The following is a 144,179-nucleotide window of genomic DNA, read 5'->3' on the forward strand; positions in this document are numbered from 1 at the left end:
CCTTTCCGACTCTGCAAAACACCATGCATGCAGATTATTATATACAAATAACAGGAATAACAGTAAAATAATACCACCGCCACCAGGCTGCTACATCTATTGTTTGGATTTTTTAAGCACAGCTTCTAGGAAGCACTCTTCATAATCTGACTGCACATTTTGTTCTTTACTTATGACTTATCTGCCTAGCTTCTCAGGAATAGTAATAGCTTTCCTGGCACTCAAACTACAAGGAAGAGGTTGCTGAAGTCAGTATGCAACCCGCACAACTAGAGTTGTTGGAAAGCAGCAGTGCTTAGAAGTATCTGACTTGAGAAGCGGCATCTTCTGGAGCATCTCTTGGCCTATCCTGTGCCAGTTTAATTGGAAATAAATCACAATGAATTGGGCGAGGCTGGCTCCAAAGTCGGTGTGCGCAACGGCTGCTGCCTCTGCTCAGTTCTCACTTTGCTGTCTCCACAAGTGTGTTTCTATTCTAGCTTCTGTCAGAAGGAATTAAGACCAGCAACGCATTCTTCCTATGAAATGAATATATTAAGTAGGAAACACCTATGGGTTCAGCGACTCAAATCAAGTTGCAACCCAGAAATGTCAAAATCAAAAGAAATAGAGCGCCCATTGGAGGGCACGCCATCACCAAACACTTTCAGCTTAACTCTTCTTGGTATTTCTTGGTTGGTTGTGGTTTATTTATTTAGAATAGTTGCATGCTTCCCTTCAGTAGAACTTCTAGGGTGGCTTACACCAAATGCTAAGACACACAGCACTCCCATGGTGCTGGATTCCACTGTGAACCGGACAAAGTCTCTCCCGCTTGTGATGGGACTCTCATGAACAGTGTGGGCTGTTGTTCAAGAGCTGCCGGAAGAAGGGGATAATCATTCCAAAGTGTGCAGTGATACCTTGGATGGCAGGGGACCCAGGTGGTGCTGTGGGTTAAACCACTGAGCCTAGGGCTTGCTGATCAGAAGGTCGGCGGTTCGAATCCCTGTGACGGGGTGAGCTCCCGTTGCTTGGTCCCAGCTCCTGCCAACCTAGCAGTTCGAAAGCATGTCAAAATGCAAATAGATAAATAGGAACCGCTACAGCGGGAAGGTAAACGGCGTTTCCATGTGCTGCTCTGGTTTGCCAGAAGCGACTTTGTCATGCTGGCCACATGACCTGGAAGCTGTACGCTGGCTCCCTCAGCCAATAATGCGAGATGAGCGCGCAACCCCAGAGTCGGTCACGACTGGACCTAATGGTCAGGGGTCCCTTTACCCTTTACCTTGGATGGCAAGAACTCCAGAGAGAATAGAGCTCTGCTTGTGCAATGTGCCTTGACCCAATTTGGGGTGTTTTCTCCCTTTCTTGAAGGATTTTATGGGACTGGCTGCCTCCTTGGAGGCTTAGTCCCTTAGGAGATGTCCCAGGCCTCTTGCCTGAATTCTCAGCATTTGCTTCAAAAATACAAGTCTGCTGCGTAGCAGAGATAAAGGTCCATCTATGTACACTCGGTGCTCTGTCCAACTGCTTTGCAAGAAGCAAACCAGTTATTTCCATTCAGCGTTCGGACTATCGAGCACAAATATCACAGGATGAGATTTAAATGTATACATCTTAAGGCAGAGTTGAGAAGATTCAAGCAGGTTGGACTACATGTATTTGTTCCTACCCCTACTTCCTCATCCTTGTTGTTGTTGTTTAGTCGTTTAGTCGTGTCCGACTCTTCGTGACCCCATGGACCATAGCACGCCAGGCACTCCTGTCTTGCACTGCCTCCCGCAGTTTGGTCAAACTCATGTTCGTAGCTTCGAGAACACTGTCCAACCATCTTGTCCTCTGTCGTCCCCTTCTCCTAGTGCCCTCAATCTTTCCCAACATCAGGGTCTTTTCCAAGGATTCTTCTCTTCTCATGAGGTGGCCAAAGTATTGGAGCCTCAGCTTCACGATCTGTCCTTCCAGGGAGCACTCAGGGCTGATTTCCTTAAGAATGGATAGGTTTGATCTTCTTGCAGTCCATGGGACTCTCAAGAGTCTCCTCCAGCACCATAATTCAAAAGCATCAATTCTTCGGCGATCAGCCGAAGAACCTCCTCATCCTTACTGACTGCCCTTAAGCCACCAGCCACAATTTTCTGGGTTTAGGCTGTTAGCTGAAATCTTTAATGTAAGAGCACCACTTTTTGAACCTCCAGAATCCCTCCCAAAGCAAATGAAAGTATGTCCTGGAAGCGTCTGTGTGGCAGCCTCTGAGACGTTACCCATAAATGCTTTCACCCAGGTTGAAAGTGCATTCCAGCGCTTAAGGAGCAAACCATAAGCTCTGGGAAAGATGGCTCCAAGGGGCCATTGGATCCTGCAGATTGCCTAACCCTGTGTTCAGAAGAGGAGGCCTGCCACTGTAAACCTCAGCTCCGTCAGTGGTAGGGAACGGAAAAGGGTGTGTCGGAACAGATTGTGGAAAGGCATTTGATCTCCATCTCGCATCCTTTTTCTCCTATTGACCCGGCGAGTCTGTGGCACCCCAAGCAAAAGAAGTTAGCCATCCCCAGCATAACCAGTTCTGAACTCCTTATCGACTTCTACTTTGTTAAACAGTGTGCAAGTTGAAGTCCTGGCATTTTGCAATTTATTGTTTATCGACTAAAATAAAAACATGAAATCAAATTTGCTTCACAAGGCTGTTGCTGTCCTATAAATCTATGTGTCCTGTAATTGCTTTTCAGGATTGATCACGACGACGACTATACCTGCTTTCCATCCAGGTAGTTGTTTCACACATTTCCATAGAATTTGATGTATAACCATCTCCACTATTAAGCTCAAGTGAATGATTACAGATGAAAGAAAAAGAAAACCTCACATGTCCAGGGCTTTGTCTGCACACTGGCAACTTCCATTCACACAAATCAAAGCACAGGCCAAACAGCACTGCTCCAGAAGCTTGTTATATTTTAAAAAATGGAACAAGCGCACCATAATTAAAAGGATCAGCACAATTAAAGTGCAATTTAAAATTAAAACAAGTTAATTTAGACAAGTGATTTTTTTTCTTTCTGGGGCAACACAGGGGTACGCATACCCCTAAACATTTTGTGAATCTAATTTTGGCCTCATTGAGGGGCAGTGTTGCAATATGAGTAGGAAAATGAGAGTACCCCAAACATTTTTTTTTTAAAAAAGCACTGATTTAGACTAAAGGCCCACCAGTCTTGAAAAGGTTAGTGGCAAAGAAGTTAGACCTGCCTCTCAAAGGATCTATTTCCAGAATCTAAGGGTCACAACAGCAAAAGCCCTGCCCCACTTACCTGCCTTCCAGAGTTTAGATCATGGGTAGGAAAACCAAGGCCTGGGGGCTGGATTCGACCCAATCGCCTTCTAAATCTGGCCCGCGGATGGTCCGGGAATCAGTGTGTTTTTACATGAGTAGAATGTGCCCTTTTATTTAAAATGCATCTCTTTGTGGGGCCTGCCTGGTGTTTTTTACATGAGTAGAATGTGTGCTTTTATTTAAAATGCATCTTTGGGTTATTTGTGGGGCATAGGAATTGGTTCATTTTCTTTTTTAAAAAATATAGTCCGGCCCTCCCACAAGGTCTGAGGGACAGTGGACTGCCCCCCCCCCCTGCTGAAAAAGTTTGCTGACCCCTGGTTTAGATGGTTCTGGAATACTGAGCACAACCTCCCTGGCAGATCTCACATGGGAAGGTATAGGGAATCATGGCCCTCTGGATGCTGAGAATGACAAGTTCCATCATCATTGGCCTTTAGCCAAGTTGGCTGAGTTGTCGTTTATCAACATTTAGCGGCGGCCCAACTGTTCTCTACACCTATCCTAGAAGAAAAGGATAATGTGGAAGCAGGTGGTCCTAAATCCTGCTCCTAAATTGATTATGGTTTAGAGGTGTTAGCCAACACTCTGAGCAGCTCCCATATTGGGAGCTGACACAGACCTAAAGGTGATGGAATCACATATTCTGAAGTTGATTCTCAGCTGTACACTGTTGACCAGAAATGAGACTCATCCAGGACTGCTCTGAGTGACCTAATTGGTTTCAGAGCCCCAGCAGCCTTTGCAAAAGGAAGCCATATAACAGATGCTTATACGGTTCCACTTCTATGACTATTATTAATAAGCATGCAAGCAAGCAGACAGATGGATGGAAAGACAGACAGATAAGAGGTTAAGTGGGAAGAGGCCACTCAATATGATCTATGGAACACCATCGGTTGTCCGCTCAGTTTTGGCAATTAGAAACGGAAGTTGCCGTCTCTTTTGATATTGTGTAACTGTTTTCTCCAGAATACATTAAATAAGAAATCTGCTGACGTGATATCATTTATATTTGGCTCCCTTTTTCTACACTTTTAAGTAGCAAAATTTCCTGGCCTTGCAGCACTTTTGGCATCATGTGTACATCTAGAATGTGGAGAGAAAAAGGTAAAGGGACCCCTGACCTTTAGGTCCGGTTGTGACCGACTCTGGGGTTGCTCATCTCGCATTATTGGCCGAGGGAGCCGGCGTACAGCTTCCAGGTCGTGTGGCCTGCATGACTAAGCCGCTTCTGGCAGCACACAGAAACGCCGTTTAGCTTCCCGTTGGAGCAGTACCTATTAATCTACTTGCACTTTTTGGCATGCTTTCAAACTGCTAGGTTGGCAGGAGCAGGGACCGAGCAACAGGAGCTCACCCTGTTGCAGGGATTCGAACCGCCGACCTTCCGATCGGCAAGCCGTAGGCTCTGTGGTTCAACCCACAGCGCCACTCGCGTCCTTAGAATGTGGAGGTAACACGCCGCTATTGTAATTTAAGACTGCTGATCCTGTGTAGTTTTACAGGTATTAACAGCAAAACTGCATTCTTGTAAGGCAGTCAGTATCAGGCTGTGGAAATTAGTGAAGTTCAAAACCAACCCCCCCAAAAAGGTGTCCCAGAGTTACCAGGTCCCACCTGCACTTGTAATATTCTGTCATTGCCACTTCCTTTATCCGCCATCAGTGTAATCCTAACTACGTCTACTCAGATCTACTATTTAATTCGGGGGAGCTGCAAGATGGCGTCGAGGTAAGACGTGCTTGCCGGAGCTCCTCTTTTTAAGTTTTATTAGAGCTCTTCTTTTAAGTTTAATTAGTGGCCTTATATCCCTTCAAACTTCTCGAAGACGGATTGAGGTTGCTCTGTTGATAACGCCAGGAATTCACACTGTTGATACTTGTGAAGTCGGCGTTGTAAATCAGTTTTAACGAGCTGGATTGCTGTCTTCTCCGGCAGCGAAAAGATGGCGAACGGCACCCAGTCAGCGTGAGCTCTCCGATCTATCTTTTTAAAAGACTGTTTTTAATTACTATAGAAATTTGTTAAATTCGGTATCGCCTTGGTACCCTTTAGGCTTTTTTAGTTTTTAGTTTTTTAGTTTTTTATTTTACTTTTTAAGCTAGTACTTTAGTTAGTTTAGTATTTACGAGGTTATCTGGGAGATATCCACTGACCTGGAAGCCTGGGGGCAGCTGCATGAAGAGAGAAATGACTCAACAACCGCGCAGCACTGCTGATAATAGGAGAGGAATTGGGAAACGTTCCAGAGATATAGAGGACATAGAGGAACTGGGGTGCCTGCCTCTTGCCAAGCAAACTAAAATTAGTGAACCTTCCTTTGAAAGGACAAAGGATACTTTTAATATTCCGGTTTCGAACACTTTCGCCCCGCTAGCAGAGATGACTGATGAGGAAGTCACCCTGAAAGAACCTTTTGATAACCTGGATGCTAACTCTTCAAGTAATAATAACATCAATTTAAGAAGATCTACAATCACTGATATCCACTCAAAAGACTGTATTAAAGATCAAGAAAGCTGCCTCGCTGGTGCATTATCTGAACATTCGACCACTTTAGACCTTGTTGCAAAAACGGTGGACTGTATCTTTAAATATATAAGAGACATCCGAGGATCCTTAGAGAAGATTATTTCTCTTGTATCACTAAAAGGTAAAGACAGTCCTCAGGAGGCATTACCAGAGACTAGAACTACACAAATGCCCAGAGCACCTGTTTTACCTCACACACCTCGCATAACCCCTCAGGCTGCTTGCAACCATGAAAATGAACAAAATAAGGAAGAACAACATTCTATACCTTCCCATAAACTGTTGCTGCAAGCTACCAAAATCTGCCTAACAGTTTGCCCCTTCAGAGGCCAGGTGATTAACTGGTATTACAAGAGTGAGATAAGGAGGCATCTAGCTGGACTTTTGGGGGTAAATCCTTACTCTATTGATTTGATCCATATTGATCATGTTAGCAGCAGGCCTCAGATGCAGAGAGTGCTGCTCTCATTTGAATCCAAAAGGTTCCCTACACGTATTATGTCCATAAGAAGATATTTAATCAATTTTGGAATTTTTGCTACAAGAGTTTTTGCTAATACCAAGATATACCCTCTTTTACCTAACTGCTTGCTCAAAAAGAAAGCAGTTAAGCCCGAGGGCCTACCAGTTACCACGACTCCAACTCCCCTGGTTGCAGACCTAATCAGCTGGATTGATGTCCCCCTTCCGCCACTGACGAAGGCTACCCATTTGGAGAACTCCATAGAGCATGAATTACTTTTATCCTTTTCCCACCTGCCAAAATCTGAACGAACAGAGATAACGGACAGATTGGACGAGTTGTTGCTCTGGCTCCGTAACTCAGAAGACCATGCCCATATAAATAAGATGAATCCTCCCCCAATTTTAGACCATCCTACTGAAGCCCAAGTGGAGCCTGCTTTAATAACCCCCAATCTTCAATATGGCAGTACATTCCATGGGGATGCTAAGCCTGTGCAGGAACCAGTGGGAGATTCGACAGCCCTTTGGTCAAACTCGGAAGCTGTGGCACGGCTGAACGCCCTTTTGGAGGCAAACCGAAAAGGTTGCCTTCCACCTGCCTTACATTGCATGTTCCCTACAGCAACTGTTGACCTAAAAGGTCCATCTCCCTCCACCTTAGATGCAGAGGCCATGGATCTGTCACTAAGTGATACCCCTGTGCATCAGGACTTACCCCTGCAGTTACCAATAATTAAGCCCCAGTCTTTGGCTGTTGCTGCAGTAAGTGAGGCTCGGAAACTGTCTGGTAAGCAAGCTACAATTACTTCCTTCTTCCAGCCTATTGCTCCCCCTTGTAGCATGCATTCCCAGGTGGATTTCTCTGAGCAGATTCCGCAAGGGCCAGCATGACCCAAAGGGGTGACCAGGAGGTCACTTACTTTCTTATCCTGGAATGTAGCTGGTATTAAACCTAAGTTGATGGACCCATCCTTTGTTGCTTACATAAAAAGCAACCGTATCCTTTTACTGCAGGAGACATGGGCTTGTGAGGACTTCTTTTTATCAGGGTATAAGGGCTTCTACCTGAGTGCAAAACAGCATCCGTCATCACCAGGTAGGCCGCAAGGTGGGCTGGCTACCTTTGTCTCCTTGGCCTTAAATCTCCAGGCGGAACAAATCGACATCCAATCGTCATCCATGCTAGGTGTAAAGCTACAAACAGCAGAGGAAGTGCTTGTGGTAATCAATGTCTACCTGCACCCAGTTTATAAGAAGAATCTGGTTGACCAGAGATGGAAGGAAATTCAGTCGACACTCGAAACTCTCCTCGATAAATACTCTGAAGCCACCTTCCTGGTCGCAGGAGATTTTAATGGCCGATTGTCTTACTCTGATAAATCCTTATTTACTAAATACAAGAAATACCCTCCATTATCCATCCTAACTACAGACCTTTTACCCAGGAACTTCAAAGACAGTGTTGCCACATATGCAGGCCTTAAATGCAGGCAAACCTTGTTGGCCCTTAATTTTCATCTGTTAAACGGAGCTCTTAGTTCTGATTACCCAGCTGAATTTACTTTCTGGTCAGGTTCCCGAGCCTCTACCATTGATTTTATCTGGACATCAGTAGAGTTGATTCCCAAAATCACTAACTTTAAGGTGGTAACGAGGCTGGAAAGTGATCATTTTCCCTTAGAACTTTCCCTGACCCTGGCTGGAAATCTGGACACGTATTCCTGTGTGCCTTTAACAAACAATCAGCTGCAGATGAGGCCTATTGCCTCAAAATGGACCGACAAAATGGCTCAACGGATAAATGAATTCCTTTGGTCTGACCAACTTCAAGCGACAAGGGACTCCCTTATCCAGGCAGATGAGCCACTGCCAATATATGATAAGCTAGTAGACCTGCTAAAACCATCTATGGCTCGGGTTACGGTAATGAATAGTAATCATTTCCCTCATAAAAAGTGGTTCGATGAGGAATGTAGACACTTTAAGAGCCGTCTGTATAAGGAATTCTTGGCATATAGGGCATCAAATGATCCCGTGCCTAGTAGTCACCTTATGAACCTCAAGAGAAAATATAAAGCTCTATTAAAGGATAAGAAGCTTGCGGCAGAAAGAAACAACTGGAACAACCTTCTAAAAGCTGCAGAGAATAGAAATCCCTCCTCCTTTTGGTATCAAATTTCCCAATATCTGGGCAGACCGTCGATAAGGATAGAACCCCAAATTTCAGCTGACACCTGGGAGAGCTTTTTCGCTGATTTATATGCAGCCCATGCTGCTGGCGGAGAAAGACCAGATTTGGCCCCCATGCCTGAGTGGGACCCAGTTACCTACTCTGAAGTGGAAACACTTATAGACCAATTTAAGGCGGGCAAGGCACCCGGAGATGACCTTATATCCATTGATGTTATCAAAGCTAATAAGGATTGGTGGTGCCCACTTCTAGCAGCACTTTATACTCATATAAATAAAACAGCGAAGTTCCCCCCAAGCTGGAACTCAGCACTGATTGTATTAATACATAAGAAAGGGCCGCGTACTGACCCGGCCAATTTTAGGCCAATCAGCTTGCTGAATGTTATCGGGAAGATTTACTCAAGGTTTCTGCTCAATAAATTAACGATCTGGATGGAGAGCAATAATATTATCGCAGAGGAACAGGCGGGTTTCCGCCCTGGAAGATCGACAACAGACCAAATTCTAATCCTGAACCATCTGGCCGACAAATATGCTGGCAAAGGCCTAAAAGCCCTCCATGTCGCCTTTATCGACTTTAAGCAGGCCTTTGATCTAATCCCCAGGAACCAGCTATGGACAAAACTGGCAGCGACGTCTATTGACCGCCGCCTCCTTTTGCTGATTATGAATCTGCATACAAATACCTTCCTGAGAATTAGGCTAGATGGCAAGGGGCTAGTCTCTAATCCGGTTGCCACCACTAGAGGGGTAAGACAGGGCTGCTTGCTTGCCCCTGCCCTATTTAATTTCTATATTAACTCACTAGTGGCCCATATGACCAATGCTGCTTTCCACCCGCCAAAATTAGCAGGTAGAGCCTTGAATGTCCTCCTGTATGCGGATGACGCCGCCCTTTTAGCAACCTCCCCCATTGGGTTAAGGAGGATGCTTCGAGCTCTTCATGAATACGTGACCCAACACGAGCTCCATCTTAATTATGCCAAGACCAAAATAATGGTCTTTGCTGCTCGACCAAAACCTAATTTGTGGTCAATTAATGGTATTCCCATAGAGCAGGTTAGTTGCTTCAAATACCTGGGTCAGATAGTTCGATCAAACAGGTCCTTCTTGGCACACAGAGAATATATAGCCGCAAATGCTTCTAAAGCAGCTCTGTTGATTAGATCCCTGTACTCCAAGAAACAGGCACAAACAGTGGATGTTGCCCTGCGACTCTTTAAAATGAAAGTTCTCCCACTACTTTTGGTGGGCATTGCCTTGGGTACGCGTAGGGACTTTGTAAGATTGGAATCCATCCAATCACAATTCCTCAGGGCCATCCTCAGGATCCCCCCTTCTGTTGCGGGTGCGATCATGAGATTGGAGACCGGTTGCCAAGCCTTTACGTATGTGGCCCTGAAAGCGAAATTATGGCTATGGCTCAAACTATGTTTCAGACCGATGGGTTTGGCCCCCCTGATTCTGAGGGATAATTTTAAATCTCCATGGGAAAGGGAAGTGGTAGAGGAAGTGCAAAAGTGCGGTCTGTCCTCCCTTTATATTGAGTCCATGACGTTCAGTCACGCTAAAGCGATGATCGCTCAGAGATTGGGGGATATCGCCAGACAGGAGGACATAGCCCGCGTGAAATCTGGGATGTTTTTAGGGGAGCAGGTGTATCGGTCTGCACCAGCCCGTTACCTGGCGGATATCCACTACGTGGAATACCGCAGACTACTTACTGCGGCTAGACTGAATGTCCTTGATTCGGCGGTTTTGAGGGGAAGATTTGGAGGAGTCCCATACGGTCAGAGAATGTGCCATTGTGCCTTGAGTGAGGTAGAATCTACAGAACACATTCTACTGAGTTGTCCCTTTTATAATGATCTAAGGCAATGTCTTATAGCCCCGTATTTATCTCAGTTTAGTTCCCGACTAAGAGAACGGCAGGCAGCATATTTGCTAAACAAGCCCACTGGGAAAATAACCTTCTCAGTGGCTAAATTCCTTTTCCTGGCGCTCAAGTGTCGGAAACGTATAATCGAATGTCTTGATGCGGGTTACCTGTAGGAGGTTTAGTAGTGCGGTCATACCCCATTTATGTATCCTGCTGATGCCCTCAGTTTTATATTTTTATATTTTTATGTATCCCACTGATGTCTTCAGTTTTATATTTTTATGTATCCCGCTGATGTCTTCAGTTTTATATTTTTATACTTTATGTATCCCCCTGATGCCTGCAGTTTTATATGTTTATCTTTGTATTGAGAAATGTTTTTGTTCTGACTATCGGTCGAATAAAGTATATTGATTGATTGACTATTTAATTCAATGGGGTTTATTTCCAGGTAAAAAGAATTAGGATTGCAGACAGAGGCTGCAAACACTCCATACATTTAAAGCATATCCCTTCTCCCAAAAAATAATCTCGGGGCTCAATTCTCAATACTCCAGAGTTAAACAAATATATTTGGGGCTATAAAACATGCTGTGATTCTGTCCCTGGGCGACTTAACATGGGGCTTACTTCCAAAGCAATTGTATGCAGGATTGTGGCCTGAACGCACACTGTGAGCAAATCTCCAATCATTTGGTAGGAGCAAATGTCTGTTAAACATTTTTTAGAGCAGTTTTAAAAAATGCTTGTGACCTTGATATGGTGGCCACAGCACCTGTTTTCCCCTGATAAGATCGTTTTTTATATATATTGCCTTCTTTGCTGCAGTATTTCTGTCTAGAGTAAGCAAATTCTCCTAAATACTGCCTAGGATTCGGCTGTTTGGAATGCTGACCTGTATTTCTTGACAAGGAGCCGGGGCGGGGGGCGGGGGGAGGTTGACTTGCAGTAAAGAGCCAAATGGGATATATCACGAGGAGAGGGAGGAGGAAAACAATCTTAGAGCACTTTCTTTCTCAATTACTGAAACCGAACAGTTTAACTGGCCATCAATTGGCTTTCCAGATGTCATTTTGTTGCTCTCATATTCATCTATCTGTCAATCCTACAAACAGTGAGGAAGCAAACTATGCATTCCGCAGAGTTCGGAGATAATGGCTGTGCATACACAAGAGACTGTGAAATAAATATTTTGGGAAGGGGAGGCCAGATTTGCCATTAATCAAAAGAGTTCTGAAAGTGGTCAAGACTTTGATCTGATAGGCCTCCTATATCTTGAAAGCTGAATTCAGCAGGTGAAGCTTCCCCCTTCTTGCAGATGAATCTGTTGAAATCCTGCTTGTTAGACACAGAAGCTCTCCTAGGTAAAAAGGCTGGCATCCCTCATTCTTGTCTCAATCATTCCTTTTTTCCTTCATAGGGTCTGCATCAATTGTCCTAAGTCAGGCTTCCTCAAACTCAGCCCTCCAGATGTTTTTGGCACTACAACTCCCATCATCCCTAGCTAGCAGGACCAGTGGTCAGGGATGATGGGAATTGTAGTCTCAAAACATCTGGAGGGCAGAGTTTGAGGAAGCTTGTCCCAAGTTAAGAAACCATCCTTAAGATGTACCATTCTCTAGTTTGTTTATGGACCCAAAAGACTGATATGAGATGAAAAACTTCAGGGAACAAGGAAAAGAGTTCCAGGATAATGATGGGCCCTTGATTCACTTTCCTTTCATTTCACGCTGAATTCTTTTTATTAAGCTCATTCATCTCTGGAAGGCAGAATAAGAGAAGTCTGCTTACCTTGAATGGTCAGGCGGCACAGCCTGGCTAAGTCCATGTCCGCGATCTGGCACTCTGCTGGGGAGAATTGCAGCCTGCCTGCAGATCAGCCAGCTGTAGGCAGACTTAGGTGCAAGCATCCCCCAGGGAATGGTCCAACTAGCCAATCGGCGTCCCTTGGCCCTGCTCCCAGAGATAAACTGGGGCCTGCCTAGGCCTCCTCCCCAGTTTGCTGTCGAATCACTTGTTCACTTTTTTTGTATGTAATCATCTAAAGATGCTACAAGGGGCAAGGGGAGTGGGAGTTGGTCATTGGCCATATTGGCTGGAATTGGGAGTCCAGAAACATCCGGAGACCCAAGGTTGGGGGAAGATGCATCATCCAAGCATTGTGCTAGGTTGCAGAGGCTATTTAAGGTTACGCAGGTTAGCAACAGCTAGGGGAAGAACCTGTTTCCAGGCAGCCCCCTTCCTATGGAGTCACTTCCCTTTAGAACCCTTCCAAACACCGATACTGATGATATTTTAGGGTTTGATAAACACATCTCTGTTCACTCAAGCCTTTTCTGGGATTTAAGACCAGGAATTAATTAACGGTGGCCCCGGCGATATCAGTAGAATTTTACATATATATTCCTGAGACTTTATTTTATCATTTTAACTCGTACACTACCTTGAGACAGATTGTAATAGGCAGTATAAACTTTTGTAAATAAAACAAACATGTTCTCCCGATTACCCCCATTAGAATTATTTTTGTTTTGGAATTAGCTTGTCTGAAAAGCAGGGTAGAAATTCAAGAAATATACAGCAACCCAACCAACTGTAAATGCTGATGTAAGGCGGGAGCATTTGGTAAGCTTCTGGGCTTTATCCCTTTCTGCGAAAACTGATGATTACACAGTATAGATCTCTTGGCTTGCATATGTTAAGCTGCAGTGCCAACCTTTTTACATTCACAGCCCTTTTTGCTTCCTTCACAGGCTGCTTGCTGCATTCGGTAGGTTTTTATTTCTTCGCAATATTCTGTGCTGCAGCAACTTCCCAAAACCAAAAAGATGTTTATACATTTTTATTAATTTTTTGCATTGAATAAAGGGATTTTCTTGCATTCCCAAGTTTGCTATTCAGTATAAGGACAAAAGTAGATGCAACGCTGAATATGTCTTCATCAGGCATGAGGGGGACACTATTTTTATTAGAACTGCAGCACACTGTCTTGTCTTAACCCTTTCCTCCCATACTGTGATCCCAACTAAAGGCACCCCCACATACACACAGAGCTGCTGGTAGCCGAAAAACAATTACAGTAATGTAACTTTAGGAATGGGGGCTTAAATTTGCCTGCTTTCCATTTCCTTTCTCATTTCTTTTGTGCCATACCTTTTAGATTGCAAACCTGCAGCCAGGAACCGCCTTTGTTGTTTGATCTCCTAACAGAGCTTAACAGCCTCAAGGCACTTACTTTCTACATTATTTATAAATGCTGAACTTTACATCGCTATAAAGGACTAGAAACTTGTTCTATAAAGATGGAAGTTGAGGTTTTCAGGTGCTACTCCTCCCCAAACTCCCAGGAATCACATCCCATACACCACCCTAACTAGGAGGAGTTATACCCGTCAACACCCTCCTTATGACCAATAATCCTTGGGACTATAAGGACTCACATTTGTGAATATAGCATTATAGGGACATCAATGCCTTTTACCAACTGAGGCTGGTTTGACAGCTATGGCCATTCCTGGGCCAGGAAAGCCTTGCCACAGGAGATCATGCGTTGGTTATTTCAAAACTACATCACTGCAATGCGCTCTATGTGGGGCTTCCCTCACACTTGATCCGGAAGCTGCAGTTAGTGCAGAATGTTGCAGCACAATTGCTGGCAAGGGTAAGGCCTTGCCAACATATAACATCTGTGCTCAGAGATCTGCGCTGGTTGCCGATTTGCTATTGGGCCAAGTTCAAGGTGTTACTATTAGCATATAAAGCCCTTAATAAGCTGGGACTGGTTTACCTACGAAATCGCCTTGACGTACACATAGCTACTTGGCCAATTTTATTGGCAGAAATGGCACTCCGACAAGTGCCACATAATACCCGTTCTGCATTTGTAAGAATTTGATTGTTTCGTGTGGCAGCACCTGCACTTTGGAACTCCTTGCCTCTTGAGATCCAATTGTAGTTTTTTATGCACCTGATAAAAAAAAGCTTCCTGTGTAGGCAGGCCTACTCACATGTTTAGAAAGTTGAGCTGTTTGTTTGTATTTTAACTTTTGAACTATGGTGCTGGAGGAGACTCTTGAGAGTCCCATGGACTGCAAGAAGATCAAACCTATCCATTCTTAAGGAAACCAGCCCTGAGTGCTCACTGGAAGGACAGATCGTGAAGCTGAGGCTCCAGTACTTTGGCCACCTCATGAGAAGAGAAGACTCCCTGGAAAAGACCCTGATGTTGGGAAAGATGGAGGGCACAAGGAGAAGGGGACGACAGAGGACAAGGTGGCTGGACATTGTTCTCGAAGCTACAAACATGAGTTTGACCAAACTGCGGGAGGCAGTGGAAGAGAGGAGTGCCTGGCGTGCTATGGTCCATGGGGTCACGAAGAGTCGGACACGACTAAACGACAACAACAACAACATTTCAAAGTAGGGTTGTAAATTTCCCCCAATTTTACTGTTTTGTAAACCACTCTGAGTTTTTGTTTACAACCAAGTGGTTGTAAATTTTATGAAATAAATAAAAACAATAAATAAAATTTAGGAACTATCCAGAAGGGCTGGCACATTTGCAGTTTGCTGACCTCGCACCTCCACTTCTACATCCCAGTATACAGCAGCAACCATCTGCTACTGCTGGAGCCAGCCCTGGCAATCTGACACAGTTTAGGTGGCCTGGAGTTGGGAACGGTGCAGTAGGTAAGGGACAGTAAGAATCACCTTGCTTGAGCAGATTGAGATCTATCCAACTCGCTCATTTCCAACTATGGCTAGCCATCGGATGTCTCTGGAAAGCTCCCAAGCACCGCATGAAGAATAAAACATCGGGCAATTTGACTATTAGTTATAGATACAACTATCCTCCATGAATTTAACCCAACCATTTATCAGCTTCGGTAGGCCAACCAACGTTTTCCAGAAGTTGTTCCAGCTCTCCACATCAGTCATCGTTTTTTTTATAACCCTCCAGCTCCCATCAGGACCAGCTGGAACAGCCAAAAAAATCAGGGCTAATGGGAGCTGCATTCCAAAATATCTGAAGGTTGGGGAATATTGCTCTATCTAGTTTAAAGCGCAGTATGGTGTAGTGGATGAGTGTCAGACTAGGGCCTAGGAGACCAGCGTTCAAATCTCCGCTCAGCCAGGAAGATTACTGGGTGACCAGTCACTGCCTCTCAGCCTAACCTACCTCTCAGGGTTGTTGTGGGGATTAAAGAAGGAAGAGGAGAACCATGTACACTCCCTTGAGCTGCCTGATGGAAAGGTGGAATATAACGCTAATAAATGAATATATAAATAGCAGGGAAGCTAAAAGTTCCTAAATGTTCATAGCCTTAAAGGGAATTTGCCTACTTAAGAAAATTGCACAATTAGCATGAGCTGTCACATAATGTCACTGGCTGCCACTATGGTGAAAGCTGCCTCGTGAGAGACTTTATAAAGAGGCTATCACATTACCATAAAAGCTGCACACCAGCCCTAAGCACGGGGTTCTCAACTGAACTGGTGATATTGCACAAATAAACGAAGAGGTCTTTTAAGTCATCCTCTCACAAATTATAAACAAATCAGGAATAAGTGAGTTTTGGTGGGTGGCAAGGTGGGGGGTAGAAAACATTCACCACAAAAAAAACCAAGGAAAAACTTATAATTTATTCAATTAAGATTACCAGAGCGCCCACCTAAATTTACCTGAGAACATGCACTGATAGTAATTACTTATTCTCATGTCTACAGCAGCCTGTTACAAATCAAACTCAATTATTTGAATTAAAGCTCTTAAGTCTAAAGAATTCAGAGGTTCTTCAGCATGCATAATAACCTTGTATTGAGTCTTGTGTGTGGGTTACCTTTGAAGCTTCTTGTTCTCACTGGCAGAACTACACAATCTTTTACCTTACTTCCCTAATAATAAAAAGTTGATGCTTCACTTTAAGACGCACCTAAGGGTGCTCTGTGAGTGAAAAGGGAACAGCAAGGTTGCAGCAAATAAGGTAAGAGTGTAGTTACGTATGTCATAACATCCCATATAACCAAGTTTGAATGTCAGACCGCAAAATACAGATGCGTAACACACAAATGTTATCTAGATGACTTTTCCTGACACAAGAGAGAGAACAAGAAACAAACATGTGCCAATAGCACAACAACTTCGTACTACTGCTGCAACAGTTATGAATCAGTCACTAAGTATCCTGACTCTGTTGTGCATAAATGGCAATCACACATATACTACAGTTGTAAGTATAGTGTAATGCAGGCGCCCCCAAACTGCGGCCCTCCAGATGTTTTGGCCTACAACTCCCATGATCCCTAGCTAACAGGACCAGTGGTCAGGGAGGATGGGAATTGTAGTCCAAAACATCTGGAGGGCCGAAGTTTGGGGGTGCCTGCACTAAACCATGGGTAGGCAAACTAAGGCCCAGGGGCCTGATCTGGAGGGCCGAAGTTTGGGGACGCCTAGTATAGTGTAACAAGATCACAAACAGGAATAGCTACTGCCACATATTCTTTAGCACATAAAGGGTAAATTTATACCCAACTTCCATGGCTACCATTTCCTTCTGCCTGAATCTCACATCACAGAGATAACTTCTAAATTCGCTGACCGTAGGCAGTGCTACAATGCTAGGGGGCCAACCCAGAAGTGGAAGGAATGCTAGCTGGCTCTGACGATAACTCTAGACTTCAGAATTACATTTTGGTGTTACTGTCATGCATATTAAAATCAGCTCACAGGAGAAATGGTCCCCTTTTCGAGGCACTACAGCAGTGGTAGTCAATATGGCATCCTCCAGATGTTGTTGCACAACTTCCATGTCCCTGAACGGCGACTATGCCGGTTGTGGCTGATGGGAGTTGGGAGTCCAACAACCTCTGCCCATCATGCTGGCTTCTCCCGAACTCTAAATAGAACGCAAGGCACCATCACAGGGGAACCCATAAAGCTTCCATCTGTAAGAGGTCTGTTCAGTCAAAAAAAAAGCAAAGCCTATTGGAATATGGATGAATTAAAAATGAAATCCCTTTTCAGTTAAATCGTTTTTGCTCACATGCAAAATGGAGCTCGTAAGGTAGAGAATAACCTTTTATCGCTGAAAAGCAATGCACCTGCGTTATACAGAAAGGAAAACTCCCTAACCTATGAACTGGTTTCTTAGGTGAAAATAAAGCCACGCTCCAATATTTTATCATTCGCAAGGAAATGCGAATGTGTAAACATAAAGAGGAAAGTGCAAGACTCACTGAAATGAACGGGAGCTGCACAAGAGCACCAATGGCGCCCTTGCACACCTCCCATTCATTTAAATGGAATTAATGCACCACAGGAATGTGTCCTGCATCGCTTACATTTTGATTACCCCCCCCCCATTAATTTTACTGCAGTTGCACTAGATGACCTTGATATAAGTGCTGGACACCCTAAGTTGGGAAGCATCTTCCTTAAGCTATTTTCGGTCACCTTCTTCGACTAAATTGCACTTTTCCATACCAGAGGCCTCTTCTTCATTCAGTGCCGGGGAACCTTTTTTATCGTTCTTTCCTTTACTTAGAGCCTTCAAGCACTTATCAAGTCTTTTCAAGAACACATCGACATCTTCTTTCGTCATTCCAATGGCTGAAGCAGCATTGAGGTAGGCACAGTGGTATTCGTTTGTGTGGGCCATGAAGCCTTTGAAAGTGTAACCACTCACTGTTTGCTGAGACCCAAGGGGAACGACCCTGAAAGGGAGGAGAAAAAGTTACGTACTGTACAGAAATACACCCAGAAATAAAACACAGAACAACCTAACTTGTTGAACTTTTCAGGGGTAATTATGGTGACTTAAAGGAGGGAAACCTACTAAGAGTCTCAACCACCAATGCTGGCAGTCACGGGCTGTGAGACCAACTTGGGATCCAGGAGATCCAGGGCCAGCTCAGCCCTGCCCTTGGAATGCCACACTTTGCGACTTTCTGCGGGCAGGATGCTACCAACGGGCCTCCCCCGCCCACATAAGGAAGCTTTGGATTCCAGCTGCCCTCACCTGGGAGTGAGTGCCACTGAAATCAGTGGGATTTGCTTCAGAGTAAACATGCATGCAACCTCTGTCCTGCCAACCTCTGCATATCTTTTGGGCCAGTTTTGAGACTGGCTCCAACGGAGGCGACACTTGCTCCCAGAAAACTTGCTTCAATGCGTTTTTGAATCTGAGACGCTAACGGAAGTACGGTACTGTACTTACCTTGCGCCAGACACTTGTCTGGTGAAAAGCATAGATCCAAGCTGCGTAACAGCTGCACCACTTTGTTTATCTAGCTCTCTGAGTGACATAGCTGAAAATACAAGTTAACAAGGTTACTGAAATTTATAATAATTCCTTTCTACAGCAAACACTAGTAGAAAGTTTTGGAAAAGTGTTTTCTCTCTCTCTCTCTCTCTCTCTCTCTCTCTCTCTCTCTCTCTCTCTCTCTCTCTCTCTCTCTCTCTCTGTGTGTGTGTGTGTGTGTGTGTATGTATGAGAGAGAGAGATGCCTAAGTGTCCCATTCATAGGGGGGGGGATCAGCCTATTTATTTATTTTCAACATTTCTATAATTCCCATTAACAACAACAACAAAACTTTCCCTGGATTGTTCAGAAGTAAAAATCACAAACCACATTTGCCATGACACATAGCTGCCAAGTCTCCCGTATTCCCCGGGAAACCCCCGTTTTTCCAGCTGTTCCCAGCCGAAAAAATGGATTCCCCCCCCCCGGTTTATTCTGGTGCGGTGGCCATTTGGGAACTGGGTGGAGCATGCTCAGAAGCGACTTTTGATGCTGCTTTGCCCAGTTACAAAATGGCTGCAGCGCAACTTCTGCTGCGCTACTTCCGGTCCAGTCCCTTATTTCTCAGGCCGGAACTTGGCAGCTATGCATGACACAATCACCCTCTGCTTTATTACACCGCAGATTTCTTCTCTGCAGATGCAACCATCCCACAACACCCTAATTACCTAAGGATATGGGGTTGTGAGGGGTTTCCAGCAGTCTCTCATTGTAAGCTTCCGCTAATTTCTTCACATTCTCCGAAAGGTAGGAAAACATTTCCTAGGGGGAGAGAAGGGGGATCAACTTAGTTCTTTTTTCTTTTTTTTGCTATTCTTCACCGGAAATTTGTGTCTTCAAGTTTGCTACCTAATATTTCCTACTTAATATTTAGATTAACCCATTAAAACAAGAGCAGCAGCAAGCAGGTTTGAGGTCGCCAAAGACCAGGAGCTTCTGGCTAATCTAACAGCACTGAGGAAACAAACAGCAGTGTCTTCTTGCATATTTTTACAGGGACCAGCTGGAAGGGTATAGCCAAAGACCGGGGAAACTTAGCCAGTCCCAGGTAAAGCTTGTCTCCCAAAGTAGGTGCTCCCCCCCCCCCGGGAAATCTGTGTTTTACCACTCTGATTCAGCAGCAAAACACGGATTTTCCTGGGGAAAGCACCAGGACAACAAAAGAAAAGACAAAAACATAGGACGCAGACATGTGCCTGGAAACACAGCACAAAGGAAGTCTGGATGAGCCCTGAGTTCAAATCAAATTAATTTCTCAGACAGTGTAGTGGCACGAAAAGCTTTGGAGGCAGGGCAGGGATTAGACCAGCCTCCTCTCATAGAACCAACATTATGTCCCACTCCTGGGTAGTGGATTTGGCAGCAATCCTCTCCCTCCTCTACACACTTTGGCTAATCCCTAATACCACAAGGAAGCCCAAACAAAGCGGCTTTCAGAGCAGAGCTTTTAGGAGCTTTTTGCAGCAGTAAAACCAGCTAATTTAAAACCAGGACATTAAAGCTATTAATTAATTGTGGCTGGCTGGCTGAAGTGACATGGTGAAACAAGGGGGAACGAAACAGTAAACACCCGTAATTTATTAAATGATCTGCCTTTCAGAATTATTCCCCCCCCCCATTTTAATAAGCATCTAGATCTTACAAGCTGCTAACTAAGCAGTTTACTGTACAATAAATAAGTAGTGCCATGTATCCGGCAATACTTTTTGTGAGGCCAAATCCATATCTAACCTCTATTAGAAAACCTGGCTACTCTGTGAGGAATTTACGAGGACTCCAGACGCAAGTTTTACTTAAGAGAAATGTAACTGAATTCCATTGATTTTTCTACATTGCAAGTGCTATATTTAACTCGAGACACAAAAGGATCTTATCATACTAGAAGAGTATTGAACAACTTAAGCACTGAAATGCCAGCTAAATTTCCAACGGGGGAAGTGAAGAGATTAGATTAAAAAGCCAAGTAAAACAATGCTTTATGCTAGAGCAGCAGCATTTGAGGAAAAAACAAAAAAAAATGTTAACTCCAAAATGTGTGGCATATCCACAGCTCTTAAACGAGTATGGATTTCAATAACTAGTAACCCAGAGATATTCACAAATTGCTAGAACAGAACCATATGCTACTCTGATGTACTGAGAAGCCATGGTTTGGCAATATGAGAATGAGCTTTGGGGTCACCTGCTTCCCCATCCCCCTTCCATTCCTTTTTTTGTGTGCCAAGATTAGAAACTTCTAATCACTTTTTGTGGCAAAGTTTGTCTATCTAGATAAGGCATCCCCAAACTTCGGCCCTCCAGATGTTTTGGACTACAATTCCCATCTTCCCCGACCACTGGTCCTGTTAGCTAGGGATCATGGGAGTTGTAGGCCAAAACATCTGGAGGGCCGTAGTTTGGGGATGCCTGATCTAGATGAAGTGGCAAACCAATGGACCACAAAACGGAATCCAACATTTTCTCTTTGCCTTCCTCCGTTCCCCGTATGCCAAGATTAGAGAGCCAGAGTCTTGTGCCTGGTGCATGTTCATAATGCCAACCATGGTTTAGTGCAGGGGTCAGCAAACTTTTTCAGCAGGGGGCCAGTCCACTGTCCCTCAGACCTTGTGGGGGGGCGGACTATATTTTGAAAAAGAGAACAAATTCCTTTGCCCCACAAATAACCCAGAGATGCATTTTAAATAAAAGCACACATTCTACTCATGTAAAAACACGCTGATTCCCGGACTGTCCGTGGTCCAGATTTAGAAGGTGATTGGGCCAGATCAGTCCCCTGGGCCTTAGTTTGCCTACCCATGGTTTAGTGCAGGCACCCCCAAACTTCGGCCCTCCAGATGTTTTGGACTACAATTCCCATCTTCCCCGACCACTGGTCCTGTTAGCTAGGGATCATGGGAGTTGTAGGCCAAAACATCTGGAGGGCCGCAGTTTGGGGATGCCTGGTTTAGTGTTTCATCTAACTAGACTTTCCAAAATATTAAGTGGAGCTTGGAAAAAAAACCCAGCAAATGAATGGTTGGGATCCAAAGTGCAATGCACAGGTGCTTTACTTACCCATAGGGTAAGTAAAGCACCTGCTTCCTTTTCAAGTATCACCCCAGCACTACCATAATAATGGCTGCTGGAAGGAAGTGATCTTTCTCCACCTGTGCAGATGTGGAAGGGCTATTCCACACAGACAAGTGGGGAGTTTGGATCCTGCGTCATCTCAATCAGTCAAGACAGATTACTGACAAAAGCACAACACTGCTCCTCCATTGCACCCATGTTGCACGAAACTACTAAGATAGGCAGTGCAGTACAGTGGGTAAGGCTAGGTGGGGCTAGCAATACCTGCATTCAACTATCTGCTCAGCCGTGGAGCACACTGGGTGGTTATATATGGGATGGGAGAAGGATGGAATGCTGTTTTAGGGGATGGGTGCTACCTTAGGGCAAAACACTCCCTAGCCATATCATGTGGCTGCTTGCTTCCCCACTAGGCAGCCTGTTTATTTGTGTGTGAAAACCCCCCCAAACCACCCCCCAAAGTAAGACACAGAGGACACAGAATATTTGTTTAAGGTTTTTTGGCAATAATTTGGCCACAACTTTATCGATTTCAGCATGTGAGTGGTTGCTTAGCCATTGGTTTCCGACTACCTGAACCTGCACGGTGGCAGGAACACGACTGACAACTGGATTCCACCAGAGGTCAGTAAGGGAAAACATTCTGGGGGAGCACAGAGCTGTGTTCTGTCTCCCAGCTCACCCCAGGTGCTCCCAGGGACTCTGGCGTGGCTCTAGCCCTGTGACAGGGTTCGGACGAAAGCAAGGCGAGCCCCTGGATTCCTTTAACGGAATTCCCTAGTAGCAGCAATGGAGGGGCACCAATGCCTAACCGCCAACTTTACAAAGTTGTGAAAATTTGCTACACAGTAGGCAAAAACCAAGCGGTACCAGCCAATCTGCCAAATGGCAAAATTCCTACCGTGTCCCTGCTCCAAAACAGACGACCCCTAAACAGGCATAGCAAGGTCAAAAGAACAACCCTAAATACAGGGAGGGAAGGCGGATGATCCGGTGCACGTCGCGATAAAGAGGAAGCTCCACGTGACGTGCAGCGGTTTAAATAGCCCCTCGGTTGCCAATCAGACTCCCAGGAAGCCAAATTCTACCCCAGCAACCGAGGGGCATCCAATGGGGGTGTGTGGCTAGCCAAACGGTCCCGTCCCAACAACAAGGAGGCAGTTTCTGGAGCTCCCCCCGCAACACGTGCTCTCCGTGATGGAGGACAGAATTTGTCAACAGTATTACAAAAGCACTGGAAGCCTCCAGTACTTTCTCTGGCCTTGCAAAAGGCTGTCATTGATCCATTTATTGCTCACTGAGGTGGAGAGCATGAAACATGTTCCTTTGCATCATGGAGCGGGAGGAGGAATCTGGGCCGAGCTATCAGGTTCTGCTGCAGAGAGATTAACCTCCCCTCTGCAAGACACTGCCCAGGCTCTTTATTGATGCAAGCTCAAATAACCTGCAATAAGATTTGACATGAGGATAAGGCAAGAAAAGGGAGAAAATTATTCTGATTTTTTTTTTAATAGCCTGGCTTCTCTTTTTTTGAGTAGGTGTAGTGGAACCAATATAGAAAAGAGCAGTCAATGTCAAGCTATAAATAGCTCCTGCTGAGAACATAATAGCTGTGCCTCAGCTTTCACAGAGCAAAAGGCAATAAACCACCACTATTAAATTTTACCATTCAGGAACACACACATTCAAAGTACACTAAACAAAGAAGAAAATCGAGGTGATAGTTCTTATTTCTACAACAAATCTGAAACAAGAAACTGATTCACAACATTTAGAAAATAACGCTTATGGGGCAGAACTACTTTTTCAGCGAAAATTTATGGTTGGGTTGCTTAGATTTGCTTCTTCACATCTAATTCTTTATTTGTTATATTAACCAAAGCAATAACAAATGAGTGACATATTAATCATTTTTAAAGATATATGGTCTTCATTGAACTTTGTCATCTACCAAAGCCAAATTATTTGTGGTTCCCAGCAAAATTATCCTTAGTTCCTGTGGTCCATATTCAGTTGACCCGTTGCACTGGCAGAAGCCAGCACATTAATTCCTGCTAGGGCAATGAGACTTTCTTCCTCCTCCCCCTCAAGTGCACTCTATCTATGCTATCCCCAAATATTCTTTGGAAGGTTTGAGAAAACACCAGAACGGAATGATTTTGGGGGGTAGTGGGGGGAGAAGGGTCCATTGCACAAGCAAAATCCTTATGCTGACAGAACCTTAGCACAGCTCTACATTCAATACAACCCTAAGTACTGACACTAAGCCTCAACTTTATAGAAGTATAGACTGACTTTTGAAACCTGTGTGTATGTGGACTGGAACAGTACAGCTGTTTTCATATTTAAATGGTAATAGTATATTTGGGAAGAATCATTAGGAATTTCACTTACCAGTAATTTCATGCCAAGGTGCCACTATGGGGCTTTCATGGAACAATTACAAATTAGCTGTTCCTGCTGGTACCTAGACCGTTGCCCCTCAAATTTCTGGCCAGACTAGCCTCAACATTTCTGTATTAAAGACTGAAGCGCATTTCCCTCTTCTCTGATTACCTTTAACATAAAAAAAATCCTTCCAGTAGCACCTTAGAGACCAACTAAGTTTGTCATAGGTATGAGCTTTTGTGTGCATGCACACTTCTTCAGAAACCTTCTTCAGATGCATGCACACAAAAGCTCATACCTATGACAAACTTAGTTGGTCTCTAAGGTGCTACTGGAAGGATTTTTTTTTATTTTTTTTCCGACTACATCAGACCAACACGGCTACCTACCTGTAACTAGTACCTTTAACATGTAAGAGTAAGAACATATTGCCCTTGCAGGAGCTTTCCCTCCCTGCTTCTTCAACACGAGTCACTGATCTGCCTGTGCCTCCTGGCTCTCAAAGGAAGCAAACCCTGTACAATGACTCATGCAGAGATGAAATAGGCAGCCGTCCTCTGAGTATGGTAGCTAAATCTGCCATGCATTTTCAGCAGGAGTGACTGACAGATCCCATCCCATCTGATGCAGTCACGGCAGAATTGACACCAGCTTTCCTCACATGCCAACACACACACACACATACACACTTTGGGAGGTGTTAAGATCAAAGCAGTGAATCATGCTTTGATGTAGAGTGGCTTCCTTCGTATATGCGTGCATGTGGGGTACTCTAGATTCACATGACGCTTATCTTATTTATATCTCGTGACATGCACTGCTAAAAAACTACCGACCTAGACACAGTATATCTTGACCTTCTTATTGTAGCGGCAAATGAGGAGGCAGCACCACATGTCATATTCAACCATTTGTCTGCAGGCCACAGGTTGGGTTTTTTTTTTTTTTTGCTTACACAGAGCAACCGCACAACGGCACAGACAAATTAGGCATGAATTAGAGCGCCTTCTATGTTAGGTAACAGCAAGTCACTTTGCTTCTGCCTAACACAAGAATAGCTCTAAGCTTGCAAAACAATAAAATAATATATTAAATATTCAAGAGTTCAGAGATGCGAGAACTGAAGTAACATGCATTTGTCAAGAATCCCTTACATCAGCAAATCAGAAGATCTCCCACATCACGCTAGAGCGGGGGAAAGCAATGATACAGTATTTGCTGATGTACTGCCAATTCAGGTCAATTATTAGAGATTAGTCAGATTTCCACAAATGCACTTCAGTTAAAGCAGAGGAAACCTTGCAAGTATAATCTGGCTACCCTTTTATTTTCTTCTTCTTCCTCTAGGTCCCAGTTGCATTTTGATGTCCCAAGTTCTGTTAGCCTAACAATACTCCCAGAACAGACCCTTAAAAAAACCCCAGTACTTGAGAACCACTCTATTAAGCACCCTCTCCCACATACAAACACACTCCCTGAAGTGTTGCAGTCCAAGAAAGGGCAGTGACACAGCTAGGTCTCAACTTAGTAGTTTTACAAAGTTATGAACAAATTTAGGAGATTCTATTATGAGCGAGACACACAGCAAGGATGCCGAATTAAAATTGTACTTCCAATTGTCGTTTTTGTGTTTCCTAGAGTTTAAAGATGTTCTGGTGTGATTTATGGGTTGTTGACCAAATAGTCCCTCTGCAACTTCCAAGTGCATCACAACACTCACAAATCTTTTTCCCCTGCGCAGTGCTGGTTGTTGCACTGAGGCTGTGCTTGTGGACCTGTTTGATTATTTTTAGCTAGGAATCAATGAGGGAAATCATACCCTATTGATCTTATTAGGCCTTGTTGCAGCCTCATTCATCACAAGGTGATGGCATCTCAACTGCAAGACTTGGTGTTGGTTTGCAGGGACATTCCTGAATTACTCTCATCATTTCAGGCAGGGAAGTGCTGGGTGGTTGCTTGCAGTTTCTGCTGCAAGCTCCCATTCCCCAAACATGTGACCGAGACATGTCCACGACACGCTGCATTAACACACAGCTCTCTTTTTCAACAGTCTCACGCAGACCCAGCACACAGTTTTTTTTTCATTTGAGCAGTCAGGCACTTAATGCAGAGAAACCAAAGTGACAGCAAATCAAGGCAAGCATGGGGGGGAAAAGATACTTGCAAATTTGAAATCAGAGGGCTAGGTAATCCTATTATCAGAAAAATCTTATTGGGTGGTCTTGGGTATGTCTCTTAGTCTAACCTATTATAGTCTAAGACCATAATTCAAACCCCAGATAGAATGGAAGGGGCTCAATGGGGGGGAGGGGGACCACCACTGCACCCACAGCCTTGTGACTCACCAGGTAGAAGACACCAGGTCGGTCAGAATGTAATGCTAAACCATGGCTTAGAACTACATGGGCAAGCCTGAGCAAAGCATCAGGCTCTCATGGGAGACTTCAGTAGGGCAGGGCGATATATCGTCCAAAACCGGCTTAAAGTCCACATAATTTCTGTTTCATAATTTTTGACCTGGCAATATAACCTGAATCATGATGTGTGTGTGCGCGCGCTATGCAAAAATCACAATGCGGGGGAAACCGTGAAGCCAGCAATGATTTTCTCGTTAACTCTGCCGGCTCAGCTCTCCCCTGCCTCCTGCAGGGGGCAGCGAATCACAAGAGCAGGTGCCGGCAAAAATCATGATGTGAGAAAAACTGTGAAGCCAGCCAATGCTTCTACATAGCTCCATCCTTATTTCAGACATCGTGATATATTGGTATATCACAACGTTTAGCTGGTGATATATCACAATGTTGAAAACCAGGTATCACCCAGCCCTAGACTTCAGCCAAGTTAACTTTTAGTTTCAAAGAATCTCAGCTTAGTGCTATTTGTGAACAAGGTTTAGAACAAACAACCGTTTGCTAAAGAAGCTGGAGGCCGATGTTCTTCCTGGGGGTGGGGAAGAGAGAAATAAGATATAAATCATTTCTTTTCTCATTGGGGAGAACAAGCTATTTGAGTTTCTTTCATAACCCATGATCTGAATTTGGTTTGATTGGCAAGCTACCATTGTTCATTGTAAGTCAAGATTCCTGGTTTGAGCATTCCTGGTTTGTACATGGGAGAAAGCAAGGAGAGCGGGGAGGGCCTCAGCCTCACTGAGTCTCATCCATGTAGTGCTGAACTATGGATGAACTTTGCATGCATACCAGCCCATTGTAGAAATGTGGCATAACCAGTGGTACCTCCGAAGTTGAACGGAATCCATTCCAGAAGTCCGTTCGACTTCCTAAATGTTCGGAAACGAAGGCGAGGCTTCCAATGGGCTGCAGGAAGCTCCCGCAGCCCATCAGTCTGACGTTCGGGTTCCAAAAAACGTTTGCAAACACTCGCTTCTGGGTTTGCGGCATTCAGGAGCCAAAATGTTCACTCGCAAGGTGTTCTGGATCCAAGGTACGACTGTACTGAGCCTTGGTTGTCAGCCCATTTAAAAACAAAACAAAGACAAAGACATAGCTACAAGCCAAACAAGAAAGCTTCATGTGCCTATTGCAGCCGAGGCTCCAAAAAATGTTTGTTACATGCTTATTACAACTTAAGATGTAATTTGCCATCAGTTAATTTTGAAATATTACCTTTCTTTCTTTTAGCAGCTGTTGATACCCCTTTGTGCCCAAGGTCAGCAATGTAATGAGAACATCTAATGAAGGAGAGGCGGATGCTCTTCCTGGGGGTGGGGAAGAGAGAAATAAGATATAAATCATTTCTTTTCTCATTGGGGAGAATAAGCTATCTGAGTTTCTTTCAGGGTTGTTTCCTGAAGAAAAATCCATTTAAAAACTATATACCTGGGTACATTTTGCTGATCTCCTGTATGAAGGAGTCACTGAAGCCAGCAATGATAGCGCCACCTACTGGAACCATGAAGTTTTTGTCCAAACTTTGCACAAAAGCATCAATTCGACCTCTTCGTGCTCCCTAAAAAGATAGACACAGAACCAAGATGAGAACCGAGGAGACCGATCCTTAATCTATGTGATAAACAAGGAGTTGGTCTTTTAAAAACCCAGTTTTAACTGATTTTATATCTACTGCTTTTTGTATTTTTACTGTTGCTACGATAATTGCTTTTTTTTTTGTTTCTGATGTTTTTGATCTGTTTTATATTTGTTTTATGGTTCTCTTTTGCAGGCTAATTAAGAAATAAATAAACCCAGTAGGCATATGGACAAAGTATTAGTCAATGCCACCAACCATCAGTACAACCTACCAGGAAAATTTGAATTGTCAGTCCTTCTTAGCACTTATTTATTTAAAGCTACAGTACTTCCTGCTACTCTTCAGCTGCAAAGGCTCCCAGAGCAACTTACAGCTCACTAAAAAACAACAGTCTGCCTCCAGAAGAAAAAGAGATAGGGAAGGAAGAGGAAAGAAAGGAAACTCAGGCATTGGTTCTTAAATGTCTTGAAGTTTTTTAGAATGCGCAGCTGGAATGGAAATGAGAGGAGGAACCAAAAAGAAGTGTGTCGCCAGCAGAACCGAACTGACACTGAGAGTGGCCTTGCCTCCGCAGTAGCCTGATAAAATGACTCCTGCTCAGTGACAGTTGAGGGAGGGAAAGAACCAAAGGCAGCTAAGTCTCTTATCAGGCTCTTGCACAATTCCCATTCATGTCAATGGAGCTTGTTACAGGAGAAGTGTCTGGTAGATTGTGCCCAGGTTTCTTTACAGGGGCTCCTTTGTTCCTTGTTAAAAACTGTTTTGGAAAACCACGTCAAACAATAAAGATTAAAACCACAGGATGGGTCTCTTGCAACACTACTATTTTCCAAAATGTGCCATGAGGTTTTAGCCACAAAATTCCTGTTCACTAAGAGACCTTTCTGTAAAATCACGAATGCATAATCTCAATTTACAGTTGGAGAATCACCTTCTCTAAATTAATCTGCATTCTCAGGCTGAACTGCTTAGGAAGTGCGAGTCTTTTAACAGAAATATTTATTACCATATTTCTAGCCCACCTCACCAAGGCGACTTATGAGGCAGCTAGCATTTTAAGAATAGAAAACAAGCTAAGATAGAACAGCAGCAGAATAAAATAATCCAGCTAAGATCCTACAATCAGCAAGGAATAAAACAACAGAACAGCATACACTAAGTTAAAACATCTGTGCAGATAAACATGTCGTCCCCCACCGCCACCTTAGAGCCAAAAACTCATTGTAGGCACCAAGTGTGCAGTCCTATGGTGTGTGCTCCACAAGCAGGGTGCCAACACAGAAAAGGACCTGTTCTCCTGTTCCCCACCTACTTCTTCCCATCTGGTGGGAGAACTCAAGACAACGACCATCTCAGATAGCATCAGAGGATGCATTGCTCCAGAGTTGATCTCAAGCTACACAGGGCTTTATAGGTTAGGGTAAAACCAGTCCTTTGAATTGTACGTAGAATTGCACACAGAGCCATCCAGTGCTGCATCTAACAGCACCTCCAGTCTGTGAACTTGACCCTCAAGGAGTGGAAATCTATTCAAAAAGGTTTGAACACTCATCTCCCAGGTGTGGTCAACCATCTACCAACACTACCACCCTGCCTGTATTGAGCTTTAGAGTGACATTCAGCTATGTTTTGAGTAGATCCACTGAGATAAATGAGCACAACTAAGTTATATATTAACTTTAATAGGTCAACTCTGAGTACAACTTAGTTGGCTACCACCCCAAGAACCCACACATTTACTATAAATTGTGCTAAGCAGAAAACATATAAAAATATAAGTAAAAGTGATCCCTTTGAATGTCTTAACATAAATCATAAACAAACAGGAGCAAAACAGAAAGCAGTGTGCAACCCAGTGGACTAATGGACCAATTGTGCTACTCAGTATTTTCTTGACAAGGCTATCATTAGGAGTGATTTATTATTTCCATTATAGGTGATGTAGAAAGTTAAATTGTTCTTCACATTTTGATCTCAGCGTTCATATGTAACAGTGGAGCTTTCCACAATACAAATGTTAATTTGGCTGCAACCAGCTCTGAAAATATGTTTGTGAGGATGGGAAGAGTGGTGACTGTCCGGCCTATATCTTGTTCATTGTCTGCCACGCTACTGTCTTTACACGCATCTCGTTTCTGGCATTCAAGGCCTGAGGGGCAGTCTTGAGGAAAACAAAGGTAGGGTTGGCACAAACCCCACCTGGTCTCCCAGCGCCAGTTCTTACCTTCCTCAGGCAATTTAATAACAAGTCTGTGCTACAGAGGTCTCTCATCTTCAAGTTCTTTCATTAGATAATTCTTTATCTCTGGAATTTTCTGTCCTGACACATCAAGACTCCCCCCACCCCGCTCGGTTCTATATGGTGCAGCCGCCATACGACCGTCCCTCCCCAAACCATGTTTTGCAAATCAGGATCCACCCCTGAGGGTGCATGCCTACCCCAAAGCAAATTCCCACAACCCTTATCTTGTTGGTATTAATTCTGGTTTTGTTCTGCGTGTGTTGGTGCTAGCTTGTTTTCTCATCCAACAGAATCTAATGCCAGCAGCTGGAGTAGGTTGATATCAGTGTATGTTGAACTCTAAAATGCAGTTAGGGAAGGAAGGCGTCATGGGTGCTGTGACATAAGGGATAGAATCATAGAATCATAGAGTTGGAAGAGACCACAAGGGCCATCCAGTCCAACCCCCTGCCAAGCAGGAAACACCATCAAAGCATTCTTGACATATGGCTATCAAGCCTCTGCTTAAAGACCTCCAAAGGAGACTCCACCACACTCCTTGGTAGCAAATTCCACTGCCGAACAGCTCTTACTGTCAGGAAGTTCTTTCTAATGTTTAGGTGGAATCTTCTTTCTTGAAGTTTGAATCCATTGCTCCGTGTCCGCTTCTCTGGAGCAGCAGAAAACAATCTTTCTCCTTCCTCCATATGACATCCTTTCATATATTTGAACATGGCTATCATATCACCCCTTAACCTTCTCTTCTCCAGGCTAAACATACCCAGCTCCCTAAGCCGTTCCTCATAAGGCATCGTTTCCAGGCCTTTGACCATTTTGGTTGCCCTCTTCTGGACACATTCCAGCTCGTCAGGATACAGGGAAACAGACCCCACACCAAGGTGAATTCTCCACTCCAAATATCTTGATGCATTCCTTGTTTTGCCATATGCCTTTATTGGCCACAGGACAAGAATCGCATTTTCCCAAATGCAGCGTTTTAAAAGTTCAGACTCCATAACTACGTATGTCATTAAAATATCCTTAACAAACAGATTTCGGCAACAATCTAAGCCACATTCCTAAAATCCCAAGAAGTCTGGCCTATCTTAACATAGGGGTCACCCTCCCAAATGGAGGAAGGGGGGAGATCAAGAAAGCAGAAAGCTTGTGAAAACTGGCTAGCCAGATGGCTAGACAAGGACTACTGATGCAGAAAAGTTCCACAGTATTTATACTCATACTCAAGATAGGCAGTTGGAAAGGGGCACAAGACTCCTGCCTCAGCAGGCATCCCCATCACATGCTGCTAAAGGGCAGGTGTTTACTCAATCTGCTGCTTCTGGCTGTGTGTCCATAACCTATACATCAGCACAATCACACAGAGACAACAATGGCAAATCTGAGCAGCTCAACAATTTGAAGGAGCTCAAATTTTGCAACAAAGGAAGTTTCACAAATGGTGACGTCGTTTTGCATGAAGAAGTACTGGTGGCAAAAGCCCCCCAAATTGGGGAAACCATACCCGAGAGCTCGAAATGGCCTTAATACAGTATTGGGTTAACTGATTTGTGGGCTGAGCTGCCCGTTGGTTTAGAAAAATTAAGATGGAAGCCAATTCATATGCAGGAATCACATTAATAAACAACAACAACAAACACCTAGTATTTATATAGCACCTTTTCAGTCTTTTAAGACATGTATATATCTTTACAAAAGATCTCTCATGTCAATATTATTATCCTCACATACCCTGGCATCATATTGCAGGTGCATGCGTGCATGTGCAAAGTTTGGACTGATAGCAGCAATTCCTCCCTGCAAGGGTGGGGGCCCATTCAGATGCCCTATTCCCCAGGAGACTGATTCAGGAAACTGAGGGTTCCTGAATGTTCTGGAGGGATCATCCAGTGGAGAAAGCTGGTGATCCTGTAGAAGCCCTGGTTTTGCGATGGAATGGTGAGATGAAATATGGTTGACACAATCGCTCCTGAACAATGACTCCCTTGGCATTGTGGAGCTGAAATGGCTCCTTGGTATTCTAGGCAGCTTCGGGCTATGAAGCAAGCTGGATGAAGCAAGTGGCCACAAGACTTGCTCTGCAGCCAAACAAACCCTGGTTAGTGCACATAATCATGCAGTGTAGGCTACAAAGAAGACTCATTTTGCAGCCTGCACTGTAGCCGGCTGGTGAGTTATTTTAGACAGTCTATAGGTTACTTATAGGGACGCAGGTGGTGTTGTGGTCTAAACCACTGAGCCGTGGGCTTGCCAATCAAAAGGTCGGCGGCTCGAATCCCCACGACAGGGTGAGCTCCCGTTGCTCAGTCCCTGCTCCTGCCAACCTAGCAGTTCAAAAGCACGCCAAAAAGTGCAAGTAGATTAATAGGTACCGCTCCGACGGGAAGCTAAACGGCGTTTCCATGCGCTGCTCTGTTGTCGGTATTCCGTTGCGCCAGAAGCGACTTAAGTCATGCTGGCCGCTTGACCCAGAAAAACTGTCTGCGGAGCGGACAAACACCGGCTCTCTCGGCCTATAAAGTGAGATGAGCGCCACAACTCCAGAGTCGTTCGTGAGTGGACTTAACTGTCAGGGGTCCCTTTACCTTTACCTTATAGGTTACTTACTTCCACCGTGGGGCTGTTAGAGCATTTGAGGACCTGCTGTGTCCAAGTGGCTGCACACTTTGAGGATAAAGTTGCTTGACTTCAGAGTGACCTTAGCTCTGCGGTTGTCACAGTTGCAGATGAAGTATCCAATGCCATCGTCCGTGATGTGTTGTGGGATCAGTTTCAGCAGTTGATGTGGACAAGGGGCTTTCAGGTATATCCCCAGCTACATGTCCTCTGAGTCTACCCTGGCTTTCTAATTCTAGAAGAGTGGGTTGGATCAGAAGGTGCTTACAGCTTCATTGTGGAAGGGTGTGTGGTACCTGCTACCTTGAAAGAAGATGGTAGCACAGCCTCTCCTAAATAAACCAGCCCTGTACCCCTTGGAGTGGATTAACTATTGACCAGCTCCATGGGGTCACGAAGAGTCGGACACGACTAAACGACTAAACAACAACAACAACAACAAACTGCAAATACTCCTTTACTTGGGGAAGGCCATGGAAAAGGCTGGGGGATAGGAGCAGCTGCAAGCATTCTTGGGTGACACTGATTATTTAGATCCATTCCAAACTGGGTTCAGGCCTGGTCATGGGACTTAGTCAACCTTAGTCATCCTAATGGATGACCTTTACAGAGAGTGGGGTGGAACTGAGTGTGATTTTGCTCCTGCTTCTTGGTCTCTCTGTGGCCTTCAAGACTATGGCATCCTCCTTGGACTAACTCTGTGGAATGGGCACTGTTTGAATACTTTTTATGTAACTTTTTTATTGAAATGTTAACATTTTATTTCATATTTTTGTAAACCACTTATCAAGGTTTCCTTACAATCAAGCAGTATTTAAATTTTGCAAAAAAAAAAAGGTAAGAGAAAGAGAGGTTGCAGCTTTCCTAGGATTCCTTGCTAAAGCAAGTCTGTGGGTGCTGTGACATAAGGGATACAGGGAAACAGACCCCACACCAAGGTGAATTCTCCACTCCAAATATCTTGATGCATCCCTTGTTTTGCCATATGCCTTTATTGGCCACAGGACAAGAATCACATTTTTCCAAATGCAGCGTTTTAAAAGTTCAGACTCCATAACTTGCATCAGGTATTTCCTGGCTCACAACTCATTTCATTAGCCACTGCGCTATCTAGTCACTGCATAGCATATTCTCCCAAAGCTGTGTGCTTGATTTAATTTAATTTCCCCATTCGCTTTTAAGTACCATGACAGCTCCTTTTCTGTTGAGCACTATTAACCCATCCAGGTCAAGAGCCTTTTACTCTCCTCACACAAGTCAGGCTCTGACACTTCAGAATTCTGAAGAATGAGAAAACTGGTGTGGATCACGGAATGACCATTCCACATTCTAGGTTTATCTTCTCTCTCTTTAGCAGCTATTGTCCCTGCTCCTTCCACTCCCATTCTCTCAGGAAAATTTGTGACTAGTAAGAGAGTATAGATAAATAACAGAGGGAAACACAACATTGCCAGCTAGAAAGCGCCAAGTTTCAAAGTCTGGTGTGAAACTCTGGTTAATCTAGAGACACAACGTCCAAGATAAGAGGTAAATGCCCCTTACCTGCTGAATGAGATGCATACATTTGGAGGACTGGACTCCATATGCATTATTGACAATGTGGGGGATGTCGTATCTTGCACAAATCTCAGCCAATTCTTCCAATCTGCAAATATAAAATTGAAATTTGGGCAAACACAATCAAGGACAGAAAAGTAATAGAAGGGACCTGGGAGGAAAGACTGAAATGAATTAAAAGGAAACGTAAGGGAAACAAAGCAGAGCTCCTACTGCTTAAGATGGGATAGAAACTTTGACCACAGTTCAAATAGCCGCAAGGGGATTATGGAAACCCGATGACATATTTGGGGTTGACTTTGAACAGATGAGCATACCACCAAATGCTTTTGCAACTTCCTAAGTTTCACGCTGTTTGAGACCAAAGCGCTGAGACTATGGTATTAGTTCAAGAGTTATTTAGATGTTAGCTAAAGTTGCAGTCTTATCTATTTTTCTAATCAGTATTTGGACTAAGAATTCAGTTATTTTACGGTCCAATACAGTGGTACCTTCGCTGACGAACTTAATCTGTTCCGGGAGTCCATTCGACTCCCGGAACCATTCAAAAACCAAGGCGCGGCTTCCGATTGAGTGCAGGAGTTCGTTCACAAACTGGAACACTCACTTCTGGGTTTGCGGCGTTTGGGAGCTGATTTGCTCGGGAGCCAAGCCATTCAACAACCAAGATACCACTGTAGTGGAAAAAGATAGTTGTAATTATTTAGCGGCATTCCATTTCTTTTTTTCTTTTCAAATCACAACCTTCCCATCCATCTAGATTTCGACCTCAATGGGGACCAAACATATAAAGCAGGCATAGGCAAACTCAGCCCTCCAGATGTTTTGGGACTACAACTCCCACCATCCCTGACCACTGGTCCTGTTAGCTAGGGATGATGGGAGTTGTAGTGCCAAAACATTTGGAGGGCCGAGTTTGCCTATGCCTGATATAAAGTCTGTTGTGAAAATTTAAAAGTTCAGGACATATTGAAATGATTTAAACAAAAAAAAATTCAACTTTCTAATTAGGGCATTTTCGGGGGCAGGGGGAAAGTATGCCTACTAATTGAATGCTAGAACAGCTAAAATACCTGAACAGTACCCAAAGATCTTAGGATGCAGCTCCCATGTCTTTTATACTACAGAATCTAGGTCTAGTTACGGGAACAGCTGTGAAATTAAGGGCCATATCCAATTACGTATGCAGTTCCATTGGTGCTTCTTCACCTGACCCCTCCAGCCCCCTGGGACCCCTCAAAATCAGTGTGGGGAGCACACAGGAGAAGGAAAGAAAACTGATGTCCCAATTGTTTTGTCTGAGTCACTGTACAGCTGCAGTGCTACCAAGAACAGTGTACCTCCATAACATCCTGCCTACTGGACTGCCTACATATGTACAATTTGCACAATAATTAATACGATTCATAACCTATTGTGCCATCTGTGTAATGCTCAACTTCATGACACTTTTTTTTTGCTTCTCATTCATTCTTTTACATAGGAAATCAGGCTTAGGTTCAATGCACTGTATTTAGCAGGGGGATAACGAATTTGGTTTTAAGAGAATATAAATGTAGATTCTAATGGCTTTTTTCTAACTCAGATACAACTTAAAACCAAGTTATTTTAGGGAGCACTTGATATAATTTCATTTATTCAAAAATCCATTTATATAAAATCATCCATTTTTAATCCACCCTGGCCCAAGAGATGAAAAATTGCGCCGCTCGCCCCTGAGCTATAAATCCAATCCCAGCTAATTTGGCAGCAATTAAAATTATCATTCTCTTCCTGCAGCCTTAGTTTAAATGAGCTGGTAATCTATGTGCACAAGCGACTAATCCAAAATTCACTCTGTTCTGTAGCAGGTCTTTACTACTGTAGTGAAGCAAGTGGAGGAGTTACAAAGTCTGAACTGCAAAAGTCAGCTTATTATTTAAAGTACCAGTGGGGGGGGGATAGGAGAAAGGGTTCCAAAGGGTACACAGCACACAGCCACACACTATCAGAGAAAAAATAGTATTATGAAAACTATCCCCCAAATTATCTTTGCCGCAAAAGAGGTACACCGGTAAGACTAAAGTCTCAAAAGGGATACATGATTATTATAAGCCTGGGAAATACTGGTGCAGTAGATAGCATGTTGAACATGTATCAGAGAGGCTTGGGGTCAAATCCTCGTGCAGCTATGAAGCTCATTGTAGCCCAGTAATGTTCAGACACAATGCCAAACTGCAGTATGGTGGCAGTTTAACAAGAAGCAGACACAAGCTGCAGGTTCACATGCCTGCTCCCTCCTCCTTTTCCCAAAGTGTGGGGTGATCAGTGCTTGCCTACAAACCAGTGTCAACCCCAAGTCAAAACATTCCAAATATTATAGTTTTAAAAAATGTTACAGCCCATTTACTAAGCACGCCCTGCTTCAGAAGCCAATGCAAGGTAGGCGGCTGCATAGCAACTGAACCACCGCCTTCCTTGACATTTAATGGTCTGGGAGTTCAGGCAGCAATCGTTAAGTCTGATGTTATAGACTAGGATGCCCTCCTTGCACGAACCTCAATTACTTTTGCTCTTGGTTGCAGGAGCTCTGAACAGCAAGGTTGCAGAGATGCCAGAGTTCGAAGAGATTCAAAGGGCGACTCTCAAACATATTTAAAGTGAAATGCAGGAGGAAAAGGATGTTTTAAAACCATCTGCTGTGTGCTTTATTTTATATAGATAGGCACCTCCTTTGTTTATAAAAATATTTATAGACAGCCGCCACCCATACAAGAGCCAAGGTGGCGTTAAACAATATTTGCAAGCACAATGAAACATAAAGTACTATCAAAACAATAGAAAATAAGCATAGAAATGAGTGGCTCGTATTGAAAACGTTTTAAAAACTGAACAGGCGTGCTGGCATAAAAAACGTCTTCAAAAGCCGCCTGGAAATTAGCAGTGAGAATGACAGCTGAGTCTCTTCTAAAATAGAATTGCACAATGTGGGACCAGCAAGTAGCAACACTAAATGCCCAACTTCCAAATGAAGCCAGCTGAGGTTCTGAAACATTGCTTTGCCAGATGATCTCAGGGACTGAGCTGGAATGTACCACATAAGAGCTACACTACAGCAATGTTTTTAAGAAAGGCACCTCTCTTCCTCTCTGCCTTTCCTAAGCCTGTTGCATACATAATGCACAGGCCCATTTGACGGTTTACAAACAGGGCTAGCAATCCTGAGTCAAATCCAGCCCTCGAAACAATTTGATTCATGGTGGTCCTAGCAAAGGTCATGGGGAAAGCATTTGCTCAGTTACAACACAGTGTTTTAAAAGCCATTGTGGGTATTTCATATGTATGTATGCCATTGCATTGCTATCTCACAAGTGTTTGGAAAAGATGGTTTGCATTGTAATTGTGTGATCTTATACATGCTTACTGAGAAGGAAGAGTTCAATGGGGCTTACTCCTAAGTAAGTGAATACTGTATAGGATTGCAGTCTAAGGGTAGAACAAGTGAGCGAGGAGATAGGTGCTCCCGAGAAATAATTCTATGAAGTCTGAAACTTTGGAGGAAGTAATACAATTATGCCTGCACTTTCCTCGGGCAGGGGTCCCTAACATGGGGGTTTAAATAGTCTTTGCATGCAAAGGAATAGTGCTGGAAGAAATGACCACATAAAAGTTATAAAAGGAAATGCCATTTCATCTGATACCTAGACAAAAAGTTATAGCAAAGTTGAAATATATTTTCTAAGGTTGCAGCAATGGGGGCAATCCTGTTGAAAAGATAAATGTGTGACCTTCAGGGGTTGACAGCAGCCCTTTAATTAAAAAAAGGCCCTTCAAATGCCATTGAATATTTTAAATTCATAGTTTCAGGAATGAGACAGCGCACAACAATGTACTGGCAGCAGAGAAATGAACGGCAAATTGCAATGGCCTGAGATTAGGTTATTTTTATTTTCACATCCCTGGTTCAATTTAGAAAAAAAATTCCAACTCAGTTTAGACAACATTCACGGCACAAAGACAGAATTATTAGACCGCAAACCCAGAGTTGGACACGACTGGACCTGATGGTCAGGGGCCCCTTTACCTTTACCTTTATATCCTTTTACCACATACTTGTACAAATGTATATTAAATCAATAAGTCAACAATATATTTAAAAAACCAATTCAGTCTAGCCGAAACTAATTTACAGTAAAAGAAAAAAAAGATTCTTACTCAGAAGTTCAACTTTTATATTTGACTATATTTCTAAATAGGACATGGGTAGCGCTATGGGTTAAACTACAGAGCCTAGGGCTTGCCGATCGGAAGGTCGGCGGTTCGAATCCCCGCGACAGGGTGAAATCCCGTTGCTGGGTCCCAGCTCCTGCCCACCTAGCAGTTCGAAACCATGTCAAAGTGCAAGTAGATAAATAGGTACCGCTCTGGCGGGAAGGTTAACAGCGTTTCCGTGCGCTGCTCTGGTTCGCCAGAAGCAGCTTAGTCATGCTGGCCACATGACCCAGAAGCTGTCTGCGGACAAAAGCCGGCTCCCTCGGCCTATAGAGCGAGATGAGCGTGCAACCCCAGACTCATCTGCAACTGGACCTAAAGGTCAGGGGTACCTTTACCTTATATTTCTAAATGCAAAGACTTCTAGAGGAGGACTGCAAATTCCAACTAGTACTTGACACTGAGGTCACAATCCAACAGTTCAATGCTTGGGGGGTGGGGTTGCTGTTTCAGTTGATCTTTATCATCTTTCCCCTACATTTTCAAACTTTTTGCCTTTAGCAAATACTTTCCTAGCTTCCCTGCCATGAAATTTTGGACATACCAGACACCCACACACCCATGCACTGCATAGCTGCCAAGTCCGGATCGTAAAGATCCGGGATCGGCAGCGCGCGCACGACCGGACGTTGCGTGACGCAACTTCCGGTGGCGCTTCGCCCTTCTATGGGCACCAGAAAATGGCGGCGCCAGCGCTGGAAGTCGCTTCCGCGCATGACCGGAAACACGTAAAAGTGACTTCCGGCGCCGGCGCCGCCATTTTCTGATGCCCATAGAAGGGCGAAGTACCACCGGAAGTCGCGTGACGCAACTTCCGGTCATGCGCGGAAGCGACTTCCGGCGCCGGCGCCGCCATTTTCTGGTGCCCATAGAAGGGCAAAGCGGCACCAGAAAAATGGCCGCCAGGAAGAATCGAATTTAAGGGACAATGCCGGGATTCTCTGCCAAACGGGAGACCGCCGGGAAACGGTGAGAAAAAAGGGGTTTTCCCGGCGGATACGGGATACTTGGCAGCTATGATGCACTGTGGGAGAAGATGGGTACTGGCACACAAACTGTTTTGCAGGGAAACTTGTCAGTCATAACTGATACATTCGCTGGAGAATATCCCTTCCACTAGGCTTTCTGTGAAACCCTGGAAGTTCCTTGGACGCAGTCTAAAGCTACTATCCTATCTACCCCATAATATACAGCTAGGCCAAGGATCATATGCAGAACACTCTGGATTAAGATCACAGGATGCAAAATCCTATGGATCTGCCATTTTTTGAAACAACTGAATTGAAAAAATAAAAAAGGTATTATGGAAATGAGGAAGAAAAAAGAAGAAGTAAGGCAAGATAAAGGTCTAAAAAATAGAGAGGAAGACTACCTTACGCTAGGAGAAGCTTTTGACCATTGCTATAATATGTGACAGTGGTAAATGTGTTAATAAAGGTAAAGGGTAAAGGGGCCCCTGACCATCAGGTCCAGTCGTGTCCGACTCTGGGGTTGCGGCGCTCATCTCGCTCTATAGGCCGAGGGAGCCAGCGTTTGTCTGCAGACAGCTTCCGGGTCATGTGGCCAACATGACAAAGCCGCTTCTGGCGAACCAGAGCAACGCACGGAAACACCGTTTACCTTCCCGCCGGAGCGGTCCCTATTTATCTACTTGCATTTTGACGTGCTTTCGAACTGCTAGGTGGGCAGGAGCTGGGACCGAGCAACGGGAGCTCACCCCGTTGCAGGGATTCGAACCGCCAAACTTCTGATCAGCAAGCCCTAGACTCTGTGGTTTAACCCACAGCGCCACCTCAAATGTGTTAATAGAAATCACTAAACCTGTAAAACTCTTGCCTGTGCTCCTCATTACATAACTGCAGATACATATTTGCATGCATGAAGGAAGTTATTTACACAGTTTATACCACAGATCATTTTTACCACCACCACCACTACTTGAAAGACAATCCAATTTAGAGGATAAATTTTCTTACCCTCTGCAATCGCAATCACAATTTATTAGTTTCTCAGCCGACTCTTTGTCTCACATCCACAAGCCCAAATCATTTACCCACAAAATTGGAATATGGTTCAACTTTGAGTAGAAAATACAGTGTTATATTTTGTGGAGTTCAAATGTGTTTCAAACAATTTTTTGCTGACAGCCACAGATGAAGAGTTCACAAAATGAGTTTTTACGGAATTAAAAATATTGTTAATTACTGTTGTTTTAACTGCTTGGAATGGAATGGCTTAGGCTGCAATCCTAGCTCCACCTACGCAGGTGTGAGCCCCACTGAATTCAACAGAACTTACTTACTTCAGAGTAGACATGATTAGGATTGCACAGTTAGTCAACACTTCCTATAAGCTTACCAAATGAACATCAACAGAGAGGTAGCAGAAACAGTAGACATTAAAGAAGTTGCTTATCAAATAATTCTAACAGCTAAAGATGATATCCATCCTAATTAGAGACCCTCAGGAAAAGCAATTTGCAAGAATAACTTTACTCCAAAGTACAGTTGTGGAGGATCATTAATCTAAAGCAGGTATGATAAAAAATCGTTTGTCTGACTTTTGTTCCACCTGGTAATATTCATATCCTAGTCAGGAACTCCCTCCTGTCTTTCCATGAATTGTTGAAGACTAATATGCAAATATTGCATTATTCTGACATTTAAGATTTCTCTGCACAAATAAGCCAGCGCAACAGAACCTTACCTATAAAATGCTAGCTTTTTAAGTGCAGGAGGTTTCGCTTTAATATGAGAGAGCATTCAAACATTCCTTACCTGTAGTCTAGAATAGTATCATAAGAGCTGTACAAAGAGATTCCCCTAGTCTTGTGGTTGAACTCTCACTCTAGCAAGGATACAGTCAGCTTAAAACCAGACCATAAAACATATCTCAATCATAGACCTCCACCAAATATCTGGCAGACTGTGTCAATTACATCTGTTAACATTTAAACCAGGGGTCAGCAAACTTTTTCATCAGGGGGACAGTCCACAGTCCCTTAGACCTTGTGGGGGGGCCGGACTATATTTTGAAAAATATAAATACCCTGCAAGCTGGTCCCGCAGCTGCCTCTGGACCTGGAGGAGAAACGCACTCTGCACGCGCTCAGGAGCGCGTCTCGGCACCGCCCACTCACTGACGTTGTTGATAAGCAGCAGCTGCTCCATCGGCCTGTCCCCGCGGAGCTCCCAGGCAGCATGCACCACGTGCTGTGGCCTGTCATCCGAGGACAGGTCGGTGCACATGGAGTGCCAGGCAGGCAGCACACAGCTCACCCTCCATCTGTTCCAGCGCGGCCGCCAAGTGCGCCACCACCAGCAGCGCCGAGCCAGGCACCAGGCGCAGGGCCAGCAGGCGCACCAAGCTCCAGTTGAAGCCCTGCGACACGCCCATCACGATGCCCACAGACCTGCCATGGGCCTGCCGGCCTCCCCGTCCATGGCCACACTGGGTTTACCTCAGCACGGGGGCGGTGAGGCTTTGGAAGCTTCCTGCAGCGAATTCGAAGCCATGCCAGTGTCGCCGCCTGCCCAGAAGCCGTGCCAGCGTCGCGGAAGTCAGTCCCTGCATGGCGAGGCATCTGCAGCGCGCGGGGACTGACCGGGCAGGTGGCAGAGTCCGCGGACCGGATCTACGAGCCTGGGGGGCCGCATCTGGCCCCCGGGCCATAGTTTGCCAACCCCTGATTTAAACCTTCCTCCTTCCTGAGTTCCTGGCCACGTGAACCTCTTGTTTCTGCCAACTTTCTCTCCACTTTCCTTCCTGGATAAAGCGTGTTTCTTGGTCCTTCTCGCAGCTCTGGACAATTCCCATTCTTTCTTTCTTAGTTCCCATCCCCATCTCCCTAACACTGCTTCCATTACTTTGAAGCCTGCTCACGATCCTGTCTCTCTCTTTTCTATTGCCTCCTGTACCTCTGCCTGCGGTGACTCATTCTAGGACATGAGAAGCTCAACCAATGACAGCCAGAGACCCTTCTCCGTTGTCTGATCCCTCTTGGACATTAGGGAAGCTTAGTCAATCACAGGCAGTAGCATCATTACTACCCTCAAAGTCAATATAAATTATAGCTACCAAAAGTTTACATGTTGCTTTATTTACCTGTCAGGCACCCTTGGAGCAAAACATGATGTGGTAGAATGAACACAGAGTATATTATCAGCCTCAAGGTCCTGGATTATAGCTTCCACTGCCTTGAGGTCTGTACGCAGCTCGTCACCTTCTAATACATTTTCTACCACCACAGGCTCAAAACCTAGTCCGGTCAACAAAAACAATGTATGAGTGCGCATCCTAGATTCTCCTACAATTTAATCTTAACAATTTAATCTTCACTCTATCCCCAGTGTGCCTCCTTTGTTTGATTTTATTCTCATTGCTCACTACAGAGACAACTATTCTATTAAAATTAGTATTAAACTTTAGTATTAATCACTATGCATATCAATAAATAAACTGGTATTGTATCATCAGTCCAGGAAATTATCTCACTAGCACTCGTCATTCAACATCCCACGGAAAATTAAAATTAAGAGAAAGACCTGACATTCAAACGTAAGATATAGCAGACAGGGCTACTCTCTCTAGACTAAACTTTTAAAATATTGTTAGCACAATGTCCCGCAAGACGGAGTGAACGTCCAGCTTCCAGCAAAAAAAACCTGGAAGATGGACATAATATTCTAAGTGTGTCAACAGTGGTTGAACACTCTGAAAAGAAATGCTGCAGAATATAGTAAAGGTGTTGAGGCAGCTTACATCACACTTGCCGTAAATCTCAAAAAAAATTCACAGACTTTTTGTAAGTTATCCTTTCGGGAGCTTATTGGCTATTTTCCTTCTTAGCAGCTATTGCAGATTTTGTGGATCTCTACTACAGTTGTTTGTCTGCAAGTTCTTAATCAGCCTCTGGACAAGCTGCTAGGATGCTACAAGAATGTTCACAAACATTCTCACACTTCAAATAGAAGGTGAGCAATAGAATATTGAAAATCAGTATGATTTCTGCCGAGAAGTGTAAGGTTTGTGTGGCTTTAGAAAAATCCTCACACATGACCCAGGGACAAAAGAGTCTGTGTGTTTCAAAGATAACTGGGAAGCCAGAAAACTATAGAAGAAGAGAAGGAAGGAAAGTGAATTTTGCATAGAATTACTTAAAATCATAGCTTGTTTCAGGCTTCCAGTAAGTTATATATATTGCAGGACTACACAATTTCTGACCTTCCATGCAAAAAACAAATGAAAACAAAACCTCTAGTCATGTACTGCAAGGTATTTGACAAGCCCCCCTCCTTTTATTGCAGTCCCAGGAAGGCATCAACAGCTAGAGGTTTACCAAGAATCAAACAACATGTTCAACGCTTGTGCTAAGCAAGCAACAAGAATCCTCAGCGCTCCACCCAAACCCTTTTACCTGCAGTGATCATTGACTTGAAACAGGATTTCTGGTCTATACGGGGCCAGATAATGTATTTTGCCTTTGGTCTCTTGTGCCGCAGGGTTAGGAAGCATAATGTTAGGCTCATGCCAGTTGCCATGGGGACCACAAAACAGCTACTTGCAGTCCTGACACCTGCAGGTAAAAGACAAAAATCAGATGTGAAAAACAAATGCTCTTAAAATATTGCAAGTGCCTGTAAGCGAACACATGCACTTAGCTCCGCACTTACCGGCAAGTTTTATAATATCCAAGGCAATTGAATTAGTAAGTTTGTTCAAGAGACTGGAGCCTGCAGCTTTTGGCTGAACAGCAGAAATATCGCCTGACCTTCCAATCCCATGGATCAACCTGGAAACGAAACAGAAGGTTGGGAGGGAAATGCAACTTTTAACATAAAAATACCGATACTCAGATAAAGAGTCTTGCACCATGACTTAGTTAGAACCAACTTCATGAATTGTGCTGGCATTAACCCTCAAAATATGTGACTTACTGTAAATTCAGTTATTGTATCTACCGTTATTTAGACCTACATAACTTGCGACCCACCAACTCGAAGGCAGCCAACAGCTGTCTATGGCAGCTTGGCAATTTAGCCAGTTCTGCTGCCTGCCCTGGACTGCAAACACGATAGGATATGCTGAGCTCCTGGAAGGCCCCAGTGACCTGGTTTGCATTATCATGGTATGCTAAACTCTGGTTTACCTGCACCACGTGAACATGCTGACTCCAGTAGAGGAGTTTGCATTCACTTTGCTACTTGGCGGTCCTTTTAGCACAGAGTGCCATGCCAGCTGAGCCAAGGTTCATGATTAAGGTCTCTTTGTCTTAACCAGGCACCCCCAAACTGTGGCCCTCCAGATGTTTTGGCCTACAACTCCCATGATCCCTAGCTAACAGGACCAGTGGACGGGGAAGATGGGAATTGTGGTCCAAAACATCTGGAGGGCCAAAGTTTGGGGGTGCCTGGTCTTAACCATGATCTGTGGCCAATATCTCTTCCATGGTTACATGACACAGAATGAAACAAACTGTCTAGGTTCCCTGTCTCCCGCTCCTACAGGATACTCTTGCAGTTGATGGTTCCTCAATACATTCCAAACATTACAAGTCCCTCAACCCAATGTTTGCCTTCCTTAAGCAGCTGTGCAAGGTAAAACAAGACCCCGAGCTCTGTCAAAGTCCTCTGTGCATGCCAGAGGACCTGAATTCAGAGGATGTGTCGTTCCATTTCACAGGGAGGTTCCTTGCAAAGGGGACAGAAGCAAAATAGGTCTCTGCATTGATTCTGCCTTCTGCAAAGCCAAGCAGGAAAGGAGACCTATTGGTCCCATTTTCCCCAGTTCTCTAACACACACAGAAGACTTAGGTGAGGGCAACCACATATAAGGAGTGGCCATGCTAAAAAACATGGAGCTCTTTGGTCATTCTATCACTTACAATTATTCCAACACTGTAAGAATTATAATTCTTACTTTACTGATATGACAGCTGGAACAACAAATGCATACTGTTTGGAGCAGCAAAGTAAGCTTATATTTAAAAATGTGTTGGCTGTAAATTATACAACAGCTCAATCAAGTGCCAGATGACCTGGGACTTTAGGCCCTTAAAAGCTGAGTTTGCCCATAAGCTGTGCTTCATTTGAATAAAATCAATTTTAATGGGCTTTTGTTCATGTTAGCCGCAATTAATCTGTCATAAGGGTCATTTAAAAATGCGACTCCCATAATTCAATATATACATGTAACTGATGTTTAATATGTTTTTGTTCTAATATATGGGATAGAAGAAATTCTGATTAGTGTGCTGGTGAAGGGTAAATGTTCCACTGTAAAACTAATTAAGCTGAAGTGGAAGAGAAGAATACATCATTTATTTCTTCATCCAAAAATTCAATTTCACTATGCTAATATTTGTTAACATAGCAGCAAAGAAATTATTTTCACATTTTTAGCATACCAAGCAGGGGTTCATATGTTCGAAAAGATATAAAATCCTGCTCTTACAAGCAATCTACTTGCATTAGGAACACAACATCTGAGAAAAGGACCTGTCTGTAATTATGGTCTCTCTTTTCAGGAACCATGAACCCACTCTTATTGTTTAGGATAATAGAGAACAGGTATACAGTTAGGGTTGCCAGACTCAATAGAGGACAGGACTTCTTTGCCTTTAATTGCCCTGCTCTCTTTTGAGTCTGGAAACCTTAAAGAGAAACCAGCAGACCCTTTGTTTAATTTCCAAGCACATATTTACAACGTAAGACTACCATAGAGGAATCTCCAGCATTGCAATGCAAGAGGTTATGGCTTCTCCATAGTCTGTGTTGGATTAAGACATGGGCATCCTGCTTTCTGACTCTCTCTCCAGCCCACTGCCGAGTAACTCTGTTGCTTAACTCCCAACTGCCATTCTAAACTGTAACCTTTCCTAAAACACCAGCATTGTCTTTTAAACTAAACTTCTTTGAGGAAGGAAGGAAACCCACTCATTTCCAAGTGAGATATGCTTTCGATCCTTTGTGTTGCCTAAATGGTTCATCCCTAGGCTAACACCTCAAAAGGAAATTATTTGAGTTAGCTTTTATACTTGGCTTAACAAGGTCTAGTGCATGGCTTAGATCAGGGGTCGGCCCATGGACCGGATGCGACCCACGAAGACCGTTTTACCAGCCCACAAGCTGCCCCCAAACTGAGCTGCTTGCTCGGCGAGTCCCCTGCGCACTGCGCTAAACTGTCACAGCACGGCATGGAGGCTCGCCAAGTGGCGCTGGAAATTGCATCTGCGCACATGCGGATACTGGAAATTGCGTTTGCGCATGTCCAGGCGCCAACGCAGGCATGTTCTGGTGTCTGAGCATGCACAGAAGCGATTTCCGGCGCCGTGAACATGCAGATGTGATTTCTGGTGTCGCGCTGCGCCGGCCCGGCCCACGGATGATCTCCATGGGAGTGATCCTGCCCATGGCCGGTAAACCTTGCCGACCCCTGGCTTAGATACACGCTGGGTCTGTGTCTAGCTATCACCTCCAAGAAAACTAGCTTTCACACCCCAAACCTTAATTACCAGTATAATCTAGCACCCATAAACATATAGCAATACAATGGCAGAGCCCTCATTTTGGGGAATATAAGGTCTAGTTGTTACCTAGTTATGCACATTCCTTCATGGGGGGAAAACAAGTATAAAAGAGAAATAAGTCACTTGTCGCATTAAAAAAGCCATATTTACCTGTAATGCCGGCGGGCTACTAGCGCTGATGCCACTCTCCCTTCCCTCTCACCCACACCACAGTTGCCTAGGAAATTATTGCTGTCCATAATTGCCAGTTCATGGAGAAAAAGTTCAATAGTGCTTTCATCCCATCCATCTTCAGGACATTTGCCCTTCAGAAAACAGTACAATTAAATGCAATACAGTTAAGGTACATACATTCACACATTGTTGTTGTTTCATTTTCTTAGATAAGCTAAACTAGAATAAGGAAAAATGAAACTGTAACTTGAAAAAACAACAACATGTTTTTAATTGAAAAGTTCCCTATTATTGCAAAGTACTGCAAAGAAACTTATTTTTAAACCCACCAATGTCATTTAGTTTCATGCAGAAAAATATCAAGGTGTTCAAACTCACACTATTTGCCTTGCAGGATTGCAACACTGGCTCATTTGAGGTGCTGTACCCATAGTTTGGAGGTGAACATGCAGCAGGTTTACACACATCCTTTCCCTCTCTCAAATGCAAATTTCGAACTCCCTTCTATGGCTCATTATAACCACAGTTATAATGGCTCATTTTAACCACAGTTTGTTTAGAAAATAGTGAAAAACTGTCTGAACTGAGGCACCATTTCCAATATATAGCTACCACTTTTGCTTGAATTTCAAAGCTAACAGGGAAACCTAATCCAGAAACACAAGGATGAACTTAACGCTATCTCCAGCTATGTTCACAATTAAGTGTGCATATGGAGATCACACATTATTTTGAGGATTGTGCAAATTATCCAAGGTTATTTTCTTCATTAAAGTGTCTTAGGTATGTAGGGAATAAGCAAGCAAATTCAGTGGGACTTTCTATGAATGCTTACTCAATAGTATTAGGTTACATATTAAGCTGGCCAAACCTAACAGAGGTAACTAACAAGTCAGAACAAAGGTTTCTGACAATTCTGCCAAAAATAAGGCATTATTACTTCCTGCCTTTCCTCCTATGCATCTTGATGGGTCTTGCTAGGTATGGAAAATCAAAAAATACACACGATACAAAACTCCTCACTGTTCGTAGTGTGCTTCTTCTATGAGTAGACAATTATCAGATCCATACCATACATTTAAAGAGCACCCAACAAGCATTTAAAGCACATGACTTCCCCCAAAGAGCCTTGAGAAACTATAGCTGCCCACTATAGCTGCCCACTCACAGAGCTACAAGATCCCGAACCCTTAAAAAACTACAGTTCCTGGGGTTCTTTTTTGAGGGGGTGGGGTCACACACTTCAAAAGTGTGTTGGATGGAGGTGTGGCAGAGTAAATTGCCCTTAACTGCCAAGAGACAAAGGCTGCCAGTACCTAAAACTATGCCAAGGCACCAGCGGGAAGCTTCCAACCTCCAGAGTTTTACACCTTTGGCCTCCAGAGTTTTACACCACTGAATCAGAGGCGCTCCCACCGCAACCACGCTCTGAAATGGAACAGCTGGGGTGGGGTGTCCTTTTGTGCCCAGGGCTGCCTAAGAGCCGTAGCTCAGTGGCAGAATGCCTGTCTTGCCATGTTGAGTCCCTGATGGCACCTCCAGGTTGAGTCTAAACCCTGGAGAGCTGCTGCTAGCTAGTGTGGACAATACTGGGCTAGATGGACTAAATGACTCAGTAATAATAATATTTTATTATTTTTACCCTGCCCATCTGGCTGGGTTTCCCCAACCACTCTGGGCAGCTCCCGGCAGAATATTAAAAACATGATAAAACATCAAACATTAAAAACTTCCCTAAACAGGGTTGCCTTCAGATGTCTCCTAAAAGTCAGATAGTATCAGGCAACTACATTCCTCCTTAAATTAGCCTTTTATTCAGACCATGAGGACTAGAACCTTGCTTTTAGTTGTTAGGCAGCTCCCTACCTTCTATGTTCCATGACAGGCATAGGCAAACTCTGCCCTCCAGATGTTTTGGGACTACAATTCCCATCATCCCTAGCTAACAGGACCAGTGGTCAGGGATGATGGGAGTTGTAGTCCCAAAACATCTGGAGGGCAGAGTTTGCCTATGCCTGTTCCATGAGGAGAATGACACCTCCAGGGGGGCGTGCCCTGAAAAGCAGGCTGGCGGGAGGGCGGAGCCTCCGGATACGAGGCCACGCCCCCACCTCACGCTTTCCCTGGGTGGCGGGGAGAAAAGACGAGCAACTTCCCGACGGCCCGGCTTTTTACCTGCTCCAGTAAGGCCCGCAAGCGGAGCTCGTGCGCGCGTCGCCCCTGCGACCCCTGCCGCACGTAGGCCGCGTTCACGAGCCTCTCGCTGGCCAGGAAGTTCTCCGAATTCATGGCGGAGGAAAGCGAGGGAATGAAGAGGCGGGCGCTCGGTAGAGCGAGAGGGAGGGGGCTGGGTTTCTGGGCGCATGCGCGCGGGGCGCGCGACGCTTTCGTCGGTCAGGGGCAGTGAGACAGAGGGGCGCTGTCGACGTTACAAGAACGTGAGCGACTGGCGCCCCCTATCGGAGAGGAGGACGAAGGGGGAAGGGATTCGCCTCCCGCTTTCCGAACGGCGCCGCTCCACAGAACGCGGCTTTCGTTCTGCGCACGCGCAGTTAGGTCAGTGATGGCGCTCTACAGATGTTGGACCACAATATAGTATCTTCATCCTTGGAGTCTCTTGACAACATCTGGAGGGCCAGTGGGTCCCTCCTACTGGTTCCCTTAGCCTTGGTGCAGAGAAACTCCCGTAGCAATACTATTATTATTTATTTCATTTATTAAACCCTTCATCAGTAGATTTCACGGCTGTTCACAGCAATTTATTGCATTTGTTGATCGCTTTATATCTTGTCCAGGGCTGGGCAAAGTTACCAACAGTGAGCAACCTTTCAGATTTCACAGGTCTCCTTCTCAGGCCAAACATTTTAAAGAAGGGGGCTGGACAGAGAACAGATGGAAGTACTGCAGACAAAAGGTGCCGCCAAGTCTTGTTTGGAGTGTATTTGAATGAAAACTTTGTCAAGGAGCTTTCAGTCGTTAGTCTGAAAAGATCGTCAAAATGAGCAAAAAGTGCCCAGGGTGTAGTGGTCATGTGGACAGAATCCTTAAAGGATGCTAAGCATTGGCATAGTCATGATTTTTATTTGGGGGGGGTAGGCTTTTGTTGGAGTAGAACCTCAGTTAGTTTTACTGTATTGATTTTTATTGATTTAGGGAGGGGCAGCTACCCCTCTTGGCTACACCCATGATGCTAAGGTTTTCCATTCCCCCTCTTAATTATTAGTTTTGTGCATCCCCTCCCTGTATTGCTATATTTTTAACGACTGGAAATTAAAATTGAGTTTTAAAGTTGTCCTAATCTTGTTTTCTTGTAGTTTTGAGTATATCCCTTGCACGGGATCAGTGTTGTTGTTTTTTTTTAGAATTTGAAGATCTGTGGCCCGATCATAATTTGACAACATATCACGTGGAATTAATGTGCTCAGAATTTAGTGATGTAAATATATTTGTTTTCAAACAGGAAATATTTTTGCTTCATGATGCCGTTCAGCAATGCTGCCTGCAGTGTGTGTTGAATACTTCTATGTATCACAAGAGGGCGCCATCCTACAACACAACTCAACTCAATCACACACAAATTTATTTTCATTATGCTGTATTGCCTTTAATCCTGCTACTGCCACGACTGAACACAAGGCTAAAGAAAGAGATAAAAGTTGACATATCTTATAGGTACAACAAGTTAAACTTCTTAGCATGAAATCTCATTTAAGTCATATAAATGCATGATATATGTAAGAATTACCGAATCATGATTTTTCGTAGTGGTTCCATCTTTATGGCATGTCATCCCTGGTGGTGATGTGTCTGTTGATCTCAGTATTAATATTCCTCACTCATTATTGACATTCAGGAGGAATTTAGCAATATTCCTGTTTACTGATTACTAAAATACACTGTTCATTGCTGGTGTGACATTATTAGCGGTGGCAAAATTTGAGTTTTTAATTGTTTTATTATTTTTTTAAATGCAGTGTTTTGCTGTTTGCCATCCTGGGCTTCTTTAGGGCAAAGGACAGGATAGAAATTTTTACAAAATTACAGTTTTCAAAACTTCTGCATCATTCATTTTCATAGAATGCATTACTCAAAAACTCTAGCATCTTCCATAAATAAACAGAAAAAAGCTTTTAAAATACAACTAATAAAAATTTCTATTTTACAGGTATATCATTCCATTATTTACCCCTAGGGCATGTCCACTACTTTCAATACAACTCTGTGCATTACTCATATCCTGTGGTGGCTGGTGATTATTGGAACTGGTCAGACAGAAGGCAGGAAGTCAATGACAGGCACGGGAAGCCAACTTCTAGTTGTGTCTTCATTCTCCTCCCTGTTGAATTCTCCAAGGGGAGGAAGGTGCCACCCCTTGGACTGTGTGTAAGTAAGATGGTAGGCAGGTGGCGGCTGGTTGAGATTATACCAGGGGTCAGCAAACCTTTTCAGCAGGGGGCCGATCCACTGTCCCTCAGACCTTGTGGGGGGCCAGACTGTATTTTGAAAAGAAAAGGGAAAAAAAAATCCTATGCCCCACAAATAACCCAGAGATGCATTTTAAATAAAAGCACACATTCTACTCATGTAAAAACACCAGGAAGGCCCCACGAATAACCCAGAGATGCATTTTAAATAAAAGGACACATTCTACTCATGTAAAAACACGGGTGATTCCCGGACCGTCCGTGTGCTGGATTTAGAAGGAGATTGGGCCGAATCCGGCCCCTGGGCCTTAGTTTGCCTACCCATGGAGTATACCAGGCATCCCCAAACTGCGGCCCTCCAGATGTTTTGGCCTACAACTCCCATGATCCCTAGCTAACAGGACCAGTGGTCAGGGATGATGGGAATTGTAGTCCAAAACATTTGGAGGGCCGGAGTTTGGGGATGCCTGGAGTATACTGTGCTTGATGGGACACTTCCCCATTTGCCTTCCACTGCCCCTACCCAAAGGATTTACTCCCATGTAAAAGTGTGTGGGACTGCAGCATTGTTCTTTAACAGTCTCTCCCTCCCTAGAAGGTTTAAAGCAGAGATTGGATCTGTCATGGATGATCTAGTCCAGATGCCTGCATTGCAAGGGGGAGGACTACAGTTTATTTATTAGCAACCTATTTTCCTTCCAAGGAGCTTGAGGTGGTAGTATACATGGCCTCCTCCTCCCCATTTCATCCTCACAACGACCCTGAGAGGTAGGCTAGGCTACATGCTTCTCCATCAAATGCGGGCTCGCCAGCTAAACAGTTGCCCAGCCATGGGAAATAACAGATTTGAATTCCTCACGCACAGAAGAAATGTTTTTCTTAAGAAACCGGAGCCCCCTGCCCCAGTCACTGAAGACATTTGGGGAAATGTCAGGGGGCCTTCTCGGTAGTGGAGCCCGCCCTGTGGAATTCCCTCTCATCAGATGTAAAGGGAATAAACAGCTATCTGACTTTTAGAAGACACCTGAAGGCAGCCCTGTTTAGGGAAGTTTTTAATGTTTGATGTTTTATCGTGTTTTTAATATTCTGTTGGAAGCTGCCCAGAGTGGTCGGGGAAACCCAGCCAGATGGGCTGGGTATAAATCAGGTATCCCCAAACTGCGGCCCTCCAGATGTTTTGGCCTACAACTCCCATGATCCCTAGCTAACAGGACCAGTGGTCGGGGAAGATGGGAATTGTAGTCCAAAACATCTGGAGGGCCGAAGTTTGGGGGTGCCTGGTATAAATAATAATCATTGCTTTTTCCCCTGGAGGTAAGCCTACCATAGCTGCCAAGTTATCCCTTTTTTAAAGGGATTTTCCCTTATGCTGAATAGGCTTCCTCGCGAGAAAAGGGAAAACTTGGCAGCTATGAAGCCTACCCCTAAACATTTTGTGAATCTAAGTTTGGCCTCATCCAGGGGCAGTATTTCAATATAAGTAGGAAAATGAGAGTACCCCTAAACGTTTCTTTGGGGGGGCGGCGGAAGCACGGATAATAATAAAACTGAGTTTCACCTCCCCCGCGATGACAGGCCTTCCTCCTCCACCACCACCACCTGTAGCAAGGGGTTGCTGGCCCTTTAAATTCTCAGGTGAGGCGCTTCCGCCCTGCCTGCCTACCTCCTCCCTTTCCCACGCCCATCGTCCCGCGCCAGCCGCGCGCGCACGCGCAGTAGGCCCCCCGCGCTCAAACTCTCCCTCCCAACCGCGCCTCATCCAATGCTGCCCGGTCCCTGAGTTTTCCCTCAACTTCGCGAGAGGGAGGAGGAGGGAGAGGCAACCGGAGTCCTTTCGCCCGAAGCGCTCGCTGCTGCTTCTTCCCCTCATGGCGGAGTCCGGGGCCGAGCCGGTTCTCGGCCCAGAGGACGGGGAGGAGGAGGAAGAGGCTGACGACGAGGAGCTGCTCCAGCTGGAGACGGAGGCGGTGCCCGGCAGCAGGGCCGCCAGGGGGGTTCCGGGCGGCGCCGTCAGGGTCAGCCTCGGGGGCGGCGCGGCGGCGGCTGGGCCGCAGCTGGGCTACGATGGAAGAGCCGGCGACGAGGAGGGCGACTACGGCAGCAGCGACGGCGACGACGAAGAAGAGGAGCCTCTACTCGGCTTGGCGGCCTCGGGCCGGAGTGGCGGCCGCCAACGCCGCCGCAGCGCCACAGGTCAGAGCCGCCGCGCGCCCGGGTTCTGCCCCGGTTTGTTTGCTCGTTTCCACGGTGAAGCGAGTTCGCAGCGCCCAGGTGGGTGGGTGGGTGGCTGGCTGGGGGAAGGTGGTCGGGCTGTCATCCGGGGCCTTTCAGTATTTAGCCCTTTAAAAAAAAAAGAGGGGGAGGGGGTTAGAGCTGGACCTCCCTCCTCCTCCCCTTTCACTGAATTAAGGCGGCGGGGTTTCCCCCCCTCTCCCCCAGTATATGAATTTCCCACATCCCCGCAGCTGAAATAGAACCCTCCGTTTTCCTTCTTCGAGTGTAACCTTGCACCTCCCCCCCCCCCCCCCAGGAAAGCAGGACGTGGCCTCTCTTGTCAGGTTAATCACAGGGAAGGGGCTATTTTTCTGCTTGTGTTTTTGACTTTTGTGTGTCAACCGCCACCCACTTTTATTTTTTTGATGTTTTGTGTAGCATCCGCATTTCGACCCTCTTTAAGTCCTACCGCCTCGTGATTTTTAGCATCCATAAATAGTGTTGTTGTTTTTAGCGTTCCAAGTGCTTAATTCCCCCTGGGTCCACAAACCTAGTGCAACAGATTGAGGTGGCAGTTGCTGGCTGCTTGTGATTGCTAATCTTTATTTATTTATTTATTAAAGAAGAAGCTTCTTGCAGGTGTAGGAAGCCAGAGACCAGGCTGGAGCCTTTCACCCCGATGTACTTGCATGCTGGGAATATTGTAGTAATAATAATAATAATAATAATTAATAATTTATTATTTATACCCCGCCCATCTGGCTGGGTTTCCCCAGCCGCACTGGGCGGCTTCCAACAGAAATATTAGAATACACTAATTTCTTAAAGATTAAAAGCTTCCCTAAACAGGGCTGCCTATTGTATTGGATCAATTGGATACGTTGCTTCCTGTTGGACCACAACTGGGGAGACCCAGCTTCAAATCCCCACTCAGCCTGGTAGCTCACTGGATGACCTGTGGGCCTGTCACTCTGCCTCAGTATAATCTACCTCAGTAGGGTTATTATGGGGATAATGCCATGAACACAAGTCTTAAACTCTGTGGTCAACAAACCCAAAACACATCCCTTTGCCTAAATCCTAAGGTGGTATAGTCTATTCCACCATTCCATTCTTTATTTTGCATGTGCAGACCAAGCCTAAGTAATCCTTGGAACAACTCTGTAAAGTAGGTTACTGTTGTTATCTGTATATTGCAGATGAAGAGGAGGATTAATAATCTGTTTTTGGTTACCCCATGAGCTCCTTGTAGAAGAAGTGAGGTGTGAATCAAGACGTCCCCAATTCAGAAATGCCATTATGTCTTAAAGCAAAAAGACCACCTGATGATATGGCTGATCAGACCATGTTAGCAAAACAGTGCATGAAAACACTGTTTGGCTCTCGTGTCTGGCAAACAGACATCCCCCCCCCAGTAGGTATAGATATTCCAATTTGCTATCATAGTGAACAGTTGCTAATAGGTAGAAAGTTTAGGTAACCTAAATTGATAACTGAATTAGTTTGCTTTTCTCTCTCCCATTCCTTTCTCTCATATCCTAGATTGTCAACCTTCAGGCAGCAGCTGGCTACCTCATATTTTAATCTCTGTATAGCACTTAATAAATATAGGTGCTTTATAACTGTTATTGCAATCCCATGCCCGCTTACCTGGGAGTACACTCTATGTTGGGACCAATGGGAATTACTTTTGCATAGACATGTTTAGGATTGTGTGGTAAGTGATAAACCCAGTTGACAGTCCTAATTTAAACTGTTTTATTTAGCACATACAGGAAATGTTGGAAGTATTGCAGAAATGAACTTCTTCTTGGATGATCCAGAATTTGCTGAAATCATGCAGCAAGCAGAACAAGCCATAGAAAGTGGAGTCTTTCCAGAAAGAATCTCACAGGGATCCAGTGGGAGCTACTTCGTCAAAGATCCTAAGAGAGTGAGTGCATTGTTTCCCAGACATGTGTATACCTGATTGGTTAAAAAAAAGGGGGGTGGAATAACCAGCAAAGTTAAGTACACATTGTCACATTGGGGCTTGTTTTATTAATCCCACACTAGGGTTTCTGCAGATGAAATTAAGAACCTGGGGAAAAATACGCCCCCCCCCCCAATAATGATCCTATTAAAATAATGGTAAAGGGTCAAAAAACACTTGCTTGCTTTTATAATGGAAGATCTTAAAGACAAAGGAACAAGTTGCATATGAAATTGTTATGGCCTTTGGTTAATACAATAAATTTTGGTATATTAACTACACTTCTTATCCAGCATGGCATCCTTGAGAAGGAGTTTGAAAAATGTGGATGAGAGAGTGGCAGAAAATATTTATTACTTGCCATGGTCTCGTGGTCTTTTCAACTTCAGTGAAGAAATTGGGCTTGAAGAATTCAAGTAAAACAGCTTTAACATGCAAATCTGTTGTGTTGCAGCATTCTGTTTCAAACCAGTTCTGTGACTTTCTCATTACTACCTGTGGCAATAAGCAAACCTTTGTCTCTTTCTCAATTCATTTGTATTCACATGCAATATCTAAGAGGTCTGCAACAGCTATATTGCCAAAGTATGTTCCAGAATACGTCAGGAGTGCCAGGGTGTAGTTGTAACTCATTTGGCTTGTGTCCTTGTTTAGGGATGGAGAATTGTGTGGGTGAGCACAGGTTTAGGTTATAACCCTAACTCCACTTTACCTGGGAGTATACCCCATTTAATTCAGCAGAACTTCTGAATTACTTCTGATATATTTATATACGGACATCAAATGTTCCTGCATTGCAGGGGGTTGGGCTAGATCAGGAGTAGGCAAGCTAAGGCCCATGGACCACAAGTAACCCATGTGGGTCGTTTAAGCGGCCCAAGAGCTGCCCCCGAACCGAGATGCCCGCTCGGCGAGTCCCCACGCACTGTGCTAAACTGGCGTAGAGCAGCGCGGGGACTTGCTTCCGCGGCACCGGAAATTGCATCTACGCAAACACTGGAAATTGTGGGCATGTGCGCTCATGTGCGTACGCAATCCTACTCACGGAGGGATCCTACCTGCTGGAGTGAACCGGCCCTGGCGAGGTAAACCTTGCCAACCCCTGGACTAGATGACCCTTGGGTCCCTTCCAATTCTACAATTCTACTAACATGGTGTATTATTTCAGTTTGGTTTGCTGAATATAAATGAACTATGTTAAATCAAGGTCCCGGTTGACTTTAGGGCAATGGGAGTTTTTCTGGAAACCCGTACTTTAGTAAATAGTAATATTTATACCCTGCCCATCTGGTTGGGTTTCCCCAGCCACTCTGGGCGACTTCCAGCAAAATATAAAAACATAATGAAACATCAAACATTAAAAACATAAAAAACTTACCAATACAGGGCTGGCTATCAAAAGGGGGAAGTCACAGGGCTGTAGATAGGATAGTATGGTCAGAAAATAGAATATTGACTAGCAGGCACAGGTGCTTTTAGTAGCAACCATTTTAGCTGGAGCTATGCGATTAGCTGTAAGAGGCAGTAGCCAATGTTGTATACTCAGAGCCAGAAACTCATTTCCCTGAGGCAGCATCTAGTTTCTAGTATACCATGTTAATGATTCTTGGCAGGGGGATTGTCCCATACCATGCCATGTGTGTACCATTGGTAGCAAAAGAGAAACCAAAGTACTGACTCAGCCATTCTGAGCCTTTTAAATTTGTCTTATTTAGCTATTGTTTCTTACCTGCAGAAGATTTCTAGTAGAACTTTTTATTATATAGAGAGGCTAATGGGTTGTAAAATCCCAAGAGAACTGTTCTGATCAGTAGAACCAATAAGACAAAATGTATTGTGGCACCTTAGAGGCTGGCTGATTTGCTGTGACATGGGTTTTTGGCTCATCCTTATGAACTCAAATTTCTCTTTTGTTTAGAATGCAGATGACATACCCCACACTACTATAGTAGTGAGTTCAGTTGTTTCCCCTGTGCCATGTTGTTCCAACACAAAACAAGAAATCATTATTAAACTACTCCCCTTTCCCTCGTTCTCTCACATTTGAGCAGTTTACAGGTACAGGCCTGCTCAACTTCAATAGTAGAACTGCATTGCACATCTTCAGGCCGCCCATATGTGGGTGCTCTCTCACTACATTGTTAAGACTTGTCTCTAGGGAACAACTTACCTATCATTTTCAAGAAGTCAATTGGAACTGCGAAAGTGGTTGTGTATGTTTATGTGACCTGAAGTATGCTGCAGACAAAGCAATCTAATAAAGTGAAAGATAATGGTCATATAAAATGCAGCCAAATTGGAGGTAACTGAAAGAGTTACCTGTAGTCTCTTGCAACTTGGAAAAATTCAATTAGATCTTATGAACTCAAATACTGATTTCCAATCTAAGGCTTTCTGTCTGACTTAAAGTGACTGAATGCTCCTTTTTTGTAATAATTCTATTTTAATGCAAAATATACATTCACTAATTCTCTTACTTAACTATCACTCTGGACAATGTATAATGGTCATTGATTGCAGGATATGTAACTGGTGAATGTATTTATGAATGAGCCCTTGGTAATAAAGCAGTACAGTGGTACCTCGGGTTACAGACGCTTCAGGTTACAGACTCCGCAAACCCAGAAATAGAACCTCAGGTTAAGAACTTTGCTTCAGGATGAGAACAGAAATCGCAGCAGCGGGAGGCCCCATTAGCTAAAGTGGTACCTCAGGTTAAGAACAGTTTCAGGTTAAAAACAAACTTCCAGAATGAATTAAGTTCTTAACCCAAGGTACCACTATAGATACTAGGTCCAAGCTTGATGCAAGCTGTAAATGAATTACTTTTGAAAACTCCATTTGCACATTTTTAGTCGTTATCCATAGTGCCTTAGGGTATTTTACTGTAGGTTTCATCATTATTTTGGTCATTCAGTGTAGCAAACCTCATATATAATAATAAGCATTGGTCAAATTGACATAATTCTCAGTTAGTACTAGGTTCAGTATATAGTCAATCTTTCAGCATACCTCAGGTTGCTACAAAGGTAAATTTAATAAAATTGCCACTTTCAATGCTCCCGCATATGCAGAGCTAGAACTCAGCTAAATAGAAGTTAAGCTGAAAAGAAATAGAGTTCAGCTGAATAGAATTGCATTATATTCTTTCCATTCTAACATAGATCAGTTGTGATCCCAGATAAAACAAAAAGCAATTGCTTTGGTCTTTTTATTTTTAAAATACAGTACTCTATTTCTATGGGTACATAGGTTTTTTCTGCTGCATATGTCCTCTAAGCCATTCCTTTAGGCCACTCACGAGTAGTTTAGTGAAGGCATTGCAACTTAGAAGCTAAAGGAATCTGATTCCTCCCACTTAAAATGCACTATGTGAAATATGTGTTACTGTGTACACTGTTTGAGAAAGTGTGTGTACTTGTTTGAAGGGATTGCTTACACATTCATGAACCATTTTTGTGAACCAACTTGTCATGAATTTAGAATTTGCAGACCACTTTATACTGTACCAAATGAAGAGGGTAATGTTTTGTTTCTTGTTTTGCTGCCTTTTTATAAAGTGTATTTATATTGTACTTGAGCCACAAAGAATAGATTTTGTAAGAGCTGCTAGTCACCTTAACAAAACCCAGTAAAATAGTCTTGTTGCGCTCTCCAACCGTGTGACGCTAAGTCACATCACGCAATGCACAACAACATGGTTGCATTCCACAGTGTGAGTTGTAATAGGTGTGGCCCTAGTGAGAATTCTAGCCAAGGCTACTCAGGAGCCAAACTGTTCCATAGATGATAAAAGACCAGATGGACATAATACTTTCTTTGACTACTTTCAGAACGAAGGCATTTTAATAAATACTAACTACTTACTTCTTTCCGCAGAAATCTATTGGAGTATTTAAGCCAAAATCTGAAGAGCCTTATGGTCACCTAAATCCAAAATGGACCAAGTACTTTCACAAAATGTGTTGCCCTTGCTGTTTTGGCAGAGGCTGTCTTGTTCCTAATCAGGGATACCTCTCTGAAACTGGTGCCTATCTTGTGGACAGTAAATTGGGATTGGGAGTGGTGCCTAAAACAAAGGTAAGAAAGATTTATACCAGGAGTTTGTAGAAATAAGACTTTGCAACCTAATCAGTGTGTAACTAGGGGTGCAGGGTGGGTGGGAGGCACTGGGAGCCACATCGCCGGGGGGGGGGCACTTACCATGTCCATGCCACATGTCTCTCCTGGGAGTGATGCTGTGGCTCAGGAACCTGCAGGCTCCGTGCTTCCCAAAAAAGCAACTTGGGCCTGCAAGGCGCCAGGGCAGAATGGGTTTTGGGCACTGGGATTCTGTTCCTAGGAAGTGATGGCCAAAGTCACTGTGGCACATATCTAAATGTCTAACCAGGACAGCTGCAATAATTTCTACATGGGCTGCTTTTGAAGCCTATCCCTATACTTCAATTAGTCCAAACTGAGGCTGTCCATTTAATTACAAGATTAAGCTGAAAGAAGCACATTACACTTATGTTCAGAACAGCTATACTGGCTTCCCAATGTTTTTGGACAAGACAAAGTGTTTTTAATCTTTGAAGTTCAAAGTGGGTGAGGCCAAGTTACCTAAGCCAACACCTAAGCCCCTATATTAAATGTCCACACTTATAGTCACCAAAGCTAAAGACTCTAAATCCTGTTTTATGTTGTTTACTTTAAGGTTATCTGGATTGTTAGTGAAACATTCAACTACAGTGCAATAGATCGTGCAAAATCAAGAGGCAAAAAATATGCTTTAGAAAAAGTGCCAAAGGTTGGTAAAAAATTTCATCGAATAGGACTACCTCCTAAGGTAAGCCCTTTGAAATGCTTTATTTTCATAGTGTTTCAAGGGATTTCCTCCCTTTCTGTTGGTTAGAATTTAAAAAAACAGTATCTCCTCATACCAAATGGCCAATTCTTGAAAGTGGGGATTGTGTCTCAGAATAAAAGTTAGAAAGAAAACCAAAAAGTTAGAAAGAAAAAGGAAAGTTAGAAAGAAAACCAAACACCTCACTGGGTATACCAACACTCATGGTTTTACTTTCGTTCCGAAATAATACTTTGTGGGTTTTGTAGGTCTTTTCTTTGACCACCTTTGTTTGTTTGGCCTTATTAAGACTGTTATCACTTTCTCCTTACTGCTGCCACTTACTTCCCATTAACTCCCTGTTGCTCAAAAGAGTCCTATAAATGACACTGAGAAGTTATCCAGGCTCTAAGAAAATATAGGCACAGCTGTCTGTTTGGCACAATTCAGAAGAAGTGCAGAAACAAGAATATGGCCAAGAAAATTGCTGAATAACATTTTTGGTTGTTACAGGTGGTGATGTAATTTCCTGCATAGTTCATGTGTCCCACCATGATTAGCATAGTCAAAATAATACAAATCAAGAGATATATCTCAAACTTGCATTATTTTCATAGGTCTCCACAACCAGGCTGTTCAAATTCAGAGTTCTAATGTGTCCATAACAGGGTATATCTTAAATAGTTCCACAACTGCCAGACTTATCTAGGGTTGCCATACGTCCAGAATTCGGTTGTCAGAAACAGTGTCTTGGCAGAAATTTCTGAAATGTCCAAGAAAAACCGGATGTATGGCAACCCATCTTGGCAGTGTCATTTTTTGCAACTATCCTTAAAAATAGCTCTTTTTTGTCCCAAAAGCTCAACAAATTTTGTGTCTGGATTTTCAGTTATTGAAATATGGCAACCCCAGCCTTACCTATTGCTTCAGTTTTCTTTTCCCTAGTATATGCTTGAATATTTTTTGCTGTTTTAACAGCTCTCGGATCTCAACTTTAATCAGTTTCATGGGCTGAATCTATTCCAAGTCCAAAGTTTTAGAGGACAAGTCTATTAATAGCTTCTGGTTATGATTATTATTATTCCTCCAATATGCCTCTGAATACCAGGTGCTAAGGATAAAAAGTGGGTGGATGCTATTGCACTTGTATCCTGCTTCTGGGTTTCCCATAGGCATCTGGTTGGCCACTGCAACAACAGGATGCTGGACTGGAAGGGCCATTGACCTGAACCAGCAGGGCTGCTATTTTGTTCTTACACTACATTTGTTCTTGAGGCAGGACGCTAAATAAATAATTTAAATTAATAAATTTAAAATAAGTAGTTTATATCATGCAAATTAAGTACAGAACACTACTTGGACATTAGGTACTTTAAAAATCAATTTTGTTCCTTTTCTTAATGCAGGGTTTATTTTAAATTTCAGGTTGGCTCCTTTCAGCTATTTGTGGAAGGCTACAAAGAAGCTGACTATTGGCTCAGGAAATTTGAAACAGACCCTTTGCCTGAGAATACAAGGAAACAATTTCAGTCTCAGTTTGAAAGATTGGTAGTGCTTGATTATGTAATCAGAAACACTGGTATTTAATAGTTTTTCTTACTTTCATAGCTCATATTATGACAGTCATTCTTTTGGCATACCTGTTCAACAAATAATTAGGTGGGCTCCCCGTGGGAAATTCCCTAGGGCAGTTGATTTGAGTGGGGGTCCATGTTAGTGCTGATCCTTAAATTCTCATTTGTTCCTTTGTAGCCCTATCTGTACCTGCCCCACACAGGTGAAGTCAGGGCTGGGACACGTGGTGGTGGTTTGTGGGGAACAGCCTCACAGATAAAATTGGGAGCCGTGCCAGTATTCATTAGGTCCTTGGCTTGAGGTTTTCAAACCCTATTTGAGAGATTTGACACTGTTTGAAGTAATATGCTTATACTGTGCTAGAGCAGGGATGGGGAATCTGGTTCAGCTTAAGGATCACATTCCCATCTGAGCAACCTTTTGGGGGGCTGCATGGCCGTGGTAGGCTTGAGCAGACAATAGATGTGAATTTTAATTTTGTGTAGTAGACTATCCTCCAGCTGGGAAAACAAGAAGCATTATCAGAACCCAGGGTCATATTTCAGCTTTGCAAAAATACTCAAGGAGGGTGCAAAGCAGGGCTGGTGAGCCTAGGAAGAGTCCTAAGGGTCAGTTATAGAGGATTGCATTTGGCCCCAGGCTTCTACCCCTGTGCCAAAAAAGGGCAATTGCTATGAATGTCCATTCTTTGATGTGATGTACTAATGATGTACTATGAATCTAGCAAGGGATTCCTCTTTAGAGGAAAGGCTTCTTATATTGTTACTTTGAGAAGGACTTCTGAGAGTTGTTGCCAGTCAAATGTTTGGGTTGGACTGATACTTGCATCTCTCTCTGTTCCTGAGATTATAAAAGGCAGCTCATTTATACATAAACCCTTTCTAGAAGGGTAGCTGTGTTTGTCTCTTGCAGCAGCAGTATTCTTTTGTTGCTTGTAAGGGAGTAGAAATCTTTACTGTTTCATCATCATCATCATCAGGTTTTCAAATACATTCCTAGGAGCAAATGAGAAAGTGTGGACTAAACCAAACAGAAACTGTCACATCATAGTCAAGATGGTTGTGCTTCCTCATCAGTGTGCTGTCAGTAGTTTAGCTGGTGATCCTTTAAAGATGTGGGCAGCAAAATGTCATGACTGGCCCATGTAACAGAATAGCTATGGCTTTATCTACTGCAGAACTTCCCAAACTGTGTGTCATGATATCGGCTGCAGTGTGCCGTGTGAACGATCCCCACACTCCTCCTGGGGCTGGAAAGGGGTTGGTTTAACCTCCAGTTTGCTAGTAAAACTGAATTACTTTGTTGTGGAATGTCGAAAAAGCATGCCACCGACATGAAAAGTTTGGAAAGCTCTGATCTGCTGCCTCACTGAGATTTATCTATGGGACCATTAAAATGATATACACTGTAGCAACATAGTGTTATTTGCAGCTTTTGTAGATGTTTGACCTACACACTCAGCTGGAGATAGCTCAGTTGGTAGAGCATGAGAAGCTTATTAATCTCAGGGTCGTGGGTTTGAGCTCCACATTGGGCGGAAGGCTCCTGCATTGCAGGGGGTTGAACTAGATGACCCTTGTGGTTCCTTCCAACTCTACAATCCTATGATTCTATGACTCCGCAATGCCTACACTTGTGGATAGCTTTTTTAAGGTTCCCATTTGGTCTCTTAGCAGCTACTTTGACCTAGTCAGAGGGAAATGGCTCCTGTTAGAAAATGTCACTTCTAAAAGGAACTGCAGCTGCAGAGGCGAATTAACTGGTGTTGGGGGCCAGCTCCTGTTTCTTCTTTCTAGTTGTCCCATGTATTCTTAAGTCTCCAAAAACTGTCCTACCAGTTGTTCTGATAGGTGGAAGGAAGCTCCTTCCTCAAATGCTTATTTTATATATATATATATATATATCCAGACATGCACATACATAATCCATATATGGATTCAGATATGATGCAGTTCATAAGACAGGGTTATAATAGGACTAGGTTATATTGATATTGTCCTGGAATTTTTCATTCCAAAATAAAATAAAGACCATTGTTCCAAGAAACTTTGTTCATTGCTTGCTTTTCTGTAGTACATTAATTTTGTCATTAATACAACATCCCAGATTCTCCACAACCTTTCTGAAACTAATGGTCCCATCATATTTTTACAAGCTTTCACAATACATATTTTCAGAGCTGAGAGGTAATGTATTACTTCCAGACCCCCCTCCAGTACTGTATATTTCAGATAACACAATAGTAGTGTTTTAAGGTCATATGGTATAGGATCCACTATTATTTCTGTAATGCAATTACAAATTGTCCTCCTTTTTTTTTTATTGGACAATGTCAAAATATGTGTACAGTATAATATCTGAAAGAGATACGTTGACTTTCCAGTAACAGTTTTGCACAGTTGGATATATGTGACTTGATCAGCATGGTGTTAGAGTGGTCTAGCTTTTTATAAACATTTTCCTTTATTTATCTTAGTTGAATCTTGGCCCATGTCCAACTACATTCTGCTGTAGCCTCCTCAAATGTTTACTGAGCAGAGGAGGAATTTGTTCTGTTTCTTCCTTTATAAGTAAAGGCGTATATAAGCAAAGGATTCTTACTGTTCTGAAAAAGGGACCCAAATATTTTTGGGAACTTCTGCCTCAGCACAAATAAAGTCCCCCTTGTAGTTAAACAGGGGCAGGGAGGACAAAAAAGAAACCCATATAATGCAATTCAAAATATGAATTGTATCTTGAGGCTTGCATGTTCTGACTATTGCTGCTTCATGAAGAAACTTGGCATTGTAATTTGGATGCAATTTTTATATAACTATCCTAATTCTCTAAAAATGATACATTTATGATAATCATATTGGAACTCATTTCAAATATATGCTTTATTCTAATGCATTTCACTGATTCTGCCCCCCCCTATTTTATTTGAAGATAGAGGCAATGACAATTGGCTAGTCAGATATGAAAAGCAGAGTGATGAGAGAGAACTTTCTGATAAGGTAAGACAAAAGTTGCTCGTGCTATCATTAAATAATACAGATAGTGGTAATAAGACAGTGTCTGCGTTCAGGTTTACAATCTAAATGCCATGAGACAAAAGGAAAAGGAAATGGGAGGGAGGAGGAAAAAAGCAGGCGTAGACACTAGTTCTTAGAAGAAATTGAAAGAGTTCTACTAGAGGAGGAGCCAAATGTTGCTGATCTCTCAGTTCAGCCCTGAAGCCCCATATGCATGTGTGTGTGTCTCTCAGCTGTAGCCTGATAAATGACAGGCTGTCAGCTGCTGATAAATGACAGTTGGAGAAAAATGAAATAACAGGCACACAGGTGTGTTACAGTGATGTTTCCTAAACCCTAAAATCAAATACGAAAGCTTTGTTGTTATGTCAGATATCATATTTGGAGTTCTTTTAATCCCACAACAGATTACACTTCCTATGCTATCCCACATGTTACATTCAAAATTATTGTTATGTGGATTACTGCAGGTAGAACAAACAGTTGATAAGAACTATCATCGCATTACATTAGGCCAAGAAAACAGAAGTGAGCACGCCCTCTCAGACTAATAAAAACACTTAGCTAGTGTTGCAATAAGGCAAGAGTTCAACTCTATCCAGTGGTGGAATATATGTGCAACGTGGAATTTTTGATATAGTTGGATTGAGCTTGTGATATGATAATGAGCATGTTATAATCAGTAATTAATATATTTGATGTTTTTTGAGTCATTTGTCACCTATGTAGTGTTATAAGTATCTTTGTTTATTGTATAATCCTGTTTCTGTGACTATTCAGAATAAAAATAATTTTAAAACTAAAAGTACTTTTCTTGCAGGATATTCAGTGGATTGATAAAAAAGAACCTATTATTAAAATTGCAGCAATTGATAATGGTTTGGCTTTTCCTTTCAAACACCCTGATGAATGGAGAGCATGTAAGTTAAAAAACCAACAAGAAGAAGTTCAATAAATGTATCTACTTTTAATATGAGTGACTGTCTCTTTCTAAATAACTTGTTTTTCTCATGGTACATCATAGCTTTATGTATTTTGATTATGTATTTACATAATCATGTATTACAATCATATGCATTACATATGTATTTACAAAATACAGTACATAGATTATGTATTTTGCTTATAGATGGTGTAAAATCTGGGAGCTATTACTGTCGCCCATGTGAACCTCCCTAAGCGCTAAGGTCTGCTGGGAATGCAAGACTCTGCATCCTGTCTCTTGTAGTGGCAAAGGTGCAGGGTGGGGCATTTTATAGGGACGCGGGTGGCGCTGTGGTCTAAACCACAGAGCCTACCGGTAGGGCTTGCCGATTGGAAGGTCGTGGTTCGAATCCCCGCGACGGGGTGAGCTCCCATTGCTCGGTCCCAGCTCCTGCCAACCTAGCATGTCAAAGTGCAAGTGGATAAATAGGTATTGCTCCGGTGGAAAGGCAAACGGCGTTTACGTGCAATGCTCTGGTTTCACCAGAAGCGGCTTAGTCGTGCTGGCCACATGACCTGGGAAAACTGCGGACAAATGCCAGCTTCCACGGCCAGTAAAGCGAGATGAGCACCACAACACCAGAGTCGTTCGCAACTTGACTTAACTGTCAGGGGTCAAAACTGTTTCAAAGGAAGTGCAACATGCCCCCACTTTTTTGAGCTTTCATCACCTTAGCAGAATGTCATTACTTATAACTGTTTTTGAAAAGAAAGAGAACAGTGTTAGATAATAATAATAATAATAATAATAATAATAATAATAATAATAATAAATATTATTAACTTGTAGCTGGTTGTTTTATATTTATTGTATTTTGTATTGTGTTTTAAGCATTAATTGGCATAAATTGCTCTTCTCAGCTGCATCTTTTTTCAGTCTTTCAACTTGTCAGTTAACAGGTTAATTTTAGTTCATTTTTAGCACAAGGTTGTAAGTAGGATTGTGTATATCAAATTGCATTTCCTGAAGTCAGCAAATGCATCTAAAAGCTTGACTATGTAAACCACCTTTTTTTCTTCCTATCTTCTGCTAGATCCATTTCATTGGGCTTGGCTTCCACAAGCAAAGGTCCCCTTTTCTCAAGAAACAATAGATTTGATTCTTCCTCGTATTTCTGACATGAACTTTGTACAGGATCTTTGCGAAGATCTTTATGAATTGTTTAAGGTAACTTCAAAAATATATTTGGCAGAACTAGTTAAAGTAGTGTGCAGTACCTGGCAGGAAATGTAAATGTTCCGAATTGGTGATAGCTGTGAAAGCAAAATGCTTGCAAATTATTTATGACAAATTTGGACCCCTGGCAAAATATGATTGATTTTATTATTTAAGGTGGCATGCTGTATACTGCTATAAATCTCTGGTTGCATAGGGGATGTATGGTTTGAGTTAAGAAACTTTCTGAAACTTTACTTTTTCATTTTTTTCAATTAAGACCGACAAAGGTTTTGACAAGGCTACATTTGAAAAGCAAATGTCTGTGATGAGAGGACAGGTAAGAATGCTTTTCATTATAACTGTTCCTTTTAAAACAATTATTCCTCAGTTGCTCTTCATTAAAGACAAAGTCAGTAATCCTGTACAGACTTATCTAAGACTTGATGGTACTTCTGAGTAGAGGTATATAGCATTGTGCTATAAACTACATTGAATCTGGTTAAGACTTAACCGGTACTATAAACTGATGGGCCACGTAACCAATAACTTCATGTTCTTAAACAGCCTGGAAACTTATGGGTCAGTCTGTACAACGACCCCCCTGTGCCTCTACCGGTAAATAGTTTCTTGACTTTGCTGATCATCTTGCAGTTGACCTAGTAAGGATCACCACACACTCCGACCCATATGGATGTTTCCATATTGCCCATTCTAATTTATTTGTATATTGCATTGTCTACAAATACATTTGTATTCAGAGTGGTTAATAGATGGAAGTCTAAATATAGTAGTCATACTACATCACTATGATATAACATTGATCATTAAACAATTTTCATTTCAAATATATTGGGAATATAAGTTAGCCTAAAATTTAGCAGTACTGTAGGTCAATGAAAAATATTCAATACCTTTGCATCCTAGGGTAGCCCCACAGCTGAGAACATTAGTTCCTAGCAACTGTCCCTCCTTCAAAAGTTTCTATACCTCTACTTGAAAGGTCAGAAAGTCACCTCATATTACTTCTGATACTCGAGGCCCCAGTGCTGGATAGTACGGCAAGGAAACAGCCACCCCCTAATGCAAACCACCTAAACTTATTTTAGAAGTCCCCTCAAAACATGTTAAATTCTTATTTAGACGGTTCACATATTGCCCTTCATCTGAAGATCTCTAGGGCAGGTAGTGGCAAAATTCAATAAAATGCCATATACCTAAGATAATAAAATCACCAGAATTGCAAAAATCACAGCAGTTACTACACACCAGTGACCATTCACAAAACCCTGGGTTTAAAAGCCATGTTTTGAGTTGGTGCCTGAATGCTGTCAAAGTGGATGCCACCCAAATGTCATAGGGCCAGGGTGCCACCACAAAGCAGTTCCATTCACACATCAAATTTTACTTAAATTTTATGAAATTTTACTTCAGGAAAATGAGCTTGTACTATACTGCTATCTTTATAGGCAGTTTGATGCCATATACTTTTGTGTCTACAGATACTTAATCTTATTCAGGCATTAAAGGATGGAAGAAGTCCTCTTCAGCTTGTTCAGATGCCTCGTGTGATTGTGGAAAGAAGTCATGGTGGAGGTCAAGGACGAATTCTTCACCTGAGCAATGCGTTTACACAGACTTTCCATAGCCGGAAGCCTTTCTTTTCCTCTTGGTAGAGACACGTAAATGTCTTCAATTTAGCCAGACTTTCTGTTGTCTGAAAGTTTTAGAATAATGTAATTCTGCTGTACACAAAGTGCTGGACTGCCAAAACCTCAGAACTTTTAAAGTTTTGTGTTTTGAATGTAATACGTTTACAGTTTAAAATTGTGAAATTTTACTTCAGGGAAATGCGCTTGTCCTATAACTGTATTTTTATAGACAGTTTAATGTTTTCTGTATCTAACATTAAAAGGGAAAAGAAGTTTACAGATGCCAAAGACTACTTCTGCATAAATTGTAGGAAAAAACTGCTCTGTTGGATACAAATGTCAGAAATCAAAGTCTTATTTTCCTTGTTGGAAATGAAGCACAGCCTTTTCATTCCTCTACTGCAAGAAAGCTGCTTGAACTTTTGCAACAATTACCAAATATCTACATGGGTTTCTTACAGGTTTATATTCTCAAATATTACAGATTTATATTCTCAAATATTACAGAATTATATCTTGATCAGTTTACTATGGAGATCTGGGACCAATACCATTACATCTTAATTTGGAGAATAAATGACATGAAAGACGAAGTTAATCCTGCAAATCCGAAGGAAACTTAATTATTTCATAATTTCTATGCCCTGGTTCTTTTTACTGAATACACAAACCCCCACAAGGTGGGGCTTGCATCCCTCCTTCCTTCTGCATCAACACTTTGAGGGTGAAGATGGGAATGAGCCTCAATTTATGCCCCTCACATACTTAAATTATATTGTGATGTACATCCCACATGCAATGTGTGTGTAGATTTCACCCCTGCTTTAAAAAAAGGTGAAATTGTTTAAATGGGTCCAATTAATATATATGAAGCTCTCAGGTTATATGTTGGAAATAGATGATCAAGTGGAGGAGTGATGATGAACTCCCCCATCTATAAATGGTACAGGTGGGGCTGTGTGGGAATATTTTCTAAATCACTCACAGGTAGTGTTCTCCCCACTGCCCAGCAACAATTGATTCAGCCACAGGCCACTTCCTTAATGCTTAAACAAATCCTTATAGGGAAAAGAAGACGAAGACATGTTTAATGTCCTTTATTGATACTTCAGGGTCTCCCAAGGTATTGAGTTCAGGATTAGGGTGACACTACATTTTTAGGAATGCACATACGGCTTGTCTCTTGCAGGGGTGGGTGGCATTCATTTGCATAGCTATGCCTTGTCTTGATTCTTTGTGGTTCACTTGTATAGATGGAGAATTGAAAAGGTTAATATATTGATCAATCGCTATATTATATAGGGTTTCTTGAAACTGCTATCAACACCCATTAAATCCGTCGGCTGATGCCAAAGTGGAAACCTTCTGTTATTAATATATTAAGAGCCTGCCCCTCTGAATTGTTGGATAGTAGTACTGACTGTGAATCAGAAGTTCATTCTGTGGATTCCTGTCCATTTATAGTCATGAAATTCCTCAGCAACCCAGAGCTATTTTGTGGGATTTAACTTAGTGTAAAACATCAGTTGCAGAGGTAATTTTACAGAAACTTGGAATTTAGTAATACCTGTTGTACATTCATTGTTCTGCTTGAATGTGAGGGCCTCGAATACCATCTGTAGGAAAGATTGCTTCTATGAAAAATGTCTTTTGTATTTTTAGCCATGCTGTTATCTCAAGCTGCTAAGCAATACTCCTGAACTCCCCAGATTGGCCTTTTAATTTTTTTATGTTTTGAGGGGGTTGATAAAATGTAGCATGTTAGAGTAATGCACTTGATATACTAAAATGTCTAAGCCTTAAAATGTAAAGCATACAGTGGTTTTTTTTTAAAAAAAAACAAACTGTCACATTTCTAAGTTTACTGTGGCTTCAGTTTTTATCAACCCTTGTAATTTTTTTATGAATGCGTAAGATCGCCAGACTTTGCTCTCTTAAAACAATAAAAATGATGGTCTGAAATGTACCTCCTTTTTTCTCATAATTATAGCATCTGTATCCCACTTCTCTTCCATGAAGCTTAGGACTGGTATTGCATGAGTCCCACCCCTTTTATTATTATTATTATCCTTGCAGCAGTTATGTCAATTAATTCAGGCTGATGGAAGTGTGACCTGAGTTTACTCAGTTAATTTTATGACTGAATAGGATTCGAATCGATTTCTGGCTCATGTCTTCCAACTGTACTGGCTACATTCGTTATGTAACCATGCATCAAAGACCAAAATCACTTGCTAGTCTTTATGCGTAGCATCCAAAGGGTATAGCATGTGTATGTGCTGCACAGACAAATTTATTTTCATGGGCAACCTTTGTAGGAGAGGTCATCAACCCCAAAAGTGTGAGAAATGATGGCAGGCATCCCCAAACTTGGCCCTCCAGATGTCTTGGGACTACAACTCCCATCATCCTTAGCTAACGGGACCAGTGGTCAGTGATGATGGAAATTGTAATTCCAAGATCTTAGAATCAAGGTATTGAAGTTTATGCTATACAGGCAGCATAATGGGGGTGGGAGGAGGAGGAGTGTTTATGGTAATATTTATTATTTTTATTTACCTTTCCACCAAGGAGCTCAAGGTGACATATATGGTTCTCCCTCTTCCCATTTTATCCTTACAACAACCCTGTGAGTTAGACTAGGCTGAAAGATGGTGACTGGCCCTAGGCTGAGTGTGGACTAGAAAGAATACTGGTCTCCCAGATCTTAGTCCAATTACACAAACCACAACACCACACTGGTTTCATGTATCTGACGTAATGAGCCATGAGCATAGCTCAAATTAAGATCTCCAGAAGAAGCTGTACATTGGAAATGCTTGGTGCAAATCTCAATTCCTCTGTACAGTAACTCAGCAGTTGCAGGTAAACAAACATCTTAATTGGGCTGCATGTGAGCTTAGGAAAACTGGAGTTGTTGGATCTCGGGGGTCTGACCCAAAGTTTCAGGGTTTCAGCTATTGCTGCCTTAGCATCTATGGGAAGTAAAATCTCACGGTGAGGAGCCAGAAGTTTCTCTACCTGCAATTATCAGGAACTCCGGGTATGGGGCAGTATATAAATTCAATGAATGAATGAATGAATGACGGCTCTGTTTATTCTTAACTATTATGCAGGCATCCCCAAACTGCGGCCCTCCAGATGTTTTGGCCTACAACTCCCATGATCCCTAGCTAACAGGACCAGTGGTCAGGGAAGATGGGAATTGTAGTCCAAAACATCTGGAGGGCCAACGTTTGGGGATGCCTTCCTTAATGGGAAGTTGGAGCTACATTTGCTGCTTCACAAATGATTCATGAAGGCTCTTCACTCGTGAAAGTCGGTGGTTGTGTGCTTTGCCCCCTCCCATTGGCAAAGCTTCAGTCATTATGTACTTCCCATGCAGTTTTAGAAGCCTACAAGCTTCTGGACCAGATTTGTGGGTGAGCTGGGGGGACATGGGGGAGGCAATAGGGGTCTACAGGAAAAGGAGGAAATGACAAAAAAACAAAACAAAAAACCCACCTCCCTGCCACTTTGCTCTGGTGCCCCATGTAACTCCATAGAGTAAAAGTCTGGAGCCAACCCAGTTTCAACAATGTGAGGAGGCAACTGTGTTGCTACTCACTGATGCAGCACTTTTCAGCATTCAATACGGTATCAAGCTGCACCTACGTGGAGGAAAGTACTACTAGTTCACACCTGTTTAGTGACAAGACTAGGGCAAGATGGGACAGCAGGAGCTGGCAACCTCGTTTGGACAACTCTTCCCCAAAGCAACTGTCTCTTGGTTTGAGTGCCTATGTTTTAAATACAAGAGGACCTCTCGGTGTAAATGGAGGAGCCCGGGTCAACAAAATCGTTGACTACCTCTGGCTCCTGTTGGGTGTAAGCAGCCCACCGGCCACTTTCTGCTACAGAGTCTCTTCAAATCAGGCAGGAATAGAAAATATTTCAGTTCAACAAGATAAGGGGGCGGTGGGGGGGGGAGTTGAAAAAGGAAACATTTTTTAAAATCAGGCAGGAAACTAAGCGGTAGGGCATGCACACACAAATCTAAACCAGGGTTTCCCAAACCTGGTTCTCTAGCTGGTTTTTTGTTTTTGGGGACTACAACTCCCATCATCCCTAGCTAGCAGGGCCAATTGTCAGGGGTGGTGGGAATTGTGGTCTGAAAAAACACCTGAATACCCTTCGTTTGAGAAAGCCTGCTTGCTTAGTTTGGAGATCTACCAATCTTTTCTCCGCATCCTCAGCCACGCTTGGTTTCGCTGGGAAGCCAAAGACAGAGATTGGGGGAGTGTGGGGGAGGGAATAGAGAGAGGAATAAATCCTAGAGATAGGAAAAATAGAGAAAGTAATAAATCCTAGAGATAAGAAAAAAAGGTAGAGGAATAAATTCTAGAGATTGGAAAAAGAGAGAGGAATAGATCCTAGAGATATGAAAATATAGAGGAATAAACCCTAGAGCTAGGAAAAATAGAGGAATAAACCCTAGAGCTAGGAAAAATAGAGGAATAAACCCCAGAGCTAGGAAAAGCAGAGGAATAAACCCTAGAGATAGGAAAAAATAGACAGAGGAATAAACCCTAGAGCTAGGAAAAATAGAGAGCTTAACTCTCGTTCCTGTCGTTTCAGAGGGAGCTGCCTCCTCCGAGAGGCGGAGAGGCAGCGTGCGGCTCGGGGGCTGAAAAAAGGCGCCGAATAACCAGGACGCTCGGGGAGGCTACAGTTCGAATCCTCCTCTCTTTAACAAACAAAGAGCCTTGCAGTCAGTCCCTGCCTCTCTGGGCCTTGACCTCCCTCGCAGGGTTGATCGTGTTGCGCGCGTAGGGGGTGTGAAATGGCGAGGAGTGGGGCGGGGATCGGGGAAGGCAGCGCCATGCAAAGAAAAAGAAAAACACACAAAAAAGGGGGCGGAGTGATGGATCAGCCGCTTGTCGGCCATTTGCATTTCGCTCCGCCTGCAATTTGGGAGGAGAGGAGGGGAAGCCGCGATGGAAGACGAGCAGCGCCCCGGGGTGGCGGTGGTGCTTGACCGGGACCCCTCGAGCCCAGCTCCCCGCTGCCCTCACGGTGAGTCGCCTCCCCGCCCTTTCTCCCCACCTTCTCCTCCTCTAATGATGGCTGCTTTCTGCATCTGCACCCTTTTCTTTCCCCTCCCCGCCAAATCTCGCCTATCCATATAATTGTCGCCTTTGCACCCCGCCTTTCCTCCCGAGGAGCTCAAGGCGGCTTCACCTCCAGCTTTGCGCCTCCCCGTTTCCTCCTCGCAACAGCCCTGCGAGGTAGGCTAGACTAGAGGCTGAAGATTCACCCCCAGGGAGCTTCAGGGCCAGCTGGGGGCTTGAACTCGGGTGCTTTCCCAGGTCTTCGTCAGTGTTTCTCAAAATTTGGGTCTCCATCTTTTGTTGGAATACAATTCCCATCGTCCCTGTCTAGCAGGAGATCAGGGATGATGGGAGTTGTAGTCCAGCAAACAGCTGGAGAACCCAAGTTTGAGAAATACTGCAAGCACTATGTCGCACTGGTGTAGTTTTACTCCAATATGAATAATCTTTTAAAGCGTGGTAGGTGCAGTCCAGCCATAAACGCTTCCAAGGTCGCAATCCTAAACACGCTTAACTGTGGAGCAAGCGGGGCTTACTTCTGGCACAGGATTGCATTGCCAAAGAGTCTTCCACTGCTTCCTTTCATTTGGGACCCCAACTTGTATCAATGTAATTGAGGTGTGTGGCTGCTTTTGTTTTTTTGGTTCTGTTGTTTATTCCTCTGAAAGATTATTTAGGTGCGATTCAGCCATACAGAAGCGCTTCCAGGGTCACAATCCTAAACACACAACTAGGGAGCAAGGGGCACAAGCAGAGCTTACTTCTGAGGAAGCACAGCACAGAATTGTGATGCAGATCCTACAAAGCCTGTGCTTTCACCTTCTCATCTTGTATCAATATAGTTTAGGTGTGTGGCTGTTTGTTTTTGTTGTGCTGTTTGTTTTTGTTGTGCTAAGCAGACTTGCTTCAAGGACAGGCTTGTTTCAAGGATCAGTTCAAGTTTATTTTTGGCACACCAACATATGGAACCTTTATTCCCACCCTCCTCAGTATTTTAGTGTAGGCCTTAAATTCCCCCCAAGTTCAGTCAGTTTCTTCTAAATATTTTCTCCCTTGCCAGTATCCCCCAAAGATTGCTGACAGGTCAAGTGAGATCTTGAAATTCTTCCTTTGATGCACTTAATATTTTAAGAATAATGTACTATTTTTAGTTAAGTGCCTATATTTCAATGACTTAAGTGGGAACAAGCCGTACCTGCTTCATTTGGGCCGTCACCTTAAGTGCATTTTTTATTCTCAGTCTCATACATTGACTATTGCTATTATCTGTTGCAAGATTCTATTATTCCCCCCCCAAAAAAAAATTCCAGTGTTTTCAGAATATAAATCTTTCAATGCTTTTCTCTCTTAGGCCCCACCCTTCTGTTTGCAAAGATTGTCCGAGGGAAAGAAGAGGGAAGAAGATTTTACGCTTGCTCTGCTTGCAGAGAAAGAAGAGACTGTAACTTTTTTCAGTGGGAAGATGAAAAGGTATACCAAAAGAATAAAGGTTTTAACAGTATGGTTGATACGTTTAATCCTCAAGAACGTTGTCAAAACACCAAATTTGAACACCCTTAAATTGCATTGATTTCCGTTAGAGGATTAAGCACACACAGTATTTAACTGTGGTTTGGTTTCTCAGTTTGTAGAGTTCTGATGAGCAAAGGGCTTGCTAAGGAGTGGAATTGTAGGGTTAGATCCAGATACTGTACAACCATACTTAGACCCATTGAAATCAGGGGGGGATTTGATTTAAAATAAATTAATTTAAATCACTAGTCAGTAAGACTTGATTTAAATCTTTTTTTTCAGAAAGTAATTTTTTTACTGTTATATCAAAAATTACTGAGTTGGTTATACTATTAGAAATACATAGACAGATAATTATGAAATTATTGTGAGGTTTAATAAGTTAACTGTTTATAGTTGGACAACGTTTGCGCTGTACTTTATTGGAAGGAAAAAAATAATCATTTGCTTATAACAGTTTAAACAATTTATTTAACTAAAACAATAACATTATAGCATATGTATCCTTGTTTGTTAACTGATGTGGTTAAAAAATTTTTTTAAAAAAACTTAGACTGAGTTTTAGCACACATGAAAAACTTAAAACAAATCCAAAAGCATTTTATTTTAAAAATGCAATTTAAATCAAGAAAAATACATTTTTAAAAAATATTTTAAGAAAATCATTGATTTTTATCCACCCTGATTGAAATCAATGTGATTTAAGGTAGGCATGACTGATTCATCTCACTGATTTCAACAGGTCTTCTCAAAGCGTTAAGAACAGCTCGATTTTAAATGGGATTAGGATTGCATCCGTAGTCTGGATCCAACTCTTAAGAGACTTCCTCAGAAGTAGAAATATATTTTAATTTTTTTTAAAAAAAATTGTCCAGTAGCACCTTAGAGACCAACTAAGTTTGTACTTGTTCTTCCTCATAAGTATTAAGGTGTGAAATATAGCTGGTATCTTTTTGGTATCTACATATTGCTGGAATTTTGTGGGGAAAGAAAAGCAAGAAGCCTTCCTGCTCTCATCCCCTTAAGAATAGCTGAAGGGAAAGAACTCACCAATACAGCTGGACAGTTAAGTATCTTGCAGAAGTGCAGGTATTCATACTATAGTAGTGTGTCCATCTGAAAACTAGGTACTCTAAAGAATACTTAGTGGCAGTGCTTTTTTTTTCTTTAAAAAATGTTTAGGGGTACTCTCATTTTCCTACTCATATTGAAATACTGCCCCTCAATGAGGCCAAACTTAGATTCACAATATATTCAGGGGCATGCTTACCCCCAGGGGAAAAAAGCACTTCTCAGCGGTGTGTGTGTTTTTTAAAGCTGTGTGCCATTGGCAGAGATGGACATAAAAGAAGGGGAGAAAAGGGGAAAACTGGCTGAAGATTTTAGAAGAAAGAACCAGAGTGAATGTGCACATCTGAATTCACGTTTCAGTCATTTAGCAAAAAATCCACATTTTGCATTATTATTATTATTATTAAATTTGTATACCACCCTATACCCGCAGGTCCTAGGGCAGTTCACAGGATAAAATCAGAATATAAAGCCACAAAATACATAATCAAAATAAAACCAAAAACAACCCAACAGTTCTTCTTCCCAAATGAAGCAAATACTTAAGTACTAAGGACTACCATGAAGCAAAATTTGGATTTTTAAAATTTCTTAGTGGGCCATAAATTCTGAGAAAAAAAATGAAACTTGAGCTGGAATGAATTCTTGAAAACCGTTTCTGTTTTTGATAACTATTGTTTGGATTTCTACGTATATTTCATACACGTTTTCCTCAGGTATCAGAAGCTAGACTTTCAGCACGGGAAATGTACAACCAACGCCATCAACCATTATTATCTCACAGAGACAATGTAGACAGGTACCTATACAATTGTGTTTTTTTTATTTGAATGAATCGGTATTACTTTTTCATTTAAAAAAACCATGGGTGGTATCTGGTGTTCCTGTACTGCCTAGTGCAAGAGGTTTCTGCTTGCAGAAATGAATTTCCCCCTCTTTGCTCTGAAGAGTAGATTCCCCCCCCAGTTTGTTTATTTATTTGTACTTTTCAAGTTTATACATTTCACTAGTTTTATACATTTCACTAGTTCACTATATATTTCATACATTTACATTCATCCCGACATTTCAAAACTCGACTTCCATCCCCCTCTTTCTGCGATTCCTTAAAATTTATTTTCAATATCTTCTACATATCCAAATTTACTTAATTTGCTCATTTATTCATCTTCTTTAAATAAATGCTCTTACAAAGCTGCAGGTTGTTACAATAATCCTGCCCATGTTTTTATCTGTTTATAATTTATCTGTAAATATTCAATAAACTGTTTCCATTCTTTTATATATTTATAAATGTTTTCTTGATTTTTTATTCTTCTGGTAAGTTTCGCCATTTCTGCGTATTCCATAAGTTTTTGTATCCATTCTTCCTTTGCTGAGACTTCTGCTTCTTTCCATTTTTTGGGGGGGGGGTCACATTCTTACTGCTGTAGTAGCATACATGAATAAGTTTTTATACATTTCATGTAGTTCTGTCCCTATAATTCCCAAAATAAAAGCTTCTGGGTTGTTTTTTTTACAAAGGTTATTTTAAGCATCCTTTTCATTTCATTATATATCATTTCCCAGTAAGCTTTGACCTTACTGCAAGACCACCACATATGATAGAAAGAACCTTCTTTCTCATTACATTTCCAACACTTATTTGATTTAGATTTATACATTTTTGCCAACTTACTCGGTGTTAGATACCATCGATATATCATTTCCATATAATTTTATCTCAGGGGTTGGCAAAGTTTACCTCACCTGGGCCGGTTCACTCCAGCAGAGATCCTTCCATGGGCCGGATCGCTATTTCCGGTGTCTGAATCTGCGCAGACACAATTTCCAGCATCTGCGTCTGTGCAGATGCAATTTTTGATGTCAGAGCATGCGCAGATGTGATTTCCTGCAGTGCGGAAGCAAGTCCCCGCACCGTGCTGTGCGGGTTTAGCACATAGCCCTGGGGACTCGCCGAGCAGGTGGCTCGGTTCGGGGGCGGCTTGTGCGCCGGTTAAACGACCGCCGTGGGCCGCTTTTGGCCCATGGGCCTTAAGTTGCCGACCCCTGTCTTAGACCATAACATGCCATTGCACAAGCAGAATTCATCTAGATGGGTGGAGAGGCACTCTTAGGGTAAGGAGTTGGAGACGAGGCTAACAAGGGACCTGCCCGCAAACTGTCTCACCAGAGTGGTGCATGCTCTAGTTATCTCCCGCTTAGATTACTGCAATGCGCTCTACGTGGGGCTACCTTTGAAGGTGACCCGGAAACTGCAGTTAATCCAGAATGCGGCAGCTAGACTGGTGACTGGGAGTGGCCGCCGAGACCACATAACACCGGTCCTAAGAGACCTACATTGGCTCCCAGTACGTTTCCGAGCACAATTCAAAGTGTTGGTGCTGACCTTTAAAGCCCTAAACCAGGCATCCCCAGACTTCGGCCCTCCAGATGTTTTGGACTACAATTCCCGTCATCCCTGACCACTGGTCCTGTTAGCTAGGGATCATGGGAGTTGTAGGCGAAAACATCTGGAGGGCCGCAGTTTGGGGATGCCTGCCCTAAACAGCCTCGGTCCTATATACCGGAAGGAGCATCTCCACCCCCCCCATTGTTCAGCCCGGACACAGAGATCCAGCGCCGAGGGCCTTCTGGCGGTTCCCTCACTGTGAGAAGCAAAGCTACAGGGAACCAGGCAGAGGGCCTTCTCGGTAGTGGCGCCCGCCCTGTGGAACGCCCTCCCATCGGAGGTCAAGGAGATAAACAACTACAGTACCTGACATTTAGAAAACACCTAAAGGCAGCCTTGTTTAGGGAAGTTTTTAATCTGTGATATCTTAATGTATTTTGTTATTTGTTGGAAGCCGCCCAGAGTGGTGGGGGAAACCCAGCCAGATGGGCGGGGTATAAATAATAAATAATAAAATAAATAAAACTATCAAATGCTGTTACAGCTCTGTGACAGATTTCTAATTTGTGTTCAAATACAAGGTACAAGGAGTATGTAGCGTTGCCACTGTCGGAAAGGAGGTTTTGCAGAGAATGCCAGCTGCTGTTGTTGCCATCAGAGTGGGGAAGACACCTGGGCCATCACATCCTTAGTGACGTCTCTGTTACCCAGCTGAAAAGGCCCAGCCAGCTCCTCATCCCTCTGGAGAATAAGAAGACAAATGCACAATACCTGTTTACCGAGAGAAGCTGCCAGTTCCTGCTGGACCTTATCACTACACTGGGTTTTAAAAGGGTCCTTTGCGTTGGCACCCCAAGGTAAGTCAGTGAGTATATTTGGTCCCAGTGGGACTTGGAAATCGGTACCTCTTAGGGTTCTAAAAGGCTTTGTCTTTCTTTCTTTCTTTGAATAAAATTTTATTGATTTCCCAAAAATAACAAGACAAAAAAAATGGGTAAAAAACCAAATTAAACCATAATTTTTGGTTGACTTCCCTCCACTCCTCCTCTTGGTTCCATTATAATACACTTGTTCATTCACGTCTATAAAACTTTATATGCTTAACAATCCAATTGCTTGACCCTGTTACTTATATAGTCATGGGATTCATGGCTTTATTTTGGAAAAAAGAATAATAGGTGGCTTCCTTGTTTGTTTAAAAAGAACATTCTGTATCATTGTGTATTGTCTTGATATTCACGTATCTTACATTTAAATGGTTCATGTTAATCTTTTCAGGCTGCATGAATTCATCAAATTCCAAACATCGCAGGAAAAGAAGATCTGCATTAAGAGCCTTTTGTTAGATATTGATTTCAGGTAAGCTTTTATTAAGAGTTATTTCCCCCCTCTGATCAAAACCACCACAAAGCTTATTTTATCTAGCCAATGGGTCATGGCCAATGTTCTCTGTTTGCCAGCAGAAGAGCTCTTGTGCTAGCAGGTGGCAGAGTTTGAAGGCTGTGCAAAAAAGGAATAAAATGCAACAGTTGTGCTAGCAGAAGCTTGTTGTGAAACAACTGATTCTTCTTGTGCAACCTGTCGAACAACCAACTTTGATAATGTGCATTCTTTTGCTTTGCGCAGCAGTTGGCTAATAATCATAAATGATTATTCCCCTGTGCTGTGTAGATGTAGACTTGATCTGAGATATGGGGAAATGGTCAGCTCTTTTAAGAATGTCACATGGACCCTAGGAGCAGGAAGTGAAGAGGTACCTGGAGGTCAGGGGAGGGGAGAAAAGAAGGGCAGAAAGTCCTAATGATGCAGCAATAGAACCACTAGCACATCTGCAAAGCTAAGCAGGATCTGATGTGGTTTCAAATTGGATGGGGAACCATGTGTTGAGATTCCTGGGCCCTTTCCAATTCTACAATTCTGTGATTCTATGACAAGGCACTAAGGAGGAGGAAACTGATGGAAGTGTAGGTGGCAACTTTAAGGGCAGAGAAGACAGGAAACAGGCCTTTTCACGTGCTGACTTGGGGCAACAAGTCAATGTTGGCAGACTTCTTTTCTCTTTTTTTGAATATAATGGGAATAATTAATTTACAGGTACTCTCAGTTTTATACAGAGGAGGACTTCTGCCATTACAACATGTTTAACCACCATTTCTTTGCTGGAGAGGTAAGGCCTAGCCCTAGCCAAATACTGGGAATTTTTTTATGAATACTACACATGGAACCTAGCACTTCTCTCATTTTTTTGAATGAACATTAGGAGCTAAGCAGATTTATTTATTTATTTATTTAATTTGTATACCGCTCTATACACAGGGTTCTCAGGGCAGTTCACGGAATAAAATCAAGATATAAAACCACAAGGGACCCCTGACCATTAGGTCCAGTCGTGACTGACTCTGGGGTTGCGCGCTCATCTCGCATTATTGGCCGAGGGAGCCGGACAAGATAACTAATAAAAATAAAACAACAGCTGAAAAGCCCCCCCCCCAACACATTTTAAAACAACATAGGATGTAAATCGGATCAGCCAAAGGCCTGTTTAAAAAGGAACGTTTTTGTCTGGTGCCTAAAGGTGTATAATGAAGGCGTCAGGCAAACTTCCCTGGGGAGAGCATTCCACAGACAGGGAGCCACTGCAGAGAAGGCCCCGTTCTCGTGTTGCCACCCTCCGGACCTCTTGAGGAGGAGGCACACGAAGGAGGGCCTCGGAAGATGATCTCAGGGTCCGGGTAGGTTCATATGGAAAGAGGCTGTCTTTTGCGTGGGGACCTGCTCATTGGGGATTCAAAGACTTGCATAGTGAATGCAACATACATTTTCTTGTTCTTTTCATTTTTCTCCTGTCTCACCAAGGTGCAGCCCTGTACACGGCTACTCAGAAGGAAGGCCAGCTGAGTTCAGTGGGGCTTATTCCTAGGTTAGCATGTATAGAATTGCAGCACAAAAATACAGCACAAGAATATCTCTTAAATAAAATGTGGGTGTAAAACAGGTAAAATTATTCCACATGCTAGAGAGCCATTATGTATGCTTACACATAATTGCATGTAAATAGACTGTATAGAGATATTATACTTTTAAATTCATGCCTTAGAAACGTTTTTCACTACTTCTGAGATTACAATTCTGCAGGAAAGCTGCAGACTGAGTGATTCCTATAGGTCAGGAATGTCCAACAGGTTGACCGGGATTGACTGGTCGATCCCTGGGAGGTTTTGGTAGATCGCAGTAGATCGCTGGCTCCTCCATTTGCCCCTCCCCCTGCCCTCTAGATTGTTAGAACAGAAGATAGATTTTGCTGACTGTCTCCTTAGCGATCAATCGCTGAGCGCCTTTTTACATTAAGTTGACCTTAACCCCCCCAAAAGGGATGTTATTCCCAAAAAACCTCAACAACCTTGACCTGAACCCCCCGCCCCAAAAGGGGTAGATCACTGCCAAATTTTAATCCTGTGAGTAGCTTGCAGTCTCTTGGAAGTTGGACTATAGGATAACTGACAGATCACCACTTAGTTTGAAATGGAAGTTGTCTCTGATCTCTTGCAGGCTGCTTATGAGATATGTCGGAGGTTCTTGCAGGAGGACAATGGGAAAGACGTCATCATGGTGGCTGATCCTCCCTTTGGAGGCTTGGTTGAAGCTTTGGCATTTAGTTTCAAAAAGCTGGTTGCAATGCGGAGACAAACAGGAGGTGCAGGTAACTATTTCTGATTTCTGATGAATTTGATGTTTTTTTTAAAAAAATGAATGCAGCTTTTCTAATTCCAAAGGGTATATATATTTGCTGGACAAATAGAATGCAACAATGCAGGAAATATGTGCCATTTGCAGTGGGCTGCAGACTTTAATTGGCAGACTCATCCATTAAAGCGTTATCTGAAGAACAAGGGACAACAGCCATTACAAAACTTTTCAGGTTTATGTGCTGTCAGGCAGTGCTTGTAGATTTTTATGATCTGTTCCTTTATGTGATGAAAAGTACATTTTTTTTATTTCCTTTGCTTTCCTAGATCCTGCTGACAACAACTTACCCATACTTTGGATATTTCCATACTTCTTTGAGTCACGCATTCTTGAATTTTTTCCAAATTTCAGTATGCTGGATTATCAGGTATGGGCCAAGAGAAGTGGTATTGTGAAGTAAAAAGAAAAAAAAAACATTCTTTTTTCTAAAGCTAGTCATTTCATGGTGGATATGGACTCGGGTAATTTATTTTGTGTTGGCTAGGATGAGATGAAACCCATTGTCAGAGCACTTTGAATTTCCGGTGCTGACTGATGCTATTTGTGCTGCAACAGGAGACAGTGTAGAGTCTTTAAGAACCCACTGCTGGGTTGCGGTGGGTTGGAACACAGCACGACCACTATAATAGCAGCGTATTTCACTCTCTCCAAAGTCACACACGTTATAATTCTAGAAAGGCTTTTCAGTGGAGCTACCGCAGAGCCTAGGGTTTGCCGATCAGAAGGTCGGCGGTTCGAAACCCCGCAACGGGGTGAGCTCCCGTTGCTCGTTCCCTGCTCCTGCCAACCTAGCAGTTCGAAAGCATGTCAAAGTGAAAGTAGATAAATAGGTACCGCTACAGCGGGAAGGTAAACGGTGTTTCCGTGTGCTGCTCTGGTTCGCCAGAAGCGGCTTTGTCATGCTGGCCACATGACCTGGAAGCTGTACGCTAGCTCCCTCGGCCAATAACGTGAGATGAGCGCCGCAACCCGAGAGTCGGTCACGACTGGACGTAATGGTCAGGGGTCCCTTTACCTTAACCTTACTGATGGGACAGAAATATGAAAATAGTGGCACCCTAATCTTGCTCTTTTCTTGTCTTCTAAATATTATAAGCGTAGGTAGAGAATAGATTAAAAATGTACACAAGGTCTTTTTCCTGACTTGGAATTCAGCTGATAAAAGCTTTTCAGTGTGTTTCAACTCCTCTGTGTCTTTTATTTTCTAGGTGGACTATGATAATCATGCCCTTTATAAGCACGGAAAGACAGGTCGTAAACAGTCCCCAGTTCGTATATTTACCGACATTTCACCACGTTTGATAGTGCTTCCCGTGGAAGAAGGATACAGGTACAGATTTTGTTTAACCTGAGTGGAGCTAAAAGCTTTTTGAATTTTACTTTATAAAAAATAGTGTTTACGAAGTGCTTGCGTGGCCTATTGAGAAATCTGTTTACTTACTTGTAGTGCTGTATCGTGAATAATCCTTACAGCAGACTAAGAATTTTAATTGTTTTTTCTGGGTCTGCCAGGTTTTGCTCCATCTGCCAGCGGTACGTTAGCTCAGACAACCAGCACTGTGAAATCTGTGATTCATGCACATCAAAAGTAAGTGTGTTTAGAAAGAGTTTTAGCAAAACTTGGCCCTAAACTTTAGTACGTATCTTGCAGCATAGCATTTTTGTGTGACTGCAAGAGGATACAGACTTGCCCATTTAGACATAGCACATTTCTTTCTAACAATGTGGCCTGTAAGAGGAATATAGAGGGGGTAAATATAACTTTGCTCTTCTAGTCAAGGAAGATATGCCATGTGTGCAAGGAAAAGGGGACATTGGTATTAAAGCAGAAGGAGGCGGGAATTAAAAACTGGAGCGCTAAATTTTTTAGTTTTTAATCTATATACAACTTTTATTTTTTTTCAAACAGGATGGGAGACGATGGACACATTGTTCGCTTTGCAAAAAATGTGTAAAACCCTGTAAGTATTGCAAATGATCACGTTTACCATAAAATGTGCAATAAAAAAGATCAATCTCAAACTATTAAAAGTGTTAAGCAGCTATACTCAACATGCCAGGCTCTAAACAGGGACTTTGATGGGGTTGGACTAGATGACCCTAGGGGTCCCTTCCAATTCTATGCTTCTACAGCTCAGTGTTTTCTTCTGTGTTGCGGAAGAACATAGCTCCATTTGAATTTTGTGGCCCACTTTTCTTAGGCCGGCTAGAGACCTGAACAGGGTATTCCCCTTAAGGGCTGCAGGAAACGATCCCAGTGGCTGGAATTCTCACAGAATTTAACACCTTACACATTTTCATTGTTACTTTTCCTGCCCTTCACAGCTTGGATTCATTGCAGCGTTTGTGGTCGCTGTGTTCTGCCAAGTCACTCTTGTAAGAGTGCTGAGGTTGGATCTGAGACGGGGTGCTTCATTTGTGGAGTAACGGACCATAAACGCGCCACCTGCCCTAATCTACATGTGGTTAGGAGAACACACCAGTAAGTTAATCCTACGATGATCAACTGTGTACTTACAATGTCAACATCCATAAAGGTTCGGAATATATTTTTTTGAGGGGAGGGGTTCTAAACATCCCTTCTTAATATCTTCCCTCCGGCAGCTATTCATTGCAATTCACATTTCCAGTTTTATAGATTTGAAAATGCAGCACTCAAGATCATTTCCCTTGCTTTGCAGAGGTGGCAAAAAGTCAAGGCAAAAGAAGAAGAAGAAGTTCGTGAATGTGAATGCTACGAAAACGACAGGTGGAAAGAAGATGAGAACTGCAGTATAAATTATGGGCTGTGTTTGCACGAGTCCTTCATTCAGTGTTCTCCAAATATTAATCTGGATACTGAATAGCTGACCGAATCGGAGGCCATATTTTGCAACTCTGCAAATGTCACCAAAACACCAACTCTTGCTGATGCACTAAATGTGTGAATATATATATATATATATATCAATATTACAGTCTTTTTAGTACACTGTGTATGTACACTTTCAACAATGCACAACAATGTAACTGATTTTATAATTTTTAATATATTTTTGCAAAAATGAACTTTGTCTTTGTTTTCTTACCTTTCTGGAGACTTCAATGACTGTGCTCATGTCTTACTAAATATATATATATTTCAAAGCAGCTTGTAAGGCAGTAGGATGCACATCAAGAATTGCAAGAGGTAAAGGACCCCTGGATGGTTAAGTCCAGTCAAAGACAACTGTGGGGTAGTGGCGGTCATCTCACTGCGTTTGTCCACAGACAGTTTTCCAGGTCATGTGGCCAACATGACTAAAACTGCATCTTGTGCAACGGGACACCGTGATGGAAACCAAAGTGCACGGAAACGCCATTTACCTTCCTGCCGCAGTGGTACCTGTTTATCTACTTGTACTGGCATGCTTTTGAACTGCTAGGTTGGTAGGAGCTGGGACACCGACCTTCTGATTGGCAAGCCCAAGAGGATCAGTGGTTTAGACCACAGCGCCACCTGTGTTTGCCACTGCAAGAAGGGTGCAGTGGTAAACAGGGTAAATCCATAAGGAACCCGCCTAAATCACATCTAACAGCATGGATCTTGGAGGTAAAGGCAAATGGAGGGCAATAAATGAAGGAAATGCAACAGCTACCCTAAATGGTTCCTTAGTCACTGTTTGACTTTATCCATGTAAATATGCTGCGTGAATACACCATTTCAGAGTTGCATTTGTCCAGTCCTGTAAAGTGCTGCTATCTTGTTAACAAGACTGAAAGCTGACTAGCTTATCATGTTCATACAATCGTGGGAAATTAGTTCTGGAGCCACCCTGACTATAAAACTTCCTATTTTAAATGAATAATCCTTTAAGAGAGTTCAAGTGTTCCGTTATCTCTGGTTGATTGGAGGCTGCAAGTTCCATATCCATAGATACTGAATACTTGAATGGGGCGATGCAATTCCTTGCTTAAGCAATTATGTTTTGTTTTGTTTTTTTAAAATATATATTTTATTTTGACAAAGTAATAATCACAAATAAATAAGAATAAAGAAGTGCACCCCACCACTGAGACCATTCTGTTGTAACTACCCAACCTCCCAAAATTTCAGCACCTCTCGCGATAGTTTGAACCCTTTCCGTTTTAACAGTACAAATTCTACAAACACCCTCCATATCTCCTCAAAATTATTCTTCCTGCATATTCCCCATCTTACCTTAATGGCATATGTTAATTTATCATTAATAGCTGTATCCCACACCTCTTTATACCATTCTTCCATTCTATATTCTGCTTGCCCCTTCCACTTCCTAGCTATCATAATTCGTGCAGTTGTCAATAAATTTGTGAGCAAGTCCTTCATAGCCTGTGAACCTTCTATCCCATCATAAATCGATAATAATGCTACCTCTGGACTTTTGGTCAGCTTTAACCCAGTGATTGTTGTTATCTCCTTAAACAGCCTTTGCCCCCCCCCAAATTGTACATATTTACACCCCCACCATATGTGAACCTAATTCCCGGTTTCCTGGCATCCCCTCCAACATAACACCAAATATTCCTTGTTTATTTGATTTAATTTGACTGGTGTTAAATACCGTCTCCAAACTAATTTATAATGAACTAATTTATAAGACAACATTTTCAACGTACGATTCTCCCATATTTACCCCCCCCAGCTTTGAATATCTATTTCTAGAGAATTTCGGCTGGTTCCCTCCTTGCTGTTCTGCTCACAGGTAAAGGAGCTTCTTGGCTAGTGCTGTGCTGGTTTTGTGGAAACTGGATGTTTTCAATAGTTTCTAGATATATACATAGAATATCAATCCTATTAATGTTTAACTGCTAAGGTTGGCGGTTCGAATCCTCGCGACAGGGTGAGCTCCCGTTGCTCGGTCCCAGCTCCTGCCAACCTAGCAGTTCGAAAACATGTCAAAGTGCAAGTAGATAAATAGGTACTGCTCCGGCAGGAAGGTAAATGGCGTCTCCGTGTGCTGCTCTAGTTCGCCAGAAGCGGCTTTGTCATGCTGGCCACATGACCTGGAAGCTGTACGCCGGCTCCCTTGGCCAGTAAAGCGAGATGAGCGCCGCAACCCCAAAGACATCCACAACTGGACCTAATGGTCAGGGGTTCCTTTACCTTTACCTATGTCATCGTTTCCCACCCTATGTTTTTAGCAGTTAATATTATTATTATTATTATTTACCCCGCCCACCTAATAATAATAATAATAATAATAATAATAATAATAATAATAATAATAATAATTTATTTGGACCCCGCCCATCTGGCTGCGTTTCCCCAGCCACTCTGGGCGGCTTCCAACAGAATATTAAAATACAATAATCCTAACAAAACATTATGCCATATTTTATCAGCTGAGTCCGTCAGTTGCCCTGCTGTTTTTGTTGTGTTTTAAATAGTTTTAATTCCAGTTCGTTCATTGCGTTTTTTCAGCTGTTCTTTTTATCTGTAAACTGCCTAGAGTCCCTCCGTGCTCAGGGGGAAAAGGCGAGGTACGCATAAAAGTAGTCATCATAATGATCATTATGATCTGTAATACTAATAGAATAACAATGATATATAATGATAATAAAGGGAGGGGGGGAATGAAGATCTGGGAAAAAAGCTTCCACCCCGCCTGCTGTCGTTTTTTCCGAAGCGGCGCAGCAAAGCAGAAGCGCGCGCCCAGCCTGGTGGGCGGTGTTGGAGAGCGCGCAACGCCCGCCTCCCGCTCCGGAGTCACTCCCCTTTCCTTCCCCACCGGAGGAGAAGCGACGCTGCTTCCGGAGGCTGGGCCCATTCTGCCGGCGCAGGTTGCGCGGGAGAAACGGAGAGCTTGGGTTTTGGAGGGCTGGATCTCCGAGGGACGGGATCTCCGGCGCCGGGTGCGTCCTAGCGATGGCACAGGGAGCAGCTGCTGACTTTGGGTAAAGCGGATCGACAGAGGCGCAGGAGAGCGGCCCAAACCTCCAAGGAAAAAAAAGCAGAGGAGTAGCACCATCAGGTATAGAGTTTACGTCTCTCTCTCTCTCTCTCTGACTTCCCTTTTTCTCTTTCCATGCATAGCTGTCAAGTATTCCCTCTTCTCTCGAGGAAGCCTATTCAGCATAAGGGAATTTCCCTTAAAAAAAGGGAGAACTTGACAGCTATGTTTCCATGGTTCATTTTGCACAACATAAATCCCTTGCACATTCTATATAAATGAAACCATTCACTATTCCATTGCTACATTCATCAAAACTTATCTACACTGTTGGATTCATCTTAGTGCTTTCAACGTTTTCAAATGTACACAATTCCCTCCCCCCATACAGTCAATCGAGGTTTCCTGATCTTTAAACGTATGTTCTTCTTGTTCTCTTATTCTGTAAAGTTAGGTCCGCAAGTTGTGTATATTCTGTCAACTTAAGTTGCCATTCTTTCGTTGGGACCTAGCTCGTTTTCCATTTTGGGCTAACAAAACACGGGGGGCAGTAGTGGCCTGCATAAATAGCCTTTTTGGACACCTGGGAATTTCCATCTGAATTATCCCCAACAGAAAGGACTCTGGGTTTTTTGTTTTTTGTTTGGAAAGGGGCTTTAAAACATTTTTTTCAGTTCATTATTAATTATTTCCCAATACTCTTTTACCCTCTTACAGGTCCACTGCATATCCAATCCATATTATTTATCCTGTTTCTGTCATCACTGCCACTATGCCTGCTTTTCGGCAGGTTGGGGAAAAGCAGCTTCCTCAAGAAGTCATTTTTATGGCCTGGTCTCCCAAGAGGGATTTGATCGCTCTTGCAAACAAAGTTGGAGAGGTAAGGTGGTCAAAGGGCACTATGGAGAGTAGCATGTAGCAGTGGTAAACTTTAAAAGTCTTGAGTCTGGTCTGAAACGAGTTAGTTTAAAAAATAGTTCTGTGAATCCTTTATAACGTAACACAAGATGGAACCAGATTTGTCAATTACGTGAGATGGCAATTACCAAGTGATTATCTTGGTGCTTTCTTATACCCTAACATGGCATCTACCATATGGGAGCAAGAATCATATTATTTTTTAAAATAATATGTCATAATAATAATAATAATAATTTATTATTTATACCCCTCAAATCTGGCTGGGTTTCCCCAGCCACTCTGGGTGGCTTCCAACAGAAATATGAAAATACACTAATTTCTTAAAGATTAAAAGCTTCCCTAAACATTAAAATATCTCCAGAGTTGTGAATATTTTTTTTTCATTTGAAGATTTTATTGGCATTTAATAAGTTATACGCTAGTCGAAGGAAATTAATGAAAAACTCATGCATGGAAATTAATGGAAAACTCATGATTGGAACAGGAACATACACACACACACACACCTTTTTGAAATTTAAGTCTGCTTAAAAATGTTGGGGGGGGGGCACATCCATAGAAAACCCACCAGACAATTTATATGATATCTCAGTTGGTTGAAGAAAGTAAGTTTGTGATTAAAAGTTGGCATTTTGTTATCATAGTAAGGCTTTGTTTCAAAACAGTTCTGGAAACAAATACAGTATTGGGAAGGGCATGCTAATTTCTACATTCGTCTTTCAAACAAGTAGCTAACACTACTTCATGTTTTGAAAAACGGGGGCAAGAAAAGCCTAGTTGATTTTGTTACCCCCCCTTCATCCTATGCACTCCCAATTTTTTTTAAAAAAAATCTAATAAAAGCTATTGGACTGTACTTATCAGCTAGGATACATCAGGTCACATTTGACCGGGCAGTGGACAATTTCCTCTAGAGACTATAAGCTTTTCTGTGTGTGTTTCTGGGGAAAAGTTAATTGCAAAAACCTTATGTCCAAATTGGGTTTCTTATCTTTTTTAAACTGCATTTTCTTAAGATGTTTCATAAAATCACAGCCTCCTTTTGTACTCTGCTTTCTCTGTAGAGAGGAAGTCTGAATGTTTCCACCGTTCTTCTCAATGCCTTTTTTTAGGTTTTGCTTCACCGCCTTGCAAACTTTCAGCGATTGTGGAGTTTGCCACCGAGCGAAAGTACCGGGAAGGAAGTGACGGCCCTTGCATGGAGGCCAGATGGCAAAAGTAATGTGCAACAAAAGGAGTATAGTTGCTTAAATTTTAAATCGAAGGAACGTGTCATTAGTTTGCTCTCAAAAAGCTGACAGTGCTAACAATGAAAAGGGCAATCCTTTGACAATACAGCTCAGTTTGGCGTTTTACCAACAGCAAGTGATGGTTTTGGTTTGCTCTCAACCATGGTTTGCTTCAACCACGGTTTGTTATGTCCATTGCTTTTCATCACTGGCATGTACTGAAGAGGTGGTCTCTTGTGCATTGTGTATTTACCATTTCCCCGTTCCTTCTGTAGTTTTGGCTTTTGCGCTTGCGGATACTAAGCAAGTTATCTTGTGTGACGTAGAGAAACCAGAGAGCTTGCATTCTTTCTCAGTGGATGCTCCCATCACTTACATGCACTGGATGGAAGTGACAGAGGAAAGCAGGTAGGAACGAAGCACAGAATGATGGCCATTCATCTGGCAACCTCCGGTGCAAATCGCTTTCAGTTGCCAAACGGGGAAACATTTGCAAATTTACAAAAATTGAGAGCTTTCTTTAGCTTTCTGGGAAGTTTGGACTTCCTCCGTATTCTGCTGCATTATGATTATGTGTACGACTATTGGGTTTTAATATAAGTTACTTTTAATACTGGTTGGTATCTGATGAACTTGTATTTGGAGCAGAACTCGATGAACTTTTAAGTCCATTGATTTCAGTTGGTCTATTTTGAGTATGAATTAATTGGACATTATCCATTGTATTGATATAATTGTCATACGATTTTCAATATAAACAACTGGGATTTTTAAATGAAGATCAGTCTCCATCTGTGCCTGTCACAGGGGATCCGTTGCGACTACTCTAGAGTAACGACTCTCCAGACCTTTGCCTTTTCATGCTTTTATTAAGTGCAGGCTATTTACAGTGCTAGAGCTATACAGGATACATGTTCTCAGTCTGACCCAGAACCCTGGAATGGCGCGCTCCGCGTCTTCTTCCAACATAAGAGTCTGGGCACCCCAAATCTCCTCCCGCGTTTCCTCCTGCGTAATTCCAGAACCGGAGGGAAAAAGGGTCTCCTTTCCATGTTTTCCTTCTCCCCCTCTTCCCCCTCTCTCTCTTCCTCTCCCATGTGCAGCAGGGGCTCTCCTATGCTGCCAGAGCCCCGTCTCCGCCTTCCTCCTTCCTCACTGGACTCTTTCCCCTCCCCGCTGGCGCCGCTGCTGGTGGAGAAGCTGCTCCTCAGGATGGGGGGGGCTCTCTGTACTCTTTCCCCCTCACAGTGCCTAAAAAAGAAAGTTCAGTAATATGTCCTGTACTTAAAGGAAACCAAAATCCAATACCTAGAAATGAAGGGACTGTGTTTAAAAAACCATAGAAGCACATCTGTGCCGTGTGAAAGCTAATCAAAAACAAGAGACACTGCCTATTGTTACATAACTGATGAAGCTTCCACATTTTAAAATTTAACTTAACTAGATAACTCCTTCCAGTAGCACCTTAGAGACCAACTAAGTTTTTATTTTGGTATGAGCTTTCGTGTGCATGCACACTTCTTCAGATACACTGAAACAGAAGTAACCAGACCCTTATGTATATTCAGAGGGGGGGGGGATGGGAATGGGTGATGGGCTGATAGGAGTGGTAAACCTGTTGATGACTGTTAACGACTGTCAATGACTGCGATTGGTCTTGTGGGAAAAAGCAAGGGCTGAGGTGCTAAGGAAAGCTTGATCATGTATAATGAGATAAGAATCCTATGTCTCTGTTCATATCAGGTGTCTCCATGGTTTTAAGCTTGGTAATGAGTTGGAATTCAGAAACTTCTCTTTCCAGTCTGTTTCTGAAATTTTTCTGTAATAAGACAGCTACTTTGAGCTCTTGTATGGAATGTCCTGGGAGACTGAAGTGTTCTCCTGCTGGTTTCTCTGTCTTGTGATTCCTGATGTCAGATTTATGTCCATTTATCCTTTGACATACGTAGGGTTTGGCCTGTTTGTCCATTATAGAGAGCTGAAGGGCACCGTTGGCATTTGATGGCATACACCATGTTAGAAGATGAGCAATTAAATAGTCCTGAGATGGTATGTTTGATGTTGTTGCTTTTTCCTGCAAGACCAATTGCAGTCGTCAACAGTCATCAACAGGTTTACCACTCCTATCAGCCAATCACCCATTCCCACCACCCTTCTGAGCAATACCCTTCCGCACCCTCTGACTACCAGTATACATAAGGGTCTGGTGACTTCTGTTTCAGTGTATCTGAAGAAGTGTGCATGCACACGAAAGTTCATACCTATGACAAACTTAGTTGGTCTCTAAGGTGCTACTGGAAGGAATTTTTTAATTTTTTGTTTCAGACCAATACGACTACCTACCTGTAACTAGATAACTCCTGTGAAAGAACTGTACAGTATTTAAATACAGCTATTTTTAGAAGAAAAGCCAGACATTTTAGAATATGGCATTACTTTCCATCTGATTTTCCAACCTGTCATTTTTTTTTGTCATTTTAGTTTTGGCATAACCCAAAGAGTCTTTTTTTTTTAATCTTACTTTTCAGTGTCCTCACTTCCTTTTATAATGCTGAGGACGAGTCCAATCTTCTTCTTCCAAAACTACCAGCATTGCCGAAGAAGTAAGTATTGAGCTTTCCAGCTATGCTGTCTGTGGGGTGGGGTGGGGCCTTTCTGTTTAACAATTAAAAATATTCATTTAAGCAACCTTAAAATATCAATGGCTTCCCTTCTTCTCTTTCCGTGGCTCCTTTTGCATATCATGAATCCCTTCATATTTTACACAAACTAAACCGTTCAGTAGTCCATTATTACATCCATCAAAATTTATTTACCCTGTTGAATTTATCTTAATGTTGCCAACGTTTTCAAGTGTATACAATCCCCCCCCCCATATATTCAATAAACATTTTACAAATCTTCTTTAAACATACATTCCTCTTGTTCTCTTATTCTGTAAAGTTAGGTCCGCAAGCTGCACCTATTCCATCAGTTTAAGTTGCTATTCTTTGGTTGGGACCTCACTCATTTTCCATTTGGGGGCTAACGAAACACAGGCCACAGGCCGTAGTAGTGGCATATATAAATAGCCTTTTTTGACACCTGGGAATTTCCATCTGAATTATCCCCAAAAGAAAGGACTCTGGGTTTTGTTTTTTGTTTTTTGGAAAAGTACTTTAAAACATTTTTTTTCAATTCATTATGGATTCTTTCCCAATATTCTTTTACCCTTTTACAGGTCCACTACATAGGTTTTTGCAGGCCTAATGAAGCTTATTTTTTAATATATATTTGATTTTCTGAAGTTGATCCTGAAAGTTGTTATTGTGATGGTTTCTGTTGATACCATAAAGAGAGCATGTGACTTTGTTGCCAGGCATCTTCTACTTTATGCTAATGCTAAGAATGTCTACTCAGAAGTAAACACCATTGAGTTATATGAAGGTTGCTTCCAAAGTAAGGGCATAGCTGCCAAGTTTTCCCTTTTCTCGCGAGGAAGCCTATTCAGCATAATGGAATTTCCCTTAAAAAAAGGGAGAACTTGGCAGCTATGAGTAAGGGTACAATCACTTCTGCGAAGACATGAGTAATGGTTGTGCTTCTATGGCCTATATGAATGTGTGCTTCTTACTAAGAAGATATTGAATGTGCTGACATTTCCCCTTTTTTTTAAACATAGCTACAGTACCACTGCAAAAATATTCAGGTGAGGCTCATTTTCTGTTTCTAGCTTTTCGTTTTTAGTTATGAGGACATAACATGTTTCGTTTTGTAACTGATATTTTAAAATACTACATTTCAGTGAAGAAAAGTCAGATGAGATTATGAAACTCATGGGAGACGTCAGGTAAATTTTTTTTTTATTCTAATTTGGTTTATGTACAACCAGCAGTCTTGAATCAGTTGCTTGGGAATTCTAAGAAGCCAAACACACACACACACACACACACACACACACACACACACACACACACATCAACACAAACAACATTTTGAAACATTCAACCCATCATCTTGATTCAGAATGGTGTCCTGTTGTAGCCACATGTAGTTGAAAACCTGCTCTTTGATCTCGGGAACCATCATGCAAAATTTGGTTACAATATCTTAAGTTGTGTCCAAACACATAGCGAACGAACAAATTTTCCAAATTATGTTGTTGATACTGAGAATGAAAGACGTTCTGATTTCCTTTTTTAAAAAAGTTTTTTTTAATACTTTTCACATTTATACATTTGATTAATTTTACAATCATTTTAACATTTCAAAGTTTGACTTCCTTCCCCCTCTTCTTGCAGTTCCTTAAATTAATTCTTTTAATAACTTCTGCATATCCAAATTTATTTAATTATCTACTTTAAATATAAACTCCTATGAAACTCTCATGAAACTGCAGGTAATAATAATAATAATTTATTATTTATACCCCACACACCTGGCTGGGTTTCCCCAGCCACTCTCCCAAAAGAATATTAAAAACACGACGAAACATCAAACATTACAAACTTTCCTAAACAGGGCTGCCTTCAGATGTCTTCTAAAAGTCAGATAGCTTTTACTTCCTTGATATCTGATGGAGGGGCGTTCCACAGGGCAGGCGCCCCCACCGAGAAGGCCCTCTGCCTGGTTCCCTGTAACCTCACTTCCCGCAGTGACGGAACCTCCAGGTTATTACAGTAATCCTGCCAGTGTTTTTATCTGTTTGCAGTTTATCTGTAAATATTCAAGAAACCCATTTCCATAAGTTTCTGTATCCATTCTTCCTTTGCTGGGACTTCTGCTTCTTTCCATTTGGGGGCGAGTAGCATGCTTGCTGCTGTCGTCACATACATGAATAAATTTCTATGCAATTCAGGTAGTTCTGTCCCTATAATAACAACAACAAGAAAGGAGACTTTAGAAGAAATTTCTCACCCTGGTGCTCTCCAGCTTGTGTTAATTCCCATTAACCGCAGCCAACACAGCAAATGGTAAGGGAGAATGCAGAAGACTACTTTACCCGGTTGATCAGCAGAGGGCAGCATTTAGCTGTTTTGGCTCTGATGAGTTCCTGAAGTTGGGAATGAAAATATGAAAATATTAGAAGGGGCCTTCGGATTTGAATTTTTGCTCACTTTCCATCTTGCAAATCCTGCAAGTTGTGGTGATGTGCACTGACTTAAATGGCTTTAAAAGAGGCTTTAAAAGGGGGGGATCCATCAAGGGCAGCTTTTGTTTATTTATTTAAGATTTTATTGGTTTACAGAAACATGTGCAATGTCTCTCATAGCATTTTTACAAATCAACCCCAGCCTCTCAACTCCAAAGGAACACAAGCAAGCAGCTTTTGTTTATTAAACAATAAGTTGCCTTACAGCTTCTCTCTGTCTCAACCTGAGCTTGGGGTAAAAGGCACACTAATAGGACATGTCGTTTTAGTGGGTGAAACTTAATTTTTGCAAATTTCTTCAGTCTTAAAAATATGTTTTGAGTGTAAGGAATTCAAATCTGCTATAATTTTTGAAAGTGGACAACATTTAGCTTCGTAGGTCTACTGCTTTCGGAAAACCAAAGAATTGTAATTTTACCTTTGGAAAATGTCAGGTAATGCTTAATAATAATAATAATAATAATAATAATAATAATATTTTTATGAAGGCTGTTGTACAGTGGTACCTCGGTTTAGGTACACAATTGGTTCTGGAAGTCTGTACTTAACCTGAAGCGTACTTAACCTAAAGCGAACTTTCCCATTGAAAGTAATGGAAAGTGGATTAATCCGTTCCAGATGGGTCCGCGGAGTACTTAACCTGAAGCGTACTTAACCCGAAGTATGAGTGTAATTGGTTCTGGAAGTCCGTACTTAACCTGAAGTGTACTTAACCTGAAGCGAACTTTCCCATTGAAAGTAATGGAAAGTGGATTAATCCGTTCCAGACAGGTCCGCGGAGTACTTAAACTGAAAGTACTCAAACCGAAGCGTACTTAAACCGAGGTATGACTGTATAAATATTTTAAATAGATAAACAGGCAGGTGGAATCGCTAATGTATAAGGGTGCTTCCTAATTTCCGTGTCCTGATCATCTCTCTTAAACTTTAGGCTGAATGCTCTGGTTCTTGGGGGCAATGCTGGGTTTATTGAGATCTACGCTTATGGGATGTACAAGATAGCTACAGTAACGGGGGTGAGTAGGTCTTGCAATTGCCACCACACTTCTGCAGAGCGTGGTTCCACAGCTTTCCAATAGATCTTCTCAGATAAACCCCACTCCTGAATGTTAAAAGTCAATCTTCTAAAGATGGAAGGAGAGAGTTGGCTCTTGAAAAATTGAACTGGGGAGCTTCTGCAGGTAAAGTAGATAATCTGCCGCTGAGCCACAACCCCCCTTCCCAAGACTGACAAGAATGTAACTTCTTTTCTTTTCACTGCATCCTTATACTGAAAAAAGGCTATATTTGTAGTGCTATTATGCAACATTTAAAGATTCCTCTCCACCGCACATACTCAGCATAGCTGCCAAGTCTCCCGTTTTACTTGGGAAACCCCCGTTTTTCCAGCTGAAAAAACTGGTTTTTTTGTTTTTCCCCGGTTTATTCTGGCGCGGCGGCCATTTTGGAACTGGGCGGGGCATGCTCAGAAGCGACTTTTGATGCTGCTCTGCCCAATTCCAAAATGGCTGCAGCGCGACTTCTGGTGCGGCAGCCATTTTGGAACTGGGCAGAGCTGCATCAAAAGTCACTTCTGAGCATGCTCCGCCCAGTTCCAAAATGGCCACCGCGCTACTTCCGGTATGCTACTTCCGGTCTGGTCCCTTATTTTTCAGAGAGGAACTTGGCAGGTATGATACTCAGTTGCTCTAAAGATATGAAATTCCCTCCCCAAAGTTATTTTTTCCTCCTAGGCTTCCACATCCCTACATGCACACATGGAAAAAGAAAACCCTAATCAAAACGTACTGCACTGTACAATTAACACCAGCTTCTTTAATTAAAAAGTACACCTTTTTTTGCTCTCAGTGAGGTCTAACAATATTTTAAACAGATTTTAGCAAATGCACATAAGAGCTGCAATCCTGTCCACTCAGAGACGTGCTTTTGAAACTGGGGAGGAAAAGAACATTACCGTTTTAATCGTATGAAACGTGAACTATTCCTCAATATTAAGAAAATTAGGTGTATAAATTGTGCATTGTTTTCTTACAGGTGACTGGTTCCTGTCTCACTTTGTGCTTATCGAGTGACTTGAAATCACTGTCGGTTATCACAAAAGTAGAAGTTTCTCCAGAAAGTGAGCCAGAGATAACATACTTCCAAGTGAGTAAAACTGCAGGAGTACTTAGCAGCAATGTTTTGCTCTGGGTTGTTTTTTTTGGGGGGGGGGGTAAATCATCCTTGTCAGTTCCGTTCTACAGTGGATGTATTCGGAATGTTTCTGAGCAACTGTCTTAAAATTTGGCTTGCTGAGATGGCATTTTATAAGTTTCAGCGGCATTCCTTCCCCATCAAAAATAAAAGGCTGTGCCTTCTAATATTTTCTTAGAGAGAACCTTGCACATTTTCACCTTTTGCTGAAAAATGGGACTAATTTAATTCCTGCCCCTATTATATGTGGGGCTGCTGAAAGAAACCCAGGTGGTGTAATTTCCTCGGGTTATAATTTTATTCTCTTCCTGCTGTAGTTGGACACCAGTTTGCTCTCAAGCTATTTACCAGAAGTGACTCGAATGGCTAGAAAATTCACACACATTTCAACACTCTTGCAGGTACTGTATTAAAAGGCTCTGGCCCATTTTGCAGTCCCACTGGATTAAATCCACTTGGTTCAGCTTGTCTAGATTAAATTGATCCATCTTTGAGAAAATTAGACTGTTGTCCTAAGGATAAGTTTCATTGAACTACTTCCAAGTAAATGTAGTGAGGATCCAGCTGTCAGTGTGTTTTAATTCCATTTTAACTTAATCTAGGATCGGAGGAAATAAGGGTTTTTTTGGGGTATGCAAAGTTTTAAAATGCATTTATCTGGTTTTCATAGTGATGGTACTATGCAATTTTAAAATATTTTAATTAAAACCATGCATTAAGGTTGATTGAATTTAATTACTGTGGCAGATTTCTTTCTGCAAAATTGCATTTCTTTCCAGTACTATAGAAAAAGATAGGCATTTTGTCCTTTCTCTGTTTGTAAACAGTATATAAAGCTGTCACTGACATGCATGTGTGAAGCTTGGGAAGAAATACTGATGCAGATGGATTCACGGCTAACCAAATTTGTGCAGGTATTGTGAAAACTCTTCCAATTCAGGTGATCGTTATTTTAATACTGCTTCTCGTAATATTTTTTTCCCATGTGAAGAATAGGAACAGGTTATTGTCCCAGTTGCAGATGCTCTGTTCAAGACTAGGGGGTCCACTTATAAAAGTGATACCCTGTCCCCACACCTGGTCTACAGCAGGCATGTCCAACAGGTAGATCGTGATCTACTGGTAGATCACCGGATGTCTGTGGTAGATCACTGGTAGATGACCGGTTCCCCCCAAAGAAGCTCAACAACTTTGGCTTCCCTTAAAAAGGGGGGGGGGCTTTCCTCCTCCCTAAAAAAAAAAATCTCAACAACTTTGACCTGAACCCCCCAAAATGGGGTAGATCACTGCCAGTTTTTAACTCTGTGAGTAGATCGCTGTCTCTTGGGAGTTGGCCACCCCTGGTCTAGACTAGAGGATGAAGAAGTTTTTTATGTTTGATGTTTTATCGTGTTTTTAATATTCTCTTGGGAGCCGCCCAGAGTGGCTGGGGAGACCCGGCCAGATGGACAGGGTATAAACAATAAATTATTGTTACATATGGATAATTAAATAATAATCATTATCATCTTCATTGCGGTCCAACGACCCATAAAATGGATTCAGAATAAAATACAGATTTGTACAGACAAACTCCCAGGGAAGGAAGACTGAAGGGTTATTTGTTTAGTCATGGGTATGTTGATCTTTGATTCATATAACTACTGGGAGAAACTTTGCCACGGCCACTGTGATATTATTGGACTTGTCGCCCGGAAGATATTTGGTATAGTAGGCTTCAGATTGAGGGACACAGGTGGCGCTGTGGTCTAAACCACAGAGCCTAGGGCTTGCTGATCAGAAGGTCGGCGGTTCAAATCCCCGCGATGGGATGAGCCCCCATTGTCCAGTCCCAGCTCCTGCCAACCTAGCAGTTCAAAAGCACGTCAAAGTGCAAGTAGATAAATGGGTACCGCTCCGGTGGGAAGGTAAATGGCGTTTCCGTGTGCTGCTCTGGTTCGCCAGAAGCGGCTTAGTCATACTGGCCACATGACCTGGAAGCTGTCTGTGGACAAACGCCGGCTCCGTCGGCACTTGTAGATTCCTAATTTTAAAATTGAATTTTAACATTGTATTTAATCTGCATTTTAATTGAATTATTTCTTTTATGCTTGCTTTGATATTCTTGTTGTTAGCCGCCCTGAGCCCGGTCTTGACTGGGAAGGGCGGGGTATAAATAAAATTATTATTATTATTATTATAGAGCGAGATGAGCACTGCAACCCCAGAGTCGTCCACGACTGGACCTAACGGTCAGGGGTACCTTTACCTTTTAGGCTTCAGATTGGCCCGGCCAATTTGCCAGTAGTGGTTTAATCAGTAGTTCCCAAGCTAGTAGTTCCCAAGCTTGATCATATTGTCCACAATGCAATAAAATACGCCTCACATAGTTGACATCCTGAGAGCACACACAGATCCTATTTTTTAGGGATGCCTCTCAGTCTGCCATCCAGCACTTCTGATGGGAATACATTTAATCTGGCTTTGGTGAAAAGACGCCGATATGTTGGTACAGGCAAATTTCTAAGATATGCAGGTGTCTGAAAATGGAACCCATAGTGAATTCCTACTGCTTATGGGCCACAGATAACATGAGATTGAGATCAGAGTGGCTTTTCTAACCATAATTTTCATCCATGAGCTGGTAAACTCCTCATTGTTTAGGTATGGTAACCCCTTCCCTAGGCCAAAGACTGATAATTAAATGTGTTTGTACTGCCACCTTCAACCTGCAGGAAAAGAACACAACGACGTCCGTTCAAGACGAATTTATGCAGTTGCTCTTGTGGGGCAAAGCAAGGTACCGCACAGGAAGTTGTTTTTCATCAGAGCTGTGTACTGTGTTGCGCTCACAAGCAAAGTGAAATTTGTGTGTGGTGTTGTTGTTTTCCCCCCCTATACAGCCTTGAACTTCAGGCGCTGCTTATGAATCAGCTCACAGTAAAGGTACTGTATACTAGTGCATATGTTAAAATACCTTTATGGCTTTTGATTGACCTACACTGCTAAAAACAAAGTCTCTTCCAACAGGGCTTAAAAAAACTTGGCCAGTCCATGGAATCCTCTTATTCCAGTATTCAGAAGCTTGTCATCAGTCACTTGCAAAGGTAACATCCCCTGCTGTGTTGAGAGGGATACAAATAAAAATAGGAACTTATGTAACAGGGAAAACTCGAATACATTTGATGCTTAAGTCAGTTGAAATACCACCGCCACCTTCCCGTTCCACAGAAGGAAAATCACTAAAAGACTTCTCACTTGTGCAAGGAATCCTAGGTTGGGCTGAGTGTGAGTGATTACCAACATTAGCCATTTTCAGAGTAGACCCCTTGAAATCAGTGGATTTATTGATTTCACTGAGTCTACAGGAAGTGTTATTAACACTCATATATCACACTGTACGAGTAACAACCTAGTTACGCAGAACTTAAGCTTACTTATTTTATTTTTTACTTTTACCCCAGCAAAGCGTAACTCTGTGGAACTAACTGTCAAGGCAGCTAACAGCATAATAAAGCAACATTAAAATTAAAAGCAGTATGAAACCAAACATCTTTCTTTCTTTCTTATTTATTTATTTATTTTATTGGGTGTTATAAACAATAATAATGCTATACAAATAAGTATAGCAAGTTTTCTCATGTCAGGAGGAAGCGTGGACCAAACATCATATATCCTATATAATAAAGTCCCTGTGTCTCTGCGTCCAGATTCCGTGTGTCCCTGGGTTACTGCGCATGTGCCCCAGGGACACAGGGATTGGAGGCAGAGACAACCGCCGCTCCGAAGCCCCATCTCATGCTGGAGGTGCGCTGCGAGGCGGCGGGGGAGAGAAGCGCTCCCCCCCGCCGCCTTGCCATGCACTGCCTGCTGTCTGCCTGCTTGCCGTAGCCGAGGAAGTCGAAGCGGCAGCGGGCAATTCGGCTGGGGGACTGGCTTGGCGGTGGCGGGAAAAAGGGGAGGAATTCCTCCCCTTCCTGCCACCGCCAAGCCAGTCCCGGAGCCGAAGTATGGCGTGGCGGGGTTTTTCACTGTTTGCCTCCCCCTGGGGGGAAGGCAAACGGCAAAAAGCCCCCGCTGCAGGGTTGCTGGCTCTGTCGGGTGGGGGGGGGAGAAGCAGAAGATCCGATCGGTCTTTGGCTTCTCCCTCCCCCCGCCCAACAGAGCCGGCATTTGGCTCTGTCAGGCGGGGGGAGGGAGAAGCAGAGGATCGGATTGCTTCTCCCTCCCCCCACCCGACAGAGCCGGCAACCCCGGGATCTGTGCTTTCTGTCGGCGGTGGGGGGGAGAGGAACGGAGAGAAAGGGCTGCTTTCTCTCCGTTCGTTCCTCTCCCCTCACTGCCGACAGAAAGGGCTGTTGGCGGCGGAGGGAGAGGAAGGAAGGAGGAGAAAGGGCTGCTTTCTCCTTCGTTCCTGTCCCCCTGCCGCCGACAGCAAGGACAGGTCCCAGGGTTCGGAGAAGTGCTGCGCAAGCGCTTCTCCGAACCCTGGGATGTTCTAGCGTCCGTTATTGAACGGGCTGAATTACACTAGTAAACTATAAACCCTCTGTATTTTGCTTGGTTTCCATCAGTCTGTCAAATATTCCAGATTATTATTTTCGAATAATAATGCAATGTTGAGTGTGATGACAGCTACTTCATTGAAATGTTTCTGCTGTCTTGCTCTGATAGTGGCTCTGAGGCTTTGCTTTACCACCTCAGTGAACTGAAAGGAATGGCATTGTGGAAACAAAAGTATGAGCCTCTTGGATTGGACGCCACAGGAATAGAAGGTATATGTCATTAGCTTTCTGGCTAGCATGTTGATAGTCAACTCAGCTGATGTTAAATAACTGTTCTCTCTTTACAGAAGCTATTACTGCGGTGGGCTCCTTCATCCTTAAAGCAAATGAGTTGCTTCAGTACGTATTCATCTAGATTGTCGGGTGCAAAGCATTTTTAGACTTCGGTTTCCTGTTTAAATGTTGGGAACAACAGTTTGTTGCTGTCCAAAATACAACTTAGTCATCACCTTTCTCTGATGATCCTGACCAATATTTTGCTGTAAATATTACTGATACAGTGCAAAAGCAGCATTATGAATTTTCAGAAGCACTGTACCAGACTTTAAGTTAAGCGCAAGTCTGCTAGCCAGAAGAGGTTAGGAATTGCACAGGTACATGGGATTCCAGGTTGGCAGAGGAAGGATGGAATACTCTATCCCTTCTCTCTGGACAGATGCAAAATCCTGGACCTGATAACTGTTGCGTAAAAATGAAGATTTCAGCAAGAAGTCTGCTAGAAGAGGGAAAGACCCCTCCTCTCTCTATAGAAGTGGAACAGACTAGCAAAAAGGTTGCAAGCTAGTAACATTTGATGAACAAATTTTAAGGTTGCATTATATTAATGATATTGCAGTGATGACGTACCTTTCAGGTGTGGAACTGCTCGCATGGAAGGGAATTGCAACGAGGGAGGTGGGCTTTAGAAACAGTTAGGGCAGCATTTTGAAAAGGTTTTAATGCCCTTTCTATTCTTTCTCTCTACAGGGTTATAGACAGCAGTATGAAGAACTTCAAAGCCTTTTTCCGGTGGCTATATGTAGGTGAGGAAAAAATAGTGCTAATGATATAAACCAGGCTTTGATTTCGTGAAGCGTAACTGAAAAATGGAAACCTAGGCAAATGAAGGGGCAGGGCTAAATCTTATTAGCTTATTAGCCACCGGGGAGCATGGTTAGTTCTGCGGTAATAGGTTGAGTAAGGGGACATGGGTGGTGCTGTGGTCTAAACCACTGAGCCTCTTGGGTTTGCCGATCGGAAAGTCGGCGGGTCGAATCCCCGCGATGGGCTCCCGTTGCTCTGTCCCAACTCCTGCCAACCTAGCAGATTGAAAGCACACCAGTGCAAGCAGATAAATAGGGACTGCTGCGGTGGGAAAGTAAACGCCGTTTCCGTGCGCTCTGACTTCCATCATGGTGCACCAGAAATGGTTTATAATAATAATACAATAATAATTTATTATTTGTACCCCGCCCATCTGGCTGGGTTTCCCCAGCCACTCTGGGCGGCTTCCAACAGAAAAATGAAATAAAATAATCTATTAAACATTAAAAGCCTCCCTAAACAGGGCTGCCTTCAGATGTCTTCTAAAAATCTGGTAGCTGTTTTCCTTTTTGACATCTGATGGGAGGGCGTTCCACAGGGCGGGCGCCACCACCGAGAAGACCCTCTGCCTGGTTCCCTGCAACTTGGCTTCTCGCAATGAGGGAACCGCCAGAAGGCCCTCGGTGCTGGACCTCAGTGTCCGGGCAGAACGATGGGGGTGGAGATGCTCCTTCAGGTATACTGGACCGAGGCCATTTAGGGCTTTAAAGGTCAGCACCAACACTTTGAACTGTGCCAATGTAGATCTTTCAAGACCAGTGTTATGTGGTCTCGGCGGCCGCTCCCAGTCACCAGTCTAGTCCCGGAAAGCTGTCTGTGGACAAACGCCGGCTCCCTCGGCCTGAAAGCGAGATGAGCGCCACAACCGCATAGTTGTTTTTGACTGGACTTAACCGTCCAGGGTTCCTTTACTGGACAAGTCTTTAATTTTTTTTCTCCTCAGAAATGAAAGGAAGCCACCCAACCTATTTAAAAGGTAAATGGGTTGGGTAGCTGCCTTTCATTTTTGAGGAGAAAAATGTAGAGACTTATCCATGTGGAGTCACCTAGTTCCCACCAACAGGGACATCATGAAATAGGAAATACCATTCATTTCCTTTCTGAAGACAGGGCTGTTGAGTGGAAGCCATGGTCTCCCAGTGTTTCTTTCCTGCACCCAGAAGGGCTGGATTTTCAAGAAGAAGGACAAGTGGAACAGAGAAAAGGAGGGGGGGCAGAACAATCTTAAGTTTTCCACTTGGAGTGAGGGGGTTTAGGGGAGAGCAAGTTACTGTCCATTTCCTCCTCCCAGAGCTGGCAACGTTGATAGGCCTTTTGAGTTTTAAATATTAATTTTAATAATCATAATATATTTATTATTTATACCCTGCCCATCTGGCTGGGTTTCCTCAGCCACTCTGGGCGGCTTCCAACAGAATATTAAAATCCAATAATCTATTAAACATTAAAAGCTTCCCCAAACAGGGCTGCCTTCAGATGTCTCCTAAAAGTCTGGTAGTTGTTTTTCTCTTTGACATCTGATGGGAGGGCGTTTTACAGGGCGGGTGCCACAACCGAGAAGGCCCTCTGCCTGGTTCCCTGTAACTTGGCTTTTCGCAGCGAGGGAACTGCCAGAAGGCCCTCGGCACTGGACCTCAGTGTCCGGGCAGAATGATGGTGGTGGAGATGCTCCTTCAGGTATACTGGACCAAGGCCGCTAAGGGCTTTAAAGGTCCCTGAGCAGGTAGTCCTTCGTATTTTACACAAATAGATGCATAAAAATAGAACCATGGCATGTTGTTGCTGCTGCCGTTGTGGAATTTTCAAGCGGGCATAATTATTATGTTTGATCATTGCTGTATTTTGGTGAAATCTTCTCTGTTTTGGAAGTGAGGGCAGTGGAATGGAATTTATTGTGCTGTCCTGGTAATATTTTTTTTTTTAATTTTCTAGCCATGCTGAGGATGTCAGAAGATCATGTCCCTCCAGAGCTGAACAAGGTAATATTTCTGTGCTCTGTCATGTATGTTCCATTTCCTACATGTATTTAAAGGCAATACCATAACACCCTATCAAATTAGAAATGTACAACAACAACAAAAAAAAGGCAATCCAATGATCTCTAGCCCCCTTAACTAAATTAACCATCGACAAAGAATAAAATTGACATGGTTGCTCAGGGTATTATCGACATTTTGATGTTAATTAGGGTTGTGCTTTCTTGTTTGATCTGCTTCTGTATTATTGTTTTGTATTCAGTAATTTTCATGTTCTTTTAAAGAGAGAGGTTTTAATTTGGATGCTCCTGCTTGCAGAATTTTGGCAGCTGATTTTTAAAATGTGAATTCAGAGTTTTCTCTCTTGTTTCTCAAAGATGACTCAGAAAGATATCACTTTTGTTGCCGATTTTCTTACTGAACATTTCAATGAGGTAAGGTGGTTTTTTTAAAAATCTGACTGGCTACCGTGAGTAATTTATTACATTTGCACATGATCTAGCTGGCTTGGAGGGTTTGTTCTTTCATTATTTTTTTATAAACACTTTTTTTAAAAATTTCCAATTACAAACCAATTATATCACATCAATTATTTCAAATTATACAAATACAATCAATTAAACCGAATATTATGCCAAATCGTACAATTTTTTTACTTCCCATGCTTCGGAGTCTGGGGATTCTTAATAACGTTTCACCCTGCCATCCTAGTTCTAATGTCCAAATCCTCCTCGTAATCCATTCTATTCCCGATCTTTTCCCATCAAATCCTCTAGGTTTGTTCTTTCAAGTGAAAGCAAACAGATGCATCTGTTCAGGTCAGCAAAGGAGATTTGAATTTAGAAAACAGATTTCTGCTCATACATTTGAAAGGAGAAAGAAACACGCATTTGGGTTATTGTGATTTATTTATAAACCACCCTTCCTCCAAAGATCTCAGGGTGGTCTATAACACTATATAAAAATAACTATAAAACATCTTTTTTTAAAAAATAAAACTTGATAGTAATACAAATTAATGATAGAGAACATTTCAGACTCAAAACAGGTAAAACTATAGTGGCTCAGCTTTCCCCACAGCTTGGGGAAATAAATGTGCTTTTAAAAAGAATCAAAAAGACTTAAGATACTGCAAGATTCATATCCACGGTACTGGAAAAAAAATCTATAAAAGGTTATTATACAAATAGTTCTTAACACCTCATAGATTAAGTCAAATATAATTAGCAGTACCGAGTAAATGTTGAAGACAGAATACAACCCCCCTCCCCTTTTTAGGATAATTTGTAATTTCAGCACAGAAATAATTGGATAACCCAATGTGCCATTATTCAGTTATTGTAAGAACCCAGTACGGGAAGAGGTCTTGGAAGTAACATTACATTTACTTTCTGTTGTCAGAGTACGTCTTGCAAAAGCTTGAACACAAATGCAACCCTTTTAGTTTCAGAATGGATTGGGGAAATGGGGGTGCCTGGAATAATGACCAAATTGATGTACTATAGCAGAGAAAGTCATGAACAGATAGAGCAATGGTCTTTCTTTTATTTTGGAATGATAACATCCCAGGGCAACATTTATCCATGTAATCTATATAGTATAAAGTTGCTATATGTATTATTTCTCAAATATATACACGTGTGTGTTTGTGTGTTTCTGTTCTCTTAACTAGAATAATCTCCTGTATTTTTAAAAGGGTACCTAAAAACAGTACTGAGGGGGCCAATCATACCTCCAGCAAGAGGGAGTTCAATAATTTGGGTGCCACTGTGGAGAAGGCTCTGCCCTATTTCACCACCAACTGCAGAGTTCAAGGCCTGGGGGTATTGGAAGCTAACTTGCCTCTTTCTGATACATATCCCAATGAGGCCGTGATATAATTTACTGTGGGACCCTGGGAGTTGGCTATCTTAATAATTCTTCATGTTTCCACTTAAAATAAAATAAAATAAAATATACATTCCATTCCATGTTTGTTTGTTTTTTTAGGCACCTGAGCTCTACAATCGTAAAGGGAAATACTTTAATGTAGAAAGAGTTGGTCAGGTAATGAATCGAGTCTCTTTGTTAACAGGCCCGGCTCTAGGGGTAGTCTGGGGGGCGAGGGGCTGGTAGGAGGGCGCTGTGCGGCAAAGCCGTGCTGCGCGCCGCACCGGCCCACCAGGGAGGGGGCGCCGGAACGATCTCCGTGCCACGGCTCCAGGGCGCCCAAACGGCTTGAGACGGCCCTGTTTGTTAAGACAGGGAGATGGACAAATGCTGAAGGAAGGATCTTTTGCAGGTCGGCACTAACGGCAGGGCTAGCCTATCGTCCTGTAAAGCCACATTCAGCATTCTGGAATCCGTTTAATCAAATCAGGTGGATTTATGTGAATGAACGTGCTTCGCTGGCAAGTTTTCCCACTGGCAAGCAGGAGGGAGGGGGAGTTAATCCCCCTCCCCCCAAGATTTACAGTGACGTTCTATAAATGTCTACTCAAAAGTATGTGTCACGGAACTCAATGAGGCTTACTTATGAGTAGACACTTGCAGAATTTTTCTGTAAATACCCTGGTAAATTTAAAAGTTGTTTTGAGAGAACAGTAGTCCGTCCCATCCCGTCCCCCATATTTTTTTTAAAAAGCACATCCTATGTCAAAGTTCATGAATACAAAATTATACATAAGCACTTCCATTTACTCTGGATTCTTCAAGAAGGAGAGTGAACAAATTGCTCATTTAATTAACTCCTCCCAATCACTAGAGTCTAGTTGTAGATGATAGTTTCATAGAGCAAAGGTTTATAACCGTGTCTGATAAAACTATTCCACTCTCCCTAGATAACAGGTTATTTTCAGTAAACTGATTACCGGAAAATAAAACACATGGTAAAGCTCTAAGAAAAAGGTCAAAAAAACTTTCTTTAGTAGGTTATCTATTTGAAATCGGAACTTCTGGTCATATTTTCCCAACATTGTTGAGATATAAACTTGTTTGTCTTGTCCCCTTGCTCTCCAGTATTTGAAAGATGAGGACGATGACCTCGTGTCCCCACCTAACACAGAAGGAAACCAGTGGTTTAACTTCCTCCAAAATAGCAACCATCTTAAAGGTACTTCATTCTCTTATTACCAGATGAGGCTGCAAGCATTCAAACACAGTTGTTTAATATAACACAGTATAGATTTAGCAATCTATACTTACCTTCCAAATTCCGGACTGCAGAATCCGGGACCGGCAGCCGTGTGACACCGGAAGTTGCGTCAATGTAACTTCCGGTGTCTCTTTGCCCTTCTATGGGCACCAAAAATGGCCACCGCCGGCTTCAAAAGTAGCTTCTACGCATGACCGGAAGTGCATCAACGCAACTTCCGGTGTCGGGGTGCCCATCTATGGGCACCAAAATGGCCGCTGCCGACACCGGAAGTCGCATCTACGCACTTCTGGTCATGCGTAGATGCGACTTTTGAAGCTGGCGGTGGCCATTTTTTGTGCCCATAAAAGGGCAAATCAGAAAGAAAAAAAATGGCCGCCGGCAGGAGAAAATAACAGAGAAAAATGGGAGACGAAGTGATACGGGGGACAACCGGGAAAAGGTAAGTAAAAACGGGGGTTTCCCGGGGGAAACGGGAGACTTGGCAGCTTGAATCTATATTGTTCTTGGCAGCTATGAATCTATATTGTGAGTGAGTCTGTTTGTTCAAAAGAGGAAGGCAGTTGAGGTGGAACTGCCAAACGAAATCACCCAGTCCTTCCATTCAAACATTTCATTCAGTCTTGGTAATATAATCTCAGGTTGCTTTTTCATAAATAACTGATTTCTTTGGATGAAATTGTGACATTTGAATGCGAATTTCATTTCCACCACTTGGATGTGTCCAGTACAGACACAACCTTAGGAAGTATGCTGTACCAAAATATTTTCCTTTCGGAACCCAGTTTTTGACAGCCTGTTTTCACAGTGCAGTCGTACCTTGGAATTCGAACGCAATCCGCTCCGGAAGTCCACTCAACTGTCCGGAAACCAAAGCGCAGCTTTTGATTGGCTGCAGGAAGCTCCTGCAGCCAATCGGAAGCTGCGGAAGCCCCATCAGACATTTGGCTTCCAAAAACAGTTTGCAAACCGGGACAGTCCCTTCCGGTTCCAGAACTAAACTGCTCGAAAACCAAGATTCCTTATTGCTTGGGTAGTGAAGGAAAGAACTTCAATTTATGCATGTATCTTAGAGGGTTTCGTAGCGTTTATAATTAATTTATTTCCGCTCTCTGTATGCCACTTAATCTAAGCCTCCTATATATATTTTGCTCTAGGAGGCTTATTTCGGTCAGAATCCAGTATACACTTCCAGAATTAACATTGCTTCTCTTAAATGAGCCACCATAGTTGCTAGATGGCCATGGAAATTTGTGTCCTAGCTTTTAAGACTTATCTACCCTTGTACTATCGAAACCAAAGGGGCGCACTGGTTGCCAGTCTCCCCCCCATTCCCAAGTCTCCTACCCCACCAATCAGTTGTTAATAATTGTTTCCCATCCCCCAGTGTCCATATGGTCAGAATAATTAAGTTACACTACATTGCAAGATTGTTGTAGAACCCTCAGTCCTGCCTCCGAATATTAAAGGTTCCGAAAGTCACCAGACAAACCACCCTTGTCAAAGCTGCACAAACATAATATAATAATAATAATTATTATTATTACCCCACTTCCCCAGCCACTCTGGGCGGCTCCCAACAGAATATTAAAAACACGATAAAACATCAAACATTGAAAACTTCCCTAAACAGGGTTGCCTTCAGATGCCTTCTAAAAGTCACATAGTTGTTTATTTTCTTACATCTGATGGGAGGGCGTTCCACAGGGCTGGTGCCACTACCGAGAAGGCCCTACAATATGCAGGTAGTAATGGTGGACTTAATTAAACTGAGGGAGTGATTTTTTTTTTAAAAAAAAGTTTTTTAAAAGCGTATTTTTCACACGAGACAAGACCTGAATTGAAGTCTGAATTGTATCTTTTGAGTTTCCATTTTGTCTGGAGGTGGGCAGAACACACTGCTTCCCACTCGTAGTAATTATGACCGGTGTCCTAGATTTCTCTCTCGCTTGATGTGAGCCGCTGTCAAACTGGCCCTCTGGGAGTTGAAGGGCAAATGGGATCAGGAATAAATGCCATTACCAAACAGTGGTACTGTCTAGGCATGTTCTTCTCTGAGCTCATAGCCTAAAAACCAAACTGAAAGAGGCTTTGATCCACAGGCTGTATGTTTGCCTAAATGGGAGTGAATTGGGGGAACAGCGTTTCTGTTCACAGGTCCATCTAACTTCATCCAAACGTAATTCATTTGCCTCTTTATTTCCAGAAAGCCCGTTGCTGTTTCCATACTACCCTCAGAAGTCCTTGCATTTTGTCAAAAGGCAGATGGAGGGAATTATCGACCAGTGCCTACGAAAGCCGGCTGTGAGTATTTGGTTGTTGGTCAGGTTTGAGTTTTGGCAAGCAACGCCGTTGTTCTCATCTGTTTTTAAAAGCAGGTTGCAAGAATGAAGTTGCCCTCTGCGGAATCCAGCCGTTGGCCAAAACGCCAGAGTTGCAGGCGGTTGATTGCCTACACCCTGTTTCCTGCTAAATAGACTTGCTGGGGTTCAAACCCCCCAGATTTGTTGCATTAATAGATTCCCTCCCCCTAAAAATAAAAAGCAGTATAGAAATGAAATTATTATTAATAATAACATTCTGTATTTTGAGTGAGAGAGTCTGAAGTCTCTTCTTCATGACCCAGAATTATAGAGTAATAATGTTAAGTCCTCCACAAATTATGGTTTAATGGAGATGGGGTTTTAACTTGGGTGGGTGTTGGTTATTTGGGGTTGGGTGGTTTTAAATTGTTATTAATTGTTATATGTCATTTTGTATTTTTATTTTATAAGGCTGATTAATACTCTACAGCCATTTAAATATGCTTGTGGGCTGGATCTGGGCAAATGATTCCATTCTTCTTATGCACGTGAAAGAAGGACGAGATTCAGATAGCAAAACCACTAGAATTCACAGCATTGCATAAACTTGAAACCTCCCTTTCTTCTTGTTGTTGTTACCTAGATTGTGTGCCTGTGGGCAGTCAGCTTCCGTTGTGTAGCTCTGATAGTTTTGAATGCTAGAATAATAATCCCACAGGACTTAAAATGTACAGGGGTCCTATCTGCTGTCGCATTCACAGGCCTGGGCCAAATTTGCTCTCTCCATGTCGGTGGGTGTGTTGCTGCAACTAATTTCTCCCTACTGCTTTAATGCTTTTTGTCCTTCTCTCTAGGATGTGGTTGGAAAATCCGTGCACGAGGCGTTTTGTATGCCTTTATACAAAGCATCCAAAAGGTAGGGCTTTTGCAATAAGGAATAGATTTTTCCAAGTTTGACTTAGAACAAAATGTTGGAAGTGCTGGAGTATTGCTTCTGAGTTTACCAGCCACGTCGCCTTCCAAGATTCTCTGTTCCATTCTCTGTTTCCTCCCATCAGTAAGTCACCATTCTGTACCCACTGAGCATGCTCAGTCTTCATGGGACTGTTTGTGGGGTTGGTAGTCACCCTATTCAATATTTTTCTGAAGAAGTGGGGTTTTTATTGTTTTTTTGGTATTACAAACCTAATGTTGTGTTAACCTAATAACTCTCTCTTGTGTTAACCTAATAACTCTCTCTTGCCCATGCTGGTCACATGAGGACGTACTCTGAGAATGAATCTGCTCTTCGCATATAGGATTTGCATATCATGCTATGTAAAATATGTTTTTAATGTTGTGCACCGCCCTCGGATAAAGGGTGGTATACATATTAAATAATAAATATTCTTCTCATGTTCTTATTTCTTTCTTTTCCACTTTAGTGAGGACCCAGCATCTCAGCTCTTCAAGTTGCCCTTTTTGTGAGCATGTAACTATTTTTCTACATTCTATTCACCAGGTGTTACGGTTTATTTTTTACTTACGGGTATTCAAATTCATTGCAGGTGGAATGATAAATCATCCAATTTGCATTACGTTTTGTTCACGATGTTAGAAAGCTCCATTTCTAAAATATACATATTGAGGAGGCATACAGACATTTCAAGGTATGATGGAATAAAAGGTGTATTTTAAGCTTTCTGTTGGACTTGTTTTAATTTTATTTTTTTGTTTACATCTAGAGGTAGTTCTGCAAAGCCACTTTCATTGCATAGCACAGGCCTAGATAACAGTTTCATTGATTGATTTAGCTGTGCATTTTCACGTATCATGTAATGTCTGTGTAAAATGCCAAAGATTTGGTTCACATGGTAACTTTTCCCACCCTTAGGTCTGCTGATAATGGGCTCCTCGCTGTTGATTTTGGAAATTTTCTAAACAGCAGTATTAATGAAAATTCAGGAACCAGGTTGGTATATCTAAAAATGCCTAACTTTCAAAAGCTAGCCAGATAGTAACTTCACCAAATTATACAGTGGTACCTTGGTTCTCAAACTTAATCCATTCCGGAAGTCTGTTCCAAAACCAAAGCGTTCCAAAACCAAGGCGCACTTTCCCATAAAAAGTATGGTAATGCAAAACGAATTAATCCGTTCCAGACTTTTAAAAACAACCCCTAAAACAGCAATTAAACATGAATTTTACTATCTAACGAGACCATTGATCCATAAAATGAAAGCAATAATCAATGTACTGTACTATAAAATAAATAACACAGTATTGTAAATGATAAAAATGAAAATTTAAATTTTTTCTTCCCAGCACTGATGATAGTCATTGTTTGGATAGGGGGCTTTTATCCATTTCCGCAGTCACACAATCAATCAATCAGTAGCTGAACTGGGTTCCGCACAGTCACAAACACAAATTAACTGAAAAAGCCTCAAAAACAAAAACTCAAAATAAATAGGAAAAACAAAAACGCTAAACTTAATCCTTTTGACTTCCGAAATGTTTGAAAATCAAGGCACAGCTTCTGATTGGTGCAGGCCCCCCAGAAACAATTGCCAACAACTGCATTGGACGTTCGGCTTCCAAAAATCGTTTGAAAACCGGAACACTTACTTCCGGGTTTTCAGAGTTTGAAAATCAAGGCATTTGAGAACCAAGGTACCACTGTAACTTGATTAGGCATATAAAGCCCCTTGATTCTAGAAACGAAGGATGGCAGATTTTAGGGAATAATAAATGTTTTGTTCTGAGCTGCTTGCAAACGTTTGTTCTGATGTAGGCCACATTGACATGCCATAGTAATTCATAAGCAGTGGCTTACCATACATAGGCGAACCACACATGTTTTGCTCATCTTCCCTAGCACTGGGAGGAAACAAACCACAAACCTTGGCTTAATGTTACCTAAATTGTGTCACGCAAACCACAAGAATCATCGTATCGTGGAACTGTAGAGTTGAAAGGAACCCCAAGGGTGATCTAGTTCAAATCTCTGCAACACAGGAATCTTTTGCCCAATATGGGACTGGAACCCGTGATCCTGAGATTAAGAGGCTCCTGCTGTACCTCCTGAACTATCCCGCATCTGCCCTTGGCTACAGAAAGTGGGTTGTTGGAGGCGAAACAAACCGCAGTCTCTGCCTTGTGATGGCCAGAGATCATGATGCTATAGCGAAATATCCAATAAAACAGCAGGAAGACTTTACAGTATTGCAACAAAATACATTTCCGCACTGAATGTTTTTCTTGGTGCGCATAACTTCCTTGACCACAACTAGAATGCTTTCACCTTATCTTCCTTATAGTTGTTACAGTTGCCTTGATGCCCATTTCTATGACGATGAAACGATCACGGTAATCCTCGCGGAGAATTCAGAGCAAGAGGGAAAGGAGAGGATTCTGGCCCAGTTGCCGTTATCATCCGTATATACCGAGGAAAACCAGGGATTGGAATTCAGATGGAATTCTGCTCAAAGGTACGGATTGGACTTCCAGATTTTATCTTAATCCCTTTGCTCTGTTTCCTGGGCCTCTTCTTTTTTGGTAGCCAAGCGTTAAGAAGGATGCAGGCTATTAGAAGTGGCTGAACTGAAACGACTGTACATTCCCAAGTAAATGGCAAAATGTTGTTCCTCTTAGGTCAAGCACAGCTCTGATTTTCCTAAATGCCCTTGTAGGTAGTTCTTTAAGCAGCTTCCTTGTACATACCATATTTTTCCGTGTATAAGACTCTCCCATGTATAAGACGCCCCCTATTTTTAGGGACACGAATTTAAGAAAACGGGGGAGATTGCCCCGTGTATAAGACGACCCACAGTTTTTCACATAATTTTAAAGTAGAAAACAACAACAACCTAGTCTTATACACAGAAAAGTACGGTAACTTGCCACTACAGTAGTACCTCGGTTTATGAACACAATTGGTTCCGGAAGTCTGTTCATAAACTGAAGCGTTCATAAACTGAAGCGAACTTTCCCATTGAAAGTAATGGAAAGTGAATTAATCCGTTCCACATGGGTCTGCGGTGTTTGTAAACTGAAAATTCGTAAACCGAGGTGTTCATAAACCAAGGTTCCACTGTATTGGGGCAATATCCAACTAACTCATTCCATCGGTGCAAGGATTTTCATTAGTGCAACAGAACTTTCTATCCTCTAAATCTATTCTGGGGTCCGTCCTTCCCCCAGCACTCTGGAGCAGATTTGAAGGGGTTGTGGGGGAAGATTTCTGTTGCACAAGCGGAAATTCTTGTGTTGATGGAATGTGTTAGTTGCATGCGTGCCCATTGTCTCAGGTAGACTATTTTGCGAAACCTGAGATTTAGTGTTGAACATGTGCTGAGAAGGGGACGACAGAGGACGAGGTGGTTGGACAGTGTTGTCGAAGCTACCAACATGAGTTTGACCAAATTGCGGGAGGCAGTGGAAGACAGGAGTGCCTGGCGTGCTCTGGTCCATGGAGTCACGAAGAGTCGGACACGACCAAACGACTAAACAACAACAATGTGCTGAAAATATAGCTGGTGATGTGTACATGCATAATTCTGCAACATTTCCACACTCCTGCTAGCAGTGTTGAGAGATTTGGCAACATAAGCAGAGCTGAGCATACGTGAGAACATAAAATATGTACCAGCCCAACTTACCCAATCATTGTAAAAAGATAACTGAGGTTCGTTTCACTTTGAAAATTCTAAGCACTGTATAAATGATAACTGCTATTACGTTAAGGGGCCTGTTTCTCATCCATTAGTATATTGTTGCCCCTTACATTTTAATTTTAGCTTCTTTCAAATGCATGCAGTGAAAACAGGGTCTTAAGAGGTGGTTTGGGCAAAAATGGCAGAGGAGGAAATTCAGTGACCAAGGGGTGTGTGATGAAATCTTGGTTACACACTAAAGCAGGCCTCCCCAACCTTCGGCCCTCCAGATGTTTTGGACTACAATTCCCAACATCCCCGACCACTGGTCCTGTTAGCTAGGGATCATGGGAGTTGTAGGCCAAAACATCTGGAGGGCTGCAGGTTGGGGGTGCCTGGAGTGAAGTTTCAAATTTCCGTTTGGAGTTAAAAACGAATTGTAGTCTTAGCCTCTTTCTTCCCTGGTCTTAACTAGATTGGATATGCAATGTGAGGACATTCCTACACAGCCTGTCACCATCGAGGGTCAGTGGAGGGTGTTAGAGAACATGAAAGCCCAGTATGTTGCTGTAAATGGCATCCGAAAAGTTTCTTGTGTGGTGAGTATCCCATGGACAGATTTTGCATATGGCACAGTGACAGGATGGAGCGCCGTATGTTCAACCAGTAATAAGCACCACTGTGTTCACTGGGAGTCGTTCTCAAGTCATTTTGTATAGGACTGCAGGCCTTGTTTTTCTGGGGTCATGAGTGAAGATATTGGACTCCTCCCTCAGCAATCAAGAGCATTAATCTATATAGAAAAAATAGTTCAGTTATCCTCTCTATTGGTACAGGAACAGTATTCTGCTGTAGTGAAGGTGTGGGGAACAAAACGTCTTGGCTATTGCTCTGCAAATGCTTTTTTAAATAATAATAATTTATACCCCGCCCTCCCCTGTCAAGACCGGGCTCAGGGCGGCTGACACCAATAAAATTACAATAAAATGTAAAAGAAGGAAAAACAATTAATTAAAATACGAATTAAGATATAGTTTAAAATTTAAAAATTTAAAATGCAGCCTCGTGTTAAAGTAGCCCATAAAACGAAACCATAAGGGGGGGGGACTTAGGGGTCAGACTGAGTCCAACCCAAAGGCCAGGCAGAACAGCTCCGCTCTTGCAGGCCCTGCGGAAAGATGTCAAATCCCGCAAGGCCCTGGTCTCATGTGACAGAGCGTTCCACCAAGTGAAGGCTAGCACTGAAAAGGCCCTGGCCCTAGTTGAGACTAACCTAACCATTTTATGGCTTGGAATCTCCAAAGTGCTATTATTTGTGGACCTTAAGGTCCTCCGTGGGGCATACCAGGAGAGGCGGTCCCGTAGGTACGAGGGTCCTTCAATGTAGGTTATAGTGATGCATTTCTTTAATTTTGAAGTTTTATGATAATTGTACTACATTTTTTAATCAGAAATTGTTACAGTTTTCACAACACAATAAAATTATATCTAGAACAAATGAAATGAAAAGGAAGAAAGAGAAACAACAGAAGAAAAGAGGAAGCAAGAAAAGAAAGGAGAAATAGACAATAGATATAAACACATACCATAATTATATACAGTGGTACCTCGGTTTTCAAGCGTCTCTGAAGCCGAATGTTTCGGTTTTTGAACACCGAAAACCCGGAAGTAATTGCTTCCGTTTTTGAATGCTTTTCAGAAGTCGAACAGCTTCCACTGAGTCCCGTCCCCCCATTTTCCCCATTGAAATTTGCACCTCGGTTTTCAAACAGTCTTCTGGAACAGATTGCATTTGAAAACCGAGGTACCACTGTATCTATATATCCCTCTATTCTAATTCTAGCCTAATCTTCAATCCACATGCAAAGAAGTGAGTCTCCCCAGCACCCACCTGGAAAGTTTTCCTCAGTTTCACACCCTGAGAAAAACCCACTCCTGCCTCCCTCCCTCCCTCCCTCACAGGCCGCCACTTATATGTACGTAACATATTTTATGCAAATTACATTAATAGAACAATATCAGAAAATAACAATCATAAGAAAGAGAAAAGGAAAAAAGGAAAAACAGATAAAAAGATAAAAAGAAACTTTCACTTTCCTGTCTGCCAATCTTTTGTATATCAATTTTTTTAAAAATAAGATTTTTATTGAAGTACGAGAATTATAGTACATACATTATATTCTCTCCTTCCAATTTTTAATTTCCCGTACCATTTTTCCTTTCCCTTCCCACCCCCTCCCCCACCCATAATCCATTGGAAGGGTTCAAACAGTTGTCCTCAGCCACGGGCACAATCTTTAATTTCCACTGAATGTCTTCTGGTCCAGTAGTTGTTATCCATTGAAGATAGGGGTTCCATCTGGTCCTTATCATAGTAGACTTGGCCTTCCATGTTATTTCCTGTGACGTTACTGCCACAATGTCTGACTGAATAAATTCAAACAAATAATTAGTCCAGACCATCTTTTGTATATCAATTATTCAAAACATTTAACACATTTTCTTTTCTTTTCTAGCCTTTATAGGCATAAGTGAAAACAGTAAAATCATAAAATCATACAAAGTAATCCAAATACATTGATAATCCAAACACATACAATATATAAAAGACTAGATAACCACCACTGAATAAATCAGGCAACTTTAGATTTAGCTTTAAAGATATTGGCTAAGTACCCCGAAACAATATTGTACTATATGTTGTACTATGTTTTGAACGTTCATATTTTTGTCGCTGCCTTGGATCGGCTTGGCCCCAAAAGGCAGCTATCGGATCAGTAAAACAAGACATATCTTTAAAATGTTCCCCTAGCTAAGTTCAAACCTCCGGCACATCCGAGTGTTTGAAATGGACGTGGAAGATGACGGAGAGGCGGAGGAGGAAGAAGAGGAAGAAACGGCCCCGCAGGCAAGCGCGGGCGAGGAGGAGCCTCGGCCGTCTACAAGCAACCAGGAAGAGAGCGTCCGTGCTGAATTAGCGGATGAAATAGGAGAACAGGAATCGAGTCTCAATGCGTGAGACAAAACTCCCATTTCACTGGCTGCAGGTGGTCGAAACGCTGGCCATAAACCATACTTAGGGGGATTAGCTTGTACAGGAGTGCTTACATCTCGAGCCTAATTTTGCTCTTCCCTTCCTGGAGCAGGGAAAGAAACCACCGAGTGGCTGGATTAGCACCCCCGATTATGGTTTGTTTAGGAGAAAACAAACCATAAACACCAGGATGGATGCAACACTAAACCAACACTATACCACTTCTCCACTCCAGGAAGAGGAAAGGGGAGCTGGGAGGGCTCGAGATGCATGCAGATCTCATGCACAAACTCCCTAACCTATTTGATGGCCAGTGTTTTTCTGTTACGTGTTGGAGAGAAGAAAGAGTATTTACTGTACCAGGCTATAAAAGGCCTTTGTGCGTATGGAGGCATCCCTGACTGTTCCTTTCCTTTCCCCAGTGTTTCCCAGTGCTGCTTCTTGCTTCTGAGTTGCCAGAATAAGTGCAGCGCTGGAAGAAAACAAACCCAACCGCAGCCAGTTCATCCTGCAAACACATATCTCCCCTTTAAACTTAAGACAGTGTTGTGGTTCTAACGCTTCCCTCCAGTTTCCCCATGGCCTCTGCCTCCCACTTTTCCTCGTCCGCTTTCATAGTTTGGCTTCAGGTGATTCCAAACAGGCACTGCAACATGAGAAATGGGCTTTAAACTTGGCGTTTCCCATCTGTATTTGTAAAGGGGTGGTAAATTAAATTAAACATTGATATTTTTTCCCCGTAGTGATGGTGTTGTGGTTTGTGCTTCCGATTTCATGTAGTTTGTGCTTTCGATTTCTAGGTGTTTTCTAAATCTTAATTTATAGTCCAAGGTGGGTTTTTTTTAAAAAAAAAAAGCTTTCAAATGTGAAAAGAAATCTATAAAACAATGAAATGTTGGCCTGTTGCTAAGAAGTCAACTCCTTGCCTCAAAAAGTGTTTTACTGTTATTTTGGGATGAACATTTTGGGATGCACATTAAGCAGAACCAGTCCTCTGCAAAAGCAGAGAACTTTTAGCAGTATTTTCTAAAACAGGCATCCCCAAACTTTGGCCCTCCAGGTGTTTTGGACTACAATTCCCATCTTCCCCGACCAATAGTCCTGTTAGCTAGGGATCATGGGAGTTGTAGGCCAAAACATCTGGAGGGCCGCAGTTTGGGGATGCCTGTTCTAAAACATCCAGAACTTTGATTTACTGGACCTTCTACTATTTGTGCTCTCCCCCCAGGATCTGCAGAGAAAGTGGCCATGTTACATTATGATTTAATGTATAATAATAATAATAATAATAATAATAATAATAATAATAATAATTTATTATTATTTATATCCCACTCATCCGGCTGGGTTTCCCCAGCCACTCTGGGCGGCTTCCAGCAAAATATTAAAATACAATAATGTAAGTAAATACTACCCTGCACAGAAATAACCCAAACCATTGCCATATACAGTGGTACCTCGGTTTAAGTACACAGTTGGTTCTGGAAGTCCGTACTTAACTTGAAGCAAACATTCCCATTGAAAGTAATGGAAAGTGGATTAATCAGTTCCAGACGGGTCTACGGAGTACTTAAACTGAAAATACTCAAACCGAGGCGTACTTAAACCGAGGTATATATAGAAGATTTTATACAAATAATTTATACAGGATTGCACCCATTCTTTCAGTTGGTCCTGCTGTGTGTGTGTGTCCTGGAATGCACTTGGATTATTGTCTTCTTAAATCATCGCTGCAGATAAGCATCAAGGGCAAAGTTAATGGCACGCACTTACTTACTGACTTTGTTTGTTTTAGACTGAACTGATGGCTAGACCTACAGTTTCCATAGGCTAGCTTAAAAAGACGGTGGTTAAAGTGTTATCATGAGCTGAAGAATAATAAAGGTTTATTGCTTCACTAGACACAGCAGAGATTCCTCCTTAGAAATAGTTGTAAAGGGGGAAAAGGTGTAGCTGGTCTTGAGAAACACGTATTGTCAAGCATTTTCCACAGCAATCATTAATTCATTTGTTTTCTGTAGTTAAATGTACTTGTAGTTGAAAAGGATTTATAGATCAAAGGAATGTATGAACTTTGGGTTGCTTAGGATCAAATAGTGCAGACAGCACTGAAATATTTCACATTATTGACACACACACACACACACACACACACACACACACACACAAACACACACTCACCTAAAAGTAAAGGTATAGGGACCCCTGACCATTAGGTCCAGTCGTGACTGACTCTGGGGTTGCGGCGCTCATCTCGCTCTATTGGCCAAGGGAGCCGGCGTACAGCTTCCAGGTCATGTGGCCAGCATGACAAAGCTGCTTCTGGCGAACCAGAGCAGCACATGGAAACGCCGTTTACCTTCCCACTGTAGCGATACCTGTTTATCTACTTGCACTTTGACGTGCTTTCGAACTGCTAGGTTGGGAGGAGCTGGGACCGAGCAACAGGAGCTCACCCTGTTGGGATTTGAACCGCTGACCTTCTGATCGGCACACCCTAGGCTCTGTGGTCTAACCCACAGCACCACCCGCGTCCCCCCTACACACCTAGAAGCACGCTAAATATTAAATTTGAAATAAAATGGGTCCTTTTCTATTACTACTGGCAGAAGTTTGTGAATTGTGAATCATAGATTGAGAGATTTGCATATATAGGATGACAACGTAGCTCTGCTAAGGTTTTCTATAAAAAGTTCTGACAAGATGTAAAACTGGTGAAGACTAGCAGTTATTTATTTCATCCCATATCAGTAAAACTAATGTTAGTATTGGGGGGGGGGACTTAAGACAGCAAAGGCGTCACAAATATTGGCTAGAAAGTTCTGGTGTGACAATTTCAGCTGTCCTCTCCCTTGAGCCAGTTCCCCTTGCGACAGAAGTCCAAATAATACAGATATTCTGTGGTCTGGGCAAACTGTGACAAACTCTGGTCTCTGCCGGGTGTCACAACTGGGCAGAGCATTCCTCACCATGTAGGAAACGGGTGGAATGGGTGCCATCTTAAATTAAGGTAGTGTAAATTGCCCCATTCCAAAATAAAAAAACGGGGCTATGAGCCAAACTGAGCCTGTAAACAAGCCTTAAAAATAGAATTTCACCTTTTCTTTTTGGCATTGGACGTTCTAGTGTACTGTGAGAAAAATGCTTGCGTACCATGATAAATATATTAAATTTAATGTGTTCTGTGTTCCTAAAGCACCCCTTCATAGAGGGAATGTTACCTCCTTCCAACCAGCCTCTGCTCTGGGGATGGGCAAATTTCTCTGCTAGAGACCAAAGAGCAACTTTAAAAACATAGAATAAGAATAATATAATTTATTATTTATACCCCGTCCATCTGGCTGGGTTTCCTCAGCCACTTTGGGTGGCTTCCAGCAAAGCAGCCATTCTTTCAGCTGGTTCCACTGTGTGCGTGTCCTAGAATGCACTCGGATTATTGTCTTCTTAAATCATCGCTGCAGATAAGCATCAAGGGCAAAGTTAATGGTGCACACTTACTGACTGACTTTGTTTGAACTGATGGCTAGACCTACAGTTTCCATAGGCTAGCTTAAAAAGACGGTGGTTAAAGTGTTATCATGAGCTGAAGAATAATAAACATTTATTGCTTCACTAGTAAATGACTTCTGGGAAATGATTTATAATGAGATTTTAAAAATGTTGAAATATACATTTGCAAAAAACCCAGAAGCCCTTTTCCTTGGTATACAAGTGAAACTCGGAAAATTAGAATATCGTTGAAAAGTGCATTTATTTCAATAATGCAACTTATTGTTTTTTCTATTTCTTTTAATTTTTACAAATGCTTTCTTTTGGAAATTCCACCGTAATAAAACAAATAGTTACAATAATACAAAAATAAACAAAAATAAACATCGCTATTACATTTCATTAATTACATTCCATTTATAATTGACCCGCCTGATGACGAATAATTACAATTACAACAAATAAAGGCTTGACATATCTTGCTTTGCATGTCATGCATCTATCTCATATATTGGTTTCACCTTTTAAGTTGCATTACTGAAACAAATGCACTTTTTGACGATTTTCTGAGCTTCACCTGTAGTAAAAGGTAAAGGGGCCCCTGACCATCAGGTCCAGTCGTGTCCGACTCTGGGGTTGCGGCGCTCATCTCGCTCTATAGGCCAAGGGAGCCGGCGTTTGTCTGCAGACAGCTTCCGGGTCATGTGGCCAGCATGACAAGGCTGCTTCTGGTGAACCAGAGCAGCGCACGGAAACGGCGTTTACCTTCCCGCCGGAGTGGTCCCTATTTATCTACTTGCACTTTGATGTGCTTTGAACTGCTAGGTGGGCAGGAGCTGGGACCGAGCAATGGGAGCTCACCCCGTTGCAGGGATTCGAACCGCCGACCTTCTGATCAGCAAGCCCTAGGCTCAGTGGTTTAACCCACAGCGCCACCTGGGTCCCTTTTTCACCTGTAGTAGGTACAGAGATTTACAAGCATGATAAAAAATTGTTTTTATATGCAACAACTGCAGCAAGAATACCATTAGCCCAGCGATGGAAGCAAGAAGAACTACCAACAAAGAGTGGCAGATGAAACTGATGGACTATGCCGAGTTGGTGAAACTAACTGGGAAAATTTGGAACCAGCAAGACCAGACTTTCCTGAAAGACTGGAAGAAATTTATGATACATTTGAAAGATAATTGTAATCAATCGACATCACTTGTATGGTTGCAAGAAGTTATGTAAGGAGAACTATATGAATTATTGCGAAAAAGGACTAAGAAGGAATTTCTTTAGGATTTGGATTTTATAGCAATAACTATTAAAATAAAATGCAAAATCAGAAAGAAGGTTAGAAAACCATTAGTCGAGGTTGACAGAAGTCCTAGGCTGTGATAGCCAAAGGTCTGTTATACTGCATACGATGGGATGTTGGGAAAACATGCAAAAACCAATAAAAATTACATATATATTAAAATAAAATGAGCTACATGACTTTAGCTCTGATGCACAAACGGGAAAAATATTTGGTTCTGGTACAGCGATATGGGGGGGGAACTGTGACGCATGGACGCACGGAGGGCTTCCACGTACAAAAAAAGGATTTGAAAAATGTGCCTTTTCAGGTGTGAAGATGTGCCCTTGGGGTTTGTTGGCTTTTTTTGCAGTTTGGCGTACCAAACATGTAACAGCAGTAAATTTATGGTGCTGCTCTACTGAGCCAGAAGAGGGCATTGCTGCAGTATGGCACAAGCAACGTTCTGCCTTTTTCCAAACCAAAAACTGCTGCTTTGATGAGTCCTGAAAGGCAGACAGAACAAAATAAAACAGCAGATGCGACAGACCGTAGTATGCGAGTGATGCTGGTATTACTATTTATTACATTGATTAGTTGCTTATGACATATAATGCCTCAGAGTAAGTTATGTTAGAAGAGACACATTTTTTTAAAAAATAAAGTTATCACACTGGGCAAGAGAGTGGGTAAAGGTAAAGGTACCCCTGACTGTTAAGTCCAGTCGCGGACAACTCGGGTTGCAGTGCTCATCTCGCTCTATAGGCCAAGGGAGCCGGCATTTGTCCGCAGACAGCTTCCAGGTCATGTGGCCAGCATGACAAAGCCGCTTCTGGCAAACCAGAGCAGCACATGGAAATGCCATTTACCTTCCCGCTGTAGCGGTTCCTATTTATCTACTTGCATTTTGACGTGCTTTCGAACTGCTAGGTTGGCAGGAGCTGGGACCAAGCAACGGGAGCTCACCCCGTCACAGGGATTCGAACCGCCAACCTGATCGGCAAGCCCTAGGCTCTGTGGTTTACACACTAGACCACAGAGCCACCCGAGTCCCAAGAGAGTGTGTAATGTACTCCTATTAAAATAGCATTCAATTAGGTTACGTTTACTTTTTAGAATGGTAAGCTGTTAAGCTCACTTCAAATCTCTGAGGGCTGAGGACTCAAGGGGTACACCAGGTGTGAAGCCAGGTTCTGCCACCTTGAAATGAGGTCACAGGGGGCTTGTGGCATTCTTGCGATAATATGGTATTATTTCTACAAGTCGACCAGAAATGGTGATGCACCTTTAACTCTAACCAGATGTCCCAAAAATTCACTGCTTCCCACCAGATTTGTGGGGACAATCCCCAAGATGATGTCAGCTTCGAGAGTCTAAAATTCAGCCTCTCTTCACAACTCCAAATCTCTGATGCTTTTACTCTGCTTCACATATGCACAGACACCTAAATTGGGAAATCTGGGGCTCCCACTATCACTCTGTGGGTGGATACTGGACTTTCTTTCAGATCGCTCCCAGAGGGTCCGGTTGGGCCCTTATGTGTCTAACATGCTTAGGACTAACACAGGAACACCACAAGGATGTGTGCTTAGTCCGCTCCTTTATACTCTTTATACAGTACCTATGATTGTGTCGCTGCCCACCCTAGAAATAGGGTTGTCAAATTTGCAGATGACACAACCGTGATCGGGCTCATCTCTGATAAGGAGGGTGAAACTGAGTATAGAGATGAGGTGGAGCGGCTGACAGAGTGGTGCAGAGTCAACAACTTGCTCATAAATACAAAGAAAACAAAGGAGCTGGTGGTGGACTTTAGGAGACAGAAGAACGAGGTCCAGCCACTTTTGATTGACGGAATTTGTGTGGAGAGGGTAACAACGTTTAGATTTCTAGGCATTGAGTTACAGGAGGATCTGTCCTGGAGTGTTAATACAAGGGGGCTTGTGAAGAAGGCGCAGCAGAGACTGTATTTTTTTGAGAATTTTAAGGAAAAACCATCTTCCACAAAAGCTGCTGCTTGCCTTCTATCACTGTGCCATACAGAGCGTGCTCACGTACGGTTTATGTGTGTGGTACGGAAGCTGTACTTCTCAGGACAGAGCAGGGCTGTGTAGAATTATTAAAACAGCAGAGAGCATTATTGGCTGCTCACTCTCCACCTTAGAACAAATCTACACCACCAGGTGCCATAGAAAAGCACTAGATATATCAAAAGATCCAACGCACCCTGGTCACCATTTGTTTCAGCTCCTGCCATCGGGACGGAGATATAGAACAATGCAGGCAAGAACGAGCCGTCTCAGGAACAGTTTCTTCTCTAGAGCGATTTTGGCCTTAAATGGAAAGCCTGGACTTTGAAGTCATCTTATTTTACTTGTTATTTGTATTATATTTACTGTTTTTAATTAGGTTTTGTAATTTTGGATTATGCGGAATGCTTTATCTGAGTGGATGTAGCAACCGAGTAATTTCAATAAAGATATCTTATCTTATCTTATCTTATCATCTTATCTTATCATCTTATCTTATCTTTTCCAGCTGTGGGGCAGGGAGGAGAAATACATGCCATTTTTTGTCACCTTCCAGGTGGTAGTTCTGTGGAACAATATTGCCCCAAGCTTACATGGCCCGAGCAGGGCAAAAGGTAAGCCTGGCTAATCCCCAAGACATATTTTCAACAGCTCCCTGCAGTACGCACACACACACACACACACACACACACACACACACACACACACACTCTCCCGATGGGACTGCCTGTGATCTTATGAGCCTTTGAAAGAAAGCAGCAGAAAATAACATCTGTTTGTTGAAACTACCCAAGCTGTTTGAACAGTATCTTAACCCACTTGTGATGTTCTTCAAATAAATCAAATGAGAAAACTGCAACTGCTCGTTTCCTTACCAATAAGGAGAGACATGTAGAGAGAAGAGAGATTTTAGGAAAGCTGAAAACTTCTACTTTCCCAGTGCTTCTTTGAGGTCAATACAGTGGTACCTCAGGTTAAGAACTTAATTCGTTCTGGAGGTCCATTCTTAACCTGAAACTGTTGTTAACCTGAGGTACCACTTTAGCTAATGGGGCCTCCCGCTGCCACTGCGCCGCCACCGCACGATTTCTGTTCTCATCCTGAAGCAAAGTTCTTAACCCAAGGTACTATTTCTGGGTTAGCAGAGTCTGTAACCTGAAGCGTCTGTAACCTGAGGTACCACTGTACGTTATTGCTCTCACTGAAGGGATAAACCTAGATAGACTTTCCAAAGCTCAGATTCAATAATTTTGTCCTTTGATGACAACTGGGATGACAACGGACAACGGAAACACTGGCCTGCGAGTGCTCCGGTTGGAAAACAGCCTTGACCAAAGGTGTCATGGACTTCGAAGATGCTTGAACTCAGGACGAGAGAGAGAAACGTGCTAAGAGGAAGGCATGTTTGGCAAACCCTCACCGTGATCAACTCCTGCCCAGAAACCCACTGTGGAAGGATGTGTGGATCCAGAATTGGCCTCCACAGTCACTTACGGAGTAACTGTTAAGACTGTGTTCATAGAAGACGATCTTACTCAGCTATGAGGGATTGCCAAAGAAGAAGAAGAAGACAGAGGGGACTTCTGAGTGAGTTCAATTCCAATTGGGAATCTCAAGGTTCCTAAGCACAGGAAAATTCTAACTGTTTTAATAGAAATGTGCTTAGCTTCTGTTTGAACATGAGGTCTGAAGGATGGGGGGGGGGGGTAAGGCTTGTGTGTGTGCTCCCTCCTGATTTTAAGCCCAAACACCTGAATAGGTTGTTTGTTTCCACATACAAATATGCATAGTCCTGACTGCTGTGTGACTTTTCTTTATGAAAACAAGTTCTGGTGAAAAGCAATTCGGGGAGACCCATTGAGTGTACTTAATCACTTTTCTACTTTGTTTCAAAGCAACCTGAAGTGCTGATTTGGAATGGAGAATTGGGGGGGGGGAGTAAAGCGCTGCTCAGTTTTCCATTCTTCAATACCTTCCGAAGGATTTTATTAAAAGGAAAAATAGCTTTAGCAACAGAGAAAGTAGTGCTGAAGTTTGCCCTTGCCTTCAACTTCTTTGCTCCAAATTTTCCCCAGCCACTTTTTCCCTTTTAAATCACTGCCTCCTAAACCTGCAATTCCTTAAGAAATCTTGGAGGGAAGGGGCTGGGCTGTGTGTTACCTTTTAAAAAAAAAAGTTTGCATGAATTTCGGCCCTTAATTGGCAGGCTTGAGCTCCAGCAATTCCCGTTTTAGGAACTGAGAGCTGGATTTATATTCACCTGTGCTGAACAGGTTAATCAAAGGGCGCCTCACTTTCTCCTTAGACACTCGGGGTGGATCCAGATTATTAATGATGGTGGAGTGCCTTAATTAATTCAGACTGAGACAGGGATTTATCTATCTAAACCGGTTTTGTTTGGCTAGCCTTGAGATGTTTAGAGCCTTTCCAGGAAATGGAATGCAAAGAATGTAGATGTAGATTGGATAAATTATCTGCAATATTTAAATAGTTAACTTAGAAGCCTGGGAGCTAAGTGCAACATTCACATGGCGGTTCTGTGCACCTTGCCGCAGCAAAGATGCAAATCCGTTAAATTTCAGTGTTGGTCTCTTTCAAACTTTTAAATTTTTTAAAGAATCTTAAAACCTCCCCCACCCACAATCTGTGTTGCACTGGGTGATTAAACTGCTGCTGGTTTTGTATTTGTTTTTTTTTTTAATCACTGGGCTCTTTCAAATGTATTGGGGATTTTTTATATTTTAATTATGCTTGTAAGCTGTCTTACGGTAGCATCATAAAGGGTAAAGGGACCCCTGACCATTAGGTCCAGTCGTGACCGACTCTGGGGTTGCGGCGCTCATCTCGCATTATTGGCCGAGGGAGCCGGCGTATAGCTTCACAGGGATTCGAACCGCCGACCTTCTGATCAGCAAGCCCTAGGCTCAGTGGTTTAACCACAGCGCCACCTGAAGGTAGCATCATGGATTCCTTAAATAAATCCCCATAGCATGAAGATCCACTGTTTTTCTGATTGACTGGATCATGCCAACAACCGTGCCAATGTATGGCCGGCCAGGCCCAAGACTTTTTGGTGCCTGGGGCAAACCACAAAATAGCGCACCCCACCCAACCAAGGAAGAAGGGATGAGCGAAGAGCTAGCTCAGGAACAAGCAGGGCATAAAGATTTACATTGGGATCTGCTGTCCCCATGGATCCTGCTGCTTAAGGCTTGAGAAAGCCCTCTCTAGCCACTGACAGTGGCGGAGGAACCCTCTCCGGCACCCGGGGCAGGATGCTGAGGGGCGGGGCGAACCGCCTGGTGGCGCACACACGACATCCATACAGACTGTGCACCCGCGGCATCCTGTATGGACTGTGCATGTGCAGCATCCCGTACGGAGTGCGCACTCGCAGCAGCCTGCACAGTCACCGTGCGAGAGGTAGCCCATACAGACACCCGTATGGATGGCGTGCGAGTGGCGCCCATACTGACTGTGTGACCCCCCCCCAGCTGCTCTACAGCTGGGGGGGAGGCAGGGGCCATCTTGTCACCCCCCAGAGTGGCACCCAGGGTGGCCCGCCCCCTCCACCCCCCACTTTGTACGCCCCTGGCCACTGATACATTGGCACGATCTGTCCTGAATTGCCTGTAGCAGCCCCATCTCTATGTCAGTCCCCCCCCTCCACTGATCAACCTTTGTGTGGGACTGCAAATAAACAAACCGGCATGAACAGAACTGGCAGGCTACTGAGGAATAACATCAAATGTGAAACTATTTTTGACACTTCTGTACGGAAACATCAAGCCACCTGGATGCCTGTAAAGTCCAGCCGTACAATTAAAGTGGATTTTGCACCCTTGCACAGCAAACCTCAGACCAGGGGTCCCCAGACTTACCGGGCTTTGGGCCGGAGGGCAGGAGAGTGTGCGCACAGCGGGCCGGAGGGCGGGGGAGTGCGCACCCATGCGCATGCGCACACACACTTACTGGCGCACTGACGCGCTTCCCGGTCGGAAAAAATCGCCGAAAATGGCTTGTGCGCATGCGGATGGGCCTCCCCCGACCCGGAAGTGCACCGGAAATGACCTCTTCTGGGTCGGGAGAGGCCCATACGCATGCGCACAAAGGATTTTCGGCGATTTTTTTTTCCGATTTGGAAGATTGCCGCCGCGCTGCACGCCGTAAGAGCGGGCGGCGGCAGCGGGTGGCAGGGGTCGTTGTGGGCCGGATTGGGAGGCCAATTGGGCCGCATCCGGCCCGGGGGCCATAGTCTGGGGACCCCTGCCTCAGACCATAGCTAACAAGTTTTCCCTTTTCTCGCGAGGTAGCCTATTCAGCATAAGGGAATTTCCCTTTTAAAAAGGGAGAACTTGACAGCTATGGTTCAGACCCAGAAACCTCCCCCCCTAAATAAATTCACACTTGACTCAAATTTTGGTTTTTGGCAGAATTTAGGCCACAACTTTATTGATTGCAGAAAATGAGTGGTTGCATAGGCTCTGATTTGACTAGCCCCCTGCTCTGCAGGTAGCGCTGACCCTGGGCTCCACCATAGGCCAGCCAAGAGTGAACACCTGGGAAGGCGGAAAGTCGGGGATGGACTGTGTCCACCACCCAATTGTCCCCCTGGACTCAGGTATGGGCACAACCCCCTCTCAGGAGTTGACCAAACCATTTGAGTCCCTGGGTTCCTTTAATGGAACACCTGTCACATAGGGATGGCGAGAGCGTTCCCCCATCACCTGAACAAGAGCCTATCCAAAACCTTACAAGTTGTGACGATTTGCTAAGTGGCAGGCAAAGCCCAAATGGCCACAGCCAATCAGCCAAGTGGGGGAAATTCCTGCCGTGCCCGTGTCCCAACGACAGACGACACACAACGGCATAGCAAGGTCAAGCACAAAAGCCCTAAAATTAGGGAGAAGCGGGTGGGTGTTCCGAATGCACGCGCCGAAAGAGGAAGCTCTGGGTCACGTGCATGGGTATATATAGGTCCCTCAATCCGTTTGGACTGCACCCCATTGGCCAGATTGAACCCAGCAATGAGGTACCTACTAATCGGGTGTTGTGGATGACCAGTCTTACTCACCCACAACACAGGGGATTGGGTTCCAGGTCTCACTGCAACACATGCCCTCTTTAAGGGGGGACCCGATTTCCCCACCCAAACTGGATGTTTTGTGGTAAGGGAACTGGAGGCGGAAACGGTGGAATAAAAATCGTTTGACATGACATAACCTACCAGGAGGGATGCTCAACAAACAGCCGGTGCCATATGACCTCTCCATAAACTTTGTGTAAATAAATCAGGATGAATGCTCATTAGACAGGTTGCCCGGAAGCAAACTTAATCCTATTGAACATTTTGCAATTGTTTTGCAACTGCCACTTCCAGAAAAGCAGAAAGCAGAAGTGTATGTAGCCTGGCAAACCCAGTGAGTCAGATTTTGTGTTGATGATGAACACATGAACCAGAATGTTTGCAACATTGAAGCAGGAAAAGAATCTCACAGCTGAGATTGCATCCCTATTTGGCACCCCATTGCACAACTTGAAATGAAGCCATATTCCGTTTCATTGGGAGCTGATCTAATATTTAGTTAAGAATCCAGTTAGCTTCATTTAAGGGGACTGAATCTTTCTTCTTAGGACCCCTCCAGACTTTTTTATTTTCTGGGTGTAATTTTGCAATATGCCATTGAAAAAAAATATACCGCATTTGTAGTGGATTTATACTGCGATGTCCACACATAATTCCACTTTATTAGTTGTTTTGTGATGCTTCGCCAATGTTCTTGTCTGAAGAACACACTTGCTCTACAGCACAACAAAAGCAGGACGTAAACACAGCAGCAGTGTTCTCCACAACTTTAATTACAGCTCATTGCATTTTTATGTAAGCTACTAGTTAGTATATATGGCGACCAGAGATAACTGGGGGCAACTGCTTAGACAAAATGCAGCATCAAACCAGGTTTGGAAACATGTACAGTAGTACGACAGACTTTAGGCCAGGCATAGGCAAATCCGCCCATCCAGATGTTTTGGGCCTACAACTCCCATCATCCCTAGCTAACAGGGCCACTGGTCAGGGATGATGGGAACTGTAGTCTCAAAACATCTGGAGGGCCGAGTTTGCCTATGCCTGCTTTAGGCACTAATTTGAAAGAATTGTCCTAATGAACTAGTATCCTGATGATATTTGTGAGGAGACTCCCTGTCTGTGGAATGTTCTCCCCAAAGATGCTCACCTGGAGCCATCATTACATGTTTTTACGCTCCAGGCGAAATCATTCCTATTTCCCCAGGCCTTTGGCTATTAAATAATATATGGCTTGTTGCATGTGCGGGTGTGCACAGGGACTGTTACTATGCTGTGTAGTATGTACTGTATTTGTTTTTATGCTGTGTAAATTATGTTCTTGCTGGTGTACACCTCCCTGAGATCTTTGGATAAAGGGTGGAATCTAAACTGAATTAATAATAATAATAATAATAATAATAATAATAATAATAATAATAATTTAACTCTTGCCTTGGGTGGGCTGCTGGTTCAATGGTTTATACCCAATGCCTTGCCAAAACCTTACATCCGTAATCAATAAAGCTGTGGCCTAATTTGACCCAATGTAAGTATCCCATATGTATCTTATTTCTGGGGAGGTGGTCATGGGGGAGGGAGTGTCTGGCTCACGCAATGCATAAATAGACATCAGACATACTTTATTCCAAGCCAGCTGCTCTCGGACCTCACACAGAGAATATTAAATGCAATACACCTCAGCAAAGCAACTAAAAAAAAAAGATAGGCAACAGTATCTTTTGATGCCAGCAAAGCCTTTGGTGGGTGGAGTGGAAATTTATCAACAGTGTGCTGCGCAAAATAGGTATGAGAGATATATTTATTTGAACAGTTGGAAGGCTATATCAGGGCTCAAAGGCAGTAATATGAGTAAATAGGCTTGACTTGGAAAGAATACGATACGATAAATATTTATTGCTTTTAGCCATAGGCCATTGCAAATACAATTAAAATGCACAAACGTAAAGCATAAGTAAATATCATATCCGCTTCAAATGAAGATCGGAATTAACTCCTTGGGCTTGCTGCTAATTTTAGCCTTTCTCCAATTAACAAGTTTACTTTTACGAGTCACTGACATTTGGTTCAAAATTCTTGCTCAAATTTTCTTTGCTGCAATTGCAGACAGTGTAACTTGATAGTATATATACTCATATTCATCAGATAACAGATGGATCACTATGTCCTGAATTGGGCACCCGCTCCATTGCGACACAAAATAAGATACCAATTTCTTTCTAGGACGTGCATGCAAAGGGCAGCGCAATAAATAATGAACTAAATTCTATATACAACCATTTCCACAGATACACAATCCATTTCTTACAGGGATATGATGATACCGGCTATCCAAATAAGTGGGTGCAAGCATGTGTCTTTTTTCAACAGTGGGTAGGAAATATTAGATAAGTACCTTGAAATTTGGGGAACTTTTTAAAATAGCAGCATGTCACTGAGAGGAGCAATTATTATTAATCACATTTCCATGTGATGGGATGGCAGTCGCACATCAATTGGACACACGCAAAACAACCGCTCCCTGTATTTGAATTCCCCACATAAACTCCATTTGGGTTAAATATAGAAATCCCACTGAAGCTTTTACGTATCAGAATACCTAGAAGCCTAGCAAAACTATACAAACTAAACTACTTACTGGTGCTAGCCCAAATAAAAGGGGAATTTATGTCCTGGGCAAAAGTAAACTTATCCTGGTTTGGCTGCAGTGATTATGTATTTATTTATTTATTGTTGTTGTTGTTGTTGTTGTTGTTGTTGTTGTTGTTGTTATTGTGTCGTTTAGTCGTGTCCGACTCTTCGTGACCCCATGGACCATAGCACGCCAGGCACCCCTGTCTTCCACTGCCTCCCGCAGTTTGGTCAGACTCATGTTCGTAGCTTTGAGAACACTGTTCAACCATCTCATCCTCTGTCGTCCCCTTCTCCTTGTGCCCTCAATCTTTCCTAACATCAGGGTCTTTTCCATGGAGTCTTCTCTTCTCATGAGGTGGCCAAAGTATTGGAACCTCAGCTTCACGATCTGTCCTTCCAGTGAGCACTCAGGGCTGATTTCCTTCAGAATGGATAGGTTTGATCTCCTTGCAGTCCATAGGACTCTCAAGAGTCTTATGCAATTCCAAAGTTCTTCCTTTCTTTTCCTAGTACTTCCAGCTGAAGTATTGCCAAAACCAGATGTCATTATGGCAAAAAATTCATCATCATCGTATCTGTTTATTGTGAGGATCATGCCTTTACACAAATATCTACACAACAGTAATTAAAAAATATTAAAATTCATTACATACTATCCCAACAAAACCTTCATCCCACAAAACAGGAAGAAAAAAAACAGCAATGAGTTAAACAGACAGTGAAGGGGTCTTTACTTTGTCATCCAGAAATCTTTCCTTGGCTTTCATGGCCTTCGTCACAAAGACCACTACCATGTGGGTAATCCGTGGGTTAGCATCAACTAACAAAAATTTTACTCTATCTTCAGGATTAATTATAGAGTTGGGTATGATTTGCAGAATCGCATCTCTAAGGCCCGAGTAAATGGGACAATAGAGGAGGTAATGTATGAGATCCTCTTTAATTTTCATGGAGCAAGGGCATAAACGGTGTTCTGCTGGTTTTTTTTTTGTAAATCTACCGGTCAGGTATGCAGTTGACAATGTTTGAAACCGGGCCATAGTGAAAGCTCTCCGAAGGGTGGGGTCAGTGATCTCCACCAAGTAGTTGGCACAAATTTTGACTGCTTTTACTCAGGGAAACCACTAGGAAAACCCAGAATTTCTTATCTCCGTGGTGTCTAAAAAGGCGTCTTTATCAAGGATCCGTTCCCGAACTTTATCAGGGCTCCACAGTTTTAGAGTATTAAACTCGGGTAGATTGTATCTGGATAGGATATCTAATAGGTTTTGACACCAAGTAGTATTAAGTTGTAGAGATACAAAGGCTTGTTTAGCCAATAAGGTGTTCGAGGCATTTGCGAGACTGATGAAAAAACGCAGAAATCTTAAGTGGGCCCTGGCAGACACAGAAGGTAATCCTACTTCCACTCTTAAGAAAGCTGCCGGAGTTCCCTGAGGGAGGCCTAGAATTCTTCTGAGATAATTTTTTTTGTAAGATTCCAAGCCGTTCTAGCAGCTTCTGATTCCACCCCCATATGGCAAAAAATTACTCACCACACCTACTATATATTTTGGAAAGTGGTTTGTCTGCTGTTGGCTGGTTTGTTCTCCATACATTTGGACATCACTCAAGACATCCTTGCCAAACTTGGTACAAGGATTCCCAAGGTGGGAGCAGCACTCTCTGTCAATGTTTGGATGCTGGGTGCCATTTTGAATCAAGATCGCAGACCAAAATGTCACTATTTTGACATAGCTTTGGCCACCTCTCAATATATCATTGCCCTACTCGACAAGAGGAATGGGGTGGGTGGGGTCTATACAACATACAACATTGGTGTTGGGGAACATTTCGAATCAAGATGGCAGACCAAAAAATATGACTTTGGTATGAATGTGCCCATTTTTTGGCGTACATTTGGCCTTCTCTCAAGATAGCATCGCCAAACTTGGCGCGAGGGTTTCCAAGCTGGGAGCAGTGGTCTTTGTCAACGTTTGAATGCCAGGCGTCATTCAGAATCAAGATGGTGGACCAACATGTGACTTTGGCATGACTTCACCCGATTCTTGGCATGTTGGGCCCAAACTCAAAAATTACACTATCTGTTTAAAAATCACACAAATTCCCAGGGGGTGCAGGGCAGTCCCTGCTTATTTATGCATAAAGGGGAAAGGTCTAGCATATGGAGAAACACAGAAGCGTGTAGAAGGGAACTGGGCATGCTTCTGAGCACAGTAATAGTGGGGGAAATGGATCTGAATAGAACTTTCAGAAGAGGTTCTAAAGGGTGTGGCATTTAATTCAAGTCTGCTAAGGGAGGTCATTAAACTAAGTAAGCCATTTCTACAGACTACCTTCTAGGTTTCAGAAAATATGGCCCGCAAAGCTAGCGCCACTAATCTTACCCGTTAGACCTGTCTAAGAACATCCCGCATTCTTCCAGGAAGACAAATTTAAGTCTTCCTGGAAGACTTTAAGAGAAAGTCTGACTTTTTGGAAGTCTCCATAAAACAGCAGTATTTGGTAGTCCGCATGGATAAAAAGTAATTGTACAGAAGTCATACCCCAGGGACATCTGCTATCCAGCGGCGGTTGAGACAACACATCGACTGTGTCCTGCACTTGAGACTCAATGGTGCATGAACATTTGACTGAACCTGGACATTCCTGTTGAAATTGTACATGTTGGACCTGGAATGTATGAAGTCATCGACAAAAGTGCCTCCAAGAATGTGCTGAGTGCTCTTAGTTAACCTGCACTCGCACAGAATTAAAGAAAATTCCAGGGCGGCAAAACAGTGGCGGTGGCAGACAACAAAGGAAAGGTAACAATTGTTTTGAAAATTGTTTTGTTTTCTTTTGTTTTTTTTTAAAGATAGACAGCGCCCGCAGGGTATCGAACTGCCGTTAAGCAATTGGTGATTTTGAAAAATGTTTTGTGCATGGTGTTATTCCCACTCCACAGTGCTCCTTCCTGGGCCATACTCCTTCCTTTGGAGCACTGTAGATCGGTATCATTCTCTTTGGGTGGAACTGCGTGTCATGAGGCAATGTTGGGCTTCGCAACCCCATGTTTGACTCATAATTATAATGAAGACATTGAGGAAGTATTTACAGGGAATATCTGACAGGAGGAGAAATGTCTTAACTCAATCATTGGATAAGGCTGGTCTAGTAAGTATGCCGAAATATTTGCGTGAACTACTAATCGTCAGGCGAAATCAAAGTAATGTACTCAGTTCCTAACTAGAATGTAAAGAAAGTCAGTTGCAAACTCCCGATGCCTTGCTTGTTTCTAGAAAGCCAATATGGTAAACAATTTTAAATGAATTTCCTTTACAAAGACTTGGGAGCCGTTCAATAGGAAACGATTGCCATTAATGCAAAGGGCACACGTTCTGGGCCAGTACAGACAACTAATTTACGATGTGGAAATCTTTACTGGTATAGATTAACTTGATCATCTATATTAATGTGAGATAAAGCTTGCAGGCTCTAGCTCCACATCAACTGCTTGTTAAACTCATTGCCTTTATGAGTAATCTGTAAAACATGACATTGAGTGAGAATTATATTTTCCCAAGCTACAAAGGCTCATGGCTAGAATTATCTTTTGAAAGAACACTTCTCTTACACCCTGTCCTCTATTGTTTTCCATATTTTAAGTGTTGTTTTATATATTTTGAAATAAATGTTTTAAGTTTTTGGCCTCCCCCCCTCTCATCTCCTCAAACGGGGTGTGCTCTGAAAAGGGCACCTGTCAATACAGAAATAAAATGTGTACTTAGTTGCAGACTAAGAAAAATGAATGCTGATTGCTGGTACAGAGTGGGGGAAATGGACAAAAAGTATAGGAGTAGCACCTTGATCAAGCCCATAACAATATGGGGTTCTACATTTAATCCCATAATGCTCAGATGCCTATCCTATGATCGACATATATCTGTAGTAAGATTTCTAAAGTAATCTTCTCTGTGGGTCCTTTGTGATATGTTACGAAGACCTGGGTTGGGGCATGTGTGTATGTGATTGAACATGATGTTAAAATGTGAAATTACACACAGGATTGAAAGCTAACACAGTCTTCTTTTTTGAAAAGTCAGAAACTTTTCCTAATTTTTTATTAATCCCCCCCCCATTTAAAGTACTCATTTTTACATCCTTAATATATCAATGACTTCCCTTCTTCTCTTTCCGTGGTTCATTTTACAGATAAAAAAATCCCTGCATATTTTAAAGAAACTATACCATTCAGTATTCTATTATTGCATCCATCAAAACTTATTTACACTGTTGAATTTACATATCATAATGCTGCCAGCGTTTTCAGCTGTACACAGTTATTTCCCATATGTACAATAAATGTTTTCCAATCTTCTCTAAACGTATGTTCTTCTTGTTCTATTCTATATGCAAGCTGTGCATATTCTGTCAACTTCTTGCCGTTCTTCTTGTTGAATGATTGTGTAAAAGTGTCATTATTGTTTCACTGTACCTTTAAGAGTCAGGAAAGATTTAATGACTGGGGTTCTGCAGCTGTGGAGCAGCTCTACAGGTGTTGCTGTGAAGTTAATGATGCAGGGTATATCAGGGGTGTTGTGTGTTGCCTCTGTGCTGGGCGTTTTCCCAGTGTGCTCTTGGTGGGTGGTTTGGTTGTGTGGGTATTTTGTGTAAGCCTAATTTAATTTTTTGTAATTTTTCCTTTCTCCATTAAACCAAGCATTTGTTTAAGCCTTGGTCTCTATGTGTAAGTTCCTCAACCAGTTTCTGCTGATTTTGCTTTTAACCCCAACATCTTGGTTATGGGCCCAGTGGTTGAGTGTGGAACTGCACATGTTAGTTTTTGGAGAAAGGTTTAGAAAGGTTTTTTCCTTCTTTTTGCTGCAACGGTTTTGTGGGCTGGTGGTTGAAAAGTTCCAGCATGGCAGACCGTGTTGCTGAGGCTGAGAAGGCTTTAACATTCCCGCAACTAACGGCCGAGAACTACAGTCTATGGTCCTTTCGCATGGAAGCACTTCTGACTTCCTGTGATGTGTGGAAGTACGTGACCGAGGACCCTCCTCCTGCTCCTATGACCGATGCCTGGTCGAAAGGTGATGCTAAAGCAAGGGCATTAATTAACTTGTCTGTTAGTGATCAGCAAGTTGTGTATATAAGAAATAAGAAGACTGCCAAAGAAATGTGGGACAGTCTTGCGGCAGTGCACGTTAGAAAGGAGTCAGCGTCTGCCATAGCTAGCCAGATATCTGCTGTACCTCCAGCACAATTAACTGTGGAAGGGGTAACAGCAAGATTGATGGGCGAGCTGGACAGCAAATCCCAGGTGAAGACTATGATTTGTGTTACTCACCGAGCGTAAAATATGAATCTGTTAAGCTTTTGTTAAAAGATGCATCCCAGCGTGGACATTCTGTCTATCATGTAGATATAAAAACTGCCTATTTGTTTGCAGATTTAGAAGAACAAATTTTTATGCGTGTCCCTGATGGCGTAATCGCCACTAAAGGAGTAGTGTGCAAACTAAATAAATCTCTTTATGGTTTGCATCAGAGTGGTAAAAACTGGCATCAGACTTTAGTGAAGGAATTGCTGAATTTTGGTTTTACACAAGGCAAGGCAGATAACTGTGTATTTACAAAAGAAAATGGAAATTCTGTGACCAAATTATGTGTGTTTGTAGATGATATATTAATTTCTACAAAAACTAAACATGAATATACACAGATAGTGTCACTGTTACAAGAAAAATTTGATGTGGTAGAATTAGGCAAAGCTAAAAACTATATATCCATGCAAATTGAAGAAGGCAAAAATGGTTCTTATATGATTCATCAAACTGCAAAAATAGATGATCTTGTTGAAATGTTATGTTTAAAGAATGCAAATGGGAAAGAAATGCCTATGGTATGTGGTTTTACTTTTACAGATGGCAATAACACGTTCTCTGACAAAACTTTGTATCGCTCTGCCATAGGCAAGCTCAATTTTATTCAAAGAGTTTCAAGGCCAGATGTAACTTATGCTTTTCATTTTCTGGCAAAATTTGTAGAAAAACCCACTACCCAATGCTTCAAAGCTCTTAAGAGAGTGGTGATGTACCTCAAACACACAAAACATTATAGGTTGGAATTTACACCATCTATTGACAAAGGTTTTGAAATATATTGTGATGCATCTCATGCTGTAGAGCAAAATAATTACAAAGGTACATCTGGTATGGTTTATTTTTATAATGGGTGTCCTTTTGAATGGAAAGCACAGAATCAAAGGATTAATTGTCTTTCTTCAACTGAAAGTGAGTTATATGCCTGTACTCAGGCCATTCGTGATATAGAGTGGTATTTACAAATATTTGAAGACTTAAAGATGCCAGTATCACTCCCAGTAAAAGTTTATCTCGATTCCCAGAGTGGACTTGCTATCCTGTGCTCAGAAACCAACACACAGCGCACTAGAGTGTTGAGATTACGTTTACAATTTGTAAAGAATTTGATTGCTGACAAAACAATTGTTTTTGAATATGTCCCCGGTGACAGACAAGTTGCAGACATCTTTACTAAAGCACTTCCAAAAGTTGCGCATGAAAGACATGTACAAAGTTTGTCTCTGTTTCACAATAATGAACTGCAGGGGATATGTTGAATGATTGTGTAAAAGTGTCATTATTGTTTCACTGTACCTTTAAGAGTCAGGAAAGATTTAATGACTGGGGTTCTGCAGCTGTGGAGCAGCTCTACAGGTGTTGCTGTGAAGTTAATGATGCAGGGTATATCAGGGGTGTTGTGTGTTGCCTCTGTGCTGGGCGTTTTCCCAGTGTGCTCTTGGTGGGTGGTTTGGTTGTGTGGGTATTTTGTGTAAGCCTAATTTAATTTTTTTGTAATTTTTCCTTTCTCCATTAAACCAAGCATTTGTTTAAGCCTTGGTCTCTATGTGTAAGTTCCTCAACCAGTTTCTGCTGATTTTGCTTTTAACCCCAACACTTCTTTGCCATTCTTCCTTGCTCGTTTTCCATTTTGGGGCTAACAAAACACTGGGCTGCAGTTGTTACATAAATAACCTTTTTTGACACCTGGGAATTTCAGTCTGAATTATTCCCAACAGAAAGGACTCTGGCTTTTGGGGGGAAAGTACTTTTAAACACCCTCCCCCCAAATTCATTTGCCTGACTGTAAGCATTTGCACACTTTCCGGGTGGGGAAATGTTTTTTTTTTTTTAAAAAAAACAAGGTCCTAAAGCAGCATGACAGGATAAACAAATTAGAAGGCAGAGACAAGCACATAAGGAAATGCCTACTGGTATGAGGGGAAAGACCTAAGTATGTTTCTGAGCACAATTCAAAGTGTTGGTGCTGACCTTTAAAGCCCTAAACAGCCTCAGCCAAGTATACCTGAAGGAGCTTCTCCACCCCCATCGTTCAGCCCAGACATTGAAGTCCAGCACTGAGGGCCTTCTGGTGGTTCCCTTGCTGCGAAAAGCCAAGTTACAGGGAACCAGGCGGAGGACCTTCTCGGTAGTGGCACCCTCCCTTTGGAACGCTCTCCCACCACATGTCAAAGAGAAAAACAACTACAGTGGTGCCTCGCAAGACGAATTTAATTCGTTCTGCGAGTCAATTCGTTTTGCGAATCACGGTTTCCCATAGGAATGCATTGAAATTTCTTCCCCCCCATAGGAATGCATTAATTAAATTTCAATGCATTCCTATGGGAAACCACGATTCGCAAGACGAATTTTTCACAAAACGAATTCGTCTTGCGAGTCACCATCAGATCGCAAGATGCATTCGTCTTGTGAAAAATTAGTCTTGCAGGGCATTCGTCTTGCGAGGTACCACTGTACCAGACTTTTAGAAGACACCTGAAGGCAACCCTGTTTAGGGAAGCTTTTAATGTTTGACAGACTATTGTATTTTAATATTTTGTTGGAAGCCGCCCAGAGTGGCTGGGGAAACCCAGCCGGATGGGCGGGGTATAAATAAGAAATTATTTTTATTATATTATTATTGTTCCTCGTATGCAAATGCAAATTTGTGCGAGTGTGGATTAATTTGAAGGGGAAACAGTGGATTAACAGCTAAATAATGTTTAGTTGTGAACAAGCCTTCAAGTAGTATGAGAGGTGGTGACTTGGCCGTTCCATTGAACTTCAGGGATGACCAAGCACTTATATCCGAACTTTCCAAATCCAATCCCAATATCTGGCAATGAAATAACAAAGGAATTAGGACAAAGTATTTTTGCAGCTAGTTGGGTTATTGTGATTTAGAACATTACCTGGAAGCACTAGCAGCTATATAAGTGTCCGAGTGTTTGCATGGTATTGCTCAGAATGAGTACACATTCCGAAACCCATGTTCGCACCATGTTGTGCTCATACTGCCAGGAAATAATTTGTAAATATAGGAGTCACACGAGAGCTTAAAGGAAGCTTCAAATCTCCCTGTAAGTTTTTAAAAAATCTTTATTTGATTTATTAAAATTCAATACAGAAAAAAAAATCATAAATTCTATACAACCAAATCTTATGTTATTAAAAAGATCTTGACTTCCAAATCACAACACACCACTTATCTTGCCAATTCTCTTTAACTTGCGTCACTTTTTTCCAATTATAATACAACTCTAATACATTTTATATTTTATTTTCCCCTCCTCCTTCTATTTCCCCCCCATGACTACCTAATTTAAACAGACCATCAATTCAGTTCTTATATCCTTTTTCTTAAAATACTCTTCCACCAACCCCCATTCTGTTTTGGATTTTTGTATTGAAATGTTTCTAATTGCTGCAGTCATTCTCTCTAGGTTCATAAATTCTATTAACATTCTTTGCCACTCCTGGATTGTGGGTAATTCTTCTTTTCTCCATTTCTGGGCTATCAGCAATCTTTCTGCTGCACACGCATACAGGAAGATATTCTTTTTATTATCTGGCATATTATTTGGCATTATACTTAATAAGAAGTACTCTGGGGGTTTTCCCCCAAAAGTAACCCTCAGCATCTTTTTCATTTCTTCATATACTTCTCCCCAGAATTTGTAGAATTTATTCTCACAACCCTTCTAAATGTGGTAAACTTGGTTATTATTTATGTTTGGCTCTATTTGCCTCATTTTGCACCTACTTCTAAATTTCTTTGCTCCTTTGGAATTTTTTTTATAAATGTTCTAAAAAGAATAGATCTAATGACATAAAATAATTATTCAAAATATCCATTACTCCCCCCCCCCAAGAAAGTACACTTCCAAGCACAGGGGTAAATAAATTGATATAGTTCCACTGTCATGCAAAATAGTTATCCAAATACTGAAGTCATCAGAATTTTGAAAGTTCAATGTAGTGAAAAATGGTCAGATCCTGTTTTATAGACAGGCAAAACAGGTTGACATGAACTTGGCATGACATAAACTTGACATGAGTCAACAGTGCGATGCAGCAGCTAAAAAAGCCTATGCAATTCTGGGCTGCATCAATAGGAGTATAGCATCTAGATCAAGGGAAGTAATAGTACCACTGTATTCTGCTCTGGTCAGACCTCATCTGGAGTACTGTGTCCAGTTCTGGGCACCACAGTTCAAGAAGGATACTGACAAGCTGGAACGTGTCCAGAAGAGGGCAACGAAAATGGTCAAAAGCCTGGAGGAACGGCTTAGGGAGCTGGGTATGTTCAGCCTGGAGAAGAGAAGGTTAAGGGGTGATATGATAGCCATGTTCAAATATATAAAAGGATGTCATATAGAGGAGGGAGAAAGGTTGTTTTCTGCTGCTCCAGAGAAGCGGACATGGAGCAATGGATTCAAACTACAAGAAAGAAGATTCCACCTAAACATTAGGAAGAACTTCCTGACAGTAAGAGCTGTTCGGCAGTGGAATTTGCTCCCAAGGAGTGTGGTGGAGTCTCCTTCTTTGGAGGTCTTTAAGCAGAGGCTTGACAGGCATATGTCAGGAATGCTTTGATGGTGTTTCCTGCTCGGCAGGGGGTTGGGCAGGATGGCCCTTGTGGTCTCTTCCAACTCCACGATTCTATGATTCTAGGTTTTTGTGATTCAAAATACCTCATACAGATTTTGTAGTGTTAGAGAGAATGGAAAGATAATTTACACATTATAGAAAGAAATAGAATTAGATGCAAATTCTTGAAAAAAACCAGTTGCCTGCGTAGGAAAATAAGAGAACTGAATGGGTCAAACAGATGTAAAAGAAAATGAAATTCTGGCAAGTGCAGCCCTTTTATCAAAGCAATATGAGGGTTTTAATTTTTTTTTTTAAAAAACCCGCTTGCTAAAACTCCTACTTCTGCACTGGAATTCTGGAATTTACTATATTTGGTCACCCAAACTAATCCCCATTACCATTAGAGTTTAGGAGGTTGCGATGACACTATCTGTTGCTAAGGCAACCTTGATTTTATGCCAGAATTCTCGTCAGATGTGAAGAAAGGAGAAACAAGGTAAAAGATCCGTAAAAGATCAGAG

The 144,179-nt window shown here is 42.6% G+C and overlaps 4 protein-coding genes across 9 annotated transcripts; 3 read left to right on the forward strand and 1 right to left on the reverse strand.

Moving 5' to 3' along the window:
• Positions 1-16,008: 16,008 nt before the first annotated feature.
• SEPSECS (Sep (O-phosphoserine) tRNA:Sec (selenocysteine) tRNA synthase) lies at positions 16,009-49,844 on the reverse strand. 2 transcript variants are annotated; one of them, XM_035112526.3, is made up of 12 exons: positions 49,676-49,844; positions 47,477-47,631; positions 44,472-44,590; positions 44,216-44,374; positions 42,904-43,057; positions 34,534-34,636; positions 27,986-28,115; positions 27,773-27,864; positions 19,355-19,448; positions 18,602-18,692; positions 17,869-18,098; positions 16,009-17,341 (listed from the first exon to the last, which is right to left on the reverse strand). In XM_035112526.3, exons 1-12 carry the CDS (start codon positions 49,787-49,789, stop codon positions 17,304-17,306), a joined length of 1,479 nt encoding a protein of 492 aa, XP_034968417.3. In that variant the 5' UTR covers positions 49,790-49,844; the 3' UTR covers positions 16,009-17,303. The 2 variants fall into 2 exon arrangements, with proteins under 2 accessions (XP_034968417.3, XP_034968416.3); XM_035112525.3 differs by lacking the exon at positions 16,009-17,341 and having other exon boundaries at positions 17,676-18,098.
• A 3,753-nt stretch (positions 49,845-53,597) lies between these two features.
• On the forward strand, positions 53,598-71,282 carry PI4K2B (phosphatidylinositol 4-kinase type 2 beta). Of its 2 annotated transcripts, none has more exons than XM_035112803.3 (10): positions 53,598-54,117; positions 55,914-56,071; positions 59,990-60,190; positions 60,807-60,938; positions 62,361-62,514; positions 65,439-65,506; positions 66,345-66,444; positions 67,543-67,676; positions 67,945-68,004; positions 69,167-71,282. In XM_035112803.3, exons 1-10 carry the CDS (start codon positions 53,793-53,795, stop codon positions 69,338-69,340), a joined length of 1,506 nt encoding a protein of 501 aa, XP_034968694.3. In that variant the 5' UTR covers positions 53,598-53,792; the 3' UTR covers positions 69,341-71,282. The 2 variants fall into 2 exon arrangements, with proteins under 2 accessions (XP_034968694.3, XP_034968695.3); XM_035112804.3 differs by having other exon boundaries at positions 53,621-54,117; positions 55,905-56,071.
• Positions 71,283-74,202: 2,920 nt separating this feature from the next.
• ZCCHC4 (zinc finger CCHC-type containing 4) lies at positions 74,203-86,176 on the forward strand. The gene is made up of 13 exons (XM_088658512.1): positions 74,203-74,371; positions 75,758-75,876; positions 77,706-77,788; positions 79,963-80,238; positions 80,660-80,740; positions 81,476-81,548; positions 82,931-83,081; positions 83,395-83,495; positions 84,337-84,458; positions 84,641-84,716; positions 85,038-85,089; positions 85,454-85,610; positions 85,810-86,176. The coding sequence occupies exons 1-13, from the start codon at positions 74,293-74,295 to the stop codon at positions 85,904-85,906; spliced, it is 1,467 nt and encodes a 488-aa protein (XP_088514638.1). The 5' UTR covers positions 74,203-74,292; the 3' UTR covers positions 85,907-86,176.
• Positions 86,177-88,858: 2,682 nt separating this feature from the next.
• ANAPC4 (anaphase promoting complex subunit 4) lies at positions 88,859-119,938 on the forward strand. 4 transcript variants are annotated; one of them, XM_060278939.2, is made up of 29 exons: positions 88,859-89,100; positions 89,737-89,899; positions 91,053-91,158; positions 91,445-91,577; positions 93,698-93,772; positions 94,831-94,857; positions 94,954-94,998; positions 97,232-97,316; positions 98,335-98,445; positions 98,811-98,894; positions 99,321-99,407; positions 101,208-101,272; positions 101,376-101,418; positions 101,503-101,579; positions 103,147-103,247; positions 103,325-103,376; positions 104,004-104,059; positions 106,053-106,099; positions 106,474-106,530; positions 108,086-108,142; positions 109,094-109,187; positions 111,436-111,533; positions 112,387-112,448; positions 112,957-112,995; positions 113,080-113,181; positions 113,406-113,483; positions 114,832-115,002; positions 116,642-116,765; positions 118,979-119,938. In XM_060278939.2, exons 2-29 carry the CDS (start codon positions 89,792-89,794, stop codon positions 119,183-119,185), a joined length of 2,391 nt encoding a protein of 796 aa, XP_060134922.1. In that variant the 5' UTR covers positions 88,859-89,100; positions 89,737-89,791; the 3' UTR covers positions 119,186-119,938. The 4 variants fall into 4 exon arrangements, with proteins under 4 accessions (XP_060134922.1, XP_060134924.1, XP_088514662.1 ...); XM_060278941.2 differs by lacking the exon at positions 116,642-116,765; XM_088658528.1 differs by lacking the exon at positions 91,445-91,577 and having other exon boundaries at positions 88,876-89,100.
• Positions 119,939-144,179: the final 24,241 nt, after the last annotated feature.

This window comes from Zootoca vivipara, chromosome Z1, assembly GCF_965207765.1.
Source record: "Zootoca vivipara chromosome Z1, rZooViv2.hap1.1, whole genome shotgun sequence".
NCBI lineage: Eukaryota > Metazoa > Chordata > Lepidosauria > Squamata > Lacertidae > Zootoca > Zootoca vivipara.

Coding starts and splice junctions, on each gene's coding strand:
- SEPSECS (XM_035112525.3), bottom strand. CDS start 49,789: ATGAATTCGGAGAACTTCCTGGCCAGCGAGAGGCTCGTGAACGCGGCC. Junction 44,591..47,476: donor GTAGCCCGCCGGCATTACAG/GTAAATATGGCT, acceptor TTTCGTTTCCAG/GTTGATCCATGGGATTGGAA. Junction 43,058..44,215: donor CAAGTCAATGATCACTGCAG/GTAAAAGGGTTT, acceptor TGACCGGACTAG/GTTTTGAGCCTGTGGTGGTA.
- PI4K2B (XM_035112804.3), top strand. CDS start 53,793: ATGGCGGAGTCCGGGGCCGAGCCGGTTCTCGGCCCAGAGGACGGGGAG. Junction 56,072..59,989: donor TCGTCAAAGATCCTAAGAGA/GTGAGTGCATTG, acceptor TTCTTTCCGCAG/AAATCTATTGGAGTATTTAA. Junction 62,515..65,438: donor TTATGTAATCAGAAACACTG/GTATTTAATAGT, acceptor TTTTATTTGAAG/ATAGAGGCAATGACAATTGG.
- ZCCHC4 (XM_088658512.1), top strand. CDS start 74,293: ATGGAAGACGAGCAGCGCCCCGGGGTGGCGGTGGTGCTTGACCGGGAC. Junction 75,877..77,705: donor TTCAGTGGGAAGATGAAAAG/GTATACCAAAAG, acceptor CGTTTTCCTCAG/GTATCAGAAGCTAGACTTTC. Junction 85,090..85,453: donor CAAAAAATGTGTAAAACCCT/GTAAGTATTGCA, acceptor TGCCCTTCACAG/CTTGGATTCATTGCAGCGTT.
- ANAPC4 (XM_060278939.2), top strand. CDS start 89,792: ATGCCTGCTTTTCGGCAGGTTGGGGAAAAGCAGCTTCCTCAAGAAGTC. Junction 101,273..101,375: donor CTCTTGTGGGGCAAAGCAAG/GTACCGCACAGG, acceptor CCCCCTATACAG/CCTTGAACTTCAGGCGCTGC. Junction 106,100..106,473: donor TCCCTCCAGAGCTGAACAAG/GTAATATTTCTG, acceptor TGTTTCTCAAAG/ATGACTCAGAAAGATATCAC.